The sequence below is a fragment of the Mytilus edulis genome, chromosome 2 (genome assembly GCF_963676685.1).
Source record: "Mytilus edulis chromosome 2, xbMytEdul2.2, whole genome shotgun sequence".
Lineage (NCBI taxonomy): Eukaryota > Metazoa > Mollusca > Bivalvia > Mytilida > Mytilidae > Mytilus > Mytilus edulis.
The window spans coordinates 102,049,080-102,157,783 of NC_092345.1; the positions used below are offsets into that span (position 1 = coordinate 102,049,080).

At 32.8% G+C, this 108,704-nt stretch overlaps 3 protein-coding genes across 3 annotated transcripts; 1 reads left to right on the top strand and 2 right to left on the bottom strand.

Moving 5' to 3' along the window:
* The first annotated feature begins 2,945 nt into the window (after nucleotides 1–2,945).
* On the top strand, nucleotides 2,946–16,778 carry LOC139510725 (carbonic anhydrase 1-like). The gene is made up of 7 exons (XM_071297251.1): nucleotides 2,946–3,113; nucleotides 11,852–12,004; nucleotides 12,726–12,889; nucleotides 13,391–13,483; nucleotides 14,519–14,591; nucleotides 15,770–15,918; nucleotides 16,552–16,778. The coding sequence occupies exons 1-7, from the start codon at nucleotides 2,969–2,971 to the stop codon at nucleotides 16,672–16,674; spliced, it is 900 nt and encodes a 299-aa protein (XP_071153352.1). The 5' UTR covers nucleotides 2,946–2,968; the 3' UTR covers nucleotides 16,675–16,778.
* Nucleotides 16,779–18,628: 1,850 nt separating this feature from the next.
* LOC139511130 (ATP-dependent translocase ABCB1-like) lies at nucleotides 18,629–25,562 on the bottom strand. The gene is made up of 7 exons (XM_071297703.1): nucleotides 25,108–25,562; nucleotides 24,493–24,686; nucleotides 23,599–23,630; nucleotides 23,238–23,444; nucleotides 22,532–22,678; nucleotides 20,615–21,592; nucleotides 18,629–20,442 (listed from the first exon to the last, which is right to left on the bottom strand). The coding sequence occupies exons 1-6, from the start codon at nucleotides 25,560–25,562 to the stop codon at nucleotides 21,392–21,394; spliced, it is 1,236 nt and encodes a 411-aa protein (XP_071153804.1). The 3' UTR covers nucleotides 18,629–20,442; nucleotides 20,615–21,391.
* A 7,827-nt stretch (nucleotides 25,563–33,389) lies between these two features.
* On the bottom strand, nucleotides 33,390–91,804 carry LOC139513738 (ATP-dependent translocase ABCB1-like). Its single transcript, XM_071302498.1, has 31 exons — nucleotides 91,705–91,804; nucleotides 88,795–90,240; nucleotides 85,417–87,305; nucleotides 83,814–83,855; nucleotides 82,669–82,692; nucleotides 79,740–79,897; nucleotides 79,166–79,389; nucleotides 66,900–67,012; nucleotides 66,300–66,471; nucleotides 65,582–65,753; nucleotides 60,984–61,108; nucleotides 60,229–60,406; nucleotides 59,342–59,455; nucleotides 58,761–58,871; nucleotides 58,226–58,351; nucleotides 57,435–57,638; nucleotides 56,281–56,451; nucleotides 55,333–55,494; nucleotides 54,858–54,879; nucleotides 51,281–51,292; nucleotides 46,664–46,818; nucleotides 45,832–45,993; nucleotides 44,497–44,601; nucleotides 42,056–42,133; nucleotides 40,627–40,710; nucleotides 39,368–39,813; nucleotides 38,813–38,975; nucleotides 38,286–38,483; nucleotides 37,168–37,374; nucleotides 36,582–36,728; nucleotides 33,390–36,384 (listed from the first exon to the last, which is right to left on the bottom strand). The coding sequence occupies exons 3-31, from the start codon at nucleotides 85,565–85,567 to the stop codon at nucleotides 36,184–36,186; spliced, it is 4,227 nt and encodes a 1,408-aa protein (XP_071158599.1). The 5' UTR covers nucleotides 85,568–87,305; nucleotides 88,795–90,240; nucleotides 91,705–91,804; the 3' UTR covers nucleotides 33,390–36,183.
* Nucleotides 91,805–108,704: the final 16,900 nt, after the last annotated feature.

Here is a 108,704-nt window from a genome sequence, read left to right on the forward strand (position 1 = left end):
AATGAAAAGAGGTAATATCTGTTGGTAATTAACACCTGAAACAAACAGCGCATTCCTCAACAAAACATAAATACATTGTGTTTGGTACATCAATTTACATGTCTCACTTGATCATTTAGTGGTGCAAACTCTGTGCACTAGGATTCCTGGCCCAAAATGGGGTTTCCACAGATTTTGTCAACTTTACACTTACAAAAATATCTATCATTGGTCTATTAATGTAACCTTTAATAAATTTAAAGCTCGACAAAATTATTTAATCACGCTTTCTTGCATGTCTAATAATCAATTTAAAATAATTTTGATCTTAAAATTATGGACCTAATATTCGGAGCTAAAATGTCCCCTTACCGGACATATTCGTTATTATTCCTGTTTAAGAATTCCCTTAGGTATGTATGTGTGTATGTGCATTAAATGTAGCAGTATTTTTTAAAATATTGAATAACAAAATAGCAACATTAATTTGATATACTACATACGCAATGTATTTTCCGGATAGTGGAATGCATGCTGTCTAACACAAACGTATTTTCTCGATGAAACTAAAGTTGACAAGCGAAAATAATAGCATCAAATCCAGCTAGGTACACTTTGACATCTAGAGGTTAACTTTAAAACTTATATTTTTTTTACAATTCAAATCAACAGTATGATGTCACGTGTAATTACCTGTGAAAACTAATTAATTCACCTTACATTTTAGAAACAGAATATTCTATGGTATTACACAAAAAAATTTTAAGAATTTGTACGGCTTTAGCTGTTGCGTCATTTATGAAAACATACACGAGTGATACCGGATGCTGAATAGACATCATGTTCTTGACCAATATATTAGATACCATAGGTTTTGAGTAGTGAAATGCATAAATTGCTGAAAGTCTCAATATGAAAGGGCACAAAATAGTACAATGTTAATTTAGGCAAAAGGACTTCCAACCTTAGTTTCATTGGAAACACCAATAATAAAAAAAAACAGTAAATCAGAAATAGCTTTAAACAAAGAAATTGAAAAGTGTATCCTTTGGCAGTTGGAAGAGCAAAAAGTAAAATACTAAAACAACTAACTCCCAGGAAACTTCTGAACGGAAAGTACCTTTCAAAATGGAAAAATCGAATGCTCAAATATATCGAACGAATAGTCGCATATAAAATTGCATTATCTTGACAACAATGTGTTATTAAAATAAACAGACATGATAGGTAAAATTGTCATAAATTAGGATATAGCAGTAAACATTGTGTTAGAATCTAAACCCCTATTTTAACAAATAACTTTTTCAACAACAACAAAAAAAAACATAAAAGCATATTGACACTTTTATGCAAAGGTTAGAAATACACAAAGACAAATAAAAAGAACACTATAACACGTAATTAAGATGATTAACAACGTCAATACCTATAATATATACTTCAATACTGTCATGTATGTTTTTGATACCGAATATTGATCAACAAGGTCTTGGTATCTTCAGATGAACTGTTATTTAAAAGGACGAAACGATCTTTGACAAAACCCTGGTTTATCAACTTTCTGCTCAGTCTGAATTAGTTGGAAAGTGTATATCGCATATGCAGGTGAAGTTTGTATACTGAAGCTATGGTTGGGGAAATTTATATTTCAAAAATTAAAATTGTCTCGTTTGTCATAGATTTAGGTTCTTAAATTACCACTTATGTTAAATTATAAAAAGTAAAGGCAGCGAAAGCCTGTTTGTTGTTTGTATAATTTTGTTGTTTTTGAAGGCATGAAGGACTTATGATTCACCAAAATCTTATTCTTGTCATGCGATATGTTATTTATGAGGAATTATTGGAATGATCGTTCATTCCAAATTCTTTTACAAGACACTCGTAAAAGTAAGATTTACATACATTAACAATCAATTTTATGTGAAGCTTTGTCCGATGAAACAACAACATATGTATCGTGAAAAGATGATAGACATTTCAAAGCCTCTTTTTTCTCTGAAAGGGACCCAGGTCGACCATTCACACATTGTTTCAAATCCACTCTATCTAGAAAACTTTAAATATATTTGTATATTGAATGAACACTTTCTCTTTTTTGTTTTTGCTGCGGCGTGTAAGATATCAAGCTTTCCCATGATGACCATTATGATCGTGTATTGATCTAGAAATCTTTTACTTCTTTTAATTCAAATTCTATATTAATTTCGAAATAATTCCGAATATAGTCCAACAATGTTATGCTCTACCAATTGTTTCGATTTTATGGACTGATACATAAAATTTAGTTTAATCTCAACTTCAAATTTTTCAGCTCATTCATTTTTTATCATTCTCTTGAAAACTTTAACAGATAGGCAGAAACTGCAAATAAGATAACAGAGACAAGATCTACGAATAATTCAAATTAATCAACTTTTCATTCTAGTTGTTCCACTATAAAGATGACTTTTCCCATTTTTTGTTTTGCATTTTATCTATTTGGTTGACAATTATTACAGATGGATATAGGCTTATAATAATTAAAATGATCAGCAACACTAGAGCCTCTCAGTAAATAAATTCGTAACACATAATTTTATAAATGATAAACTTTGTAATTTTAATTCACAACTTCTTGAAGGCTTGTTGATGTACAAAAAAATATATTTTAAAATATTAAAATTGGCTTTAATTTAAATGAAGTTTGGTAAAATCCTTTACATTTGAACTTGGTTTCTTTCTCCACGAAGGTGAGTTACCTGCCAAATCATTGCAGTAAATATAAATGCATATGACAACACAAGCCTTTTTAGCGGATATTAACGATGTACAACATGATTTCATTGTTTTTACATGGTCTTAATAACATCGTTTGTATGATGTGTTTTATGCTTGGCGTGACATAACATATGTCGAATTTTAAAATAGTACGATAAAGTGTTAAATAACAGTCAATCAATGTTGAAAGTTCATAGTAAAGTGTTCAGTCGTCGCTCGGGTCTGTATCAGTATGGTGTGTGGTGGATTACCGGCTGTGTTTCTTTTATTTGTACAGCGGTTTGTGTTAATCCATGGCAGCACATTAATACGCGAAGATACCCCGGGTTCCGAGATGTCAGTGATGGAATTCGGATACGATCCTCATTCAATTAAAGGTAATGTATGTAAAAGGCATATACTGCCACTGCTTGCACCTATGTTTAATTCAAAAGGGAAAAATTGATATCACAATAATTTTAGACTTTGACTTATGTAATAGTTATGACTAGTTTTTTTTATATTCATGAGGCTGAATTCATACAGAAACTTTTTTTGAAATAAGAAAAGAAGTTAGCCGTATTTTTTAGCTTTACTTTGCGCTATCTTCACGAATTTTCTCTCACTACATATTTCACAATTTGGAGATTATATAGAACGCATCTATCCCATCAAACTTGAGATAAAAGATACAACAGAAAAGTCTTCATCATATCTTGACTTACATCTATAAATTAACAATTAAGGTCGTTTGAAAACTCAACTACAAAAAAAGATGGTTTCAGCTTTCCAATTGTGAACTATCCATTTCTGTGTAGCCATATTCCAGTAGCTCCTGCTTACGAAATATATATACTAAAATAACGAGGTACAATTTGTCAGCCGTCATGGGGTAAAAACGACAAATCAAAGAATTTAACTTTATATATAGACAATGGTGTTGATTAAAAACAACACCACTCCAGACCCTTTTGTTTCCCACATAATTAATATTGCCAATAATTAACAAGTTCCGTGTCGAATCCGATACCGATACCAATAGTATATTCACATGTTACCAATTACTTTATCTGTACGTTCCACATCTCACAGGAGCACCACCAAACGGTGTATTTAGGATTTTGCTATATACACGGGTCATAATCACAGGGTTGACACTACTAAATTCAATCATTGTCACATTGTTCCCTATTGTAGTATTTTAATTAAAGTATGACATTCTAAGATGACAATACGAATACTAAAAATCTGGACTTAAAATAATGCGTATAGATACAGTTTTCAATTTGTTTGCCGGCATGACGTAAAACATCGAATCAAAGAATTCAACTTTATTTATAACTAATACAGGACAATGCTGTTGAATAAAAAATACTCCATTCCAAGCCTTTTTGTTTTCCAAATAATTAATATTACCAATAATTGATAAGTTTCAGGTCGACGGGTTCAAACACAAAGATTTTAAAAGAAGAGAAAACTGTTCATCTTATAATCGGCATGACTTTATCAGATGGCAATACCAATACTAAAATAAGACTTACGCATATTTATATTTTATTCAGTCACAGACCCGCGATATCACGGGTGTGTTCTAGTATCTCCCAATTTAAACGATATATCTGGGCTCGTATTTCCTAGCATGATCCCTGATAGAGGGTTGCTGCTCACATGGAAGGTTTTAAACTAAAAGTTCCGAATGGTGATGTTGACATTATCCCTTCGTAAATTTCATGGACGCCATCACGAGTTAGATGACCGTTATGGAATATCAGTTTCACGGATGATAGCTGATATTTTCCTTATTTAGTAACACAATCCCACTCCCTTTAAACGAATGTCACCTACCGAATAAAACTTATTACCAGGTTTGTACTTAGATGAGCAACACGACGGGTGCCATATGTGGAGAAGGATATATTTACTCTTCTAGAGCACCTGAGATCACCCCCAGGTTTTGGTGGGGTTGGTGTTGCTTAGTCTTTAGTTTTCTGTGTTGAGTTTTGTGTGCTTTTGTTTGTCTGTTTGTCTTTTTCTTTTGTAGCCATGACGTTGTCAGCATATTTTCGACTCATGAGTTTGAATATCCCTCTGGTATGTTTTGCCTCTCTTTTATAAATCATCGGAAAATAAAAATTAAAAGTACAATCACCCTAACTTCACTGATTTTAAGTTTATGTTTGCTTCTTTCAGTTGTTCTGACTAACAATGTATTAGTATGTCGTACCTCAGAGTAGGAAATCTGTCGAAATATAAAACAAAAAGTTCCGATTCAAAATTCGTTGATAGGAAATTGTCTATTGTACCTAAAAGTAAGAAGTAGATTGGATTAGGTCCGAGAATGGTCCCATAATTAGCATTCAAATTTAAGTTTTAATGATCTTTGTCAAGGTAAATCAATGCTTAAACAAGGACAAGATCGGAAATACGTTTGCTCACTTGAAATCCAGGAATCAGTGTTCATTTTAGGACGTCGAAAATATCTCAACTTTTATTCAAATTTGATGCAAACAGGTTTGAAGGACCTGAAACATAAGGTGTTGTATCTTGAATATTTAGTGTGTCGATCTTTGCACTCTATGGTTTCTGTTATGGATTCTGGTTTTATATCTTAAAAAGTTTAATTATGAAAAATGGACCTACCGGAACTCTACATTAAATAGTTCATTATTACTCCTGTCACATGAAAGATAAAATCACAAAAATACTGAACTCCGAGGAAAAGTTAAAAAGGAAAATCCCTAATACGTGTGCATGTGACTGTGCGTCCAAGGTGCCAGTTTTTTTTTACAATATTTCGCAATTAATTTAAAACTGCTTGCAGAATTTATTTCCTGAAAGAGTTTTGAAACACGATATTTTTTTAATCTAACAAAACCAAAACTGATGAGAGAAAACAATAATGCCAAATCCAGCCAAGGAAGAATTACAATAAAAAAATACATTGCTTTTCAAAATTTAAATTAGCAATCTGTTGTCAGTTATAGTTTTACCTCTTGAAAAGGGAAATTAACTACCTTTCATTTTAGATGATTTTTTTATTATTCTGCAGTTTATATGCATCCCGCCATTGTGTTAATGTTCTATGGATATTTTTGTATATTTGTCTTTAATTTTTGCTAATGTTCCCTGTCTATGTAGTGTCTATAGGTCCAGCCACAAGTATCTGACGTCCCAGCGATACATACTATAGAAATGATCCGTAAAAGTATGATCTATATGTTTTTTGTTTCTTTGTTGAAATAGTTTTTTTATAGTGATTTATAACACAATATTGACTGCGGTACCCCAATTTTTGATATATTTACTATAATATCTGTTTGTTTGGCTCACACATTGTTGTCAATATAATGGAATTTTAAACGACTGTTATACAAGTTAGAGGTTAAGTTAGCTATAACATCGAGTAAATTTAATCTACAAATTTTTACACAAGACAATGCCTTTACCAAGTCAGGAATAGGACAGTTGTTTTCTATTCGTTTGGTTTGTTTTAGCTTTTGTTATTTGATTAAGGACGTTTAGATTTGAATTTTCATTGGTATTTTTGTTATTTTACTTGTTAAACACATGTTTTAAGTATTTAGTGTTATATTTGCTGTTGTGTCATTTCTGATTACTTACACGAATGATACTAGATGAGGTCTTTAACCAATATAACGGATGCCATAAAGTTTAGAAGTTAAATACGAAGCTTCAATGTGAAAAGAAACAAAATACTACAATGTTAATTGTTTCAAAGGAAATAACAACCATAGTTTTTTCTTCCTTTTTGTCGTTTTCATTGTTTAAAACTATGTTGTTATACTCATGCCAAGCAAACATATATGTAATCCCCTAGCCTATTTACATTTAAAACTTTAACTCCAAGGTGAGCCTTAAACCCCTCTAAGTTGTTTGCATTAACTGGTTGATAGGAGATGCTAGTTTGAACTATTCTTATGAATAATGAGTTTCTGTATGTCACGATATTTGATATTTTATAGATGTTGATAAGTTTCAGTGGATCGTAGCCCTTAAAATTAAAACCGAATAATTTAAATAAGTTAGAGTACTAGCTTTCAAACGTGAATTAAAAATGTATCGTATTAGTTTTTCTTATGTGTCTTATGACTTTTAGCTGCTTTATAATGTTCACTTTCTGTTTGGTAGGTAAATTTGAATCAAACGTAACTGGTGAGTCTTTAGTTGAAGAAACGCGCGTCTGACGTAAATACAAAATTTAATCGTGGTATCTGTGATGAGTTTATAGATAAATGAAAAAAAATAATACAAATGTATTTTGCAAAGGCTTCTCATTTACAAGATTATTCAGCCGAGGATCAAAATGCACTCATTTGGCGTACTAAATTATAATCCTGGTACTTTTGATAACTATTTACACCACTGGGTCGATGCCACTGCTGGTGGACGTTTCGTCCCCGAGGGTATCACCAGCCCAGTAGTCAGCACTTCGGTGTTGACATGAATATCAATAATGTGATCATTTTTATAAATTTCCTGATACAAAACTTCAAATTTTTCGAAAAACTAAGGATTTTCTTGTCCCAGGAATAGAATACCGTAGCCGTATTTGGCACAACTTTTTGGAATTTTGGATCCTCTATGCTCTTTTGGCTTTTTAACTATTTTGATATGAGCGTCACTGATGAGTCTTATGTAGACGAAACGCGCGTCTGGCGTACTAAATTATAATCCTGGTACTTTTGATAACTAATTTCATACTTTTTTTGGGGTCTGAAAATTTGATTGATGTTGTGATTATATTGCGGTATGGCATTTCCCTCTTCCAAAGTTAATTTCATGTTATTATAGGATGTTTCTTCCAAATAAAATAGAGATGAATGTTAAGAATAAAATGGTTAAGAATCTTTTTAATTTGTTTGTTCGACAAAATTGATTGCAGTGTTCTGCTGCTTCTAGTTATATATTGTATGTACTACTTGATTGATTGAACATTCAATTAAGTTCAATAGAGAAAAGTGCGGGTTTGCTTGAAACCTGTTCGACCTCTGTCATAGAGTGACAAAGTCAACAACAGTGTTGTCACGCTTGGGCTTAAACATGTGCTTAGTAATGTAGTAAAAGCCATTTCGTCCTTTAATGGAGAAAATGCCTTTGATATATTTCAGTCGATTTTTTAAAAAAATCAGAAGGTCATCTAGGACACTATATATTAGTTGAGTGAATCATAATATATAACTTTTATATTAAAAAGTCATCATAATTTGCTCTTTTAATCGTTGAAACATACATTTATTGATTACTAAATATCTTTTACATGTGTTATTTAAATTACAGATGTTTTAATGTTTAATTCCAAAGTTACAATACAACGTAATAGTATTTGAAGTTTCTTTAAATTACAGTTGTTAAAATCGTATGTTATTTCACAGAACAACGCCCTTAGTTTAACCTATTTTTTTCATATAAAATTGAAAACTAAAAGAAGAAAAAAAGGTTTCCCGTTTTAATATTCATTAATTGGCATTCATTTTCATTTTAATGCAATTGACAACAAAATTTCATATAGAAAAAAAGCAGATTTAATCGGATTCCCTTGTCAAAAGGCTTTGGTTAAAACTAAACTTGATACTCTGCAATAGTTCAGTTTGTTTAAGTGTATTTTTTGTTGGTTTCAAGTAATCATTTTCTTTTGTTATCATTATTAGTCTAAGTAAAATAAAATCAGGAAAAAAAACTTGCCAATCAAAGCAGAATTGTTGCCCTTTTAAATACTTTCTTGCAAGTAGCACCTCTTTAAAAGCTGTTTTTCAAAGGGAAAACGGAGAATATGGTGGTTGTACAATGCTAGACGATGGCTACAGAGAGGCTATGTGATATAATCTAACATTTTAGAATTGCAAAGTCGAGTACAGCAATGTGATGACCTACCGTGCATCTTCATGTTCATGAACATTACGTACTAAGAAGTATGTAAAGTAAACTTAAATCGAAAATATCAACTTCAAATAACATGGGACATGACTGATGAGAAAAGTCAGTCATTTTACTATTCTATGTCCCTCTCTTGATGATCGTAAAATCATCTATTAAGACGTATATACAACTGTATTTTGATAGAATAAAGTAAAATATCATATCATTTCTATCATATCATAATAATAAAATCATATTCCTGACTAAGTACGAGTATTTACTTATGTAGAAAATGGTGGATCAAACCTTATTTTATTGCTGCATTTTTAAAGCTATACCTTTCACTTGTATGACAGTAGCATAAAATTTCATTATATTGTCAACATTGTGTGAACGAAACAGTCATAAAAGGTATTTTTGTCAAAATAGGGGTACAGCTATGGCACACCGTTATTATATTTATTCAATTTCGAGATATCTTATTAAGTTAAATAAGATATCTTATAAACTAATTGAGATACTTAATAACAAAATGTATATATTTAAAAGATATCTTTATAAAAAAGTTAGATATCTTATATACTTTATAAGATATCTTATTAATTAATAGAGATATCTTATCAATTAATAGAGTTATCTTATAAACTTATAGAGATATCTTATAAAAATTAAAGATATCTTAATACTTAATAAGATATCTTGTTAAATAAATAAGATATCTTCAAATTTGAATAAATATAAAAACGGCGTGCCATATACAGCGCAGTCAACGAAACAATATCTGTAAAGTGGTATGAAGCAGAATTTGAATTGTTTATTCTAGAAACTCCGTCATAAATAATCATTATCAGTAAAACATATATTCATTTTTGTTTGAATATCTTTCAACGAAGCTGCATCTGTTTGAAATGCAAAGGATATGTTCATTTATCCCATGTAAGGTTTTCTTTTTTATAACGATAATAAGGTAATTGTGCCTCGTGTTTCGCTTTTTAAAAAATAAATGCACGAAGTCGTCGTGTATTCATAGTTGAATATTATTCATATAGTGCATGACCATAAGGTGTATACCTATCATTAAGAAGAAACCGTGAATAACTATCTGCTTAATGTTGAGGATTTTTACAACGAACATTGCCACTTGTGATTGATTTCATACAATTACATCATATACTTATAACTGGGCACGTTTTGAAATGATACTTCTACTAATTCAACAACAATAACTGTAAATAATTCATGCTTTATAATTGAACATATGTTTTATTAGAGGAATTACGGTCGTTCTCTAATATTTAATAACTGTTGAAGTGTAAATGACCACGGTTATGATGAATGACTTCTTCTTGTTAACAAACTAGATTTTTGAACTGTTTTATGTTGCGTGTCAATTTGATGAATAGTATGTTTTACTGTTGGATATTTCAATCTTTCTAAGTGGGTCAAACATCAAACAACCCTACAGTAAAGATCAACTAAGCGTAAACGGGTTATCACCATTCGTCAAATAGCGTTTTCAAGCTGTCCTTAGCGTCAAAAGAAAAATAACGAACTCCAACGAAGTCCTTTATCAAAGGACAAAAATTAAAAGCTCATACACACACAACAATCAGAAAACAACTGTCATATTTCTGACTTGGAACCGGCATTTCCTTATGTAGAAAATGGTGGATTAAAAGTGTCCTGTACCAAGTCAGGAAAATGGCCATTGTTATATTATATTTCGTTTCTGTGTGTGTAACATTTTAACGTTGTGTTTCCGTTATGTCGTTTGTTTTCTGTTATATCTGAGTGTGAATTCACATTACTATAAGACGTGTCACGGTACTTTTCTATCCCAAATTCATGTATTTGGTTTTGATGTTATATTTGTTATTCTCATCGGATTTTGTCTAATGCTTAGTCCGTTTCTGTGTGTGTTACATTTTAATGTTGTGTCGTTGTTCTCCTCTTATATTTAATGCGTTTCCCTCAGTTTTAGTTTGTTACCCCGATTTGGTTTTTTGTCCATAGATTCACGAGTTTTGAACAGCGGTATACTACTGTTGCCTTTATTTACCTCTTACCTGTATGACACTCGCAAAGAGTTCAAATATATTGACAACAATGTGTGAGCAAAACAAAATGACATAATTGTTAAATAAATGCAACAGTTGTACCGGTGTTCAAAAGTCATAAATCGATTGAGAGGAAACAAATCTAGGTTAAAACCAAAACCAAAGGCCACACATCAACTATAAGAAGAAAACAAAAGAACTACAGGAACACCGAAGTGCAACAAAAACAAACGCCAACACATATAGAAACGAACTATCTGATAACAACTGCCATACTCTTTCACAACAGAGTAACGCACAGACAAATAATATTATAGTCGTTACAAGATTCAAACCACAGAACAACAACGAACATATTCCATCCCATCAACGACAAAAACCACAGAAAATCAAAAAAAAGTGACACGATTGCGTAACTAACATACAATCTCGAACTTCATACAATTATATTCACAATATTCGTCCAAACTATTTTCATGACAATGATGATATAAAAGTCAATTACATAATGATAACGATAACCCTTCACATATAATCCAACCAAAACCATAACAGAAACATCAAAATTAAATTCATGAGTGTTGGACATACAAAACACCGAGAAACGCCGCAAATTATTGCAAAATTCACATTCAGTATAACACTCTTATACGGGAATAAAAAAAAATAATGGTGTTGAAAGGCGATTTTATAATTATTTGGACAAAAAATAACACGCCATAATACATTTTTCAACCGAAACCATAACAAAAACATCAAAAATGAATACATGAATGTTGGATATACAAAATACCAAGACAAGTCGTATAGCAATGTAAATTTAATCTCGGTATAACAGTCATATTCGGGAATAGGTCACGTTCGTTACTTAGCAGACAGATTCAATGTATGTTAAACCACAATCTAAGACTTGTTAAAAATGTCATTAATTAGTTTTGACATAGACACATCGTATAGATCAACCTATTCGTGATGCAAATAATTGGGATAACAAATGAAGTAGAACAAGTATAGTAAATGTTATGAGAAGCAAAAATTCTTCGCAACTCGTCATATGATGTATCTCATTACATATATCATTTATGAATTTATGACGATCTGTTAAATTTTAAAACTGATAAAACATTGACACTTTTTTAACCAAAAGCGAATATTTCTTCCTGAATCAAACTCTATAATTATACTTTTCATTATATTTTAAGGTCCAGGGTATTGGAACATGAAATGGCCTTCTTGTGGATTTTCAAGACAATCTCCAATCGATATTAATACAACTTATGTTACCTATGGGAGACCCTACGAAATCCGTTATAATCAGGAAAACCAAGACCTTCCAGGAAATCTCATTAATAACGGTAAATATCAACAGGAAAAATGTAATCCATCTGAACTAGATAAATCTAATTAATAACGGTACGAAATATTAGTTGGTTACCTGTTTAGACATTGTGCAATCTATTAACATCATGAAAATCAACGATTTTCCTTTGGAGACATTGCGTAGTCTTTGTCAGGACAATCACGATATTGCTTTAGACAACTAATATCTTAAATGTGAATTATATTATTTTTTGTGAAACGACATAATACTGAACTCAAAAATTTAAAACTAAAAGTCCCTGAACAGATGTCAAAATCGAAGGCTCAAACTAATAGCAAACAATTTTCATATACCTCACTTCTACCAAGGACATCCATATAGCATTAGAAAATAGAATGTAAAAATGATGTTGTGGTATTGATTTGGGTACTGGTCGGGGATCGAGTCTTGTTTCATCCATTTGATTATTCATTTAAAATGACAGAAAATTATCATCGTATGTTAATCCCCTATAAATTACATAGAACGCATACAAGGAGGAATACGTTTTAACTATCAACTATTGTTAATGCAAGAGGGCATCATCAACAGTTTAAACGCTTATTCATTTACTTGTTTTATTGGTTGCATATATGTTATTGACAAAGATCAGAATGTTTAATTGTATTCTGTTTAGTATCGGGTTTTCAAATATATCCCAATAGAACTTGTTTGCTTGGTGCAATGTATAATCGCTTGGCTTATGTTTCCAATAGGTCATACAACAGCCTTTTACTTTGAGGAGAAAGCAAGATACTTATATGGAGTACCTGGGTCCCCAAAAGACAAATTCCTCCTGAACGAACTACACTTCCACTTTGGAAATGACAGAATTCATGGTTCTGAACACTCCATAAATGGACAATTTTTCCCTATTGAGGTATGTACGGAGTTATATGCAACGTTATAGTTTTCTTCATATCTTAATATAATTGAGAGTAAGTTACTGACGAAAACTACTGTGTGCATAGTGTATGCATTACATAATTTGCTGTAAATAATAAATAAGTGTCAATACCCATTACCGAACAACATATAAGTAAACCTGATAGACATGTAGAAGATCACTAAACTTAACATGAATATAAATCAAATTGAAATATTTATCTACATAACAAATACGATAGGCATTCCAAAAGTAATCCTGTGATTGAAACACTTCGCAAGTGGTCACATACTGTGATATCATGATAGAAAACCCTATTATAGGAGAGATTGACAACAACTGAAGTGTTATCAGTACATCCATGGTATTTCGATCATCTATTTACAACAAATCGGTTTCCAAATAACCTGTTTATAACCCAACTTGACTATGTAAGGCTAGAAAAACAAACCGTATACTTAGACCTAAAAATCCAATTTGCAATATCTATTGAAGGTGCATATGGTCCACTACAATTCTAAATATAGACAGCCTAGAATAGCTTCCATGATGCCAGATGGGATTATAGCTGTTTCTGTCTTTCTTCGGGTATGTGTACCAATATTTGGAAAGAGTTATAGCATTGAAACGTGGTTTTTTTTAAAGGAAAAGGTCAAGAAAACACAAATCAACGCTTAATATGAGCATATAGAGAATTTGTACACAAACATTTGATTAAGAATGCATCGGAAATTTTTACAAGACAATCATATAACACAAAAATAAAATGATGTGGTATGATTACCAATGAGATAACTCGTAACAAGAGACAAAATGACACAAAAATTAACAACTACAGGTCACCGTACCGCCTTCAACAATGAGCAAAGCATATTCAGCTATAAAAAAAGCCCCGAAATGTTTCACATTTCTAACGAGAAAACTAACAGCCTTATCTTAGTACAAAATAATAAACGAAAAACAAATGTGTTACACATCAACAAACGACAACCACTGACTCCTGACTTTGAACAAGTAAGCACAGTTGTTGATTTGAAACCCTTTTTGTAATTATGGTGGTCGGACGCGGCCATTTCCCCTGTTCGTGTTTTCGCGTTTTCTCCTCTCACTTTTCCAACGCAAAATCGGGAAATTGGGAAATCGAGAAAGCAAAAACGCGAAATCGAGAAATTCATTTCGCGTTTTCGCATTCGTGTTTTCGTGTTTTTGCTTTCTAGATTTCTCGATTTCCCGATTTCCCTATTTCTCAATTTCCCTATTTCTTGATTTCCCTATTTCCCGATTTCTCAATTTCTCGATTTCGCTTTCTCGCTTTCTCGATTTCTCGATTTCCCGATTTCCCGATTTCGCGTTGCAAAGTGAAGGAAGAAAACACGAAAACGCGAAAAGGCGAAATGGCCGCATCTGGCCACCATACTTAATAGTGATTTTTAAACACTTTTCAATGTGATGTGATAATTTATTTATTGAAACCATCTTTCAATGTTTACACATCACTTATGAGTTTCGAATGTTCCTGTGGTATCTTTTGTGTCTTCTTTAGTTGCTAATGTATGTATTACTTATACGAAAGACAATCAGTCTCACTTGATAGATAAGGTACCTTTTGTTTATTAATTTTAGATTCGAAAAGGACCTCCAAACCATGTTGATACATTCATAAAGACCAACATACCTCGTGTTAAAGATCCAAAAGGTATGAACTCTACAAAGACATTTATTATATAGTTGATGTATACTTCATTTGCCTTTGTCTGCTGGATATTTACCTCATATTAATTGATGATTTTTTTTAGTTTTCAATACTATTTGTTTTTATTTAGTTCAACTCGATTTCAGATTTTGAAAATCATTGCTAGACTAAATACTATTTCCTTGCAGATTTTTTCAACCGATTCAAGTTATTGAAATTAATTTTTAGTTTCTAAAAGTAAGTATGATCGTACTAAATGGTAAATGTTTGTCGATGACGACTTGATAGTTTTGAAGTTTCATTTTACGGGACTTTTTGACGATTTAGTATTATAGTTTATATTATTGGTTTTTGCTGATATTAACCTTTCTGATTTAGACAATTTGGTGTTAACATATCATTGCTTTTTTTATATTTACTCTGGTGTAGATTTACCAATTAAGATTGTTTATTGTTCGTTGATAAAAAAAAGAGTCATCAAATGTTTAACATAGTCTATGCCAATAGCTAAACAGCTAGATATATACACAATATGTCAAGCACAAAATTGTTCTGACTAAAAAATAAGTGAAAATGCCTGTACAAAGTCAGGAATATGACAGTTGTTGTCCATTCGTTTGATGTGTTTTATCATTTGATTGCGCCATTTTCCTCGAAGTTCAGTAATGTGATTTTTTGTTGCTGGGAAAATAGATAACAATAATTATCGAAAGATGGCCATGATCTAAATTATTCATTTTGCTAGCATTGTTTCCCAGGTTTAGATATATACAAGCTCTATTTTTAAAGATTATCTTAAACATTGCTGGAGCTTTATTTGTCGAATTCATTTAGTCTTCATTTCAAAATTTTGTATTATAAAACTAGAAGTTAGTTTTAAAGAGGCTATGATTGTACCAAAAGTACCAGGATTATAATTTAGTACGCCAGACGCGTGTTTCGTCTACATAAGACTCACCAGTGACGCTCATATCAAAATAGTTATAAAGTTTTAACTGATATTAGTTTATGTAAAGAAGTTTTTTTTTTCTTTATTACCATCAAGTTTGCTAGACTGTAATCAGATTTCCGGGGTTAGCGGTTGCATGTCTTTGTGTATTCCAATTTGAGTTCAGTATTTTTTTTATTTTACTTTTTGTATCACAAAATAAAACAAAATACTGAATAATTTGTATTTGTAGGTAAACCTGTCAAAGCTGACTTGAATCCATCCTTGTTATTGCCTTTTAAACGTGACTTCTATACGTACCGAGGATCTGTGTCTGTTCCGCCATGCAAGAATAATATACGATGGATAATCATGAAAGAAACACGCGACATCTCTTTCCTTGTAAGTTTTCTAAAAATGGTCTCTGGAAAATGCATGAATTTATTCCATATTCATGTTTATGTTAAATTATTTTTAGGTGTTTTCGTAGTATAAATAAAGGGAGATTTTGTTTGTTTATAAATGAGACATCAAATCTAACCAACCAACAAATATCTAAACTACTTCTTCTAGAGATCAATATACAGTCTAAATACCAGTTGACAGTTGTAAATGCTATCTCTGAACAGTGGTCATAAAGAGAGACTACCAATGATCTACTCAGAATCAGTATATCTAATCATTCACAGTAATCACTTTCACTTGTAAAAGTTTATAATTTGTTATTGCTGTTTTGAAACATTTAATAACATTAACTGTTCCAATTTTTTCTGCACCAGATGCGCATTTCGACAATGCATGTCTCTTCAGTGGTGCTCGTGGCCAAAAAAATTGAAATTCAAGCTTATATAATTAATGAAGAGCTATATTCCAAAAGGTGAAGTATACCAGTACTTTATACAACCAGAAAAGTACAAAGGTTTTGTTTCTATATAAATGCGAAATGAAGGAACATTAGTTTATGACCTGTATTTATATTTCTTTAGGCAGCGAAAAAAAAAAACCCGTTATAACCTGTTTAATATCTCTTTTTAGGCATACAGAGCTTTTCTGACATTGAAGACTAAGGAAGGAGAAATAATATCAAAATATGGAAACTTCCGTCCAATCCAAGATTCATCGTGTAACCGACTTGTAGAGGCCAACTTTATGTACTAAAACTCTACCTCAATATGAAACATTGTTTAAGATTGTCGTTTATTAACGCCAGACTTCCTCACTGTTAAAAGGACCAAAATATTTATTTATACATATGATATAAAAATATTAATTTATTGCAATTGCTGTAGTTTAACTAGCAGTAAGAGTAGATGTCCAAGTATTCAAAAGCAACAATAGTTTTCTTTATTGTCGAATACGGACATTGGGATTGGTGTATCGGATAACTCCGTCGTTCCAGGTCAAATAATTTCCAGTGAAACTAGTGCCATCGTTTTGTATATACCATGAGTTTTGGTTCACATAGTTAGCGTTAGCATAATAATTCAATCCTTAAATAAGATGTTAAAAATTCTTCCTTACAAGAACAGAGTACAAGTATTTGGTTTGAAAAATTGGCTGCACATGTAAAAATGTTATTATAAATGGGATATCACATCTATTTTTACGATGGGTTATCACATAAGGTAGCTCGTTCCAAAAACCATGTAATACATAATTTAAAACTAACAATTCAGAACTCTTAAAATGAAGCTATACATACAATAACGTTCCATACAAAAATCCATATGGAACATTCACAACAACACATAAGATATAAAAAGAAGATATGGTATGATTGCCGATGAGACAACTCTCCACAAGAGACAAAATGACACAGGCATTTACAGATATATGTCACCGTACGGCCTTCAACAATGAGCACAATCCATACTGCATAGAAACATATAAGAGGCCCCGAAATGAACAATGTAAAACAATTAAAACGAGACAACTAATGGTGAACAAAAAATGAACGAAAAAATAATGTGTGACACATCAACAAACGACCACTGAATTACAGGCTTCTGACATTGGGAAAGGCACATACATACATAATGTTGAATAAACATGTTAGCTGGATCCAAGAAGCCTTTAGTGCTAACTCAAATACAGAATAAACAACCACCCATTAAAACCCCGAAGGCAAATCAATATACAGAATATACCACCATACTAGAACCCTAAAGGCAAATCAAAATACAGAATTTACTTTCCCTAAAAAAGAACCTGTAAAGCAGATCCAAACAATGCTCCACTAGCACTATCATGCAGTTTCTATGTTCATTGAACTGTGAAATTGGGATCAAAACTCTAACTTGGTATTACAAGGGAACAAGTGCACTAAGTGTCAAATTGATTCGACTTCAATTTCATCAAAATCTACCTTGACAAAAATCTTTAACCTAAAGAGGGCCAAACGGACGAACGGGTGCACAGACCGAAAAACATTATTCCACAAGATGAGCATACAAACTGCCAAATGTCATCAAGTTTATCAATTCAGGGGCAATAAGCCAAATCAGCCTTTTACTCCTTTGTTCTTTTTTTACCTATGGGGACCATATTTTTTTTACGAAAAAGTTAATAAAACACAATCTTTATACCAGATACTCTAAGGATGATTTAGTTTAAGTTTGGCTGCAATTGGTTCAGTAGTTTCAAAAGAGAAGATGTTTGAAATAGTTTACACCAGATGGACGACGACCACAGATGACTAAGGACGACGACAAATGCCAAGTGATGGAAAAAGCTCACATTTGCTCTTACACAGAAATCAACAATAACCACTGAATTACTGGTTGCTCATGGGGACAAGCACATTAATAATCGGGAAGGATTAAACATGCTAATGAGAAATCAACTATGTCCATAACCTGGGAAAATGGTATCAGAGAACAAAATAAGAACAACGTTTAAAAGAGCTTGGGAAATGGGTGGACCCAGATCAGCCCAAAGAACCAAAAACAAAAATCAATTCAAATTAAACAAAGTACTGATCGTAGAGTATTCTCAGTTCCAGTAGGCTAATTCAAAGCCAAAAAAGAAATCTTCTAGATTTAAAGGCCTTTGTTCAGAATATGGACAAGTGAACAGGAAGCATGCTATTATAAGTTGGTAGGAAAATAACACATCAGGAAAAGAAATTCATTTAATATAATCATAACATCATCTGGTATAACATACAACAAATATCCAATTGAAAAAGAAGTAATGTAATATCTTTGGTATTTTATCAAATATATTTCACAACCATACAAATTGAATACAGAAAAAATTTCAGTAAATGTGCCGTATAGTAAATCAACTTCAATTAATAATGAATATATTTTGCTATATTAAGTAGTAGCTATAAATACAAACTTGACTGTAAAAGGTTTCAGTAAAACAAGTATTGCAACCTGTAAATCAACACAACATTAACTTGAGAGAAATAAGTCACACAAAGTACTGACCATGTAAAAGCATATGTTACAACATTTTAATGTAAATATCGATATAACAATAGATTGATTGATGTATTATCCACTTTTCAGCAATATAAGCTGTTTTGTGGAGCCACATAGCTTTGGTAGAAAAACTTACAATCCTTATCCAATACAATTGGAGACAAAGAGCACCTGCCATGTGCACGGTTCCAAATTTAAATTCCTCAGTTTTGACAGGCAAGTGATACAGTAGTTGGATTTCTTAAGACCACTTCTCTACCCCGGTCACTTTTATAATAACAGATTATTAAAGTAATCAATGACATTCTTAAAAGATTGTTTATATGTACACCATATTATCAATATGTATTTGAGATTCTTTTATTATTATTAGAAAAATAATTGCTGATAAATATGTGATGATTCTTAGAAGTTTACTGAAGAAAAGTAACTTTTTTTTTTAAATTTGTTTTTTCATGTTTTTCATCCTTCTCTTCATGTTTCAATTCTCAATTAATGAATCAATAAATTATTATGAAACTAATGTTCAACCTCTCCCAGACAACGTAACCTAAGATGAAATTGGCTATTTTAAGGTACTTTTTATTAATATTTGCCTTACATAGCTCTTACCATATTTTTATCCTTATAAATTCTTGGAATTCAAATTAGTTAACAGGACTTTGTTAGAACTGGTAAAGAATGTCCTCGCATATTTTGTTGGTTAAGTTTCTGATAAGCCATTTTTTAATTTGCAATTACATTCAATGTGAAATAAGTCCATTCAACAGACCAGTTTTCAGCAGAACTATTAAAAAACCACATATATTTGGTATTTCATACTTAACAGCGGTTCAAGTATAAAACTCATTCCCTTGTGCTCATTCAGGGCTGCAGATAAGTATCAAAGTAACAATTGTCACTTTAGCAAACTCTATTACAAACTTATATTCTGAAAACACACAGTACATAAAATAATATATATGTTTTAATTGTATTCACAAGAAAATCATTCAGATTGTCAGTTCATAAAAATTGAATAAATGCTAATGAAAGAAACAAACAGATATTGGCCTCCCTAAATGCTACATGTATGATGATAGAATAGTAATGTTCCCATGTTATAATATCATCCTACTATTGTTTTAATGGAAGAGTATTCTCAAATGTATATATCTATTTCTAATGCCATTCGAAACTCATTGAAAGTCTATGGATAATCATAATAAAATAAATATAAAATAAAACTATTGTTACATCTTGTTATTAAAGGCATGCAACATTTTGTTTTTTGATAGCAAATTTTATGTAAAAAAACCACTGTAACAGTTTATCTCATCTCTTACACAAAACTTGTTTTTACAAATTCTGACAAGCCTTCTAAGCTGCATTTATGTCAGATGAGGCAAAAAAAAATTACAAGCTAACTTTTTAGGATTGTATTTAAAAGCACTAACAGTTTGTTTAGAAGTGCTATCAGTCCCTTGGTTTTATAGATTGTCAAATTTCCATTAAAGCCCTATCAATTCCATGCTTTCTTAGATTGTCATATTGTTGTAAGCCCTATCAATTCATGTTGTTTTAGATTGTCATATTGTTGTAAGCCCTATCAATTCATGTTGTATTAGATTGTCATATTGTTGTAAGCCCTATCAATTCATGTTGTTTTAGATTATCATATTGTTGTAAGCCCTATCAATTCATGTTGTATTAGATTGTCATATTGTTGTAAGCCCTATCAATTCATGTTGTTTTAGATTATCATATTGTTGTAAGCCCTATCAATTCATGTTGTTTTAGATTGTCATATTGTTGTAAGCCCTTAAAGTCCCTTGCTTACATGGACGTTGACAGAAATCAGTAGTCCCACTAATTCATTTGTTTTGTTATTTGTTTTGAGTTTGCATAAGCTAAACAAAACTCTTGGTTTAATGGACTGTAATAATTGTTATCATTGCAAACCACCTTTGTTCTGATGCAAAACCATTTTTTATGAAGATTTCACTCGAAAGGAATGGAGAATATTTCAATCAAGAACCAAATTTGAAGAAAAATAGAAAACACCTAGGTATTTTTTAAAACAAAAAGTAAATAAATAGAGTACAAAAACACTCCAAGAAACTACAGATTGTGCAATATAGACCACAATAAAGCTGAGGACGCCATAAAGGGGTATGTAGATCATGTTCCACAAAATGTACCTGTAGTGTTGATTAATGACAGTGAAAATCTATCTCCAGTGATGTGATAAATGATGATACAGGTTGGAATTGAGAACATAAAATATGATAAAAAGGTATGAGTGGTCAACAGACAACATTGTGTGATCACAAATGAATTTTTAAAAAAGTTTCTGAATTGTTCTCATAATACAACAATTATTCAAAACATTAAGAAATATAAATATCACTAAACAAAAGTAAGATAAAATCACATTATCACAGAGTTAATACAACACTAATCAAGATCTATTTCTGTCGTTTCTGTGCCATGTTCAACTTGTAATAAATTCCTTGTTTGGCCATAAGATCGTTGTGTTTTCCTTCTTCACTGACAGTACCATGTTTTATCACACAAATCTTGTCAGCATTCTGTATGGTTGATAATCTATGGGCAATAACAATACATGTTCTGCCAGATCTGGCCTTGTCTAATGCTTCTTGTACAATCTGCAGTAAAATAATTAGAATAGATAGGTATGATAGAATAAGACATCAAAAACATCTAACCTATATGTGATTTTCAAAATTAGGTGTTGTCAAGACTTTGTTGATGTTGTTGCACCAAACAACGTGAGGATGCATAGAAAAAGACATAAAAAGATATTTTTAACCTTAAAATCAATATAATAAATAAAAGTACTAATCCAATAGAAAAAAAATAGAGAAAAAAACCTTATCAGTTTGTGGGTGAACCGGACTGATAATCCACTTTAATAAAGTAGAAATAATCAATGTGAGAAATCAACTGATTTTTCCTTTGAACAATACCATGGTCATTCACAGTTGTAGCGAATTAAATAAAAAAAAATGTTTGGAATGATTACAAAATCTGGTGCCTCAAACAAGAGGAAAAAAAAGTATAATAAATGTTAGTAGGATTCAGATATGGAAAGGCCAAAATCAATCAAACTATCACTTTTCAATACTTCATTTAGTCACAGGAAACAACATATCTCAATCTGAAAAGATTTTGTTAGAGCGTTTTTAAGTTATTGCCGCACACTTATTGTATAAAAGTTTTCATACAGAAGAAAGTTATGAATTGAATTTGCTGCAAAGCAATTAAATTCATAAAAATATTAGTAATTTTCAAGACAGTCAAATAAATAGTTATGTACCGTGGATTCTTTATTTTCATGTGTACCAATTTTCATGGTTTGAGGGAAAATGATTGGATATTTTATGTTGTGGTTTTGGCAAACTCTGGGTTCATTCCTTTAGAAAATTTGTAGTTGGTAGAACATATTAATTTGTAGTTGGTTGAAGATATAAATTTGTGGTCCATATGAACCCATGAAATCCACGACAATTGGTATTAATCAAGCCACAGTATACGTATTTTATTAGGTTCTGATTTTTGGCCATTAGGAAGTCAAATAAAAATACCTTTTCACTTTCTGTATCTAGAGCAGATGTAGCCTCATCTAAGAGTAAGATCCTGGGATTACGTAACAAGGCTCTGGCAATAGCTACACGTTGTTTCTGTCCACCACTCAGTTGTGTTCCCTTGTCACCAACATTAGTGTCATAGCCCTGTAAGAATGAATTGACTTACTTAGAATTGTGAGATCCATTGTGACCAATAGTTGTTATATATCCTTGTAGTGAGATCCATTGTGACCAATAGTTGTTATATATCCTTGTAGTGAGACCCATTGTGCACAATAGTTGGTATATATCCTTGTAATCATATTTGTGTAGATACTACTCATTGCTTCAAACCTGAGCTTTTGATCTTTTGATCTTTTCATTTTTTTAACATAAAATTATCTAAATTCACTTTAACAATTCGAAAATGTAAGTTTTGCCTTCTCCCAATATTAATTGCATTCCCCTTCCCATTTAGACCTAACCTGATATGTAAGGATGATATGAAGTGCAGTAAACTACTGCTGGTAAAGAAACTAAATTTCACAGATATGAGTCCCTGGCAGTTTTATTATCTGGCATGATACCACTCAATCCAATATGTCTGGCGTTCATTGTTGTTAATATTATCTGACCTTAAATCTCACATACTTCATCAATTTTAGCCTTCTAAGCAGTATTCAGACTCTTATTTTACACTCAACCATAAGACACAATTACTTACATCTGGTAAAGATGATATAAATTCATGAATGTTAGCGTCCCTAGCAGCTTTGATTATCTCGTCCATACTTGGTGTTCTACTGTTGTCACCATAAGCAATATTGTCTCTGATACTACAGTCAAACAATATGGGTTCCTGGGATACAATTCCTATCTGGGATCGTAACCATGGTACATTTAGATCTTTCACATTATATCTGTCTAGTTGCTGTCAAAGAAATAGTTTAGTTATAATTAAGAGAAACTCTATCAAACCTGTTTTGAGATTTTTTTTATCTTTTATATGTGCCTAAATGAATAGTTTATCTTTAATTAAATAATTGATGCAACAACAATTTACATTGATTCATATTTATACTCACCACAGATCCTGCCTCTACATCATAAAATCTTACTCACCACAGATCCTGCCTCTACATCATAAAATCTTTCTATCAGGGCAACTGTGGTTGACTTTCCACATCCACTGGTCCCCACTAATGCCAGGGTCTGTCCTGGCTGTACAGTTAAGGTGAGCCCCTGCAGAACCTCAATATCTGGACGAGTGGGGTAACGGAACTTACAGTCAGTGAATGTCACTTTACTGGTTACTGTAGACTAAAATCAAGGAATACATGTATTACTAAGGGTTGTGTCCAAATATTGTCCTTTGTTAAATACTAGACAAACACAGAACAAGACACTGAGTTAGATTTTAAACATACTAACCAGGGGCGGATCCAGTCATTTTAAAAAAGGGGCTCCAACTATATGCTCCCATTCAAATGCATTGATCGTCCAAAAAAAGGGGGATCCAACCCCCGAAACCACCAAACCCCCACCCCCTGGATCTGCCAATGCTAACTCGCAAAATAAAAGTTTAGTTGACAGGACAAATCTTCTTTGCAGGAAAAATTATTCTGACTTCAAGCCCCTTCTTACTATTTGTGATGTACTTGGCAAAGCACCATAAAATACCAAGCATTCTGAGAGCATTGCAAACTAACGCTAACTTTGTCTGTCACTTGTCATGATAAAAATATTTAGTTAATATTCTAAGTCTCTAGCTATAAATGCAAAAAATATTAAACTAAGATGCTGTCAGATTGACAGCAAACTGCTCTTTTCCAGCATAACATGATAATTTCAAATCTGGATCTAAAAACAAGATCAAGTCAAAGCTTTTTTCAAGTCATTGCACAGTTGATAAATGCTTAGTTTTAGAAAAACAAATTACGTTACTTTTTAGTAACAAGATAATAAAGTGATTTACTTACTGCAGAACTTTCCTAATTCTAATTCACCTACCTCATGTGGTTTCTCTCCATTTTCAGATTCAGCATCAATGACAGGTGTTGAATCCAACAAAGGGAAGATAACTTCTGATGAGGCCTGGGCTTTAGCTGCATCTGGTGCAAATGCACTGGCCTGTCCTAAAGCCATAGCTCCAAACACAATGGCAGAAAAAACCCTAAAATGAAACATAATGACTTTAATTTTACAATACACTTATACATATTATAAGTTATATGGTTCGCTTAGTGACTTTATCGCATGCATGACTATTTCTGCTGCATTTTGTATTAAAGGCAATCATACCATATCTCCTTATTTTTTTTATTTTACCATCAATCTTTGTAAATGAAGTGGATCTTGTAATGTCTTTTTTGATAGAGTTAACCATTGGATAACAAATCAATACCTACCCTTAGTTGTGTTTTTTATCTACAATAATCAGTGTGTATGTTAATGTATTTGAGTTTTAACCTTGCCATTTGATTAGGGAATTTATGTTAGAAATTTTCCTCCTAGTTCGATGTTTGTGTTATTTTACTTTTTTAAGTGAAAAAACAGATCTCCCTTTATATAGTTAAGTCAATCTTACAACTTACTTGAAAACACCTGTAAAGTCCATCTCCCTCTCTTTGATCATATAGGCTCCAAAGTAGAAAGCTGCAGCATAGGCAAAGAAGATAACTGACTGAGAGAAAGAGAATGCAAGTCCAGCTATATGTGCTTTTCTTAGTGCTGCTACATAAGGAGGTCTTAAGTTCTCTATGTATAACTGGTGGATCTTATCTTCCTTAGTTAAAGAAGCCACAGTGCGAATATTTTCAATTCCTTCATTTGCAACTTTTCCTGCACCTTCTAAAGCTTCTTTGTTTTGACCAGCAACTCCTTGAAGAATTTTCATTTCCAATGCTCCCCCAATGGCAATAAAAGGCAAGAAAGCAAAGATAACAAGGGTAAGTTGCCATCCATAGATAAAGGCAATAACAATAGCTGTTCCCATGTTGGCAACATTCTGTACCAAACTACCAAGCCTTGCACCAGCAGCCTTAAACATGAACAAGCAAGATAAAAATCATTTTTTTATATCCTTTAAACCATCTAATAATAAAAGTCAGTGAACAATACATTCATATTTAATTTGATTTAAAACAATATATTAGTATTAGTCACATAGCAATCATACAAATGTAATAACTAATTTCCATTTCCTAGAAACAATATCATTATATAAATTAAGGCAATATGTGTTACCAAATGTTAATTTCTGTGTATAAATTTTGATGAGCCATCTTTAATGATATATAAACTAAAGGTTCTAAAGAGCCAGTGTCTCTAACCTTGGTCTATGTGTATACTAAACTAAAGGTTCTAAAGATCCAGTGTCTCTAACCCTGGTCTATGTGTATACTAAACTAGAGGTTCTAAAGAGCCAGTGTCTTTAACCTTGGTCTATGTGTATACTAAACACAAGGTTCTAAAGAGCCAGTGTCTCTAACCTTGGTCTATGTGTATACTAAACTAGAGGTTCTAAAGAGCCAGTGTCTCTAACCTTGGTCTATGTGTATACTAAACTAAAGGTTCTAAAGAGCCAGTGTCTCTAACCCTGGTCTATGTGTATACTAAACTAAAGGTTCTAAAGAGCCAGTGTCTCTAACCTTGGTCTATGTGTATACTAAACTAAAGGTTCCAAAGAGCCAGTGTCTCTAACCCTGGTCTATGTGTATACTAAACTAAAGGTTCTAAAGAGCCAGTGTCTCTAACATTGGTCTATGTGTATACTAAACTAAAGGTTCTAAAGAGCCAGTATCTCTAACCTTGGTCTATGTGTATACTAAACACAAGGTTCTAAAGAGCCAGTGTCTCTAACCTTGGTCTATGTGTATACTAAACTAGAGGTTCTAAAGAGCCAGTGTCTCTAACCTTGGTCTATGTGTATACTAAACTAAAGGTTCTAAAGAGCCAGTGTCTCTAACATTGGTCTATGTGTATACTAAACTAAAGGTTCTAAAGAGCCAGTGTCTCTAACATTGGTCTATGTGTATACTAAACTAAAGGTTCTAAAGAGCCAGTGTCTCTAACATTGGTCTATGTGTATACTAAACTAAAGGTTCTAAAGAGCCAGTGTCTCTAACCTTGGTCTATGTGTATACTAAACACAAGGTTCTAAAGAGCCAGTGTCTCTAACCTTGGTCTATGTGTATACTAAACTAGAGGTTCTAAAGAGCCAGTGTCTCTAACCCTGGTCTATGTGTATACTAAACTAGAGGTTCTAAAGAGCCAGTGTCTCTAACATTGGTCAATCTGTATACTAAACTAAAGGTTCTAAAGAGCCAGTGTCTCTAACCCTGGTCTATGTGTATACTAAACTAGAGGTTCTAAAGAGCCAGTGTCTCTAACATTGGTCAATGTGTATACTAAACTAAAGGTTCTAAAGAGCCAGTATCTCTAACCTTGGTCTATGTGTATACTAAACACAAGGTTCTAAAGAGCCAGTGTCTCTAATCTTGGTCTATGTGTATACTAAACTAGAGGTTCTAAAGAGCCAGTGTCTTTAACCCTGGTCTATGTGTATACTAAACTAGAGGTTCTAAAGAGCCAGTGTCTCTAACCTTGGTCTATGTGTATACTAAACTAAAGGTTCTAAAGAGCCAGAGTCTCTAACCTTGGTCTATGTGTATACTAAACTAGAGGTTCTAAAGAGCCAGTGTCTCTAACCCTGGTCTATGTGTATACTAAACTAAAGGTTCTAAAGAGCCAGTGTCTCTAACCTTGGTCTATGTGTATACTAAACTAAAGGTTCTAAAGAGCCAGTATCTCTAACATTGGTCTATGTGTATACTAAACTAAAGGTTCTAAAGAGCCAGTATCTCTAACCTTGGTCTATGTGTATACTAAACTAAAGATTCTAAAGAGCCAGTGTCTCTAACCTTGGTCTATGTGTATACTAAACACAAGGTTCTAAAGAGCCAGTGTCTCTAACCTTGGTCTATGTGTATACTAAACTACAGGTTCTAAGGAGCCAGTGTCTCTAACATTGGTCTATGTGTATACTTAACTAAAGGTTCTAAAGAGCCAGTGTCTCTAACCTTGGTCTATGTGTATACTAAACTAAAGATTCTAAAGAGCCAGTGTCTCTAACATTGGTCTATGTGTATACTAAACTAAAGATTCTAAAGAGCCAGTGTCTCTAACATTGGTCTATGTGTATACTTAACTAAAGGTTCTAAAGAGCCAGTGTCTCTAACCTTGGTCTATGTGTATACTTAACTAAAGGTTCTAAAGAGCCAGTGTCTCTAACCTTGGTCTATGTGTATACTAAACTAAAGGTTCTAAAGAGCCAGTGTCTCTAACCTTGGTCAATGTGTATACTAAACTAAAGGTTCTAAAGAGCCAGTGTCTCTAACCTTGGTCTATGTGTATACTAAACTAAAGATTCTAAAGAGCCAGTGTCTCTAACCTTGGTCTATGTGTATACTAAACAAAGGTTATAAAGAGCCAGTGTCTCTAACATTGGTCTATGAGTATACTAAACTAGAGGTTCTAAAGAGCCAGTGTCTCTAACATTGGTCTATGAGTATACTAAACTAGAGGTTCTAAAGAGCCAGTGTCTCTAACATTGGTCTATGTGTATACTAAACAAAGGTTATAAAGAGCCAGTGTCTCTAACCTTGGTCTATGTGTATACTAAACTAAAGGTTCTAAAGAGCCAGTGTCTCTAACATTGGTCTATGTGTATACTTAACTAAAGGTTCTAAAGAGCCAGTGTCTCTAACCCTGGTCAATGTGTATACTAAACTAAAGGTTCTAAAGAGCCAGTGTCTCTAACCTTGGTCTATGTGTATACTTAACTAAAGGTTCTAAAGAGCCAGTGTCTCTAACATTGGTCTATGTGTATACTAAACACAAGGTTCTAAAGAGCCAGTGTCTCTAACCCTGGTCTATGTGTATACTAAACTAGAGGTTCTAAAGAGCCAGTGTCTCTAACCTTGGTCTATGTGTATACTAAACTAGAGGTTCTAAAGAGCCAGTGTCTCTAACCTTGGTCTATGTGTATACTAAACTAAAGATTCTAAAGAGCCAGTGTCTCTAACCTTGGTCTATGTGTATACTAAACTAAAGGTTCTAAAGAGCCAGTGTCTCTAACCCTGGTCTATGTGTATACTAAACTAGAGGTTCTAAAGAGCCAGTGACTCTAACCCTGGTCTATGTGTATACTAAACTAAAGGTTCTAAAGAGCCAGTGTCTCTAACCTTGGTCTATGTGTATACTAAACACAAGGTTCTAAAGAGCCAGTGTCTCTAACCTTGGTCTATGTGTATACTTAACTAAAGGTTCTAAAGAGCCAGTGTCTCTAACCTTGGTCTATGTGTATACTTAACTAAAGGTTCTAAAGAGCCAGTGTCTCTAACATTGGTCTATGTGTATACTAAACTAAAGGTTCTAAAGAGCCAGTGTCTCTAACCTTGGTCTATGTGTATACTAAACTAAAGGTTCTAAAGAGCCAGTGTCTCTAACATTGGTCTATGTGTATACTAAACTAAAGGTTCTAAAGAGCCAGTGTCTCTAACCTTGGTCTATGTGTATACTAAACTAAAGGTTCTAAAGAGCCAGTGTCTCTAACCTTGGTCTATGTGTATACTAAACACAAGGTTCTAAAGAGCCAGTGTCTCTAACCTTGGTCTATGTGTATACTAAACACAAGGTTCTAAAGAGCCAGTGTCTCTAACCTTGGTCTATGTGTATACTAAACTAGAGGTTCTAAAGAGCCAGTGTCTCTAACCTTGGTCTATGTGTATACTTAACTAAAGGTTCTAAAGAGCCAGTGTCTCTAACATTGGTCTATGTGTATACTAAACTAAAGGTTCTAAAGAGCCAGTGTCTCTAACCTTGGTCTATGTGTATACTAAACTAGAGGTTCTAAAGAGCCAGTGTCTCTAACCTTGGTCTATGTGTATACTTAACTAAAGGTTCTAAAGAGCCAGTGTCTCTAACCTTGGTCTATGTGTATACTAAACACAAGGTTCTAAAGAGCCAGTGTCTCTAACCTTGGTCTATGTGTATACTAAACTAGAGGTTCTAAAGAGCCAGTGTCTCTAACCCTGGTCTATGTGTATACTAAACTAGAGGTTCTAAAGAGCCAGTGTCTCTAACCTTGGTCTATGTGTATACTTAACTAAAGGTTCTAAAGAGCCAGTGTCTCTAACCTTGGTCTATGTGTATACTAAACACAAGGTTCTAAAGAGCCAGTGTCTCTAACCCTGGTCTATGTGTATACTAAACTAGAGGTTCTAAAGAGCCAGTGTCTCTAACCTTGGTCTATGTGTATACTTAACTAAAGGTTCTAAAGAGCCAGTGTCTCTAACCTTGGTCTATGTGTATACTTAACTAAAGGTTCTAAAGAGCCAGTGTCTCTAACCCTGGTCGATGTGTATACTAAACACAAGGTTCTAAAGAGCCAGTGTCTCTAACCTTGGTCTATGTGTAAACTAAACTAGAGGTTCTAAAGAGCCAGTGTCTCTAACCTTGGTCTATGTGTATACTAAACTAGAGGTTCTAAAGAGCCAGTGTCTCTAACATTGGTCTATGGGTATACTAAACTAAAGGTTCTAAAGAGCCAGTGTCTCTAACATTGGTCTATGTGTATACTAAACTAAAGGTTCTAAAGAGCCAGTGTCTCTAAACTTGGTCTATGTGTATACTAAACTAGAGGTTCTAAAGAGCCAGTGTCTCTAACCCTGGTCTATGTGTATACTTAACTAAAGGTTCTAAAGAGTCAGTGTCTCTAACCTTGGTCTATGTGTATACTAAACTAGAGGTTCTAAAGAGCCAGTGTCTCTAACCTTGGTCTATGTGTATACTAAACTAGAGGTTCTAAAGAGCCAGTGTCTCTAACCCTGGTCTATGTGTATACTAAACTAGAGGTTCTAAAGAGCCAGTGTCTCTAACCCTGGTCTATGTGTATACTAAACTAGAGGTTCTAAAGAGCCAGTGTCTCTAACCCTGGTCTATGTGTATACTAAACACAAGGTTCTAAAGATCCAGTGTCTCTAACCCTGGTCGATGTGTATACTAAACACAAGGTTCTAAAGAGCCAGTGTCTCTAACCTTGGTCTATGTGTATACTAAACTAGAGGTTCTAAAGAGCCAGTGTCTCTAACCTTGGTCTATGTGTATACTAAACTAAAGGTTCTAAAGAGCCAGTGTCTCTAACCTTGGTCTATGTGTATACTAAACACAAGGTTCTAAAGAGCCAGTGTCTCTAACCTTGGTCTATGTGTATACTAAACACAAGGTTCTAAAGAGCCAGTGTCTCTAACCTTGGTCTATGTGTATACTAAACACAAGGTTCTAAAGAGCCAGTGTCTCTAACCTTGGTCTATGTGTATACTTAACTAAAGGTTCTAAAGAGCCAGTGTCTCTAACCTTGGTCTATGTGTATACTAAACTAGAGGTTCTAAAGAGCCAGTGTCTCTAACCCTGGTCTATGTGTATACTAAACTAAAGGTTCTAAAGAGCCAGTGTCTCTAACTGTGGTCTATGTGTATACTAAACAAAGGTTCTAAAGAGCCAGTGTCTCTAACCTTGGTCTATGTGTATACTAAACACAAGGTTCTAAAGAGCCAGTGTCTCTAACCTTGGTCTATGTGTATACAGATATAAACTAAAGGTTCTAAAGAGCCAGTGTCTCTAACCTTGGTCTATGTGTATACAGATATAAACTAAAGGTTCTAAAGAGCCAGTGTCTCTAACCTTGGTCTATGTGTATGTTCCAGACCTTATGAGTATTTGGACCGTATGCGTACGGTCTGGACTGTATGCATACTTTTTCAAAATACTCATACGGTCAGACCGTACAGGTACGGTCTGACTAATATTAAAAAGTTGGTCAAGTTTATTAGATACAAGTGCATATTACAGTTAAACATAACTTAACTCTCAAATTAATATAAAAAAGTTCAATTGAAATTGAAATAAAAAATTCATATTCTAAGTATTTATAAAAATCACGCTAATCAACTCTAATAACCTCTTTTATTTAGCATGTCGATCAGTTATACATTAATTGAATTATGATCACTGAAAATAAAGATATCTGAAGTAAATATAATAGGGGAGGACAGTTGTTTTAAAATGTTTAGCAACTTTACAAAAACATGCAAATGCAAAGGAACATGCATGAACTGCAAACATGTACATTTTTAAACGTAAAAAATATTACGTTACTTATTGTAGCAATTGTCACCTTGGGCTAGTGTACCAAAATAGGATTCAGATATACAATTAAACAAATGTTTAATTTCAATTCTTCTTTTGTTCAGTTTATCCATATAATTGTAATAATAACAATTTGTAAAACTAAACGTAAAGATTGTGATAAATTGTTTAAATATAATCCATATGACCCAATCACATGTATGGTCAGCTAGTACTGGTCCAATGGTACGCGTATAGTCGGATTGTACGAGTATATGTATACGGTCCGGACCGTACGCGTACGGTCCAAATACTCATATGGTCTGGAACAGAGTCTCTAACCTTGGTCTATGTGTATACTAAACAGAGGACACTCTGCAACATTGAATTCATGACAAAAATCTGGGTTCTGTTGATCTTGTACTGCTAATCTTTTAGTCCGTTTAGTACCTCTATACTTATGCCAAAACAGACTTACCTCGCCCTTCATATTAAAAAGTAGAATACATACCCCTTGTACTTGTGAAGCATCTGTTGCCAAGCGAGTAGTCAGAGCACCTGTTCCATTCTTATGATCATCAAACCAAGATATATCCTGAAATGTATTGTTTATATATTAATACTGACCTCACATCACAAACACTTGATATTCTCTGAGAAATGTTGACAAAAACTTTGAATCAAGGTGAAATACTAAATTGAGCTGTACTCAAAAGTTTGTATGTATTTAATCACACCCCATATTTTAAGAGAGGTGAAAACTCTATTCAGCAGAAAATATGTTTGAATCAAATCCTTTATCAACTGCTACACTGGAATGTCCATGTTATTCTTTAGTTAATGAAATCTTTACTGCATACCTTTTAACTTCCCACACCTTTTTAGAAAATGGTAAATGTGTATAGAGGATTGTATTAGCATTAAATATCCAGTTAGATAGTCTTTCTCAACAGAAATAACTAATAATATTAATAATGCTTGGATTATCACAGAGACATTTTGTCTACCCTCTAGTTATGTATAGAAGGGCTTGAAGGTTTTTTTTTTGGCATTATCAGACCTCTGAGGAAGATCAGGATGAGAAATAATAAAAACTTTGAAAAAATGTCTTCCAGAACATCTTTGGCTTAAGAAATCACACAAAATGTTGACCAAGAAAGAATAAAACACAAGATTGTATCAATTTAGTATTACCTTTTTTCACATATCAAAATATATCCCATACAATTTAAATCCTGTGGGTTTTTTATTTCTTTTCCTGGATTAAGGAAAAGTTGATTTTCAATTGATATTTGATTTCATAGTTTTACAAAATCCTGCATGCAAGCCTGCGAAAAAATCTTGTTTTTTGCTGGACATTTAAATTTGTGATTCACCTGTACCCACCAAATCTTTGGAAATGTTAGTTTTCCATTAATAATGAATTCACAGTAGCTTTAAATTAATATCCAACCTTAATTTTTAATATTGTAATCGTTTTTTTGTTTTGTTATCATGATTTAGCTTATCCATATTTGCCTGGCTCTTTCACACAGCACCTCCTGACACAAATCTAAAGCTATAACAAATCAACAAACCAGTAGTACCTCCAAGTACTTCTTACTCAATTATCAAATGGATCACTAACATTGACTCATTAAACTTATTGTCAGATAACAAGCCTTTGGAATAAAACAAATACACATCAAACAATTAATACATTTATTTAAAAAAAGCCACATTTAAAACATGCTCTCATTATATAACATACAAACTAGTCATTATAGCACACAGTCACTGTCCCTGGGCTGGTCAGACACTGGTCAAATGATTGTCTGTCAAATATATACCCTGTTAATCTTTCAAAATACTTCTGTGTACAATAAAATCAATAAAACACAATAGAGAGGTTAAGTGTCTGAGATTGTTTGATAAAAGCTGTTTTTTCAAATTACTGCACACAAACAACACTAAATAAAATTAAAAACAAAACTTTTAAAATAAATTTTAAACCAATAATTCAATGGTCTTTTAACATAATAACTTTCACGTTCAATCTTGATCCATAAGATGTTTGAGAAGCATAGAAATCCATTGATAACAACTGTATGCGAAATGTTGATTAAACACATAACAATATGATGACAATAAAACAATTATTAAGTACAATAGAAAATTATACATTATGACATTTAAATTCCTAGGAATTCAAAACACTTCTTTAGGATGAGCTGTTCCCAGGTATTTACAAAGTTTCTTATTTTCACACATTTGTCATCTCGTGTAACCTTCATTTGATAAAAGTGTATCTGTCCAAACCGATATGATTTTTTTTCTTGCTCTTTACTTTTTGGGTAGATATAATAAACCATAATCTGAAAGCTCTGAAAATATTAACACATTTTTCCATTTAAAAGTCAACAGTAAAAAAACCTTGATATGATGTATGATATGGTCAATGTAAATTCTGTAATGTTTAAAGTAATATGGGAGTAAAAACAAATATATACATTTTTTTTTATTTTCTTCAACAATGTTTATACCCCCTATTCTCAAAAAAATATGAAAAACATATGACGGTGTTCACTGTTTTATGAAAACTATTCTTTTAATTGAATTTTACATGGGAAAAAATCATAGTAATTTTACAAATAAGAACCACATAATCCTAACAATAAAGATGCTTGTTTCCATTAAATGAGGCAGAAAAGTTTTCTCAGAAAACAAAACTAATGATGTAAATGCTCTTTTTGTTAACAAAAAAGATGGAATTTAATGAAAGATTTTTTTTATCAATTTGAAAGTTAAAAAAAGTATCTCCCATTATCAATGTTTTGTGCATTTTTCCTTTGATCTTTTTTTCTGATAGTTTTTCATATCATGCTACTCGCTTGAGATGGAAAATTATCGCTAGAAACTAAGGAGGCACGTGGCATTGCTAATGAATTTAAATAGATTATCATTGGTCATCTCAAGTCGATTGCTTTGAGAAAATAAATCTCGTTGAGATGATCAACGATTATCTATAATTATACAAATATTTTTATAAAATAATTTTAAACAAAAACAAAAAATTATTACCACCAAATGAAGCAATAAAAATGCTATAATTTAGATTTAATAATTGAGGTAAATAAAGCTCAGTCTATTGAAGGTTACCAACTAAAAAATATACTCTAGTACTACCTTGAATCAGGTACTGTATACGAGAAAAAGGAATATACAATCTACACTAATAAAAAACATAAATGTGTAAAACTAAACCCGTTAGATAAAGTAGATATATGTATGTCATGATATATGTATATATAGACATGTAAAACCAGGTACATACTACTAAAACGTAAATAATACCAAATATAGAAAGTCAAATAAGATTGAGATTCCATAGCCTCAATAAAACCTACATGTAGCAAGCAAAGTTTTCTGGAATAAATATATAAGTATGTAAAGTCCTTATGAAAACAACAAATACAATGAATGTTGTTAACTGGTTTGGTCTTTAAAATGTATTTTAGACTTTTTAAACAAGGCAAGTGCTGAATGTAAAAGTGTAGTGAGCAACATAGATGATTAATATGCTGAAGGCAGATCAGAAAGATTCACTCAATATACTGGACTCTTCACCTTGGCAAAATGAAATGCACAACCTGGGTTTCTGTTCTAATTACTACTGCACCTGGTTTCTGACCCCAGCATGAAAACTTCTATTTTATAACCATGAAATAACTAAACTTGTAAAATTAGTTATTTTTAGATTTTTTGAGATTCCAGAAAATTCAGATTGCTAAAAAACAAGTTGAAAACTAATACATTAGATAAATATCACATAACTTATACCGGTTTTATATGAAATTTAACAAACACAGTTAACATACAAAAACAATGTGGATTTCTTTTGATTATAACATAAATATTAGTCAACAAAATATACACAGTTTGTTCCATAACAACAAGCACTAAATCCAAGGAATGTTTATAATGTCAAGTTCTCTCACAATAAAAGTGTATGAATGTTGTTCATCTATGGGTGGGTATCTGTTTCCATCCTGAGATAACAGTTTGATTCTATGGGTGGGTATCTAAGTGTCTACCATATAAATTCAGTTAGTTTTTATTTGAAATAGGAATTCGAATTAATAAACAAATATTGTTTCTATGACATGAAAATCTGTTGATCTGAGGTAGAAATGCTGAAATACAACTAATTCATACAGAACCATATATTTTTATGTTTGTTTTGCCTTTTGAAAGATTTGATTGAAGAAATATAAACCTTGGTAGCACTTACAATACACAGCACTTATTAAGCATCTATTAACTTGTCTTTCACATGATAAACTACAAAAAAAAAACCTTCAACTTTCATTTTATACTTCACAGCTCCTAGTTTGATCACTATATTACATTACAATCATTACAATGTAAAGATAAGGAAAATGTTTCCTTTTTAGTTAAATATAATCACAAATTTTCCCTAATGAGGGATAAAGTAAAATGGTTTATTTCTGTCGTTTCTGTGCCATATTTAACTTATAATAAATTCCCTGCTTGGCCATAAGATCATTGTGTTTTCCTTCTTCACTGACAGTACCATGTTTAATCACACAAATCTTGTCAGCATTCTGTATGGTTGATAATCTATGGGCAATAACAATACATGTTCTGCCAGCTCTTGCCTTGTCTAATGCTTCTTGTACAATCTGCAAATAAATAAAATAATAATTACATTTACAAAACTCTCTAGTCCTGTATCTTTAAATGCATTAAAACATTTTAGATAGTTTGGATTCTAGAAGTCAACTAATTAAGTCCCCAGGAATAATATTCTCATTTCATGTCTCTATTTGCCCAGAACTCAGCAGCAATTTAATATTTAAGATTGCTGTATTTGTTATACCTTTTCACTTTCTGTATCTAGAGCAGATGTAGCCTCATCTAAGAGTAAGATCCTGGGGTTACGTAACAAGGCTCTGGCAATAGCTACACGTTGTTTCTGTCCACCACTCAGTTGTGTCCCTTTGTCACCAACATTAGTGTCGTAGCCCTGTAAAAATAATAAACTCAATTGAATTTCCTCTTCAATAATTGTTTCTATTTCTGATTTAATATCTTTTTAACACAACCCTTTTTGTTTCAAGTCTAGTATTTAGAAAATATGTTTATAAAGCTTACAGCATTAAAGTCTTCCTCTTCCTTTGCCAAAGTAAGGTTTATTTACTAATGGTGTTGCATTACTTTTGTTTCATTTACCTATATACCCTATCTGCTCATCCCCTTCCATTATGTAGCTATAGGTAAACCAAAGGCTGGATAAGAAATAAATTCGTTGATATTTTAAAATATCTGACTTTCAATCCCTCAGTAACAAAGTGACAATTACTTGCATCTGGTAAAGAAGATATGAGTTCAAGGATTTTAGTATTCCTAGCAGCTTTGAATATTTGATCCTACACCCCTTAATAGTAAGATTATCAATTACTTACATCTGGTAAAGATGATATAAATTCATGGATGTTAGCGTCCCTAGCAGCTTTGATTATCTCGTCCATACTTGGTGTTCGGCTGTTGTCACCATAAGCAATATTGTCTCTGATACTACAGTCAAATAATATGGGTTCCTGGGATACAATTCCTATCTGGGATCGTAACCATGGTACATTCAGATCTTTCACGTTATACTTATCAAGCAACTGAAAATAAATAAAACAAATGATGTGTCATTATACATGCAACTTTTCTTGTCACTAGTCAAATCTTTATTCTATCCGAGATGGTATCTAAACTGTAACAAACAAGAATGTGTCCGTAGTACACAGATGACCCATCTGCACTATCATTTTCTATGTTCAGTGGACTGTGAAAATGACATAAAAAATTTGAAAGATCATATCATAGGGAACACTAAGTTTCAAGTTGATTGAACTTCAAGAAAAAATGAACAGACGGACGAACGGACAAACAAACAGACAAAAGAAAGCACAGACCAGAAAACATAATGCTCATAAATGGGGCATAAAAAACATAATGTCCATCAACAGGACATAAAAATATTATAGCCTTCACATGTATTGCTATGGAGAAGTCGTGATTTCCTTAAAATTGCAATAAAAATTTCATATATGGCTATTATATGTAAAAAAAATATATATATAACCGGTTGGCAGGTAGCTGAGAATCGTGAACCTGAAACTAAATTAAATAATACAGCATCATCAGACTGAAAACAATGTCATGGAGCTTTTATGTTAGGTTCCCTAGAGGTGAAAACTTCATACATGGTTATCATCAGTTGGACTATATAAGTTTTTGTTAAACAGAAAGTCTCCACTTCATCACAAAATATTACTCACCACACATCTTGGCTCTCCATCATTAAAACTTACTCCCCACAAATCTTGCCTCTACATTAAAAAATCTTACTTATCACAAAATATTACTCACCACATATCATGGCCCTAAATTTAAAAATATTACTTAACACAGATCTTGCCGAACTTGCCCCTATTTCCTAAAATCTTACCATAGATCCTGCCTCTATTCAGTATTGGATAAAATCTTACTCCACACAGATCCTAACTCTATTGTATAAAATCTTACTCACCACAGATCCTGCCTCTACATCATAAAATCTTTCTATTAAGGCCACTGTAGTTGACTTTCCACATCCACTTGTCCCCACTAAAGCCAGGGTCTGTCCTGGATCTACGGTTAATGTCAATCCCTGTAGGACCTCAACATCTGGTCGAGTAGGGTATCGGAACTTGCAGTCTCTAAATGTGACAGTACTGGTTACTGTTTCCTGAAATTTATCATTTTACATTAGTAAATGAATATATATACTCTTGCTAGAGGAGAAAGATAAAGACTAAGTATAAATTAAGCCAAATCTGGTAAAGAAAAAGAAAATTGATCTAAACACAAACTTTACAAATTGTTATCAACAGTGCTGCCCTTGGTCACAGCACATTTATTTAGGGTAGCTTTCACTTTTTTGTAAAACTAGGAAATCAGCAACTTTGCTGCTAAAAAGACAGAATACAGTATGGCCCCACTCTTTATGATTTGAGGTATAATATCAAATTTTATATAATCTAATAATACAAGTATATTGTATGTCTATATACATACAGCATGTGGTTTCTCTCCATTTTCAGACTCGGCATCAATGGTAGGTGTTGTATCCAACAAAGGGAAGATAACTTCTGAAGAGGCCTGGGCTTTAGCTGCATCTGGTGCAAATGCACTGGCCTGTCCTAAAGCCATAGCTCCAAACACAATGGCAGAAAATACCCTAAAAAGAAACATAATAAGCTTTAACTCAATTGAATATCAAATAATTATTAATAAATACTACATCAATCACACTGATTGAAACATTGTATTAATAGTTATTCTAATATAATTTTTTCCCAAATTTTTTTAACATAAATTAGGCCATTATTTTTCTTGACTGAATAGTTTTACATTTGTCATTTCCAGGTCTTTCAAAGCTGGGTATGGGGTATGTTTTGTTCATTATTGAAGGCCATATGATGACATATATATAGTTGTTAATTTCTGTGTCATTTGGTCTCTTGTGAAGAGTTGTCTCATTGGCAATCATACCACATCTTCTTACTTTTACAGCTAATGAGTTAGCTGAAACACACTCAGATGCAGAGGGTACTTTCAAATTAAACTTACTTAAAAACATCAACAAAGTCCATTTCCCTTTCTTTGATCATGTACGCTCCAAAAAAGAAAGCTCCAGCATAGGCAAAGAAGATAACAGATTGTGAGAAGGAGAAAGCAAATCCTGCCACATGTGCTTTCTTAAGAGCAGCCTTATATGGTCCACTTAGACTTTCAAGATATATATCGTGTATCCTGTCTTCCCTTGTCAATGATGCTACTGTCCGTATATTTTCGACCCCCTCCGTAGCAATTTTGCCTGCTTCCTCCAATGCTTCTTTATTTTGCCCAGCAACGCCATTTAATATTTTCATCTGTAAAGCTCCACCCACAGCAATGGCAGGCAAGAATGCAATGATAACAAGAGTAAGTTGCCATCCATAGATAAAGGAAATAACCAGTGCTGTTCCCATGTTAGCAATGTTTTGTACCAAGCCACCCAGTCTGGCACCAGCAGCCTATAAAATAAGAAATACTATATAAGCATTCTACATTTGTTTTGTAAACACAGTTTAAAAAATAAGCACTTGAATATAAATGATTCTAAAATAAACTGAGTGCAAAGTAATGATAGAAATTTTTCAGTTGTATCTGCGAGAGCAGTACAAAACTGAAAAATACCTACCTCTTATATATTTGTGTTAGACAGGAAATATTTGCCCCAAAGTTGGTCATCAAGTGCAAAAAGCGACAATTTGGAGGATTTTTTGTCCTTTATCTTGACCCAAAGACCCAGGGATGCTGGTAAAGGTATCCACCTGCAGCCTGCATGTAGAGTGGACCCCAGTTAACAAATTGACACCAACAGTTGATTTTTCCAAATTTTGACTACAATGGACCTGAAACCAGAAGTAGTCATTTCCTATGCGTATTTCAATAATAATTACAATCAGTAGTTATATGCCTGCACTATTTTTGCAAGTTTAAGGCCTCTGAACTTCCTGTGTAAGACACAGAAGGGAAGCCCACCCCTCCAGAAAACCAAGTTTCATCTGATTTCAATTTTCCAAGTTCGTATTTGTGCTCTAATTGCAATTTATACTTGAGAAACATGACTATAGATAGCCTCAGGTTGACAGAACATGCATAACTTTCGAAATGAGTGTCATAAAGCTGACTTCTAAAAGTATGGAACGCCATTGGAGTCAAATAACGGTGGTCTGTGTACGCATGTCATATGACGGTACCGCATGGTAAGGATTAATTCTGAATCTACAGTAAACAAAAATCAAAATATATCTCCTATATTTGCACTATCTTTCAATACATACCCCTTGTACTTGAGAAGCATCAACTGCCAGTCTTGTGGTTAGAGCTCCTGTAGCATTCTTATGATCATCATACCAGGATATATCCTGAAATATACAATTTGGTGCATAAAACATGCGTCAAGACTACTTCATAACAACTACTTAATTTTGGATGATTTCACAAATTAACATCCTTCTCATATATCTCAAACTTAGCAGTAAGATTAATGAAAACAGATGTATATTATAGCAAAGCAAGATATGACAGAACAGAATTAAAACATGCTACACTAAATGAATGTATGGTATGGCCACAATCAACATCCATTTTCTAAATTCATCATTGTAATGTACATTAGTATTAAGTATAAAAACATGCAAACAAGACAAAATTTGTGATTAATATATAAAAGCAGTGTTTTATTAACTATGTCAATGAGAATCCTGCATGTCAAGGAAGTGATAAGTGTATAGAGATTAATATAATGTAAAGGTGTAAATAGACATCATTTTTTATATGCATCATCAAGGAATCAATTATTTAAAAACAAAGATTGATTTGTACATGCAAGGATTGAAAGCTACAAAGATTGCCACGTCTAAATATGCAAACCAGCCTTACCTCTAAAATGTATCCATTTATTAGGAACAAGCCATAACTCAAGTAAGGTTGTTCAGTTCCACATCAAATCAAAATTTAAATACCATCCTGATGATCAAATATTCACGTACAATACCGATTCCAAAGATAACCATCTTGGCTATTTTCATAATTTTGATGACAAACAAAATCTTCTCTAAATGTAAGTGTGACCTTTAGTTTGTGTAAACGTAGCTACATACATAGATGGTAAGGATTCCATCATACGGATTTGACAAACTTGAAGTGATTTTTTATATAAATTCCACTACTGTACATGCTCTACATGACAACAGCACAAGAATGGGTAGGAATATTTAAAAGCAAAACAAACAAAGCTTGATCTAACTAGCTACTCTTTAATCTAAGCATTAGCTATAAATGGTTGGAAATTTGGTTTTCAAAATAAATCAATTAGGAACTGATAAGTAAAGATTTTTGTTTCCTATAAGGGGTCTTTCTGAACTGATATTGTACTAGACATGGCTTTGTAACTGATATTGTACTAGACATGGCTTTGTAACACTAAGACCAATACCTATCATAGAAATAGACATGCCTTGTTACTAACGGTATCATTCCAAGGAGGGATTGTTACTAATGGTATCATTCCAAGAAAGGATTGTTACTAACAGTATCATTCCAAGAAGGGATTGTTACTGATAAGTATCATTCCAAGAAGGGATGCATGCATTCATGTATATTTATTATTATATCAGTATGTGTAAACATACTTTTGTATGTCAAGAATACCCAACCAGTTAGTAAAAGCATAAACTATATAAAAAGATACCACAGTAATACACATACCTGTCTAATCATTGCCCTGAATGTATTTTTTCTGATTCTCATGGTCAAGTTTTCTCCAGATCTACCAAACATGGCACCCTGAAAAAAAATCATTTTTTTACATGATATTAAAACGAATAGAAGTTTCTAAAAATAAGTATTACATTCTATAAACCCTAACGGATGATTTTTTTGTTAAACGGAATCTGACTTTTCCATAATCGTAAAAGATTGTGTCTAAAAAAAAATTTATTTTTCAGATTATACACAGTATAATATGAATTCATTTTGATGTCATTAGCAGAAAAGAAATCGTTAATCACAAATTCGATAATAAGCAATATTTTAAGATGGACAGAAGTTAAATTTCTGAAATGGTTCACAGATCAATTAAAAATCTGTCAGTAGGTGGTTTTAAAGGGGCATTAGCTATGAGATATAACGAAAATATGATTTTCTTTTGGTCCAATCATTAGTGAAAGTGATATAGAGAAATAATAATTCGCATTTAGCAGCCACTTTGGTTCAATTTTGTCAAAATAAGATAAGAAACATTGATACTTTAACCACATTGAAACTGTTTCATGTGACCTTTATTTTAACCCCTTAGCTAAAATGCATGTATTCAGCTATTAAAAGGGGGGAAAATGTCAACATTGAAAGTGAAACAAGGATAAATCATTTGGTTGACTGATTTGATCCACATATAAATATAAAAATATGGCCTTCACATGCAATTGGATTTCTCTAGGATGTTTGATTTCATATTGTAGTTAAAAAAGTATGTTTATTGTCGTTTTTCCTGTGTAATAGTGATTTTTTTGTGGTGATAAGTTGTGTATAAGTTTCATTTGGTTGAGGCAAACTAAAGGTAGACAACCCAAACCAATTTCAAGTGATACTGTTAAACAAGGATAAACGATGATAATGCCCCCACCATAACTACGGCGGGGCATAAAAATACTGGGATAAGATGAACAAGATTGCATGCATTCTCTTGCTAGTCATAATCCTACTTCTCTTCAAACAGTCATATCATGTTACAATTATTTTTTACCAAAACACTGCAAACTAAATATGAAGTCTTTCTGAATTGTGGTACTTGAGAAAAGAGTGAAGATTTTTTTAAAAGTTAATTCAGCATATTTAGACAAGAGTGCACACGCTGAAATGTCTCGCCTTCTATACTAATTATTGATATTATGTTGATAGTCCTAAGTATAAAGCTTAGTTTTATTACAACTGTCTCATAAACTTAACATTAACCAAGATAACTAAACAAAGACCAATGAACCTTGAAAATGAGGTCAAGGTCAGATGAACCATGCCAGGCAGACATGTACAGCTAACAATGCTTCTATACAACATATATAGTTGACCCATTACTTATACATGTTATAGTTTAAGAAAAATAGACCAAAACACAAAAACTTAACACTGTGCAATGAACCATGAAAATGATGTCACGGTCAAATAAAACCTGCGCGACTGACATAAAGATCATAAAATATTTCCATACACCAAATATAGTTGACCTATGGCATACAGTATTAGATAAAAAGACCAAAACTCAAAAACTTAACTTTGACCGCTGAACCATGAAAATGAGGTCAAGGTCACATGACATCTGCCCGCTAGACATGTACACCTTACCATCATTTCATACAACAAATATAGTATACCTATTGCATATAGTATGAGAAAAACAGACCAAAACACAAAAATTTAACTATAACCACTGAACCATGAAAATGAGGTCAAGGTCAGATGACACCTGCCAGTTGGACATGTACACCTTACAGTCATTCCATACACCGAATATACTAGCCCTATTGCTTATAGTATCTGAGATATGGACTTGACCACCAAAACTTAACCTTGATCACTGATCCATGAAATGAGGTCGAGGTCAAGTGAAAACTGTCTGACAGACGTGAGGACCTTGCAAGGTACTCACATACCAAATATAGTTATCCTATTACTTATAATAAGAGAGAATTCAACATTACAAAAAATTTGAACTTTTTTTTCAAGTGGTCACTGAACCATGAAAATGAGGTCAAGGACATTGGACATGAGACTGACGGAAACTTCGTAACATGAAGCATCTATATACAAAGTATGAAGCATCCAGGTCTTCCACCTTCTGAAATATAAAGCTTTTAAGAAGTGAGCTAACACCGCCGCCGTAGCCGCCGCCGCCGGATCACTATCCCTATGTCGAGCTTTCTGCAACAAAAGTTGCAGGCTCGACAAAAACCAATAATTAGCTATCTGACAGAATTGAAAAGGCTTCACACTTTACAACTCATCATTACTAAGCTGCTGACTAAATTTGAAGTCATTTTGTTATTTGGTAAGTGAGAAAAGTTGGACAAATGGACAAATAAGAGACAGACAGATGGATGGACAAGGTGAATGTAATATAGACCCCTGCCCCCCTCCATTTGAGGTATAATTACCTGTAAAAAGAATCCTATGAAACCTGCTACACCAATACCAAGTAATATCAAACAATACATCAGAACTTCTTTTTCCTGTTTGTCTTGATCTTGTTCTGCAAAAACCTGAAAATAATAATAAGATATGTTGACATTATCTTATCAATATGAGATACTACCCAAACTTTGAATGACATTATCTTATCAATATGAGATACTACTCAAACTTTGTTGACATTATCTTATCAATATGAGATACTACCCAAACTTTGAATGACATTATCTTATCAATATGAGATACTACTCAAACTTTGTTGACATTATCTTATCAATAAGAGATACTACCCAAACTTTGAATGACATTATCTTATCAATATGAGATACTACCCAAACTTTGTTGACATTATCTTATCAATATGAGATACTACCCAAACTTTGTTGACATTATCTTATCAATATGAGATACTACCAAAACTTTGAATGACATTATCTTATCAATATGAGATACTACCCAAACTTTGTTGACATTATCTTATCAATATGAGATACTACCCAAACTTTGTTGATATTATCTTATCAATATGAGATACTACCCAAACTTTGTTGACATTATCTTATCAATATGAGATACTACCCAAACTTTGTTGACATTATCTTATCAACATGAGATACTACCCAAACTTTGTTGACATTATGATCTTTGTCATCATATGATATAACTGATTGTTATTGGTCAATGTTTCCACAACATACTTTGATAAACAGATCATTCTGCTTTGTAAGAAATAATGTAGTGTGACACTGGTCATAGCATGCAGCAAAGAGATAATGCCTTCTTTTAAACTTTAGCTAATCTGTTCTGATATACAACCACTTCTTCCTAACAAAACAGGACAGGTTTGGTTTAAATTGGTAAGATACTTTCAGAAATTATTTTTTGGGACAAAGAAAAAGCAGACCCAAAGTTATAATTATTGGTCATACAGTAAATTTTGACAAAATGCACACAAAATGTTTTGCTTCATGCTAATCTGATTTGTCAAGCCATTTCCAACTGAATTTTAAAGTTTATTCTTATTTTGTGCTGTCATATCACTGTCCCCATTATCCTCTGAATGGTGCTTTAACTCCGCCACATTCTGCATGTGCCTAAACATAGTCAGGAATCTGTATATCAGTGGTAGTAGCTGATTACAGTATAAATATTTTGTTGGATAAGCAGTAAATACAGGTTTTAAAGTTTGTGGTTTAACAAGGCCTTTGATGTTCCTAAATCTTTTGCACTAAAGACAACAGACAATGAAGAAACATCATCATATCATAATTGATGGTAAAAAGTATTATAACAATGCTTACTCCGATTAATTCTGCAAAGATGACAGCAAATGCTGGCTGAACTCCACCATTCAAACATGCAGCAATACAGCCAACCAAAATAAATGGCCATTCAGGACCGTTATAACGAATAATTCGACCAAATCCTACATCAGGTTTCTTTTCCTTTTCTTCCTCTTCTCCCTTTAAAAAAATAAAACATAATATGTCATAAGACTGAATAAAATTATTTAATGTTTTCCTTTCAAAGTTATATCAACTATTGATGTTCTCTGGTCTTCCAATAATAGTACTTGTTTCTAATGGATCGTTGTTTGTTATAGAAAAGAAAAGATCATGAAACAAAATCAGTACATGCACAGCAAAAATCACAAGCAAAGGAATAACACTTTACTCGCTTTTCTTCATCTTAAAGTCATAGTAAGACCTTCTAATTGGAAAAAAACTCACTCCAATGTTCATTCTGATTGTATCATGCAACAATATCAGGGTAACAATTCCATAGTGTGTGCCAAAGCAGATGTCATTGATTTTAAAAAGGTATGATTTAGCAGTGTTTGTTCAGTTGCAAAAGGAGAGAGAAAAGTATTCTTTTTGAACATTTTCTTCGTTATCATGTGAAATAAAATAGGAAATTTAACAAATGTCCACTGCATTAAAGAAAATGACCACAGATCCTGATAACTAAAATCTTTAATAACAGGCTATAATATTTGTTTTTCATTCATTAATGGCATATAAATTATGCCATTAGATTTCTTTTTGAATTTGTTTACATTTGTCATTTCTGGGCCTTTTATAACTGACTTTACTGTATGGGTTACTAAACTATGATCATGAGTACATCACAAACCTTCTTTCCTTTCTTCTTTTTCTTTTTATCGGTCACAGATTCTTGTTTCTCTAGAGCTGCCGATTTGCCATCTGATAAAGTAGACATCCCACGGTGTAATTTCTTCTTGTCTGTATCTTTAATTCCTTCTGTGTATTCCTTTATTAATTCTTCCTCTGAAAATCAAAATATTCTTCTTATTGTAAATCTAATATCTGTTAGTAAATTAAAACCATACAAGCTATATATGGTATCAACATCTTGAAATGGTATTCAAAAACGAAACACAAGCCACATGGTCATGGTCATAGTATGTGTTTACAATTATATATTTTATCATTTAAAAATTAATAAGGAAACTGCTGCAGTTTAGCATTACTTTCAAACAGGAAACTTTCTTATGATAGTAAATGTTATTTCTACAAGATAGATGTAAACAACGGCTAACATTTATAACTTAATGTTAGTTAACATATTTTACTTCTTAAAAAGGTAAAATTACAAATTTAGATATCAGTAAAACAAAACTTATGGATAAAAAATTCTTGAAGAGGTTTCTTAATACTTTTTTACATGGGAAAATGCATATGCATTATCAATATGTGAAATATATGCTGGGAAAATACTTTTATTCATAGGGTACCAAATTTTTGTTGTTTTCATGAACGGTAATATAAAATATCCTTTAAGACGATTTATAAGCATACATGAATCAGCTTATTTACAAAAGCAATTATTTTATTAAAAATTTTGTCAATGTTGACAGTAATGAAAGACGAACAAGGAATGAAATGAAAACAAAGTCCCACAAATCATTATAAAACAACAATTAATTAGATTCAAGAATCTTTGTTTCTAATGACTTTAAATTCTTGACTGAATTTTTTTTCCAGAAAACTCAAATCCATGAATTCATAAATCCATATACATGTTTTTTTTGCTCAATCTACGAAAATTGATACCAAGGAATAAAAGTACTTGCACAGTATTTAATAATTATCAAGTCATATTTCCTTAGAAATTCAAAATATGTTTTACACAAGGATACTTTTTCTTGTAAACTGATGGGTAAACAATATCTATCGGTCAAAAGAAAAGAAATAATGTTTATATTTATGAATAGAGTAGATGTACATATGACACTGGTCTGGACCAGGGCTTCCAAAACGGTCGTATATTCCGGTCATTTGTATAATGTCCGGTAAAAGTCCGGTTGGGCAAAGCATGAAACTGTCATATACTCTTTTTTTTTCAAGCTTTTTCGGTCATTTTTACATAATTCACGATCTTTTTGACCCAAACTCTGGGCAAATATCATACATATGACACTGCTTTTAATAAAGATCAAATATGTGACAATGCTCTGGTTTAACAAAACTTATGAGACACTACCCTGGATATCAGTTAATTGACCCTATCCTTGATAAAGGGCAAGTAAGTGACCCTGTCCTGGATAAAGGGCAAGTAGGTAACACTGCCTTTGACAAAGTTTCAACATATAACACTGCCCTCAACATTGGTCAAACATTCAACAATGCCCTGTATATAGGTCAAACATGTGACACTGCCTTTACAAATCTAGAGGCTCTAAAGAGCCTGTGTCGCTCACCTGTATTTACTGATGCTTTGGAAATCATGTAAAATAAGGTTAAAATCATTATTTATAGTATAAGATATAATTAGATACTATAATAATATCTAAGATAATAGCAAAAAACTGCAAAATTTCCATAAAATTACTAACTCAGGGCCTGCAACCCAACAACTGGTTGTAGGATTTGTCTGAAATTTCAGAGCAGATATATTTAAATCTGATGAACATTTTTGCCACCAGTCAGATTTGCTCTAAATGCTCCAGTTTAAGAGATATAAACCAAAAACTGCATTTTACCCATGTACTATTTTTAGCCATGTCTGCCATCTTGGTTCGCGGGCAGGGTCATCAGATACATTTTTTAAACTAGATACTCTTATGATGATTGTGAACAAGTTTGGTTACATTTTGTCTTAGTAGTTTCAGAGGTTTGAACATTTTGGTCATTCAACTTATTTGTAAATCTTACTTTGCTGAACATTATTGCTGTTTACAGTTTATCTCTATCTATAATAATATTCAAGATAATAACCAAAACCGGCAAAATTTCCTTAAAATTACCAATTAAGGGGTAGCAACCAAACAACGGGTTGTCAGATTCATCTGAAAATTTCAGGGCAGATAGATGATGTCTTGATATACAATTTTGTCAGATTTGCTCTAAATGCTTTGGTTTCAGAGTTATAAGCCAAAATCTATATTTTACCCCTATGTTCTATTTTTAGCCATAGCTGCTATGGTTGATTGGCTGGCCGGGTCAACGGACACATTTTTTAAAAACTAGATACCCCAATAATGATTGTGGCCAAGTTAGGTTAATTTGGCCCAGTAGTTTCAGAGGAAAAGATTTTTGTAAAAGTTAACGACGACGACGGACGCAAAGTGATGAGAAAAGCTCACTTGGCCCTTCGGGCCAGGTGAGTTAAAAAGGTTTGAATAGGAATATCCTGGATGCAAGCTAATGATACTGTACTGGATTAGGGTCAAGCATGTTGTGGGGGATGAAGCATGAGACTCTGCAATAGATAAAGGTAGGGCATCTGACAATAACATTGAAAAGGGTCAAGCATATGATATACACCGCCCACTTTATTTATAATTAAAATTTGCCTTGATCTTCATGAAACTCAGAAAGCACTTTAAATATAAGATAGACATGATAATGTTTACACAAATTACCCCAAGAAGTTGTTTATCATGCGGCTATATTACCATGCCTTACGACTGTAGTCTTAATTTAAATATTTAGGACTGATTTTTGAAACCTAATAAACATCCTATCACCAAGTTATATGATCATAAGGTATAAACGGAAACTTAATCGAGTCAAAGAGGTTTAAATATAGAACAGTGATGAATATTGTAGATAAATCCTTATCATAAGTTAATTTTCATGCATCTGCAGCTGTGAATTTATAATAAACTTTTAGCTTGTAATGTCAAATTTGGACGTAGAATAAATAGGTGAACCATGAATATGACAAGTGACCTTTACTTCTTAAATATTATCAGACTATCAAATATTCATATGCACATTATTTATATAGCTAAATATCAAATAGTTTCATGCATGTGAACAAAGATGGGAATGACAAAGTTACTTTAGCTATCCTTCTAAACTTTGATAAGAAAGGGAATAGGGGTTTGAAATCAGCCAAATTGTTGGGACTAGTGTTCTTTTTTCAGGATCTTATATTTTCGGATAAATAAATATAGCATTACCTTCTGGTTCTACAACTAAATCACAGATTGCATGAAATTAAATATTTCTAAAATTAGCATTTCTTTACACAACAGCATAAATATTTTATCCATTCAAAACATTGAAAACCAAAGTGTTTTATTTCATTAAAAACAACTTTCTGAAATATTGTTTACAGTTCTGAATATTATAATCTTTCTTTTGAGATGTTAGTATACATGAAATTAGTAATGAATATTGTATAATGATCTTAACTTTGTTGAAGAAAGAACATTGCCTTTTAAATAAAACATCATACAATCAATCTTAAGATATTATTAAACCAACTTGTTTATCACTTCTAATTCTGAAGTCTTACGAATAATAGAAGCACGAAGCTGAAATGTATGTGCCTATAAGCATTTTGTTTTTGATATGTCATCCTATACCATTGACCTTTTACTCCTGACCTAGGTATTAGTTATCTTTTTCTCAAGCAGAAGCAATGCATCAATTTAATTAAATTAGATGCATACATAATCCTGATTTCAAATATTTTCTAATTTTTTTTAACAGAATTTATCAACTAATAAAAACAAAAAAACAAACATGCATGAAATATTTGACAGTTTCAACGAAAGTTACAATTAGAAGATCATCAACTGGCATTACTGAACTTGATGTGTCAGCATATAGAAAAGAAATGCTAAGATAATTTTCCTGTCAGCAGAAACAAAAAAAACAAAAAACAGTAAAAAATCATTGTAACATTGAAAATAAAGAACATCAAAATAATTAGCATGCCAAACAGTACAACATATATATAAGATCAAATTTACTTTACCAATGAATTCTACAGGATGAAAAATACATTATTGTCCCATCACACCTCTTACAAACAATTTGAAGGAGAAAAGTTTGTCGAAATAACAGAGTTAATTACCCAACCCCCTTTTTTCCATTCCATCCTCAATATAGAAAAAAGCCACAAAAAAATAGGTTCAATTTATCTTTAACATCAAGGAATACATTTATAACTCTTCTTAGAATCAAATCAAACAGGGGCTGATGAACTTAATACACAAAATTAAAGTATGTTATGTATCAATTTGTATTAAATCAAAAATCAACACAGAAAATCAAAAAAATTTAAGGTTGGCTTTGAAAAATTGACAAGTGGTGCTGAAAATCCCAAGGATAGGGCTAAACATACAGAGGTGTAGTATCTCTAGCCATAAAAAGGATGTGGTAATCCCTGAATGATCTATAGATCAAGAAACATCCTTATGTAAATCAAATAATCAACACATATCATTTAAAGAGTTATTTTTATAACAATGTAAAAAACAAGCTAATACTATACCTTCTGCCTCAACTAGTAAAATCCAGAGATGTATGAAAATAAAACAAATTCAGTGATTATTATGTGTGCACACTACAATCTATGACCTCTGATGTGTGCATTATGGATCCATCTTAAATGTAACATATTTAATAGGGTCGTAATGGGGGTATCTTCAAGAGGAATAATAATAAAAAGTCTTGCCAAATGACGTCAAGTCTATTTTGGTTCATGTCAATAAAAATTTACATTTTCTCTATGACAATTATAACCAGATGCTCTGCAGGGTGCAGCTTTATACGACCGCAGATGTCGAACCCTGAACAGTTGGGGCAAGTATGGACACAACATTTAAGCTTGATACAGCTCTGAATTTGGATTGTGACTAAATAGTTGACACAACATAGGTTTCTGACACAGATTGAATGTGGTCTAAGAACTTAAACTTAAAAATTTTAAATTGGACATTTACCTATTATGGTCCAATATCCAAAATCTAAATACATGGTTAGATTCAGCATATCATAGAACCCCAAGAATTCAATTTTTGATGAAATCAAATAATGTTTAATTTTAGACCCTTTAGACCTCAATGTGGACCAATTTGATAACCAGGCCCAAATATTAAAAATCTAAATACATGGTTAGATTCAGCATATTGAAGAACCCCATATATTCAATTTTTGTTCATATCAAACAAATTTTAATTTTTGACCCTTTGGACCTTAATGTAGACCAATTTGAAAACGGGACAATACTGTACAATTGAATATTTCTTGCTATTGCGCAAAACTGTGCAATTGAAAATTTCTTGCTATTGTGCAATATTGTGCAATTAAATATTTCTTGCTATTGCACAATACTGTGCAATTGAAGATTTCTTGCTATTGTGCAATACTGTGCAATTGAAGATTTCTTGCTATTGCTGCATACTGTGCAATTGAAAATTTCTTGCTATTGCACAATACTTAATATAATAATTTTGGACCCCGATTTGGACCATCTTGAAAACTGGGCCCATAATCAAAAGTTTAAGTACATGTTTAGATTCAGCATATCAAAGAACCCAAGAATTCAGTTTTTGTTAAAATCAAGCTAATTTTAATTTTGGACCCTTTGGACCTTAATGCAGACCAATTTGAAAACAGGACCAAAAATTAAGAATCTAAATACACGGTTAGATTTGGCATATCAAAGACCCCAATAATTCATGTCTTGATGAAATCAAACAAAGTTTAAATTTGGACCCTTTCGGCCCCTAATTCGTTTGGACCAAAACTCCTAAAACCTTCCTTTTGTGGTAATAAACCTTGTGTTAAAATTTCATAGATTTCTATTAACTTATACTAAAGTTATTGCGCAAAAACCAAGAAAATGCTTATTTGGGACCTGTTTTTGGCCCCTAATTCCTAAACTGTTGGGACTAAAACTCCCAAAATCAATCCCAACCTTCCTTTTGTGGTCATAGACCTTATGTTTAAATTTCATAGATTCCTGTTTACTTATACTTAAGTTATTGTTCCAAAACCAAGAAAAATGCTTATTTTGGCCCTTTTTAGCCCCTTATCCCTAAACTGTTGGGACCAAAACACCCAAAATCAATCCCAACCTTCCTTATATGGTCATAAACCTTGTGTTTAAATTTCACATAGATTTCTATTTACTTTAATTAAAGTTAGAGTGCGATCACCAAATGTCTTCGGACGACGACGATGACGATGCCAACGTGATACTGTACCAATATACAACCAAAAAATTTTCAATTTTTGCGATCGTATAAAAATATTGACTGATTTTTACAAATCATGTTAAAATTCTTTCCAAAACTTCCGGTAAGGGATAACTATTTGACAACCTCTGACAAATCATAACAAAATTTTAACCAATTCATTCTGAGCAGTAGCTGAAAATGACTGTTGGACATCTGACACTAAAGGGCATTCCTACCCTCATATAACCTTAAATATGTAAACATGACAGAAACTGACAAAGACAAGTTTACCAGACAAACATTTAGTCAAATGGCAATAAAAAATAAAAGGCAAAAAAACCAATGTGACAACTTCTAAATCACACCATAACTTCAGAAAATTAGTATCAGCCTGTATAATTTCTCCATAGTCAAATTAACTACTGTAGTACGAATTTAAAAACAGCTTCAATCAGATCATTCATACTTGGAATTCAATAAGTTCTTTAGATTTTTATCTTTAATACATTGCCAAATGTTTCTGGATATCTAAATAAGAACTGATATCTGTTAAAATATCTGCATATTCAGATGTCTCTCTGAGAGATCCACAGTCGGAATATTTAGACCATTTATTGTACGGACACAAACTCAAGACTGTTTTCCATAACAGACCCATAATGCACACATTTATTAGCCTTCAAACTAATGCATGAAATGATGAATGTGTAATTATGAAATGAATTACCTACTTTAGAGAAACTAACACATTTTAGGCTTAACTTGGGTCAAAAAGAAAATACTTTCCCAATAACATTAACATTTATAACAATAGTTCTCCCATTCATTAATATTTGATCCATTAATTAGATTTGTATTCTTTGCATTTTAAAAACTAAATTCAGATTCAGAAAATTTATAAAAAGGAACATACATTTCCTGTTTATATTTTATAATAAATATTAATAGGTTTTTTATCATATTATTAATTAATCTGCACATTAATTTATTAACCATACATTTTGTTATTATACTTCCTGTTACCTTGGTAATTATATGTTAGATGTTATTAAATAATTTAGGTAAAGTCTATTTTTTGGTGAGTTTTTTTCTTCAATGTTTTTGTGAAAGATTTTACTTTCGATTAATCTTAAATGTAATGAAACATTTATGTGAAAATGATTGTATATATCATATACTACATCTGTGTTTGGCTACACATATTTAGCATAAGCATTTGTAGTTACAAGAAGCCTCACAAAATAATTCTACAACAACATTTGGGAACATTTCAGCAGTCCTAATAACTTTCAGCTTTATACAGAATTGTGATATCAAAAATTGTTAAATCAATAAATGATTTTGAAATGTTGAAATGTTTTAAAGTGGATTGTTCCTTTTCTATTGAAACAGCCTACCACATTAAAACAGTGAATTGCAAATCATGAGACTGTTAGATTTTTTGTGAAGCAGTTCTATAAAATACTGTTAGATTTTTTGTGAAGCAGTTCTATAATATACTGTTAAAATTTTTGTGAAGCAGTTCTATAATAAATATAAGTGGAAACTAGTGCCATATTAGTTATCTAACTTAAGCTATTGATATACTCTTCGTATGTACTGTGAATTCAGTGATATACTAATTTTCCTGGATTAAGAGTTGTGTATTCACAGAGTTCTTGTTTTCATGGATTATGTGAGTTGAGGTGAACCATGAATTCAAGTGTTCAACAAAGCACAAAGTCCCATAGGTTAGCTTGTATGTTGATGTTTTTTATCCATACAAACACACATAAGCTCTCAATCCAGGAAAATTTGTACACTGGCCAAATAAAAGAATTTCCAGTACCACATTGCAAATACATTAGGGCATTAAAAATATGAATACAGAAATAAATGGTAACATACCTTCTACATCTACTTTCTTTGTCTGAAATATACAAATAAAATCTACATTTTAGCTTTCTTTCCACCTAAATCATAGCATCAGTCAACAACAATAGGATATATCATGAATTCTGTCAAAAGTTAAGTTTCTGCCAAGCTATAAATTAGCCTTGAGTTATATGTTCAATTTTTAAGTGTAAACAGTAAATTGTACATACTGTAATGTAATGTTTTCACTGTAATACTTTAAACCAAAGGTTTGACGTGAATACCATGGTAAAATAACTTCTGTTTTACACATTAAGAAATTGTGTAATTACATAAAATCTACATGGCCAATCAAATCACATATTGTAGCCATATTGTTATTTTATTTGTTTTCTTATAATGCTTTGTATGTATTGTTCTCTGCTGTTTATCATTTGTCATGATGAAAATATACTTTCTTTGCCATAGCATATATATGCTTTTTACAATAAATTATTCATTCATTTACCTGTAGTGTCACAAGTGAGTTATAGACTCCACTCCTAGCCATCAGTTGATCGTGAGTTCCTTGTTCTACAATCACACCCTCCTTAAAGCCAGCAATAATATCAGCATTCTTGATGGTGGAAAGTCTATGAGCAATAACTAGTGTTGTTCTACCTGCTCTAGCCTGAAAAGATAGGATATCGTTAATAAGTTATAACCATAAATCAGCCCATCCGTTTTCTCTTTTTCGACTTTAAGGTCTTGTATAGCTTGTTATGCGGTATATGTTTTTATAATTTGTTGCAAGCTGCTATAGGAAGACCTAGGTTTCACTTTGTAAATGCGACTGTTTCACAAACCACACCCCTTTTAAAGAGATATATAATATTCATATATTTTGCTTTGTTTAATTACGTACTGTTTCTGAGGAAGACCGAAAGTGAAGGGAGGGGTAGTACAGAATTTTAGTATAAGTTTTGTTGAAAATTTGCCACACAGCCCTATGTTATGACCTTTCAATAAAATATTAATGCATATCAACATTTTATTCTTGGATATGATTTTTTTTTAAACAAAATAGTAAAAGTGTCACAGCTTTAGCTGTAAAGGGAGTTTGTAATTTGTATGGGAAATTATATTGTCTATATTTACAGAAGTGCAACCTGTAGTTGCTCACTTCTACAAGTTGGTCTCTTGTGGAAAGTTGTCTCATTGTCAATCATACCAGTCTTCTTATTTCTATATATAGATTGATCGACAATTGTGAATCTTTAAAAAAAAAATATAATAGAAAGCATGTGTTTGTTAGTCTTGCATTGCGATTTTAAAAATGTGCAAGTCATGTTATAACTGAAATTATTTAATATTGAAGATGTGATCTAGAAAATCTAAACTAGATAAACTCTTGCATACTTTGTTTCCTATATCAGTTCATTATGTCTACACTTAAAACTTTTAATGTTTGACTTACTTTGTCTAAAGCTTCCTGTACTATGGACTCACTTTCTGTGTCTAGGGCTGAAGTAGCTTCATCAAGAAGAAGTATTTTTGGATCTCGTACAAGTGCTCTAGCAATGGCCACTCTCTGTTTTTGTCCCCCACTAAGCTGGGCTCCTCTCTCACCAACTAATGTATCAAATTTCTACAAATATTGCAAAACTTTGTTAAAACTTGAAATGTTAACTACCATAAGTAAATTCTTGATTCATGTAATGGGAATGTTAATAAACCTAATTGTGTGTATTCAGTGAGGGATTATTGCCACAATATATCATAGTGTAACTAGCAACTTGTTAACAAAGAAAAAACCTTCAAGAGCTATATCACAATACTCCATATAGAATATTTGAGGTTTAAAATCATTAGGACATCACTCTATATATTAGCATAAATCCAAGTGTGGTTACAAACTGATGTAGTGTCTTTAAGTAAATATAGAAATAGCATTTTCAGCAGATATATCCATATAAGTTACTTTGTCCTTGAAGTATTGACCTCAAAATCTATAGGAATCTTCTGATAACATGTGACTATATATATGTAGGCTTGGTTCCCATGTAGTATCCTTAATATTGACCTCAGAATCCAAAGGAATCTTCTGATTACATGTGACTTTATATGTAGGCTTGGTACCCATGTAACATTTTCCAGTAATTATCTATAAAGCTCTTTGTTTTCAGTCTCAGATAATTATCTATAAAGCTGTTTGTTTTCAGTCTCAGATAATTATCTATTAAGCTGTTTGTTTTCAGTCTCAGATAATTATCTATTAAGCTGTTTGTTTTCAGTCTCAGATAATTATCTATTAAGCTGTTTTTTTTCAGTCTCAGATAATTATCTATAAAGCTGTTTGTTTTCAGTCTCAGATAATAATCTATTAAGCTGTTTGTTTTCAGTCTTAGATAATTATCTATAAAGCTGTTTGTTTTCAGTCTCAGATAATTATCTATAAAGCTGTTTGTTTTCAATCTCAGATAATTATCTATAAAGCTGTTTGTTTTCAGTCTCAGATAATTATCTATTAAGCTGTTTGTTTTCAGTCTCAGATAATTATCTATTAAGCTGTTTGTTTTCAGTCTATTTTCTCTTTAATAATACATCTACTACTTTATACCATTAACTTACTTCAGGGAGATCCATTATAAAGTTGTAAGCATTAGCCATTTTGGTGGCTGCAATGACTTCATCATCAGTAACATTATTCCGTCCCATTCTTATATTATCTTTAATTGACATGGCAAACAAGATTGGTTCCTGGCTGACAATACCAATATGTTCTCTCAACCATTTCACATTTAAATCCTTCAGATTATTTCCATCCAGAGTAATCTATATATAGATAAATAAACACTGATTACAACAAAAATACACATAAAACTTCCTGTATCATCTCTTGTTTGTTTTATCAAATTATTCATGAGAGTATAAATCATTTATATTTTACTGTTGTTTATATGTGTCCTTGTACAAAAATGATGTCTGTCATACCTTACTTGTCTAAATACTTTATTCTCACCATTTGAGTTTATAAAAAAAAAGTGAAACTGTGAGCTTCAGACCACAACTGACTAATTTTAATAGTGTATGTAAGTGTTTGGATAACAGGAAGTTGTTAAGCGATGAATTTGAAAACGCATCACACGGTAAAGTTGAGTTATATAAACCCTGAATCCAAATTTCAAAAACCCTTACCATGATGTTCTCGAGAAAGATGTGATGAAAAAAATTTATGGGTGGAATGATGAACAGACGGATGGACAGAAAACTAAAATTATATTGTTACATATGCATATTGGTTTTGTCTTCATTCTTCCTATATTGTCCTTATTTATCAAGATTTTCCAGCTTATTGACATTCTTTTGTGAGTTATCTCAACTTCATGTATTGCCTTTCAAACTTATTGAATCAAACTTACAGTTCCTCCTTCCGGGTCGTAAAATCTGGTCATTAACTGTACACATGTACTTTTACCACACCCACTCGATCCTACCAGGGCCACTGTCTGACCAGGTTGTACAGTAAGGTCCACACCCTTCAAAACCTGTGTGATATATATATTAAACATGAAACAACATTTTGTAATTTGCAGAGACGCTCAGAATGTTTTACACAATAATCTTTTTATTTCTATAAATATGACTATAACAATCCCAGTATAACTTACTTTTAATATTTGATTAACTTCACAACTTAAGTATTTCTTGAAAAATACAATATTAAAAAGACAAAATAAAACATCTTTTGTTCATAATTTCTACTAAAGCCGTAAAGGACATGTGCATATCTTCTCTGACAAATTATCATCAATTTTAATTCCTATATATATGCTGTGTCCAAGGTAAATCCTGAATTTTATTTGCACTTAAGTCAATGCAGCTATGAATGCTTGAAGATGTAGAATTTAACATCTAAAGAAATAGAGCTATGATATAAGTGGTTTTTATACATACCTGTACTTCCTTCCTAGCAGGATAGGTAAATTTAACATTCCTGAACTGTATATTTCCTGTCACCTTGTCAGGCTTTGATCCTTCTTCAGAATAGCTGTCAATCTCTGGAACCTAAACATATATACACATATCATATATCTCTGGAACCTAAACATATATACACATATCATATATCTATGGAACCTAAACATATATACACGTATCATATAAATAGTCTATTACAAAATTAATAGAACTCTTTTTGAAAAAGGCATGATTCTTTGAAAAGATACATATTCACCTTCAAGTTAAACAAACTGTAGTAAGAATCAGGATTTTGGAAGGAATTTGTGGCATTCTATTAAAAGCTTTGATTTAGCTTTGTGTTTTGGTTTACTGTAACAAAACTTGTTTTGATATGAGCTTCAATATTCATAAAATTCATATTAAAAGAAATTTTAAAGTTTAATAAATAATAAATTGATCTGTAAAGAGCATTTTTGAGCTTAACTTACATTATCATACATAATATTAGTAATGTTAATTTGGCATTATCCATCATTATTTCAGGTTTGTTTTGCTATCAATAGACTAAGCCTTACCAATTTAATGATGTCAAAGACAACAAAAGCTGCTCCCCTGGCTGATGCCAATGATTGAAGTGGTGGAGCAACATTACCAATGGACCACGCACCAATCAAAACAGAGAAAAATATCTGAAATAAAAAGTAAAATGGTGAAGACTGATACCAATGGACCAATCAAAACAGAGAAAAATATCTGAAATAAAAAGTAAAATGGTGAAGACTGATACCAATGGACCAATCAAAACAGAGAAAAATATCTGAAATAAAAAGTAAAATGGTGAAGACTGATACCAATGGACCAATCAAAACAGAGAAAAATATCTGAAATAAAAAGTAAAATGGTGAAGACCTATACCAATGGACCAATCAAAACAGAGAAAAATATCTGAAATAAAAGTCAAATGGTGGAGACTGATTCCAATGGACAATGCACCAATCAAAAAAGAAAACTGTCTGAAATGTCAGGCACAATATAACATGAGGAGAAGTTGTCTTTTTTAACCCTGTCATCTCTTATAACCCTGGCATCTCTTTAAATCCTGTCATCTCTTTAAATGTGGGGTAGTATCACTTTAATTACAAACATACAATATTAAGAAAATATATAAAATTTTACTTTAAATACAAATTCTAGATTTTTAGTTTGGCTTCCTATTAAGCATCTTATATTTTAGGAATGGCAAGAAATACATCAAGAATACTGAAAACACCCAAATATATCATCTGGTCCTTGTGGTCCTTTTAAAAATGAAAATGTTAAACAACAGCCTTTATAGTCTGGAAAGGAACATTGACAAATTTCTTTGTTGTAAAGTTCCTGTAAATTCATTTAATTTCAAGGTTTTTTCTTTATGTGTTTTGCATATTTTCTATGTTCATTTTATCATATATTAAGTACTTACAATCAAAACTTTTCCAATGGTGTAGGTGTCAGATTCCTCTCTAACCAGTTTGGCTCCATACCAAAACCCAAGAGCATAGGCTCCAAACATAACAACATATACTAATCCCACAGAAAAGCCATTAGTATAACCCTTCTTAATACCAACATCCTTGGCAGTCTGTAGGTGGGAATTGTACCTAGAAATAGATGTAATGGTCATATATGATGTGGGAATTGTACATAGAAATAGATTTAATGGTCATATATGACTTGGTGTATAGGTGGGAATTGTACATAGAAATAGATGTAATGGTCATATATGACTTGGTGTATAGGTGGGAATTGTACATAGAAATAGATTTAATGGTCATATATGACTTGGTGTATAGGTGGGAATTGTACCTAGAAATAGATTTAATGGTCATATATGACTTGGTGTATAAGTGGGAATTGTACATAGAAATAGATTTTATGGTCATATATGACATTCTGTAGGTAGGAATTGTACATATGAATAGTTATAATGGTCATATACGACCAGGGTTGGCAAAAACCTGGGTTTTATGAGTATTGCCCAGCCCAGTGGAAATACTAGGAAAACCTGGGTTTTACTGGGTTTTACTGGGTAATACTGGGCAATACTGGGTAATATAAGATACTGGACTGAATTTTAAAAAGGATTCAGTAATCAAACACAAATACAATACATTTAAGGATGTACTTAGGTAAAAGTTTGCATAGCCTTTTTAAAGTGAGCTATTCATCAATTAATACCTTTGGCATTCCTTTTGCTGTCCACCAAAACTGACCACTGTTCTAATAGAACTAAATACTTCCTCTGCAATGGCCCCTGCTTTAGCATAAGCTTCAGATTCTTTAGAAGACATGTCTGCTACAAGCTGTAAAAATAATCAAAGCGCTGTAAGCGCTGAAAGCAGTTAACCAAAAACCAAGGCAACCGTAATTATGAAAACTGTGGCAATGTTGCCTCAACATTAAACATTCATATATAGTACATTCATGTTTATCTAATGATTTATTTATTAAGGCAAATAATTTATATGTTATCAAGGTTTCAAAAGCAATGCATATATCAATGTATATTTTTTATGGTGAGTCTGCAGTGGTACAAGTTCCCAATGATTGCAGTTGTTCTACTTGGTAGTTAACCTTGGTTTTATTTGACTGCTAGAAGTTCAAATTGACGTAGTATGAACATGTAATAGTATGAATGGACTGGTTTCCCTGGAAAGAAAACTGAGTTTGTGTTCTATAGTACAAAAGTTATGAGACACGAATCAGACAAATGTTCACTACAACAGGGATCAAAGATGAGGTCTGACTGACTTGCCCATAGTAAATGTAAATGATTTGTTATTTTGTTCCATACATATGCATATATATAATTTAGGGGTGGGGATCTCAACGGTTTTCAAGTTCTCAAACAGGTAGGGGTAGGCAAAGGATTTAGGGGGCAGGGGGCCCGGCCCCCCTTTTTGGGAAAAAATTTGGTTGCTTATATAGGGAATCACTGGAGCGGGCGCCTCTTAGGTCAGTCAGTGGGCCCCACTTATGAAAATTTCTGGATCCGCCACTGGGGGTAGGGTGACCCTAGGGACTTCCCCTACATTTCATTTTATTTGTTATATTGTCCCATACATGAATATATATGTTTTAGGGGTGGGGATCTCATTGGTTTCCAAGTTCTCAAACAGGAAGGGTAGGGTGACCCAAGGGACTCCCCCTATATTTCATTTAATTAGTTATATTGATCCATACATGAATATATATTGTTTTGGTGTGGGGATCTCGACCGTTTCCAAGTTCTCAAACAGGAGGGTTGGGATGGCCACATGAACTTCCCTTATATTTCATTTGATTTGTTATATTGTCCCATACATGAGTATATATGGTTTAGGGGTAAGGATCTTGACCATTTCCAAGTTCTCAAACAGGAGGGTGAGCAGTGACCTCAGGGACTCCCCCTATCTTTCATCTGATTTGTTATATTGTCCCATACATGAATATATATGGTTTAGGGATGGGGATCTCGACCATTTTTAAATTCTAAAACAGGAGGGGTGGGGTGACCCCTAGCGACTCTTCCTATATTTCATTTGATTTTTCATATTGTCACAAACATGAATATATATGGTTAAGGGGTGTGGATCTCGACTGTTTCCAAGTTCTCAAACAGGAAGGGGTGGGGTAACTCCAAGGACTCCCCCTATATTTCATTTTTTATTTATTATATTGTCCTATACTTGAATATATGCAGGGGCGGATTCAGATGGGGGAGGGTTGCGGGCTTGTTGTCCCCTTAAATTTGCAAAGCATGGGTTGTTCTCAGCTTAATAAAGAAAATTCCGATAATTTTACCTCAATTTTTTTTTAGCCTCGATCTGCTCGGCGAAAATTTAAGTTTGCGCCTCTCCTAACCTAAAATCCTGGATCTGCCCCTCATATGGTTTAGGGGTGGGGAGCTCGACCGTTTCCAAGTTATCAAACAGGAGGGGTAGAGTGGCCCAAAGAATGCCACCTATATATCATATGATTTACTTACATTAAGGTACATATAATATAGTTGCATTATTTGTGAAAATAAAGAATGAAACTTTCAGCTACTTTAATTGACCCTTCAAAATTGAGAAAAAACAAATAACCCCTCGAAATTGCAGTAATATGTTTACACTTTAAAAGCATCTCACATGCATTATCATCATTTATCATTTATAAAGAAAATTTAGACTGTGACCATGAACATGTACATATTGTTAGATATACTGTTCCCAGCTGTCACGTTGTATTGGATTTTTAAATTAAAATTTATCAAAAAGTAATTTTTAGTTTCTGAATAAAATATTTTTCTGCTTTTTCTTTCTTTTACATATATCTTTTGGTTTACAATACTAGTGTTTATATTCATTTACCATGCATAGATGTATTTTTTCACCTGCTTGGATTTATTTTGTAAATGATCGTCAAACCCGGAATTACCCTTATCCGCTTCCGGAATCGGATCCGATTTTGTAAAATTTTGTTTTCACGGCCACCATTGTTATGTGTTTACAATGTTGTTTTTGTCAATCAGATACGATTTTACTCAAATTTATTCAATATTTGTCGGCAATTTTCTGTATAAAGCTAGCGGTTGAACAAAATGAACATCGCTGTCATGAATAATAATGATAAAAATAAGTTTTTAGCTCGTTTAATTGGAGACTTTGGTGAACATGGTGAAAAGGTTTGCAAAGTAATCGGTAATTTCTTATTTTCTTTCAAATGTAAGGCGACTACGTCGGGCGTAGCTAGAAACCAACTATCCTAGTCGAAATTCCGCTTGCAAAAGTGGAAGGTCTCGGACCACCGCTAATTTGCACACCTGCCTCAAAATTGAAAAGCTACGAAAATTTCTTTTTCTAATTTGAAATTGCCGCCAACAGCATGAACAGTTGAATTATATAATAGACTACTGACGTAGTTGTTCTACGTACATGTATTGATGACAAACAGTATTCCTACGACTTTTGTCATTTGGGAAATCTAAACTGCTTGTCTTCAGAGATTTTCGGCGATTAAATATTTCATACAATTGTTCTTTGACATCTTAGCTAAAAGCAGAAGTCACAATGAACTACACAAGGATTTTTAATAAGCACTACTTCCTATGTGTAACTTTAAAACTTTTGGATAAATTGACGATCATTTAAGGTTTTTCTGGTCATTTTTTTTGTAATCCAGAATAAAAAGTATTAAAAAAGTGTTCAATTAGTTATATATAACATAGTAACAAGCTAGATAATAACAATGGCAAGTATTTCAGGATTTATTGTGTAGAACAAAAATCTAGGGTGCTCGCATAATGCAGCTTAACTGCATAAAAACAGTCATGAAAGTATTAATAATTGAATGATTTAAAAATATTTAACACCAATACAGAGCTGGCAGTAAAAAAACAATAGAAATAAACTGTTATCACAGAGATATGTCTCGCCATTTTGTAATTTTAATTATGCAAATGTTGAAATCAAAATAGCAATACTTTAACATCTTGCACATGTACAAGCTATGCAAATATTCAAAGTCAATGAACCTTGACTGAGCAACATGGCTCAACAATCTTCATGTAAATGAGATGTGCCAATGCTACTACAACTGCATTCCAAATACCACTGACTTATTATAAGTTGTTCCCAAACCTGAATACAAACATTAACTTGAAAACTATGAAAAAAATTCAAAGTCAATGAACCATGAAGAGGGGGCTAAATAATCTCCATGGAAACAATACTTCCAGATGCCAATAAATATGCATACCAAATATCATTGACTTAACATTAGCAGTTCATCTTAAACTGATTAGATCACAAACTAATACATGTAAACTAAGATATGTTTCTAAGTCATTTGACTGTGACTGAGGGGCGAGGCCAAATATTCTCCATGGTAATGAGATGTGCCAATGCTTATACATTATTGGCCTTCCACTAGTGGTTCCCCTTGAAATGACCTAATCACAAACTAAGACTGATAACTTTGAAAAATTTTCAAAGTCAATAGACCATGACTAAGAGGGTGGAGCCAAATTATCTCCATGGAAATGAGATATGACAATGCTTACACAACTGCATACCAACTATCATTGACCTACCACTGGTGGTTCACCATAAACTGACCTAATCACTAACTAATACATGTAAAGTAAGCAAACCATTCAAAGTCAATAGACCATGACTAAGGGACAGGGCCAAGTAATCTCCATGGAAATGAGATGTGCCAATGCTTATACAACTGCATACAAAATATCATTGACCTACCACTTGTGGTTCCACATAAATTGACCTAATCTCAAACTAATACATGTAAAATAAGCAAAAGTTTTGAAGTCAATAGATCATGACTGAAGGGGCAGGGCCAAATAATCACCATGAAAATGAGATGTGCCAATGCTTATACAACTGCATACCAAATATGATTGACCAACCACTGGTGGTTCACCATAAACTAGACCTAGTCACAAACTAATACATTGTTGAAGCCATCGCCGCCACCGCCGGGAACAGCATACCTATGTCTCACTTTTTGACTCCGCCAAGGCGAGACAAAAATCAACAGTAGGACTTTGTACAGATATATAAAAAAAAACTTAATAAAAAACAAAGACCAAATTATACCAAGGAAATAAATTTTAATATAAATACCCATTTCTTCCAAAAAATTTATCAGTTTCTTTCTTGAAATATTAGCAAAACTGCTTTTATTTGAATAAAAACTTTTTTTTCAGGAAAATTAGATAAAACAACAATGAAATTCATTAGAATTATTGAAATAAACTGGTTTCTGCTACCTTATTAATTACAGAAGATTTTTACCTTATTCATTACAAATCCTGTAACAGCTAATAAAGGACTGATGGCCAATATAACCAAGGTAAGTTTCCACCCATAATAGAATCCAATGATAAATCCAGTCAGGAAACCAGAGGTCCACTGTAGACAGGAACCCATCTTGTCACCAATACCTTCATGAATCTTATTGATATCACTGAAAAATAAAATTAATTCTGACTTAATCTATTATTTATAACAAATGTGCATGAATCTTAGATCAGATAAATAACAAAAAATTAAAAATAGAAAATGTGTTCTTGAAATATAAAATATTTTACATTGGATTTGAAAGTTTAAAAATTAAACCGGCTTCATATCTTGCACCTAAGAAAATTGCGGTGAGGGTCAGTCTAAAAAGCTAAAACAAAAGATGTAATTTTTGTCTATTGTGTACTTTCCATTTTTATGTAGAAAAATTCCCAGAGTATCTGCAGTATGTATGCTACACCTCAGAAACACATCTTTACCCTACAACATGTCTAATTCCCAAAACTTGTCTATATAATGTAACTCAATGACCAAAACCTTTGTCTAAATTACGGAAACTACTATTGCATTTATGTCCTTGGAAAGGGGCTTTGGTTTATTTGTTTTTCTGACGACAATAACTGATGTGAAAGAAAATTAATGAATCCACCGTTTATGATATATCTATACCACATTTTCTACAGTAATAAAAATTTTTATTGAAATTACTTACTCTGATAAACGAGTGTTGAGTTCTCCTGTCTCATGTGTATCAAACCATCCAATCTCTTGTCTAAGAACATTTCTTAGAAACATGTCCCTTATTCTGTGTGCTTGTCTCTCGGCTGCAACCGCCCAAAAACTGACCTGGACGTACCCACATACCATAACACCACCAGCTATGGCTAAAAACATCAATCATATAATAGGTCAATTAAAATAGCAAAAACACAAGCATTACAAAATGAAGATGAGGTCAAACTAACTTTCTTTCACCTGGATGCTGACACTCTAATTATTGTAATAATTACATTTAAAATCAAGAAAAATCTAAATCAAACAGTACCTTAAATATGATCTTTGTTGTGTAATTAAGAACTTTTAAAAGCAATGAAGTGTGAGATATAGATTTCATTTCAGATACAGAAACCTGAAATATGAAAATAACGCCAAGTAGTTGCTAACGATCTTCTCAACATGAATACCAATATGAACCGTAAAGGAAGGTCTTAACTCATACCTCTGGACATTAAACCAACAGTCCAACTTAGTTATTAAATCTCAGAGAAGCAAAACGATTAGAACAATTATTTATTATCAGTATAATTTTCACCTATGTAATATAATGCAAATGTTTTCATTTGATCCAGGAGTTCATCTTGGACTTCAAGCCATTTCCAGTCAATAGTATAGTTCAATTGTGCTTGAATTGCTGTGCGGTTATTACTGCAAAATAATTAGTAATTTATTAAATCATGTATTCAATATTACAACCATGTTATTAAAGAGAGGTATTGCAACAAATTAAGAAATAATTAATACCATAAAAAAATAAATCTCTCATAAAAAAACATATCTAACATGACCTGTACATTTTAACAATTTAGGTTCAGTTATTCTGAAAGGCTGTCAAAACAATCTCTTGTGTCCATAACATAAAGGTACTTGGCTGATAATATCTTTAGTTTTTGTATCTACAATCTTTAGTTTTTGTAACTACTATTTCCTCAAAATATTGATTGACTTATAGGGTCTTTGCATCAGAAATAAACACATTTATTCTGCAATCAGTTGTTGTTATGATACAGGTTATGTTCTTCATATATATTTGATGATGGTATGACTATGGAACGCCAAAACTGTCTTGTTATGACCATTTTCATTATATGATGTGCATTTACCTTTATATGATGTGTACTTGTCATTATATGATGTGCATTTACCTTTACATGATGTGCACTTGTCATTGTATGATGTGCAAACACCTTTATATGACGTGCAAATATGCTTATAGTATGTGCAAGTATCTATATATGATGTCCAAACATCTCTATATGATGTGCAAATATACTTATATGATGTGCATAAATACTCATATGATGTGCATACATACTCATATGATGTGCAAATGTTCTTATATGATGTGCAAACATACTTATATGATGTGCAAACATTCTTGTATGATGTACAAATATCCTTATATTATGTGCACATATACTTATATTATGTGCAAATGTACTTGTATGATGTGCAAATGTACTTGTATGATGTGCAAATATACTTATATAATGTGCAAACATCCTTATATGATGTGCATTTTCCCTTATATTATGTGCAAACATCTTTATATTATGTGGTTGTGTCATTATATTATGTGCTTGTAATCTTATATCATGTGGTTCGATTAACTTCATTATATGATGTCGAAACGTCATTATATGATGTGCTTTCATCGTCGTTATGGTCAATGAACATGATTACGATAAGAATGATTACTGTCTACGTCATAACTGATTCCGATCTGCTTCTGCAGAATTAATATAAACCCGGATCAAATATGTAGCTATCGTCTGGAAAATGATTGAGATGTAAAAAGAAAAAAACCTTAACATGTTTGTTTCGTACGGAAGCCGATAAGGGCCATTCAAAAAAAAAATTATGTCGTAATTACGACATAGATGTCGTAATTTCGACATAACATGTCGTTATTAAGACATCGCTATGTCGTAATTTCGACATAACATGTCGTTATAACGACATCGCTTGTCGTTATTTCGACATAACATGTCGTAATAACGACATCACTATGTCGTTTTAACGACATAGCTATGTCGTAATAACGACATCGCTATGTATATTAAAGAATGTGTATTAGGATTGCCAAGACACTAAATGACACAGAAATTAACAACTATATGTTATCATAATGCCCCCAATAGTTAGAAAAGCCCCCGCATAGTCAGCTATAAAAGAGGGACGAAAGATACCAGAAATGCTGTGTGGCAGACAGTGTTAACATTAATTAATTATTAGCTCTCTTGGTAAAACTCCAAATTTCATATTTAAAGTATTTCATTGTTGATTAATTTACATGATGCTTAATAAGTATATATTTGTTAATTGCATATTTTTTGCTATTTGAATTCATTGGTTAAAGATATTTATTCATATTGTAAAGTTTAATATTTGTATCGTTGGTCACCTACTTTGGTTACCTTCTGTGAGAAACTTATATAATTTATAGATCCTTTTTAAGTCCTTCAAGATACCGACCGTAGAAGGGTTGCAGAGTCAGTCAAGGTCTTATAAACCTTCTACTTGTTCGAACAAAGATGTGTGGAATGATATGATGACTGACATACAGTCCTACCTATAAACAAGCTCTAACTACATGCCTTCGTGTAATAAGGGTGAATTGAAACATTGATTGCTCTCTTTCTACTTTCAAACGTTGGACACGATGTTCCTACATGTACAACCTCTAGGATTTAAAACAGAATCTTCCAAATTTCATCCGCAAAACAAAATAAAAATGTTAAAAAACACGAACCAATATTAAAACAAATTCAAGATATGTTTCAAATTATGTTTTTACAGCTCTTGATCATATACATGTGTACTAACTAATATCTAGTATATTTGATGATTAGATTAGCAAAGCTATGTGAAAAAAACCGGATGTCCAACGTTACATTTATGAAAAACTGTTTTAAATCTTATGTATAGTGATCCTATTTCTTATTCTCTGATCTTTTTGATACTTGGCAGGAACAACGACAGGTGTCGGTTCTTTGTGGCGTTAAAGCCGTTATTTTTGCCAAATTTTATTTGACTTGGTGGCTTCATATATTAAGCGGAAATAAGAAAAATGTCCAACGACGTTTTACGTTATCTCAGCGACTGAAAGTGAATTTTGTAAGTAGCAGAAAATGAATAAAAAGAGTAAGACAATAATAATATCTAACAAAAGTACAAATATTTGCCTCATTGTTCGTGAGTTCAAATATTGCTGATTCAATAAAATCTTCTCTACACAGTCGTTTTTCAAACGGTAGCCATTTCGTCCAAGTTGATATTTCATTTTTCAAAGCAGTTAACGCGTATTTTTTTATAATTAATCAAAACTAAAGCTAGATACACGAAGAGTAAAAAATGCCAAGATTCTTTTCTTATTAACTACATGTTGAATAAAATGCTTCCACACATTACAAAACAGTAGCCAATTTGACCAAACGTCGTAAGTTCGAAAGACGCTAATTTCCGTCGTTACATGTGCTAAAGTTTCAATTAAATGTTCATGATAATTAAAACAAATCGTGTTATGAAATTTGGAAAAACAGGTTGATGATTGCCGCCGAAAAAAGAATAGCGCATGTTGCTATAGACTCCACCCGGGGACATAGGTTCGGCACAGGTTAAATTTTGCAATTTTTATTAATCGTTTATAGCTTTTACCGATTTATTTAAAAGAATGATGAAATGGGGAAAAACACTTCGTCCAACTTTTGCAAAGACAAATTTTAGACACCAAGACAGTCCTCTAAATGTAAAGTTCGATTTGAAATTTATATTGAGGAAGTACTCCATAGATTTAAAGTCGTCACTTCAGTAAGGTGCAATCGCCAATATTAAAAGACTTATACCAGTTCACGGAGTGTTTTACTTCGCGATTTGTCCTGCTATTCATGTTATAACTGTCGTGATGAAATTAATTCCTGTACTAGCGAAGCCGGAACTTTTCGTCAATATAAACTTGTGCATGAAATGGAGGTACTAGTAATTGAAAGACAAATCCCAAACAGCGACGAAAACCGTTTCATCGAATTTTAAAAACCCGGGATTATTTAAGCCGTTTTCGCGGACGATCCAGGAGTAGATTACTATATTTTAAAATGTATATCAGAAATTAAACACTATAGATGAAAGAGGGACGAAAGATACCAAAGGGACAGTCAAACTCATAAATCTAAAACAAACTGACAACGCCATGGCTAAAAATGAAAAAGACAAACAGAAAAACAATAGTACACATGACACAACATTGAAAACTAAAGAATAAACAACACGAACCCCACCAAAAACTAGGGGTGATCTCAGGTGATCCGGAAGGGTAAGCAGATCCTGCTCCACATGCGGCACCAGTCGTGTTGCTTATGTGATAACAAATCCGGTAAATAGTCTAATTCGGTAGGTCACATTCAGGAAAGGGAAGGGAGTTGTAGTTACGACGTAAGGAACATATCCGATATCATTTGTGATACGGTTATTCCATAACGGTCAACCAACTGACTTGCGCGGAAATAATTCTCAAGCCAAGGTTCAAGTAATTGAAGGGGTGTATTTCGACAACTTATGTACCAGGGAAAATTAAATTCTATTCAAATTTAACCAAGGGTAAAAATGTTCGATTTACTTGCAGAGTGTCAGATATATTTGTATTGGGGTTGAGTTAAGATATAGAAAGGAGTAGGTTCAGTAAGACCCCTTTTTGGCCCCAAAATATAGCAGTTTTACAAATATATGAAAATGTAATCTTTTAGCCATTTACTGGAAAGTAGTATGCTTCTGCTACATAAATATGGGCTGTTTTTGACAATACAATGCACATATATCCGGTACTAGCATCATTCAGTCATGCTGAATTACCGAAATCTTCACAGTTTGAGCATTTCAGTTAAATTTTAGACGGTGTCCGTCTAAAATGAAAGTGGCCGCATTCGTGTTCATTCATAATATTGAATCGTAAGTTGTATTTGATGATAATACATAACATATATAAAGGTTGAGGATGAACACGGATGCGGCCACTTTCATTTTTGACAAGAACCATCTGAAAAGTGACGTTTTTTGGCATATTTGATAGACTTTATATTTAAGCTTGAATCGGAGCGTTTTTAATGACTTCATCAGTTGAAATCTTTTGCATTAACTACTCGAATCAATTAGAATAGACACTTAAGTGTTTAAAAAGTGTCATTTATCTTTCGTTTGATGAACCTGAAATTTGAGGCCAAAATCGGCCCTTACCGGACCTACTCCTTTTACAATGACGGATGATATGCACCTTGAAAGTTAAACATCATATGATAAAAGTTTCGTACATCTAAAAAAAAAATATCTTTCTTATGGAAAACTGTACCACATCTTCCTATATCTACTTCCGTCCCATCTTTCTTTCTCACATTACTTGCGACAGTAATGCATTTTTAGTTGAAATAACTTAAAGGGTAAACATTATTAAATAGATTTCCACAACTTGAGGTAATTTATGATAAAATGTCATCACAAAACGAACAGAACCAGAATCAGAAATTTTAAAATTTTTGTAATATAATAAATAAATCAACCAACATATAAGAAAAACAAATAAAACTTGCAAAAATTAATCAAAAACCCTCTTCGATGCCGCTTTTTATGTGTAATGTCGTGTTTTAGGAACATTGTGCCCATCGTTTGAGAGTTAATACAGAGCAATCGATACGTCCATTCACCCTCATGACAACAAACCATGGAGTTGTGCACTTCGTTGAGAGGTGGAAAGCTTTGTTTGCCTTGATAGGACTTCAGGTCATTCCTCATTTTTTTTTTTATCTTTATTCCTCAGGTCATTCCTCATAGTCCCCGGTCGGATACTTTTAAATACGTTCAATCAGGATCTATAAAATATATATCTCACAGAAGGTAACCAAAGAAGGTGACCAAAGATTTTGCGACGATACAAATATTAAACTTTACAATATGAATAAATATCTTTAATCAATGAATTCAAATAGCAAAAGCTATGCAATTAACAGATATATACTTATTCAGCTTCATGTAAATTATTTAACAATGAAATACATTAAATATGAAATTTGGAGTATTACCAAGGGAGCTAATAATTAATTGATAACACTGTCTGCCACACAGCATTTCGGGGGCTCTCCCTCTGGTATCTTTCGTCCCTCTTTTATAGCTGATTATGCGGGGGCTTTTCTAGTTATTGGGGGCATTATGATAACATATAGTTGTTAATTTCTGTGTCATTTAGTGTCTTGGCAATCATAATACATATTCTTTAATATATATAGTGATGTCGTTATTACGACATGTTATGTCGAAATTACGACATAGCGATGTCGTTGTAACGACATAGCGATGTCGTTGTAACGACATATTATGTCGAAATTACGACATAGCGATGTCGTTATAACGACATGTTATGTCGAAATTACGACATAGCATGTCGTAATTACGACATAAATATTTTTTTTTGAATGGCCCTTATCGGCTTCCGTAGTTTCGAGATTTAAGATGAAAAAAATCACACCAGATATTATTTGAAAATTTTCAAATTGTGAATTGCAAAGTTTAGTTTTAATCAATGGGTCTACAATAATGAACATACGAGGTTTGCAATAATCGGCATACAGTTAAAGTTATTAAATTAAAGAAATGATTCTTTTATGCCATGCTCTATGCTCATTGTACTAGGCTTATATTTGACAATATCTTTATATCTTGCGTTAGTGGCTTTTGTTTTTTAAAGAAGTAAATACATGAATTTCCAGTATGTTCATTGTTTTGTAAAAGTTTGCTTTGCTGATCATTTTAGCTGTGGAAGTTTGTCTTTATATATCACTTTTCTGAAGAAAGACACAAAAATGGACAAAAACCGGACATTGATAGGGTAATGACTAATATGATGGACCGGTCATTTGCAACACCCATAAAGAGGGGATAGGAAGAAATTCAGGGAGCCTTTAATTTTGATTTTTTTTTTAAATAAAATGGTGGTATTTAATTGTTTATATTTATAGATTTGACGCAGTATAATGTTTTTGCGATGTGTTCGTTGTCCGTAAATACTTTGTTGCCAGACAAAAACTTTTTAGAAATAATGGGCCAAAACGGCACTTAAAACAAGCAATTCTTATGGTTCTTTGATATGCTGAATCTAGCAATATATTTAGATTTCGGATATTGGACAATATAATAGGTAATTGCCAAATTTCAACTTTTGGAAATCTTAGACCACATTTATTATGTGTCACAAACCTATGATGTGTCAGATATTGAATGATAAATTAATTCAAATTCAGACATGTATAAAGCTGGAATGGTTATGTCCATACTTGCCCTAACTGTTTAGGGTTTGACCCTCATCGTATTCTGTCCCCCCCCCCCCCCCCCCCCAGTAAAAATAATAGTTTCGACTCGAAAGAACAAATACTTTCTTCTAGCAGAGTATGGTTTCATCTGAAACTAGTAATATTGAATGAAGGTGTGATAAATATCAATGAGACCATAACCGGCATATCCAAATTAAATTCAAAGTCGCTAACAACTTCTACACTTGAAGTTCTAGATCCACTATTGACGTGCTATTTGAAACTTATATAATGCAAAAGGAGTTTAATGTGTTTTTTTTTTGTTTTGTTATTACGAACAAATGTATTGAGAAAGGTGTATGTAATTGTTCTCTGGTGGGTTTTTTTTTAGGGGGGGGGATGTAAGGTTTATGTCTTTAGAATGATTGTGTTTTTTCCCCTATTTCACGGTAATTCCTTGGGAAAAAATAGAGGAATTATTAATAGTTTCCTACCCCGTCCCCACCACCAATGATGAAAATGACAATAATTATAATATACTTATTTTTAAATCTGTTCTTACAATATAAAAAAAAAGAAAAGAAGATGTGGTATGATTGCCAATGAGACAACTCTCCACAAGAGACCAAAATGACACAGAAATTAACAACTATAGGTAACCGTAAGGCCTTCAACAATTCAAACGAGAAAACTATTTTGCTAAGAAAAGGTTTCTCTATAAATAAGTATCAAGATAATAGGCAATAAAACAACAAAACTCATAAGGGCCAAAATTGCCCAAAATGGGACCATAAAACTTACCATAGAATATATTCAGACACATTGCACTATTATTATTTTAATCTATTGAAGTTTTAAAGATAAACACAAAATATTAAAAGTCACCGCCGTAAATCTTCACTTAGAAAAATTGAAAACACAACTCTCTATCTTTCAGAGACCACCAGGCCTCAGTAAACAAAAAATAAATACAGTGTTTTTATGTTCATTCAGACACAAATCTAATTAAAGTACAGATATTGTGTGTCCAAGCTATGCTTACGCGGATCTGAAAACGCTCCATTCTATTTTCTGTTTAAAGACCATTGGGATTCTTGGTTTTGTCGGATTTATATACACCTTCAAAAATGTGAAGGCTGAATTTCATTGGCTGATGTAATATTTACTAGAACAAACAGTATCAAAGGACTGAAGTACTGAAGATCGGATGACCGCAAGTTCTCGCGGATGGTCACACGCACTTGTCTAAAAGAAAATTACATCTCAATACCTGAAAGTGAGGTTAACTTACAGAAATATATTTTTTCTGAGACAAGTTCGTGCTTGGATGATGAATAAATGACAGGGAATTCAACCTCACTATAATCACAATTATATTGTAGTGATACAAATCAGTATACTCTGGTTTGTTGTTATATATTAAATTAATACTTGTATATAACAGTTACATGTATACATAATTTTGATTCAAATGCTATAGCATTCTATTCTACTATTCTAATAATAGTGCAGTGCAAGTGCATGGTGAAAACTCATCTGTAATAATTCGGATTTTCTAATAGTTTGGATTTATGTAGGCATTCATTTTTCCCGCATAAACGTTCTTGAGATATTCTTCCGCATGCGTTAACACAAAAAACACAAAAGTCAAAATATCTGTTGCGACAATACATCGGAATGCCCTCACGGTCATCGTGATGTAAACATGAAGTGTGGGCAGGAGGACGTGTACTTCCTTGTTCCAGGACAAACATATTTTTCGACTTTAATGAAAAAACTCTTTTTTTTTAAATAATATGGTTATCTTTTTGAATTTCATTATTGTTTTATTTTTTCTCTCATTTTCAATGGAAACAATTATTTTGATTCCCTCCTGAAAAAGATAAAATATCTTTCAAGAAACTTGGAATCAAACATTTACAAAAACATGCCCCCCCTTTTCCCCCGCAATCACCCCCCCCCCCCCCCCCCCAAAAAAAAAAATCAATGGTCAGTATGTTAGCCCTGTTCACGGAGTTGTATATCTGAACGGCTGTCCTTTTATATTACGGGTAACTGTCTAGTGGCGGTGCTTTCATGGTAGCATGTTAGCATCTAGTGTTGATGGTCGTAGGTTCGAATTCCGGCCGGTTCAAAACCAAAGAATTTAAAATTGGTATTTGCTGCTTCACTGCTAAATTAAGGAGTAAAATCGAAGACTTGTTCGGCTCGGAATCAGAATAATCTGTCCGGGTAACACCGTAAGGTAAAATGGATTTCTACGAAGTAGCATGTTAAAAATCCGACTCAGGGTGTCGGTCTATTACAAAACAGGTTAATATTCATTTCACATTAATATGTTCCCATACGAATATGCACCTGTCCCAAGTCAGGAGCCTGTAATTCAGTGGCTGTCGTCTGTTGATGTGTTACATACCAGTATTTGTTCTTCGTTCATTTTTTGTACATAAATAATGCCGTTAGTTTTCTCGTTTAAATTCTTTTACATTTGTCATTTCGGGGCCTTTTATAGCTGATTATGCGGTATGGGCTTTGCTCATTGTTAAAGGCCGTACGATGCCCTATAGTTGTTAATTTCTGTGTCATTTGGTGTCTTGTTGAGAGTTGTCTCATTGGCAATCATACCACATAGTCTTTTATATATATTGAGAGCCCAGGTGGTCGTGTGGTCTAGCGGGACGGCTGCAGTGCAGGCGATTTGGTGTCACGATATAACAGTAGCATGGGTTCGAATCCCGGCGAGGGAACCGAAAGCAAATTTACAGATCTAACATTGTTGGGTTGATGTTTAGACGAGTTGTATATATATATTTTTATATATATATATATATATATAAATTTGCCGCTGGACGTCAAGCACACATTCATTATCATGTAAGTGTTCAATAAATGCATGAAAACATAATAAAAAGATGCAAGCAAATGTCATGCACCGAGTTGAAGGTCATCCCATATCTCCTTTAATTCCTTTGGGGTTTTGTTTTTTTTTTGGGGGGGGGGGCTCGGTGGCCGAGTGGTCCAAGTATCTAGCCTGTCAACGCTTACATGTCGGTTGTGAGTTCGACTCCCACACGTGGCAGGTAAACTCGACCCAATCTCCATTGAATAGAATTATTAGTTTTCCTACCGAAAGTCGGTGGTTCTTTCCGGGGACTTCAGCTTCCTCCATCAATATAAACTCACTGCCACGAAATGCCACATGATAATGTTGAAAGTGGCGTTAAAAAGCAATCAATCAACAAATTAATCAAACAATCAACCATACCGGTATAATTATATATGCAAGAGAGGACAATTTTGTAGCTATCGTTATAAAATATTTTTAAAATTGACTTTGAGTTCATTGGTGTCTTTTGCAATGAATAGAAATAGGAAGATATGATATGAGTGCCAATGAGACAACTCTACATCTAAGCCATGATGTGTTAAAAGTAAACAATTATAGGTTAAATTACGGCCTTCAACAAGGAGCGTTTACTCAAACCGAACAGCAAGCTATAAAAAGAGCCACACAATTTGTTTTGTCATATTTCCGCCGCTGCCGAGAAATTCTTCAACAAGTTCCTGCATTAATTGATCTTAATCTTCCGCCGAAATGTTTGAAACGTTAATTTTTGTTAAAATGCACTGTCTCACTTTATCTTAAAAATGCACTTTCGCTTAAAAGATTTAAAACGTAATAAGTTAACTGTATGCTCATTATTGTAGATCCCGTATATTCATTATTGTAGACCCATCGATTAAAATTCATAATTTGACAATTTTCCATCAATATTTGGTGTGATTTTTTTCATCTTAAATCGAGGAACAAACATGTCAAGGTTTTCCTCTTTTTAGATAAAATAAGATTTGATCCGGGTTTATATCAATTCTGCAGAAGCAGATCGGAATCAGTTATGACGTAGACAGTAATCATTCTAATCGTAATCATGTTCATTGACCATAACGACGATGAAAGCACATCATATAATGACGTTTCGACATCATATAATGAAGTTAACCGAACCACATGATATAAGATTACAAGCACATAATATAATGACACAACCACAACATATAAAGATGTTTGCACATAATATAAGGGAAAATGCACATCATATAAGGATATTTGCACATCATATAAGTACATTTGCACATCATATAAGGATATTTGCACATCATATAAGTACATTTGCACATCATATAAGTGTAGTTGCACATCATATAAAGATGTTTGGACATCATATAAAGATGTTTGGACATCATATGAATATACTTGCACATCATACAAGTACATTTGCACATAATATAAGTATATGTGCACATAATATAAGGATATTTGTACATCATATAAGAATGTTTGCACATCATATAAGTATGTTTGCACATCATATAAGAACATTTGCACATCATATAAGTATTTATGCACATCATATAAGTATATTTGCACGTCATACAAAGGTGTTTGCACATCATATAATGACAAGTGCACATCGTATAGAGGTAAATGCACATCATATAATGAAAAATGGTCATAACAAGACAGTTTTGGCGTTCCATATATGACACTTAATCCATAACGGGAGGGATTGTGCTTGATATGTATGTGATGATGATATAATCTTTCAATCATTTTAATTGAGGTCTGGAGCATGTGTTTGTCAGTGCCTGTCTCAAGTCAGGAGCCTCTGGCTTCTGTATGTCTTCTATGTTTTTAAATTTAATTCATTTTTATGTTTTGAAGTTTGGTGTGACGTCCATTTTCATTGAACTAGTACACATTTTCTTAGGTACCAGCTGAAGCTGTATTGAAGACCAATTGGTGGCCTTGTGCTGTTTTCTGCTCTTTGGTTGGGTTGTTCTCTCTTCATTTTGTTCCCATTCCCATTCTCAATTTTATTTTATAGGTTTGAGAGAAATTGATCACTAACCAAATCATTATTATTATTGGCTTTCAATTAGCTTTCAGTAACTGTGAGTGTACTCAGATCTTTACTTGTGTCTTTTGTATTTTAGTTGTTTGAGGTTCGTACAGAACTGATGAGTTAAGTTCAACTGACTATTATTGGGGGTTTTATAATGTGCTGTAACACCACTGTCCCATCTGAGGGAGAGTGTTTACCCCTCCACAAATAAGTTTTACACCTTCACATTATGTATGTGCCTTTTCCAAATCATGGTCCTATAATTCAGCAGTTGTTGATTATATTTGTTTTTTGATACATGTTGTTGGAAATTATTGGGCTGTAAGTTGTCGCATTTGAAAAGTTTTACAATCTCTTTCTTTTTTGGCCTCTTAATCATTTGCTATGCGGTATGGATTTTGCTCATTGAAGTAGGTGATTCCCTAACCTATTGAAGCTAACCTTCAACATTATTAGGTCATTGGCCGAGAGTTGTCTCATTGGCTATCATATCGCTTTTTCTTATTTTTATAATGACATGGTTTTTCATTGCTAGAGGTTGGCAGCTAGGAATAAGGATTGTAAAGAATTTTTTTATATGTTTATCCTAGTATACAGTTACTTACTTCAGTAATAAAGGATTGTCGTAGACTTGATCGTATGTGTATCCAAGTGTAGGTAAATAACTTCTAATATCGTTTAAAAATTGTTCAAACATCCCTGATTCTACAAACAAATCTGTCATGTCTCCAAACACAATAATCATAGCTGGTAATGCTGCTCCGTGGGCCAAGGCAAAGATGGAACCAAAAATCATCAGTAACTTGTCTACACATGTGGAGAATTTAAACTGCAAAATACAAATAAAATATCTTCATTTCTAAAACAGTTTAATTTTGCTTTTTAATAAAAATTCAGATTCAAAACCATTTCCTTGTTATTGGTAAGATATTTAATCAGTTTGAAAAATCACGTTTTCCAATCTTAAGGATTCTTGGTAAAGCTGTCAGATCATACCTCCCAAATGATGCTTAGTTGAAATGTCACATCCAATCCTTGTTTACAGCTTTAATTTTCTTTGAATATGTTTTTACCTTAACTGAAAACAAGTTATAAGCATTGTGGAAAAGCAAAAATAACAACATACACTATAACCATGACAACTGTAACCCTATGCATTTCATATTGCATTTCACTTACCACTTCAAAGAAGCCGACCATTTTTTCTGGTTCTTTCTTCTCTTTATCTTTATCTTTTTCATCTTTGTCACTTTTATCTGTAGGAGACACTCGTCCATTTTTAAAATTTACTTTGTCTGGATCTGCAGTGGATGCTGGTCTTGTATCAATATCAGGATCTATATACATCAAGTCAATATATAAACCTTATTATACTCAATAAAATATATATTACAGGGACTGATCAAGTCAAACCTTACTATACACAAAATAAAAGGGAAAATACATATTACAAAGAATATATAGTTTCTTTAATTATAAAATGTCGAAAGCAAGTTTAGTGACAATATCTATACACCAAAAAACAAGGATTTAAATTAACATCTGTCTGCTACTTTATAAATAAATAGACAGAAGATTCAAATGAGAGAAAAACAAACAACACCATCTCAAAAACAAAGGAGAGATAAGTTAAGCAACGTTAGCAAAATACAAAATAGAAAATGTAAGACTGAGTGAGCATTATGTACCTCACCAAAAACATTAGGTGATCTTAGGTGATCCAAACTGCTCCTTAACAAGTGACAAGGGTACACTGTGTTGCTCATGTCAAGTTTAAATATAGACACAAGTCTAATTGGGTGATATCACAATGGACGAAGAGAAAATAACTGTGGCAACAACAAATGGAACATATCAGTGGTCCTCAGTGGCACAGATGTTCCAAAATGGTCACCAAAATCATTTCCAAAGAGAAAAAAAACATTTATGAAGTTTGGGCTTTATCAAATGTTATGACCAATTTACTTTTTCTCTGCTCAGCACTGCTACATTGAATTGAATGAAATGACATAAAATGAAGTTTGTAATTTAGTTTTCTTGCTTTTCCACAAGTAGTATCCTCCTACAACTGAAAATTAAAAATCGTTCTTAAAATATTAACTTGGGTAACACCACTTCCAGACGCCTAGAGTTAATGTTGTTTCTTTCAATTTCAGTTCATTAATATTAACAAGATATCATGATGTCAGTTTGTATAATCAAACCCTCATTTTTGAGAGGGATAGCTAATGTATCCTTTCTCTGAAGCTTGATAGGACTTGGTTTCTTTACAGAGTTTTTCTAATTTATATTTTCATGAATGAACTTTTCTTTCAGATGACACCACAAATCTCAGTTTGATTTTAATAAGCTCAATTAAAAAGTTTGTATAGTCTACGTTTATATGCTAAGATAAGTGTTGTATTATATATCTACAAAGTTGATCTGATTAGTGCTGATGAAAACCATTTTACCAGATGCTAAATCAAACTCTATATAGCTAGTGTAAACACAACACAGTAATCAATGAAACTATTTGTTTGTAAATACTTTAAATACCAAGGTAGTATAGAGAGGAAGTGTAGAAACATGGTTAACACCAATCTATTTCCTTTAAAAAAAAATAAGTTGCTGAACTAAATACCAAAGATATGATATCTTCCACATTTGAAAGAAGACCCCTGTATTAGGAATCCCATCTGTCCTGTGTTTCCTAAGGATTTAAAAACATTTTTAAAGGATCCTCAAAAGTCAATTGGATTTTTAATTTAATTATAATTCGCCAGAATTCTTATTGTTTAAATCAATTTCTATATCAGAGCACAAGACTTTAAAGGATTTTTGTTTCTTCAATTCCGTGTTACTAAGAAATGACAGATCAATGATTGCTATCTACTGTGAACTACTACTGTATGTATATAGACATGAGAGAAAACATGATAATATTCATGCTGGACTCATATACAAAATTGAAAATTGGTTGACTTCATTTAACTTCTATCGTGACTATATGAATTTTCTATTCACATACAACCTAAAATATGAAAGTAACATTCTTACTTTCTTCATTAAAATGTGCTTACTACTTTGTAAGGAAAATTTAGCCTATTGCTTTTTTTAAATCTATATTTTTTCTGCTCAAATAAGAATACTGCAGTATTGTCACCATTGTGTAGGGTAAAGTCTATGAGACAGTTACCGATCAACATTCAACAAGAAAATCAGAGTTGTAGAGTTCATCAGAGTTATACATTATGTAGTGACAACTTCTGCACATTCAGTTTATGCATGTTAGGGAAGAAACATTGAGTAATGACAACATCAGACTCAGACTTCTCTTGAACTGAATTTTAATGTGCATATTGTTATGCGTTTTCTTTTCTACATTGGCTAGAGGTATAGGGGGAGGGTTGAGATCTCATAAACATGTTTAACCCTGCCACATTTTTGCGCCTATCCCAAGTCAGAAGCCTCTGGCCTTTGTCATGTTTGCTAGTCTTGTATTATTTTAAATTTTAGTTTCTTGTGTACAATTTGGAGTTTAGTATGGCGTTCATTATCACTGAACTAGTATATTTATATTTGTTTAGGGGCCAGCTGAAGGACGCCTTGGGGTGCAGGAATTTCTAGCTGCAACGAAGACCTGTTGGTGACCTTCTGCTGTTGTCTGTTCTATGGTTGGGTTGTTGTCTTTTTCACATTCCCCATTTCCATTCTCAATTTTATTGTTTGTATTACATTAGAAAGTACACCCATTAAGCCATTAATTATTACAAAAATACAAGGAACACTTATTTGAAAGGACTAGCTACTAGATATCATCTCCAAAACATCAGATGTGTGGTAAACAGCAGAAGAGGCTATTTACAATGAAAAAGCAAAGCCAAAGTCAAATATTGTTTGTTAATTGCTTCACATAATTCTCAGTTAAGTAAATTCTTGCTATACTGAAGACAAATGTAAGATGCTAAACTCAGCAACTTATTTGCCTGAAGGAAAGAATGGTTACAAGAGGAAGAACTTTTGGATTATGGTTAACCAATCAGAGTGCAAAGAGTTCACTACAAGTATTAAAAGCAGGTTAAACACAGGAAGACAAACTACAGTCTCTGGCTTAGGTTAGTATTACCTGAGAGAAACTCTTTTTTCTTCGCTGAAATAGGAAGAATATATAGACCTAACATTGAAAGCAGGTGAGCAGGACTGGGTACGTAGTGCAATAGAAATCAAAATTATATTATTCATATCATGTATAAATTACAGATTAATATATTTCAGACATCTGACTATAGTTTATAACTAAAAACATCACATTGTTGCATGACATATTTCAAGCATGTTTTTTATATTTAATAAAATGTTATAAAATGTGCATGTCATCTTACTGTCTGATCATGTGCATAGAAAGTAGGATCGACTACATAAGCATTATTGACCCTTGAATGTCAGAGCAAACATTAATGATACACTCAAGCAGTAATTTATTATAGACAATAAAATAATAACATGTGTAATGCAAGCAAAAGATATAGACTTGTATGGTATGTAACAAGCTAAGTGGTAAAGTTCAAACCATGAATGCAACACAAGTATGAAAGGTCAATATTGAAGAAATGAGTTTAAATGGTCAGTGACTGGTTTTCTGGGGGATCAAGATTAATTCTATGATTAAGAACATAAATCTTACACAATACAAACAAAATAATACATGTAATACGATAACCACCATGAATTATATTTTTTGCATTTTTTTCCAATTGGAATGAAATTGAGCTCTCTTTTACATTGTACATGGAAAATACATGCATGTTACAATTAAACAATGATGGCGGGTCATTAAAATTGTTAATATATTGTAGCAGATTAGTATTTAAACATTAGAAAATTCTCTTCCTCAACTTTCATTGTAGTTGAAATGAGACTGAATGCCAGATGTGAGATTGAGCATTTCTTATTAATAAATCGTTAACATAATAGCTTAACTTCAAGATAATATATTGTTTCAGAATCTTAAGATTTTGGAAATTCCAAAATTTGACCAATCTCAAGTCATTGGTTGAATTTGAATTGTTTAGTAGGAAGTTGTTAGCCAATCACTGCATTTTGAAGTATGCTTTTGAAAATATTACCCAGAATGCATTAGATTTTTTTAAACAGTGAATTACATAATTTTGTGGGACTGTGTATTCTTATTCTTTCATAGAAAGTTGAATGTAGTCCAATGATTACTGACGACTACAGTGAAGTTTGAGTTAGAGACTAACTGATATTTACCTGGTATCCCATTAGCACCATTCTGTTGTAACTGACCATTTCCTGTCATGCAAAAATATCATGCACTATTACCAAGGCAACATCAACAAAACATATAAGCATAGCTAATTTAGAAAAAGTGATGAAAAATTCTGGTTAAAAAAATGATTTTTTTTTGTCCCAGAAAATCTATGAAATAATGTATGTTTCTACAGATATATTAGTAAAGATTTGGAAAAATATATGCAAGTCATGATATACATAAATAAAATTATAACCAAATATGTGAATAAGAAAATAATGTATCGAAAGATCAATTTGTAATCCTGTTTTTAATAAATAGACAACAGGGAATGATTTGTCTCCCTTTGTAAGCTTTAGCAGAATCAATGTCAGACCAAGAAAATGGGGTGACATACCCTTTGGGCTAGATGATTTTATAAGTCAGTGTTTGAATTAATGGAAAAAGAGAAATTTCAACTACATGTATGATATTTGAGAAAGCAAACTTATGTTGGCAAACAAATAAGCTTTGTCGGCTAGTTTTTTTATTACATTTTATAGTAAAGAATTAAAGCCGGGAGAAGTTTATCACTTTATCAAACATTGGAAAAAATCACAATTATTAAATTTTTTAGAAAGGAACTAATGAATTCTAATGGTTGAAACTTTTATCCATTCTGCTCATCTGATCTATAAAAGCATATATTCCCTGAGAATTCCAACTGCTACAATGTAGTACATTATCTGACTAATCAATCTATTTGACATTTGTATAAAATAGAAAAGTCTCTGAACTAGAACAACTGAACAAGAAGTATATATGGAGGGATAAATGTAATAAAATATTATCTTGTTATATATCAGCAGTCTGTTACTTAATTGGATACATGTAGGTACAATGCTTGTGGTTAGTAAGGTCTCTAATGTATGTAACATTATAGAATGTGGGCTTTGTGTTAGTAAGTTCTTCAATGTATCAAACTGTATAGAAAGTTTTAGGGTTTTGAGTTGAAACTTATTAAGATAAAACCCAAAAAAGGAATGTATTATACAAAACACTACGTATATATGGGCTACTTATTTTACCTCTAACTTTCTAGACCCAACACCTTACTATAAACTAGACTTGTATTTTGTGATACCATGAAAATATTATACATGTATTGACTATATAATATTTTCATGGTTCTACCTAGTATATGAATAAAATACTAATGCAATAAAAAATAGTGTGACAGAGAAGGTGTAATTTGGACAATTTGAGGAGGAAATAAATTTTAGCAATTAAAATAGCTACTTATAAGTAAGATACATGTAATGAATTTTAGCAAAACCCCCTTTGTAGAATAAAATCTGTTAACAGTTACATAAAAGTAAGGGTACATGAAATAAATTATAAGAGACTGAAGAACTACTTTATACTGGTCAGTAAATAGTGCAACTATAATGTAAATGAAAATTGTTGGTTAGTATAAATTATAATGATAACTGTGTGATGGACATTGTAGCCATCTTTTCTACAGAAATAAAACCAGAGCTATGTCTACCTACTGGTTCCATAATAGGAAGAAGGTAATACTTGTAGAAGTGAACAGAGAGCTACATGGTGTAGTATATTTACCTCCTGGTGGATGCCAGTCTGCTCCATTGAGCAATTGGCCTTGTCCAGCTATCATGCAAAAAATATCATGCATTACCATAGCAACATAAAGAAACACTAATACATTAATGTGGGAGTTAAGATACATTACAATGAAAACATTAATAAACATGTACTACACAATGCAGCAAAAGAACAAAGGCTTCACAATATAACTGTGACATAAGGACTGATAAATGTATATGAAACTTAGCATGTTATTGTTACTGCAACACGTGTGTGGGGAAGATTTTTCAATCACAACAACTATAAATGTACAAGTGATCAAGCAAACCATTTAAAAAAATAAAATTCACAAACAATATTTTGGAATAGGTAATGAAGCAAAACTAAAATCTGGTGTAAAAACTGTTACAAAATCTTATATTCAGCTACATATATTACTATTACCTAGTGGAGATATTTTGTGTATATGACAACTGAACTAAAAACAGCAGGTATAATGAAATCACACAAATAAATGAATTTCAAGTAAAATATAACGAAATAACAAGAACAAAATTATTCAAACGACATGTATAGTATAAATGTTTTGTATATTTATGGCATTAAAAAAAATGAAAATAATTAAACACAACAGAATAAGCTACAGATGATCAGCCATGCTATTTTCTTGCTTCAAATTCTTTTTTTCTATATTTATATGTAAATTGTTTAAAAGATTTTTCATTTAAAGAATTCATCCCGCCTTTTTGATTTTGTGTTCCATTTATAAGACCGGTCTAGTTAATAACTCTTGCCTTATAAGGAAAAGTAAACATTATATCACATCTATTTATAGATCATGAATTCAATATAACATGTGTATGCACTATATTTCTGACTTAATTTATTCTCCCTCAGAGGTGATTTACAAAACTAAATTTAGGAATGATCTAACAAAAATCTGAGGATTGGCAAAGGAACATTATTGTCATCCAGCAATGACTTTTATTTAATCTGAATAATAAAAAAAAATCTGATGACATTCCGAAGTTAAATTTCCTTTAAAGTACATTAACATAAAACACCTGTGAGATCTGACCCAAAATAATTTTTTACCTATAGAATAAAATCAATTCCAGCAGAACTAATAAGGTAAAAATAATGGGAAATCCTCTGATATCAGCAAAATATATATTGTTGGAAATAAAGACATTAAGGAATGGTTGCAGAGAATATAGAGAAAATCAATAACATCAAATATGTACTCTATCATGTTTATAAATTATTGTTCAGTATTGAGAGTCTGAATATTTCCTGTTATAAATTTTGTTATCATGCAGATGTAATATAAACCTCACAAAATATTAAAAGCCGCACAGAAATTATACTTGTAAATTTAAACATTTTGTCAACAAAGTTTTAATGGTTTGAAGTATTTAATTTACTGATATAATGAATTACAAACTATCCATTAAACTGCTGTACATGGAAGTTTTACTTAATAATACTTTTAAATACAGGTTTGACACTAATCTCTTGAAGTGGTCATTTTTTATATAAGTATAAGTAAGTTTTTTTTTTAGTATAAACTTATAATGATATCTTTAACAGCAGATGTTTGACCTAACTAATAATTGAGAAAAAATGTAGACATTGATAATCTTTACATTCATCTGGGTATTATAAAAGTATTATTTTATTAATTTGCAAGCTAGAATGATAAAATGTTTAAACAGAATGACTTATTAGGGGAGTCTATTTAGACTGCCTACAATCCTTCAATGCTACAATGACTATTCTTCAGAAAGGTCTATTCAAAATGGCTACAAGCTTTCAATGTGAAGTCCATGCTACAATGACTATTCTTCAGAAAGGTCTATTCAAAATGGCTACAAGCTTTCAGTGTGAAGTCCATGCTACAATGACTATTCTTCAGAAAGGTCTATTCAAAATGGCTACAAGCTTTCAATGTGAAGTCCATGCTACAATGACTATTCTTCAGAAAGGTCTATTCAAAATGGCTACAAGCTTTCAGTGTGAAGTCCATGCTACAATGACTATTCTTCAGAAAGGTCTATTCAAAATGGCTACAAGCTTTCAGTGTGAAGTCCATGCTACAATGACTATTCTTCAGAAAGGTCTATTCAAAATGGCTACAAGCTTTCAGTGTGAAGTCAATGCTACAATGACTATTCTTCAGAAAGGTCTATTCAAAATGGCTACAAGCTTTCAGTGTGAAGTCAATGCTACAATGACTATTCTTCAGAAAGGTCTATTCAAAATGGCTACAAGCTTTCAGTGTGAAGTCAATGCTACAATGACTATTCTTCAGAAAGGTCTATTCAAAATGGCTACAAGCTTTCAGTGTGAAGTCCTCCTTTTTCATTAGATCTGTAGAGTGGGGTGCTCATTTTCGCCATATCGTTCCATGTTTTCTTCGGTTTATGTTCAGGTCTTTATGTTTTTGAAGTATACTGATATTTCTATATGAAGATAACTTTACATACAAAATATTCTTGGCTTTAAAACGTGTTTGTTTTGAGAAAAATCATCTGAAAAGTTGGATTAAAGGGTGTTTGAAATTTCCTAATGTTTTGTCAACGGGGGACACATATTCGCCGTTTTTACACATCTAATTTAAACCAAATAACTGCAGCTTTAAACAATATTTATCAAATAAATTTCATTATAGATGAATAGCAGACATTTGAAAGGTGTAAAAAAAACTGAATTCTAATATGACGTCCTTATTACGCTTTGTAAACAAAGCCGTGTTCTAATGAGCACAAAATATGTTTGACACATGCGCACGAACTTACTGTTTATATTAACTTTATTTCCATTGTTATTCTTTAAAATATATACATTTAAGCAGCTAAAATAAACTTTTATTATATATTTTTATGAAACAACATATATTTACCCTGCTTGTAGTTTTTAAACTAATCAAATATGAACTGCAATGCACAGACTCCTTGAGGAGGAAACGGGAACAGCCAAACATTTTTACGGTAATTTCACACGCTTCGACCTATAAAAATACTGTATTTGTCCTATTAGAATCGAAATAGGCCTATTAATTTGTCCTATTAGAACCGAAATTGACCACATTTCACACCTCGCTAACGCTCAGTGTAAAATATCGACAAATATATATAATGCCTACCCATGTTAAAATGAGCATAGAGCTTTTAAATCGTTTTTTTTTTCATTCAGGAAATTGGCTGAAAATCGTTGTCCGTTTTTCGGTCCTTTGCGGTAAGTGCCGAAATTTAGTCTCATTTTCAAAAATAATCATATTTGTTATAAAAATATAATTTACCGGCACATTTCTTCCATTTCAACCATCCTTTGAAGTTTTTACACCTCAAAATCATAAAACGGCGAAATTGTGTCCACGGCAAATATGAGCACCCTACTCTACATATCTTGCAGTCTGTCAATACTTAAGTGCTTACTTTATTTTATATCAACCTTGTAATTGTGAGTCTCTTACTAAAGCTTGTGATTTTATTCAATAAAAAAGCAAATATACAAATAGTATGTCAATTGTTTAAAACATAAATAGTATTTAAGGAAGGAAAAATAAAAATTTAAAATAAATGAATTTTCTCCATGTTTCAATTTTGTATCAATATTCCAGAAAGTGTTTGCCTTATGTAATTTTTCAGAACTAATGTTCAAAAAGACACACATCATCGTCACATGAAAGGGTATTTTCCCTGTTTTGTACAAGTTCAATGAAGTAACTAAGTACATCTTGATTTGGCACCTTGAATATAGAATTTTAATACAGGTACAAGAATACTAGTATTGACATTAAATCCTTGAGGTGAACTGTCCCAGTTTCTGGCATTTATACATATATGCTTAAATAAATACCAATTGATTTTTGTGTTTACCAGTGGTCATATAACAATGGATTTCTGTTTGTTTAAATTAAAGTCCTCAAGACTTAAATAAATTTGAATAATGACAAGAAGCTGACTATGTCGACAAATACCTGTGAAATTTGATGAAAAAAACTATTTAACATTAGTGCAAATTGAAGATGAAGTGACAAACAAAATCTAATACTTGTTTAAATAAAATATTTGGTGTTATAGTTTTCATCTATAAAACAACTGATCAAGTTACAATAGAATGGATAGGAAATTTTATAACATATGAATGAAGGTCTTTTTTGACAATTTATCTGACATTGAATATACACATGTAAAATATTTAAACTGGTTCATGCACAAGTGGTAAACAAACAGACAACATACTTCTACAGATATCAGTCATAAATATATTGTTCTCATATTCACAGACATTTCAGATTTAATCTAGTTTTGAAAGAATTAAATGTGTAAAACTCAAACTGTGTTACACGTTCCTATGCATAAAACTTTATTAATCAGTTTGATACTATTTTTAGCCTCATGATTTCTGTTTAATTGAAATTACCCTAATTAATTAAAAATCTACTATGGTTAAAAATAATAATTAAACAGGTCAAATAATAAATGTATTTTCTCTCCAATGTAAATTAAACATTTTACATGTACATAGTCATGATAGTTTATAGAAAGTATCAGGTGGAGTGGCAGTATTTAAAAGTTTTAACTCAGAAAAATGTATCCATTTTTACAACAATCAAAAACAAATACCACCTTTTGAAGGTACATGTAGATTCTGAGAACTTATTTAGTTGTGGCCAACAAAGAACACCAACAACTTCATTAGAAATATAAATCCTACAACAAATTAATTCACACATTTGAAATATTTCTCTATCTGACATACCTTCTGTAGCTGTAGGCTTATATCCTAATAATTCTGGTTCAGGCATAACTCTTTACTCTAATTTTCAACAAACTGAAAATCATAAAAACAAATCACATTTGTACATGAGCTGATATAAATTTTAATTCATTGTATCATAAAATTGAGAAAGGAAATGGGGAATGTGCCAAAGCAACAACAACCTGACCACAGAGCAGACAACAGCCGAAGGCCACCAATGGGTCTTCAATGTAGCGAGAATTCCCATGTACATATTGAACCTATATTTTTTTCAGATTCATTTACATTGGACCTATAATTTTTTTCATAGGTAAAATAAGCATGCAACCAGCTAGGATCAATAAAAATCATCCTCATTTGTAAAGTAGGGTTTTTTTCTTCTTATTTTGTTAACATCAAATTCTCTTTTCAAATTATTTACATGTACAACTTTTCTAAACTTGTATACATGTACATGTATCAAAATTGAGAATGGAAACGGAGAATATGTCACAGAGACAACCAAAAAAAAATATAAAATCATACAGGACTTACAAATTCTAGAGGTCTTGACTTGGGACAGGCACAAAATTAGCTGGGTTAATAGTGTTTTTGTAAGATCTCATTCCTCCCCCTATACCTCTAGATAATTATTCTACCTCAGAACAATTTATATGCACAGTTAACTCAGTTTTACTTTTAAAGAAGAAAGATTAAGTATGTCTTCAACATATGAAAATATAGCACAACCCCTTCTGTTACAGGTTTAGCATTATGTCATTATAAAATATTTCAGAACATAACCCATATCATTCCATTGCCAACAACTGGTTTTAAAATAATGTAAATATGTTTATTTCCAATGCAAACACCCTATGAGTTAATCAATATTAATACCAACATACATGTATGCAATCTGGGTAATTCAATTTCATTGATAAATATATTTCACTGGCAACACAGCAAAAAAAGGGGGATAATTGAACATTATCATTAGAACCAAACTATAATGGAATTTTAAAGTATAAATATGCAAGTTTCACCCTGTTCTCCTGTATTTTTCAAAGAGCATCAAATGTTTCCCTGATATTATTATGATTAAGGCACAATTTTTATCCATTCTTAATCTATTAACTAGACAAAATTCCATAGTATTCATCTGTGAAATATTGTCTATATACAGACACAATTTCACTATGCAAATTTGTCCTTCTCTGGACATTTTTCCATAGACGAGGACAATAGTTCATGATACATTAGTTATAAATGAAATATTGTCTTGTGGTACCCAATATTTTGCTTTATACGTCTCTTTGTTTGCAATTAAGTTAACAGAATTTTTACACTTGAAAAACAATTTGGTTGAAGTTGTAACTCAAATATTAGACCCCGTTACCGGCGTTTAGACGAACCAACTTCACTGACACTGGTGACCTGGTGATCGACTTACTGAAACATGGGCGATTACATAAGTCAGAACATTTCGAACCCGTTTTTTATTTGGTTTGTAGGTTCTCAATATCTATATATGGTGCTATGTGTACGTTAAATACTTACAGCATATATGGTTTTGATATGTTTGGCTAAATCCAAATTAGATAACCGTGAAATCCAACCTTTATATATCTCCCTCCAGTTGTTGACGTACGTCACGTCCGGGTCAGGTGAAAAAAAATATTAGCAGACAGAATAGAGAAATACCACGCGGAATGAATAATTTCTATGTCCACTTGTACCTGGGCTTGTGTTCACGCAATAAAATATCATACGAGTCTCCTGCAATTCACACAATAAATAAAAATTTAAAAAGCATACACATGACAATGACAATCTTTTTTCAGACCGTCCTAATAATTGACATAAGAAAGGTCAAGGTCAAGGTCATAGAGCTTTATACAAAATAAAGCTCTTGAAAAACTAGGGGATCTACTATTGTATGTAATAATATTCTATATCAATCATAAAATAAAAATATCTCAATAAAGTCAGTGAATAATCACCACATGCGCATGTTTTTCTTTTTGTATGAAACGGGATGGGGACTCAGTTGAAGCAAAAGGTACTGAGGTTAATTACTAAATACAAACAAAATTCATGCTCAAAATTTTCTCTGAGTACAGGCAAACCTGTGCATCTGGAAAAGTTTTAAGGCATAGCATGCCCTAGATAAATAGAATTCAAATGCATTGTATGATTTATAAAATTCTTAACTTAACTGGATTTTGCCGTACACTTTTTTTCGTCTCTGCAGAAGATGATAAAATTAACAAACAGTTGAGTTTACCTTGATATGGTCCACTCAGGTACACAGTTTAAGTCTCGGTTATTGTATAGAAAGGTATATACCTTTCTATACAATATCCAATTTAGCACATATTTACAACTTGAGTAATCCTGTAATAAGTCTATTGATGATCATTGATATGTTTTGGCTGACTGGATGTAGCTCATTTACGTAGTTTTGTAAATCTACTCACTATAATATCATTGTAAAAATGGGATTTCAAAAGGCCCTTGACTTTAGAATGTAAAGAAGGTAGCTGCTGGTGTAAGTATGTTTATTGATATGAACGAAGCGTTGTTTTACTATACATGTACTTATTTACATGGTAAGATGACAAAATGAATTGACCAAGAGCAGACAATTCTTAAATTGCAGTGAAAGCTTTAGGTTCTTGAACACATTTTTTTTTATTTCACATAAAACCTAAAACTATCACAAACAGTTGGATCCCCCTCCCACATCTTTGGTTGAAACACCTTTTAAAAATGGCTGGATCTGCCCCTGGTATGTACCCATAGGTAGTCTAGTAGATAGTTTGTATGCATGAAATATTTGTCACTGGACATAAGGCAACCAATTATCGACCAATTTATGACTAAATATATCAAATTGCTTTATTAATAATTTCCCTTCAAAAGATTCATGGTTGACTCTTTTTGTGTACAAAGTAATTGCATGGAAGATAAAGGATTACACATTTTAGATTGAGTTGTACTTTAATCAAGGTATAAAGCACCATTATTATTACTCTTTATTTAAATGAAAGAAACTTTTTTAATTGTCAAAACAAAATTTAGATCAAAAGATTGATTAGTAGGATGTTAAAAATCTGTTTGAAAACTAATTACAAACTATTTAGTTAAAATTTGGAACACATTATTTATTTCAAAATAGCCAGTAGCAATTTTTGTTCTAATATCTTGATTACACTGAATACAATGAAATCTTACCCTTGTGGTCATTCATGCGTAGTTACTTAGTACACGGGAAAAGTATGTACTATGAAAATTAGAAGGCAAATTCAAGCAATTTGATTGGACGAGAAGTTGTAAGTATGTGCTAAATAACCAATTATTGTCAGGTATCTATTGTCCATCTAATGTCCATGTCAATTAAAAATGCTCACTTTAATTTTTACCTGTGGGGAAGTTCTCAAACCTGTTTCCCAACTTAATTTATTTTGGCACCTTCTGGAGGAATGAAAAAAAGTGCACGGCAAAATCTGGTAAGTTTTTATTTTTCTAAAACATAAAACATATTTAAAATTCATTTATCTAGGGCATGCTATGCCTGAAATTTTTCACAGATACGCAGGTTTGTCTGTACTCACTGAGAGTAAATTTTGAGGTGAAAATACGGCCATTTTAGCCGTAGGGTCCACATGAACCTTAAGATTTTTTTACTTGGACATGTAAAAATTGCACCGAGTACCAAAATTCATTGCACTGATCCTCTGTACCCATTTAGCAGAACTATCAGCGAAAATCTTACAATATTTCGCAAAGACACAAAAAATCTTTATATTTGAGGACCACATTATTCAAAATTTTGTTCCCACCAAATGGTAATTAATGACAATGAAAGAATAACAATAAGAAGGAAGTGTATGTCAGAGAAGAAGTCATTAGAAAATAAATAATGTCCACTGCCATGCAATACTGTCTCCTAAGTGGGCAGCATTTTACAGCAACTTTTGTAGTAAATGTTATTAAATTGTGTCCTCGAAGGAAAATAAAACTGAACAGCATCTGTTACTTATTTGAGTTTGAATTATACATTTATATAATTATATTATAAAAGATATTAATATGAAGATAAGGATGGTATGAGGGCCAACGAGACAGCTCTATATGTCAAAGTAACAATTAATAAAAATTTGCAATTAGAGTTAAAACATGTAAAATACATTCAGTAATAACAAGGTAATTGATATCATTTAAAACTTTAATCATACCAACAAATGCCTTTGCGTACACAATATCCTGTGAAAAAAATGTCCACCTGGACAATATTATGGTAGTGAATTATGTCCATGTTCATAGACACTTTTTCATACCTGAGGACATTTTTCATAGAAAATTGTGCCCAGGACACATCTAAATAAGTAAATATTGTCCTTGGACAGTATTTACTATGAAAATGTGTCCGGTGGACATTTTTTCATTGGGGACATTATTAAATCCTACACTATCATAGTCTTAGAAGTAGATATCTTCAAAGCAATCTTACCAAAAATTATTATTTATATAAAAGTAAAATGACACAACTACGTATCAGTGCTCATTGTTTAAAAATAGTATGGGTAGAAATACACTTGAATACAAATATTTTATTGACACAAACACAATTACAATAATTGGCAAATGCCCATATTTCAGTGCATTACAACAATGAAAACAGCATACTAGTAGTTAAATATGTTATAATTAAGAAGCTAATATCTCATTTCTATACACCAGACATTTATATATATAAGAACTAATCACTTTCAGGACTTTAAAGAATTACTATTATTGCAACTATTAATATTCAGCTGATTTTCACTACAACATAAGTCTTGGAGATCCTTTAGCTGCATCATCGCCAAAGAGGGTAACTCAAACCACAACTGGAAATAAGAACAAAAAAGCACTAAGAACTCTGATAATAAACTTCCAAAGTATCAAGAACAAACGAACAGAACTACCTATTCTAATCGAAACCGCCAATCCTGATAAAATCATTGGAACAGAGACATGGCTTTCCAACAACATTGGGAGTAGAGATTTTTTCCACCAGAACTTGGATATGACGTTATTAGACGCGATCGTGAAAAAGATCCTCATGGAGGTGTACTAATAGCTGCTACGAACGAACTGGCACTCAGCCAAGTATCTATCAGCAAAGACGCAGGGAAAATTAAGATAGGTACTAAACAATACATCATTACGAGAGCTTTTATAGACCACCAAACAATACAGATAACAAATATGTTGAGAGAGCAATAACAGAGATTCACAACCTGAGAAACAACAATAAAAGGAGTATCTTTCTACTAGGAGGGGATTTCAATCTACCTGATATTCACTGGGAAAAAATGAAATAAAAGGTAACCAACTGCCACAAACAATCAAAAGAGCATATTTACAGATGTCAGCTGACTTGTCAATCCAGCAAATAAATGACAACACCACAAGAGGAAACGACATACTAGACCTTATTTTTACAAGCCACCCAGGAAACATAGATAGATGTAAAACACTGCCACCTATAGGAAATAGCGACCACGACATAGTGTTAGTGGACATAACAGCAAATGTCAATAAACCAAAACCAACAAAGAGAAAAGTAAACCTTTGGAAGAAAGCAGACTTAGAAAGCATAGGGAAACATCTTGACAGTCAATATGATCTTTTCAACAAATCCGAGTATGATGATATTGACACCATGTGGACATCAATCAAACAGATCATAAAAGAATCCATGGAAAAACTTGTACCAACCAAAAGATCACTGGCTAGACAAAGCCACCCTTGGATGAACACCCACCTAAGACGAATGAGAAGACAGAAACAAAGAGCTTACTCCAAAGCAAAACTCACCGACTCGCCAAAGGACTGGAAACGCTATAAAAGCATCAAAGCCGAACTTCAACGTGAATCTAGACGAGCACACACCAAATGTATGCAATACATTGTTAGTGAAGACTTATACAAGAACCTCAAAAGATTCTGGTCGAACATAAAGAGTAGGAAACAGGAATCTTCAGGCATAACAACTCTGAAAAATAAAGATGGATACCTCCACAGTGACACATCAACAAAAGCTGCAATCCTGAACAACCAATTCCACTCGGTTTACACACAGGAAGACCTTAACAACATGCCAGATAAAGGGCCAAGCCCATACCCAACCATGAGACCAATAAAAATAAGCCAGAATGGAGTCACTAAACTCCTCAGAGGAATAAGACCTTTTAAGGCAACTGGGCCAGATGATATACCTGCCTTCATGCTTAAGAACACTGCAGAACACTTGTCACCTTACCTGACTAGACTATACCAATTATCAATGGATCAGGGGGTCAGTACCAGAAGATTGGAGGACAGCCAACATAGTCCCAGTCTTTAAGTAATGCGAAAAACACACAGCAGCAAACTACCGTCCAGTATCCCTTACATCAATCACGTGTAAGCTACTAGAGCACATAGTCCACAGTACTATCATGGACCACTTTGACCGAAACTCCATATTGTGTGACGAACAACATGGGTTCAGAACCAAACGCTCATGCGAATCCCAGCTTCTCATAACCATACATGAAATAGACAAGAACATGGAGGATGGCGATCAAACAGATATCATCCTGTTAGACTTCGCCAAGGCCTTTGATAAGGTACCACATAACAGACTGCTACACAAAATGGACTACTACGGAGTAAGAGGTGTCCAACTCGAATGGATAAGACAGTTCCTGTCCAACAGAACCCAGTCTGTGATCCTTGAAAATCACAAGTCTGACCCACTTGACGTGGTATCTGGAGTTCCACAGGGCACTGTGATGGGGACCTTACTCTTTTTGGCATACATTAATGACCTCCCAGAAGCTACAACATCAAGCGCTAGACTGTTTGTCGATGACTGTCTACTCTTCCGGCGCATCAAGAAACCAGAAGATGCAGACTTGCTGCAGAAAGATCTTTCCTCGCTGGAAGAATGGGGAAAACAGTGGCATATTTTATTGTAAATATTGTCCAGATTTTCCTGGACTTTTACTTTTGGCCAGAGAGGAGTGCCCTCCTGTCTGTTTGAGATGCGCCCGACTCAATTAAACGTTTATAGAGTTCGACTCGTAACCGGGAAGAAGAAGAACATGTAGGATGTATTTAAAGTTAAATCTATAGTTGGAAAAAATTTCACATTTCAGTAAAAAGTGATTTTCATCTTCTACCTCACCTGATTTACATACATAACGTTCATCGGTGGCGGTAAACCTAAATATCGCCCTTTTTCAATAGCAAGATTGTGTGCACTCACAATCTTATTTTACACAGAGATGACCTTTCTAATCTATTACTTAGAACATCAACATAAGAACTACGCTGATTTGAATTATGAAATTGTTGATAAAATTTTAATTTTGATGATTGATCCTGTGTGCACTGATCAATCAATCGTTGTTTAATACTTGATAAATATTGTTTAATAGAAAAGTTTCCCCCGGCTAGGTTTGAAAATCCTAGATTGTTTAAAATAGAATAAAGTTTCTTTGTCCAGGGGTTCTTTTTTTCAGTTGCCAGAAAAACCTTGGATACAAGTGTGTTTTCAGATCTTAAAATATGATCAAAAAACTTATACAAGAAAATGATATTTTTTACCATAACGGTAGCCTGCAGAGTTCAGCTCTACAAGCAGCATTAATTGCTTTGCAATGAATCCCCTAGAATTTCTTTTATGAATTTCATATGGAATTTTTCCAAAATGGAATTGTCTCCTGAAATATCAAAAACACCCCAAATCTCACTACAATACAGCAATATGGGGCTTACTAATGAATCAAATAATTTTTCTAAAAGTTTACAAGGATTATCCAATCCAATTGTTTTCTTAATCTTAAAACATGCTTTCCTAACTTTTCCATTAGTAAGGATACAGCTAAGCTAAAGTTGCCATTACACTTTAACATTATTCCTAAGTAACTATATTTGGAGACGGTTTGTATGGCATTATCATTATAGAAAAACTCATTTAGATATGTTTTACCATTAGAATTAGATACTAATACCTTTGATTTTTGAACATTAACATGTAGCTTCCAATTTGAGCAATATGTACCAAGAATATTGAGACTGGTTTGTAAACCAGTTTTGCTTTCTGAAAGTAATACTATATCATCAGCATATAATAAACAATTTACAGACAAATCACCAACTCTAACTGGTTCACAGCTACCATTGAATAAATCTTTTACGACATCATCAATAAAAATATTTGATAAATCCAGAATTCCAAGAGAACAACGTTTTTGCAAATCTTGCACTCAAGTTGAGACAGAAGCTAGAACATCACTTTATATCTTGTGATACATCTGCATTGGCTAGAGGTATAGGGGGAGGGTTGAGATCTCAAAAACATGTTTAACCGCGCCGCATTTTTGCGCCTGTCCAAAGTCAGGAGCCTCTGGCCTTTGTTAGTCTTGTTTTATTTTTAATTTTAGTTTCTTGTGTACAATTTGGAGTTTAGTATGGCGTTCATTATCAGTGAATTAGTATACATATACTTGTTTAGGGGCCAGCTGAAGGACACCTCCGGATGTGGGAATTTCTCGGTGCATTGAAGACCTGTTGGTGACCTTCTGCTGTTGTCTGCTCTATGGTTTGGTTGTTGTCTCTTTGACATATTTCCAATTTCCATTCTCAATATCAATTGTATATGCAGATATCAGGCAATTTCTTATATGGTTTAGTCTGATTTGAAAGATTCACATAACAATTAACTTTAAATGTTGTGTTTTTTAAAGTTTGAGTCAGAAATTTGTTTTTACGCAAAATGCGACCATTTTTAGTCAGTTTTCGACGTTATCAATCCAAAAAAAATCTAAATAAAAAAAATTGAATGCCATATATCAGGATTATGGAAAATCTGGATCAAGAATAAATATTTTTGTCATCTGATTGACCACAATATTTTTTGTTCATTAAATTGGGGATCAGAATGTTTTTTTAGAAAAAAATCATAATCCCTCTTTTGAAGTCAAATAGTCGTTCCCTAACATCATGAAGCAGAGGTTTTGCTGACTATGCGGTATGGGATTTGCTCATTGTTAAAGGCCGTACGGTGACCTATAGTTGTTAATGTCTGTGTCATTTTGGTCTCTTGTGGACAGTTTTCTCATTGGCAATCATACCACATCTTCTTTTTTTTTTTTTTTTTTTTATAGTTAATGAAATTCTATACCCTCTTCAACATGGCTTCAGGAGAAAAAGATCATGCGAGACACAACTTCTTGAATGTATCGACGATACCACCAAAAAGAAATGGAAAACGAAAAAAAAAGACTTTTAACAAGGTGTCCCATAGGTAACGCCTGCATAAATTGCACCATTATGGCATTCGAAGTGAAACAAACAAATGTACAAATGAATTATTCACCAAATAACCCCAAGTATAGTAGTTATTGGACATGTTGAAGGCGAAACATCAGACAAAGTGAAAGCACCTATTGAACATCGTCAAGGATTTGAGCACACTGCCTCCATATTTCGCCACCGCAAAGTCTCTTGAGACGAAAATCTCTATAACTTATCACCTCAACAATTTGTTTTAACCAGTATTAAATCATATGTAGCTTACCAGAATAGTCATCGTGTTGAATATAGGAAATATTTGGAAAAAGAAGAAGAATAATCCTCATTACAGAATCATGGATCGTTTGCAGATCGATTCAAACACGACGTTTTTCTATGATTCAACAAGGATTCAAAGTCAACATTTGAGTGGAACTAAATAGTAACTAGGGATTCATCTTCAAAGTAAACACAGAACGGAACCTCTATCGGGTTCATAAATAAACGAAGATGAATAAAAAAAAAATGACAAAATAGGTGAAATTTGGATGCCCTCACGTTATTATTGCATGTCTCTGCTGGACTAGGATTTGATTTCTAGAAGAGGGTTTGGAAAATGGATATATTGGCCTTGTAAGAGCTGACAATGAATAAGCTTGCAGGAGACAGGATGAAAACGAATATTCTGCAACACAAAATACAGGAAATTCTTCTCATATACTTTATGATGGTATGATACTCAACCCCTAACTGGAGGGATTGTATTTAATTTTCATATGATGAAGACATAATCCTTCAATCAGTTAAATTGAGGTCTGCAGCTCGCATGTCAATTACTGCTAGTATTCTGTTGTTATTTATGTATTATTGTCATTTTGCTTCGCTTCTTTTGTTACCTTTTCTGACATCGGACTAGGACTTCTTCTTAACTGAGTTTTCCTACTTGCGTATTGCTTTATGTGTTTATTGATTCTACATTGGCTAGAGGTATAGGGGGAGGGTTGAGATATCATAAAACATGATTAACCCAGTCGCATTTTTGCCCCTTTCCGAAGCCAGGAGCCTCTAGCCTTTGTTAGTTTTGTATGTTTTCTTTTAGGTCATTTATATGTTTTGGAGTTAAGTGTGACGTCCATTTTCACTGAACTAGTACACAATTCAAAATGGGGGCCAGCTGATGGAGGACAACCTCCGGATGCGAGTTTTTCCTCATGTGTTCAAGACCCATTGGCGGCCTTCGGCTGTTGTCTGCACTTTGGTCGGGTTGGCGTCTTTTCGACATATATATGATTTTCATTCTCAACTTTATTTAAGGTATACAGGTGCTTAACGTCGGAATGAGCTACCAAATGAGTTGCGTAAGTAATTATCTTTAAATCCATTTCAAGAACGTGATAAACATTTGGCTGGCAGCTCATGTAAGTATTTCGAACCAAAACTAATGTGGTTTTTTTATATGCATGGTCTCTGCCATTGTGTGCCAATTTTAGTTATTTAACCTATCTCAATGAGATTTTGAAAGTTGCAACTACCTTTTAACATTTGTTCTTGTCTTCAAGTTTACTTTATAAGAACATTCTGTGTGTTTGATCTTGTACTCTCAAAAATAGTAAAATAAAAAAAAATGTGGAAGTCCAAGGAAAATTCAAAACGGAAAGTCTTTTAACAACAAATGACATAATCAAGCAGAGCTCAAGCACATCAAACGAATGGAAACATTTGTCATATTCCTGATTTAGTGCATAACTTTCCTGCTGTAGGTGGATGGAACCTGCTTTCTATGTTGTATATGTGCACGACTTGATTAGTTGTACATAGTTGTGCACAGTGGGGGATCCAGGACAAGGGTTCTGGGGTTTTCAACCAGTAGTACTGATTGAGGGTTTTTATGAAACCTACAAAACATAGGGTATAAGATGGCGGCCATCATGGAATTCCCCTCAGGCACACTAAATATTGAAGGTATAATCCGATGAAGAACGTATGACGAATGACAAATATTTCGACCAATGTAAAAACTGCAAAATCATATAACCAAATAAGGATGTTATCCCCTATTCATTAATCTGTATAAGGACATATTTGTCTAATCAGATTATGGTGGCATTGATGATGCAACACACGACATAATATATTCTATGAAAAAAAAAAACTGCAATATTATATGGCTGAATAACGCCCGACCGTGCAAGGGCTGTATAGCCAACCAAGGTCGTTAAAAACTTCCATTTGTTGCTGAATAACGTCATACACATTTTCATTTAAGAGGACTACTGCCCTCTGTAAATCAGATGTTGACATCAAATCATCGAATACGCAATGATCATTTTTCTCATACTAGAATCGAAAAAGTCACATTTTCTATATCGACCAGAATACTGCGGTGAAATTCCACTCGCAGAAGCAATGTTATTTTCCCATAGAATGGCTATATAGCTTGACATTATTGAGGAACGGTCAGACCTTTAAAACGGTATGATTGTGCCTTTTCTAATTTGGAACTACGGAATTTAGTGTCCTCATATTTCGGATTTAGGGATCGGACACCCTAAACCCATAACCCCTAAATTTATCGATTCTAGAACTAAAATATCTTACCACTGACTATTTCCAGAAATAATTTGAAATCACGGACCTACACGTAAACGACGAAAACTCCAGTCCAATTCCCATGTACCCATATCACACAAGTAAACTAACTACTAGTATACTATAATAGATAGAATAATATACATGTATCTTATCTCATTCTATCCCTAGTTTGATCAAGTTACTCTTTGTCAGCATAAAAGCGAGTATATGATTTTGGAACAGCGACTGTACGATGGTGCTTACAGGAAAGCTTAATTCCCTTTTGTAGACGCAACTGTTACTACAGATGCTGCTACCGAATTGCTGAAGGAGAAGGAATGGGAAGAAGATGTCGATCATTATGTTGATGATAGTATGCTATCGCTAGAATCACAGACTGCCCTTAAACGACTGAAAACTTGGGGAAGGGCATGCATGAGTGGCGAGAGATTGTGCGGTCTTGCCATGCTCATTGTTCATCGCGATAAGGATGTCAGCAGACTAAATATCCTGAAACGATTTGACGAAACCGGTCATAGAAAAATTACTTAATCGATGTTTGTTCTGTGTTCGGGCAACAGACTGAAATTGATATTTGGATGTTTATCTGACATATTTTAGATATTTTTGTTAAAAATTTGGTGCTAGTAAATTCTTTAAATAAGGAAAAATTATATAAATAGTTATCAAAAGTACCAGGATTATAATTTAATACGCCAGACGCGCGTTTCGTCTACATAAGACTCATCAGTGACGCTCAGATCAAAACAGTTAAAAAGCCAAACAAATACAAAGTTGAAGAGCATTGAGGACCCAAAATTTCAAAAAGTTGTGCCAAATACGGCTCAGGTAATCTACTCCTGGGCGTAAGAAAATCCTTAGATTTTCGAAAAATTCAAAGTTTTGTAAACAGAAATTTATAAAAATGACCATATAATTGATATTCATGTCAACACCGAAGTGCTGACTACTGGACTGGTGATACCCTCGGGGACGAAACATCCACCAGCAGTGGCATCGACCCAGTGGTGTAAATATAAAAAGTGTCCAAATTTAAAACATTGTGAAACTCTGGAAATGCCTAGAATGCAGGATTTTGCACCATTCATTCAATACCCTCCCAATTTTTTTTAGCCTCGCTGGGCTCGGCTCATTTATATTATAATATTATATGCCTAGTTACGGCCTTGGAATGCTTGTTTTTTTCATATGTCGTCGAAGGTCGTGAGGCCAAGAATAAAAGCTACGACATAGGTCAACTGAACATCTTCACCCTTTCTGCAGGTTTCTTTCGAAAGTGCAGCTAGCAAAACATGTGCTCGTCTTACGGGCGACAGAATTTGAGATTGTCGACCCTCAAGACGAATTCGATTTGAAACAAATTGGATCCGGTTACTCTGTGGTAAATTGGTTTTTCATACACGATGTTGAATTTTCCCGATATCTTCGTTCAAAACCCCTGCCTATTGAAGTAAAGGAAGGGTCGTTCCTCTGACGTACGTCTGGTCTACGAAATCCGTGCAAATCAGACACGTCTCAACTTGTGGTACGAACGATAACTCCAGCTATGCACATGCCCATTCGCCATTCATTATACATACCGTTTATAAAGTTGAAGTCTAAATGCTCCGCCATTATTATTTTCAAAAACCGAGGGAAAACCTTGGCTTGATACGAATAGGTATAATTATGTATTAATTTCTGCACATTCAGTATCTGTGTTTTGGGGTGATACATTGTGCAGTGACAACTAACTTCTGACTAATCTGCACATCCTTTATAAGTGTTTTGGTGGTTATACATTATGTAGTGACAACTTCTGCACATCCAGTATATGTGTTTTTGGGGTGAAAATTGTATAGTGACAACTTCTGCACATTCAGTATATATGTGTTTTAGGGTAGAAAAATTCAGTAATGACAACATCTTCACCTCAATTATATGCGTGTTTTGGGTGATTTGTTTAGTGACAACTTCTGCACATCCAGTTTGTGTTTTAGGGGTGATACTCTGTATAGTGACAACTTCTGCGTATTCAGTATATGTGTTTTAGGGGTGATACATCGTGTAGTGACGACTGTTGCTCATCAAGTATGTGTGGTTTTTTTTTGGGTGGTACGTTTTGTCGTGACAACCTCCACACATGCAGTATGTGTTTTGGGGGTGATGCATCGTGTAGTGACAACTTCTGCATATCCTGTATTTGTGTTTTAGTGATGATACATTGTATAGTGAAAACTTCTGCTTATTCAGTATATGTGTTTTAGGAAAGAAACATTAATTGTAACAACTTGTGCACATCAAGTATATGTGTTTCGGGGTGATACATGGTGTTGTGACAACTTCTGCACATGCAGAATGTGTGTTATTTGAAATGCCTGTACCAAGTCGGGAATGTGACGGTTCTTGTCCATTCGTTTTTGATGTGATTTGTCATTTGATTTTGCCATGTGATTATAGACTTTCCGATTAGATTTTTCTCTGAGTTTAGTATTTTTGTGATTTTAATTTTTATTGTCGAGCCTGCAACTTTTGTTGCAGAAAGCTCGACATAGGGATAGTGATCCGGCGGCGGCGGCGGCGTTAGCTCACTTCTTAAAAGCTTCATATTTTAAAAGGTGGAAGACCTGGATGCTTCATACTTTGTATATAGATGCTTCATGTTACGAAGTTTCCGTCAGTCACATGTCCAATGTCCTTGACCTCATTTTCATGGTTCAGTGACCACTTGAAAAAAAAGTTCAATTTTTTTGTAATGTTGAATTCTCTCTTATTATAAGTAATAGGATAACTATATTTGATATGTGCGTACCTTACAAGGTCCTCGTGTCTGTCAGACAATTTTCACTTGACCTCGACCTCATTTCATGGATCAGTGAACAAGGTTAAGTTTTGGTGGTCAAGTCCATATCTCAGATACTATAAGCAATAGGGCTAGTATATTCGTTGTATGGAAGGACTGTAAGGTGTACATGTCCAACTGGCAGGTGTCATCTGACCTTGACCTCATTTTCATGGTTCAGTGGTTATAGTTAAATTTTTGTGTTTTGGTCTGTTTTTCTCATACCATATGCAATAGGTCTACTATATTTGTTGTATGGAATGATTGTTAAGTGTACATGTCTAGCGGGCAGATGTCATGTGACCTTGACCTCATTTTCATGGTTCAGTGGTCAAAGTTAAGTTTTTGAGTTTTGGTCTTTTTATCTAATGCTATATATGCCATAGGTCAACTATATTTGGTGTATGGAAATATTTTATGATCTTTATGTCAGTCGAGCAGGTTTTATTTAACCATGACCTCATTTTCACGGTTCATTGCACAGTGTTAAGTTTTTGTGTTTTGGTCTATTTTTCTTAAACTATAAGTAATGTGTCAACTATATATGTTGTATAGAAGCATTGTTAGCTGTACCTGTCTGCCTGGCATGGTTCATCTGACCTGGACCTCTTTTTCAAGGTTCATTGGTCTTTGTTTAGTTGTCTTGGTTAATGTTAAGTTTATGTGACAGTTGTAATAAAGCTTAGCTTTATACTTAGGACTATCAACATAATATCAATGATTAGTATAGAAGGCGAGACATTTCAGCGTGTGCACTCTTGTTGGGATGATACATTGTGTAGTGACAGCTTCAGCACATCAAGTATATGTGTTTGGGGTGATACATTGTGCAGTGGCAACTTCAGCACATCCAGTATGTGTATTGGGGTGATACATTAATTGTAACAACGTCTGCACATCAAGTATATGTGTTTGGGGTGATACATTGTGTAGTGACAATTTCAGCACATTCAGTATGTGTATTGGGGTGATACATTCATTGTAACAACGTCTGCACATCAGGTATATGTGTTTGGGGTGATACATTGTGTAATGACAACTTCTGCACATCAAGTATATGTGTCTGGGGTGATAGCTTGTGTAATGACAACTTCAGCACATCCAGTATGCGTATTTGGGTGATACATTCATTGTAACAACGTCTGCACATCAGGTATATGTGTTTGGGGTGATACATTGTGTAATAACAACTTCTGCACATCAAATATGTGTTTGGGGTGATATATTGTGTAGTGACAACTTCAGCACATCCAGTATATGTATATTGGGGTGATACATTAATTGTTACAACTTCTGCACATCAATTTTATGTGTTTGGGATTATACATTGTGTAGTAACACCTTCAGCACACCCATAATGTGTTTTAGGGTGATAAATTTAGTCCTGGTATCTATGATGAGTTTATTTAATTGTTACAACTTCTGCACATCAAGTCTATGTGTTGTGGTGATGCATTAAGTGTAACAACTTCTGCACATCAAGTATATGCCCTTTGGGGTGATACATCAATTGTAACAACTTTTGCACATCCAGCATATGTGTTTTAGGGTAGATAAATTATGTAGTGACAATTTCTGCACATCAAGTATATCAAACAATTCAAACGAGAAATGTGGTGGGATTAAATATGTTAGCAGGACCCCAACACTCCCCTAACTTGGGACAGTGGTATACCAGTACAACGTCAGAACAGTTAAATCATTGTAGACAGTTCATATTAGATTAATATATAATCTTGACATACTTATGAGTGCTACCTGTTTATAATAATTTCATTTCTGTAAATAGTTTTTGTGCATGTGCAAATCTTCTGGTGAGGATTTTTCATCATTTTAACTTTGGTATACCTTGATGTGAATACGCTAGAGGAGATTACCAGAGGGATTTTCAAACTCATAGATCGAAAATAAACTGAAAACGCCATGGCTAAAAAAGAAAAAGGAATGTACACAAGATACAGCATAGAAAACTAAAGACTTGGCAAAACAAATCCCACCAAAAACGGGAGGTGATCTAAGGTGCTCCGGAAGGGTAAGCAGATCCTGTTCCACATGTGGCACCTGTTGTGAAGCTCCTGTTATTACAAACACGGTAAATAGTCTGATTTGATAGGTCACATTCGTTTTAACTGTTCCATCAAGGGATCACAATATTTGAGTGAATTATAAAAAAAGAAGAATTGACCGTCAACGTCACTGGAAATGCAAAACTTATGTTTGGCTTGTGCGACATTATAAAAATTAAACATAGCATTGTTTTAATCTTAGGTAGACAACACTACAAATTGAAAATGTATATTTTTGTTGGTTCAACTACAATTATAGACAAATTTGTTTAAAAGATTACTTAACAATGAACTTATTGAAATTTGATAACAGATATTAGATTGATGCACCTTACACAAGTTTCTTGACAAGTATGGTTATACACAAATATCATTTGGTAACTTCAATATCTGAGGGTATATTTCATTCATACACAACTTTTGGGAATTTTTTATCTTCAATGCTCTTCAACTTTGTACTTGTTTGGGTTTATGAATATTTTGATATGAGCGTTACTGATGAGTCTTGTGTAGACGAAATGCGCGTCTGGCATCCCTAATTAGAATCCTGGTACCTTTGAGAACTATTCATGTATAGGATATAGAATAATGTGACCAATGCAATATGTTTTGTTTATCTCAAAATTAGTGATACAAATTTTGAAAATTGATAATACATATACAGTTTTTGACTACATGAATGCTATCTTTATACTGAAACCTCACTTCCCCAGGTAAGTCGAAAGGGCAGAGTAAATAAATAAAAATATCAATAAAAATATCCGATATTAAGCAGATATCCTACATTTGTGTAAGCAACTAAAGGTTGCCTAATGGCCTTCAACAACGACCATAAATAATACTGTGTTTGTGTAGTAAGATATTTAAGGAAACAGCAGGACAAAATATAAAACTCAAGTTGAAAACCAATGATCTGATACAAAACAATTAATGAAAAATGATGTGACGGATAGCAATCAACAACAATCACTGAATTACAGGCTCCTGACTTGGGACGGGCACCTGTATTGGGACAGACATGCAGAATGTGTCCAGGTGAAACATGTATATGAGGCTGATGAGCCCAAATCTTCTCTTAACCTGGTTATTGTCTGCAAACCACATTTTGAAGGTATGTTTAATTAAAGAACCTAAGTGAGCGCGCGCTCACATACCCCACGTCCCCAAATTGTCACTGGAGAAATAAAATAACTACCGGTGTAAGAAAAAAAAATTGTATAAGAAAAAAAATTGAATCATAATTTCTTGTTGATATGCACATCTACATTTTATGTCCTTATTATCTTCAAAGTTTCATGAAATTCTGTTGTGTGATTTCAGAGGAGTTGCGATGACAAACTGTTGCAGAAGTATATTGAAGAAAATAAATTCAAAGGGGCGTAACTCGTAGAAAAAAATTGAATCGTAATTTCCTGTCAATATGCACATCTACATAGTATGTCCTTATTATCTCAAAAGGTTTTAGAGGAGTTGCGATGACAAACTGTTGCAGAAGTATATTGAAGCAAATAAATTCAAAGGGGCGTAACTCACAAAAATAATTAATCGTAACTTCCTGTTGATATGCACATCTTCATAGTACATGTAAGTCCTTATTATCTAAAAAGGTTTCATAAAATTCTGTTGTGTGGTTTGAGAGGAGCTGAGATGACAAACTGTTGCAGTAGTATTTTGAAGCAAATAAGTTCAAAGCGGGTGTAACTCCTAGAAAAAAAATTGAATCGCTATTTCCTATTGATATGCACATC

Bases quoted from the DNA above. Each gene is read 5' to 3' on its own strand.
- LOC139510725 (XM_071297251.1), top strand. From the start codon at position 2,969: ATGGTGTGTGGTGGATTACCGGCTGTGTTTCTTTTATTTGTACAGCGG. The intron at 3,114-11,851 runs GTAATGTATGTA...TTATATTTTAAG, and splicing joins CGATCCTCATTCAATTAAAG to GTCCAGGGTATTGGAACATG. The intron at 12,890-13,390 runs GTATGTACGGAG...TATCTATTGAAG, and splicing joins GACAATTTTTCCCTATTGAG to GTGCATATGGTCCACTACAA.
- LOC139511130 (XM_071297703.1), bottom strand. From the start codon at position 25,562: ATGTTTAAGGCTGCTGGTGCAAGGCTTGGTAGTTTGGTACAGAATGTT. The intron at 24,687-25,107 runs GTAAGTTGTAAG...GTTTCATTTTAG, and splicing joins GACTTTACAGGTGTTTTCAA to GGTTTTTTCTGCCATTGTGT. The intron at 23,631-24,492 runs GTAAGTAAATCA...ATCTGTGGTGAG, and splicing joins AGAATTAGGAAAGTTCTGCA to TAAGATTTTATGATGTAGAG.
- LOC139513738 (XM_071302498.1), bottom strand. From the start codon at position 85,567: ATGTTTATTAATGTTTTCATTGTAATGTATCTTAACTCCCACATTAAT. The intron at 57,639-58,225 runs GTAAGTTTGATT...ATCTATATATAG, and splicing joins ACGACCCGGAAGGAGGAACT to ATTACTCTGGATGGAAATAA. The intron at 40,711-42,055 runs GTATGTGTATTA...TGTATATTTCAG, and splicing joins TCAGGGCAATGATTAGACAG to GATATATCCTGGTATGATGA.